Here is a 144,179-nt window from a genome sequence, read left to right on the forward strand (position 1 = left end):
ACGTCGAGTTGAGGTACCTGTCCATAAACACATTTTCATCAGCAAAATATAATATAAAATATAAAGTAAAGAAATGCATAAAGAAAAAACTGAATTTATTCATACAATTTTGAAATCAAAAACATTAGAACAAGATAATGCTTTCTTGATAAATTAAAAATATTTGAAGATTTTATTTGTCATACGTTTACATGGCAATAGTAAAATTCTATTAAACCTATTAGGTACGTAAACAACATTTATTAATATGACAAATATTTAAAATTTCAAAAAAGGGGGACCATCGTGTTAATACCCCTCACTTTGTTTTTTGGATAGCGCTGGGAGTTTTTGTACACAAACGTCGAGACCTGGTGCACATTTCTGCACAAACGATGCACAAACGTTTGGCAGATTAAAAAAATCAAATATCCAATGTGGGGGGGCTACCGTTTCAATGCCCCCCCATTTTGTTTTAGGGATAGAGCTTTCAGTTTTTGTGCACAAACGATTGGACTTGGTGCACATTTCTGCACAAACGATGCACAAACGTTTGGCGTGGTGAGAAGTTCAAATTTCGAAAGTGGGGGGGGGGCATTGAAATGGACCTTATTATGAATAATGAATAATATGAATGTCTAATAAACGATGCACACACGGGATCGACCAGAAATTTTTCAGAGGCATGGTAAAATTTGTGTATATATATTACTATAATGCGTATATTGTAAGTTCTAAAATTATTATAGTATGTTAGTGGAGACCATGGGCATTTTATTTGTGTTTACACTAATATTAGTGTTTACTGTGTTTAGTAATATTTAGATTCTTGATGTGCACTGTGCCGTGAAATACTGTGAGACATTATTATAATTAACTTTATTCGTATCGATATCAATAATACAGTTATTAATTTACAATTGTAGAATTTATGTTGATATTTTTTTTATTATTTTTTTTTAGGGTTAAGGTTTCAACTACTAGGTTATTAGCCTGTGGTACTGTAGATTTGTTTACACGTGTGTGTTTGTTTTGGCAGATTTTTTAATTTGGGCACCCGTAGTGTGCGTCGCCACTCCGTCCCCCTTATATTGATATTATATATTGTGTTAAAATAAATAAATAGGGGTACCTACTGTCCATATTTCAGGGCACATATTGTTACAGACGCGACCATAAAATGAAGTCTGCGCATGCCAATCATGACATACGTGAATAAAAAAAATTATTTCCTTCCTTAATAACTTTGTAAAATAATGTTTGCCGTTTGGTTTCTTAACATAAATATGTTTTTGGTATGGATACAATTTTCTAATTGTATAAGCTATATATTTAAGTATAGGTACTCTATAGACTATTTCTCTACTCTATTATTATAATATTATTTTTACAGTGGTTTATTTACTAGTAACTATGTAGGACGTATAGGTACTAGGTACTAATGTACTATAAACTATATACCTACACGATATATACCTATTTATTAATCATTTACTAGCTTTTTTCTTAAATTTTTTTAGTAGATTCGATATGAACTTGGATGTTAAGAAAAAAAAATTGTTGTTTTCCTTAAAATATATGGTCAGAGAATGAATAAAAATACTCCTATTTGTACAGTTTTTTAAACAGTAATTTTTACCACATTTACCTATGTGTGTGATTGTTAAGCGGTCATATGTGTTTTTTATTCCGTTTGTTTAACTAACCTTGTTTTCACACATTGAATATCTATTGACTATTTGTTTGTACCGAATTGTGTAAATTATATGTAAAGGGCGGTTCACACTACACCGTGTCGTGTAAAATAATCACGGCTACCACAGTTACCAAACGACACCGCATAGTTGAATATATTCAACTTTTGACCGTGTGGTTACATTTATGATCGGAAAAGTGATAACTAAAAACAAATGAATAATTTTAAGTTCAGAAGTTGAATATATTCGGCTATGGTATCGTGTGATTATTTACACGACACGGTGTAGTGTGACCCGGCTTAACTCTTAACAACTGTACAACTACCTAGGTATATGTAAAATGTAAATAATAATTTGTATTTGTATGATGGAAACTATATAATTGGTCATTGCGAGAACAGGGAGGCGTGGCTGTGTAAATAGCTACGCCTGATGTCCTACGTTTTTTTAAATCAATTAAATGGGAGACCTAAGCCCCCCCCCAAAAAAAAAAAAAAATAAATAATAATATATAAATGCGGAAAACTAGGACGTTTCCCCCATCTAATTCATTGGACGTTTCCCCCCAAAACAGGACAATTTCCCCACCAGTTCAAACAAAATTAAAAGTAAAAAAGGTGGGAAGTGGATGTCACTCTGCTGTACAGTAGGTTACAAGTGGGTCACTGTAATGGATGGTGTTAAATTTGAATTCAATGATATAATATCATTGTATAAGAAAAAGCCTATGATATTACCAAGTATATTTGATGATATTATAGTGAATAAAGTAATTTATATACAAACTATTTACGTGGAACCTTGTTTTAAATTTTTAATCCTTAGCTACAAAAGTTGAACATTTTATAAATTTTTAACTACAAAATAATTATTAAATTATAAATTTGATAAATTTTGTCAAAATTTGAACTTTAAATGCTTATAAATAAAAATTGAGCCCATGTATTTTTAATATTGTATCAGCAGCCTTATATTAAACTTTCACGCTTTTTTACCCAACAAATAAAATTTTATTGATGTTTATAGAAAAAAAAGCTAAAAAAATTTAAAACTGACAAGGTCCGTAAACAGCTCAAAAAGAGTCAAATTATTTTCAAAATTTTATCGTGTATAGAAAATGAAAATATAAACATTCAGTGAAATTTTCAAGTATCTACAGTCATACGTTTTATAATTTCAACAAAATAAGAAAATCGTTACATGAGAAATCGAGTGAATATCAAATGTTGTAAAAATATGAATTTCAAACGTTCATAAAAATTTAATTTGACTTTCTTGTAGACATTTTTTTTGATAAAGGTAGACAAACTTATGAGTAATCTTATATTACATTTTCAAATCTTAGATTTAAAAAGAAAAATTTTTATGAATTCTCAACTCAAAATAATTTGCTAATTTTCGTGATTTTTCCGTATTTTGTCAAGATTTGAACTTTAAATGCTTATAAATAAAAACTGTGACTAAGGATTTTTAATTTTTTCAAATATCATATTAACAATATAGTAGGAGCATTGTATTAAATTTTCAAGCTTTTTTAACCAACAAATAAAGTTTTATTATCATCCATAGAAAAAAAAACTAAAAAAAATGGAAACTGAAAATGTCCGTAAACAGCTCAAAATAAGTCAAAATATTTGAAAAATGGTATGGTGTATAGAAAATGCTAATATAAACATTCAGTCAACATTTCATGTACCTACGGTCATTTGTTTTAGAGTTGCAACAAAAACCAAAATCGATTTTCTCGAAAACAGATTTTGCGTAAAAATTCCCGTTTTTCCTTAATTTTTCTTTTGTTTTTCATGTCGCTTTTGAAAACTACTGGGAAATTTTAACTTTTTGCCCCCCCCCCCCCCCCCAAAGTACCAACTAGATTTACTTTCCTATCAGAAAAGTTACTGTTGAAGAAAATCCAAGCACTTTTACTGTCCTAAAAGGTGATGACAGACACAAAAAAAAATAAAAAAACAACACACATCATTGTAAAATCAATACATTCATCGCTTCGCTCAGAATCTAAAATATTAAATAATACCCAATATAAGTAGGTACAATGAAAATCAATAAATGTATCTACTGTTTACGAAATTTTTTATTGAACTATATAGATAGTATAAAACATTAACCTATAAAATTATTATGCATAATATGTAAAAAATATATATATTAATTCGGGGGGGGGGGACGTCTCAGTCCAGGGGGATATATCCAGTATCGCTAAAATCCATGGGGGGAAAGGCACAGGGGGAAACGTTCAAATACCTAAATGCAATTTAGTTCCCCCTTGCCAATTTGGATTTTTTTATCGGTACTTATATATCACGACCACTTAAGAACGATGGTAGTGCAATCAGAATTTGTCGCTTGGACTTCGTTTCGAAGTTGTAATCTAATGGAGTTAATGATTTTGTAATTTTGAGTAGGTACCTGTATGCGCTACGCGAGATATAAAAAAAAATTGGAAGTCCTAAAAAGAATTGTTTTCAATTTAGCAGTTCAATAATGAATTATTTTTAAATAAATGAGCACTGCATGACGTAGTGTAGAAAACTAGAATATATTTGTATGAATATTGTGGTAAGTACACCTAACTTTCGTTTTTTTAAACTTTTTTTCTGAACTAAAGCCTTGTTAAGCAATTTGATGCCTGTAAAGATTCTAAAGGGTGTAGTTTAATACAAACGGATTTCGGAGTATTTATATGATTGATGTCATGATTATAAATTATAATAGGTATCTACTACAAAAGTCAATAGTTGTAACTTAGCCCCAATTCTTCCTTTATAGGAAATGCAGTTTATGCAGGGCCAGGTATAGTTATTGATGAGAATAGATTATATATAATAATAAAAATTATCATCAAATTTCCAACATGTGAATGGTTACTAGTAGAATATAATGTTAAATGTTATTTTAATATTGAATGATAGACCGTATCACGTATATGAAGCATACAATTATATTGATTTATGTAGGTATATGATATTATGATAATTATGTATTTTATCATGGTTCAGGCTAGTATTTTGTATTTAAATTAATTTGAACATTTTTAGTGGTATTTTTAAGTCGATCAAACAAAGCGGAGAAATTGAAAACCAGTGTTCAACGTGTCTATAAAGCATCTTCTCTATGTTTAATTTTGTAAACGAATAATTTACTCAGTTGGTATGAAACATAACTGTTGTAATATACAAGGCTAGTATTTTGTATTTAACTATCTAATGAACAATTACTAATAAATTAATTTGAACATTTTTAGTGGTATTTTTAAGTCGATCAAACAAAGCGGAAAAATTGAAAACCAGTGTTCAACGTGTCTATAAAGCATCTTCTCTATGTTTAATTTTGCAAACGAATAATTTACTCAGTTGGTATGAAACATAACTGTTGTAATATACAATGGCGTTCACTAACAAATAGTAAATAATATTATTATCTTGTTATTTTATATTACTAGTTACCTACTAAATAAACAACTTATTGTGCAAATTATTTATTTTGTACATATTGCTATTTTTTTTATAAAATAAATCGACAATAGTAGTATTCTATTTCATTTACTGTTCGACGTTCACATTATCTTTTATTATTTTCTCTTATTAAGATATTGAATCAAAATGAATTTTTATAAGCAATATAATTTAATAACGCTTACATTTATAGTAATTACATTTTGGGTTATGCAAGCAGCTTCTAAATCATATTTAGAAAAATTAAATGGTAAGGATTAATTTATTGATTTACAATGATTATAATATGTGTGTTATAATTTTTATTTTTTTGAAATTTAACAGTAATACGTTTTATAATACTATAATTAATTTAAATACGATAAATAATATTATAATCTAGATACAAACAGAATATATACCAATTCACTCACTCACCGAGTGGCACCGAGTACGCACTGAAAGTGGTACATTTGAACCACCTAAAATGGTGAGTGGGTGGAGGCCGGGTGGCTGGGTAAAAAATTATCCCGGTTAATTAATATTACTAAAGTAAATAGGTATTAGGTACTTACACACTTACCAGTTACGTATTACTTAGGTAATGCATTATTACAGTATTGTATTAATGTATTATTACTCTATATAACCGTGTTACTAATATCCACATAGGCGCAAATAGCGTTTGGGATTTTGGGGGCCTAAAGCCGTATTTTGATAATATTGAATAAGCTTAAAACAAGATGTACGAAATGTTTGGGAGCCTTAGCCCCTAAAGTCCTCCTATTTGCGCCTATGAATATGCTTGTATCGTTGTATACCTATAAAACGAATTTCTATGATAGTGTAATAATTATGTGTGATTATTTATCTTTGGTCGAATTTAAAATTATGTCAAAACCCAAAATTCTGGATTGCAGAGCCTTTTTCCTGCATTATACAGTATAAACAGCTCTTTAAACCGCTCATTATCTACAAGTATCTAGCAGTATCTAGCACAAAACCACTAAACATTTTTCAAAAATCGATTGAGAACAACAATTTCTCATGACCATTTAAAACAATTGATGATTATTTCCTACGAGGCTGATATTGATGCAAATCAGGTCATATAGATGAGTTTGAGATTACTTCATATATTAATAATATTATTATTATTAGGTATGTATTAATAACGGACATTTACCTAATTTTGGAAAAACTTTATTTTAACATGAAATATTGAATTTTAATTGTTTTTTGTGAATCAAATATCTCAAAATAATGTTTCCATATTCAGTGGCGTGGCGAACTTCGTTAACTTACGAGGCACAATAATTTATATAAGTAATAAATTATAAATACTTATTCAAGTAATTGCGTATTTACGTAAATGGTAACTGAGAAAGATTGGCTTAGCCTTAGTCAGTGGCGGTTTTGGGGGCGAGGCAAGTCACTTGTAATTTTCAGGAAAATAAAAAATATTTGTTTCTTTATATTGATATTTTGTACTATTTTAAATTTTAAAACTTTAATCGTATACTTTAATTTTTAATTTAAATTTATATATTTCAGACATTAAATGCTTTAGAATTTAAGTCTAATAAACAACAATATTGAATATTATTTTTTTTGTACAGTTGTATACCTACGAACGCGAGAATAGACGCGCGTCGCTCTAACGTAACTTATGAGCGATTAAAGTTTTCATTTAATATGCGTCCGGCGCCGCCACCGCTAAAGCACTGAGATCGACAGAGGCGGCAGCCGTCGTCGTCTAAGTTTGTGTATGCGAGGTGCGTCTACGCACACACATGTAAGCTCGTAAAATAGTGTGAATGGCGCATGCGCAGACCACCACCAGAGGCGACTAAAATCAACCGCTCGACGATGTTATATTCGTCGGCCGCCGAATACATAAATAATTGTATGCAGCCGCGCTACTTGCTAGGTGGGGGGGGGGGGGGGGCTGCAAGCTGTTGTCACTGATACACGGCCGTCGCTGTGTCGCACGTCTGTTATCATTTGGTCATGAAATTAACGGTAAATTGGTATGAGGTAAAATAATTTTTCATGTTGTATAATATCTGCTATAAAATAAATTAAAACTGTATGCAAACATGCAATCAAAATGTTTGTGAACAGTGCCTACTGACTAATTGATGAGTGATTATGATTGAAATCGATACAACAATAAAATAAAATATTTTATTATTTAATAAATGTGTAGTTTGCGAACGAAGCGAGCGGCTTTGTGTGGTTTGGTGTTTTAAATATTTTCTTCCGTTTTTGAATGATGAATTGGGTGGGTGGGTGATTGAGTTTTGGTAATAGAGTTGAACCACCTTATTTTACTGAACTCGGCGCCACCGGGCCGCATTTTTACTTTTCAGTTTAACATAATAATATAATAATATGATATAATTAATAAAAATATTATGCCTAGCAATGTTTTAAAAAGTATAAAATATTCTTATATTACATTTGTATAAGCGTATTCTAGTATATCTAGTGAAGTATAATAATATGTAAACTCATAACATTTTGTTTGAACTATTTCAATTTGACTTTTGTTTTGTCTAGGAACAGTCAATTAATATTATCAATGATAACTTAAATAATTTTTTTTACATTGGTCTAAAACTTAATTATTATAGATAGTTGTTCAGAAATTGTGTCAAATTGAATCATTTATACAAAATAATCATATGAATGGTTAAAAAAGTTTTATAGTTAACATAATTTGTAGTGGGTAATTACATAAGATTGACTTAAAAATTATTTTGTTTCAGTGGTCTGTCAAGGTAATGTTTTTAATTAGTAATCAAATAGTAACTTAAAACAGTTAATGATGTACACAATTTTGTATTCGTACAAAAAAATATTTTTCGGGTGTGAAACTTGCAGATGGAGGGAATCGTTTCAAAATAAATTCATAAGAAAAATATTATGGAAAATGTTGGGTCGATAAAATATGTTGAGTCTAACCAAAGCTGGGCACTAACTATAGTTAAAAAGTTACTTTTTAAGTAACTTTCTAACTTAACTAGTTAGTTTTAATTCATATTAACTTTGTAATTTAACTAGTTGAATTTTATGAGTAAAATAATCTAATCTATTATTTTTTTTTTTCATTCCAAAGTTCCAAAAGCTGTTCCTCAATCATGACATTAAGGCTATATACCTATATAGATTTTTGGATCATATATATTATTAATTATTAGTATTTATAATAATGCATCGCACAGGAACCACAGCTTTTCCGCGTAGTCTGTAGAATGTTGATATCTACTAAAATTAGTGTAGACACGATGCCGAATTTTCGTGGTGGTTTTATCGGTCTTTACGTTTACCCGTTTACCGCCTATATAGGTTTTTAATCTATAAAAAAACTAACTTCTAACTTCTACTCTAACTTAAGTTACTATTTTCACCAAACTAACTTCTAACTAACTAAGTTAGATATTTGAACAGTTTCAGAAACTAACTTATATTTTAACTTAGTTAGTTTTTTTTATTAAAGTAACTTAACAAATGACTAACTTGCCCAGCCTTGGGTGTAACAAGATATACCGGAGAACGATAATGACATAGAGTAAGAAGCAATTATAGTAAATTGTGCTGGAACATAAAATTAGCTAAGGAGACGGAACACATTACTAAGGTATATGATGAAACAGACTCTAGAAATAAAAAAAAGTCCTTGGTAAAACCAAAAATTTGGGTAATACAGTGAAGGGGGGGCGTTAAGCATTAGGGGAAAAAGTAAATTGGAAGAATCAGGTCTTAGATTTGAACGGTTGGAGGATTTGTTGTGTGACGGTATGGTCCTATTATATAGTGGCTGAATGAACCCACAAAAGAAGTAGAAGCAGAAGAAAAAAATAGATGATTACGTATTTAAAAAAATTAAAAGGTTGATTTTATTGTGTGTTCTTAAATCACAGTTGGTATAAATGCCCATTATCCAAAATGAAAATGTCACGAGAACAATAAATTCCGAATCAATATTGTATTGACGTTAATTTCCGTTTGAAAGTCGACTTGTCATATTCATAAATTATTATAGCTAATTAGGAAAGTATCTTAAAAATACCATAATAATATGTAAAATGTTTAGTAAGATAGTATGATTTAGTGGTCCATGTTGGATCATAAGTGATTAATAAACTATTCAACTAACCAATTTATGACACCTACTCAATAAGCATTGTCTTATGTAATTTTATTTTAATCATTTTAAAATGTTACAGAACTTTTAACTACATCTATTCAGTTTGATGGTAAGGATATTATAATTAACAAATACTTAATTTAATTATATATTTATTTTAAATTATATTAGACACAGGGCCGGTGCTACAAATTGCGGGGCTCTGTGCAAAACTGTTTAGATAAAATAATATTTTGTTGAATTATACTTATAAGTAAATTATAATATGATACATTTATGAAGGGTTTCAAAACTAAGATTACACATTACGTAGATATATTATGTGTTATGTTTTAAATGCTGCACCTAAACATTTTCAAAGAGACAATTTGTAAATTTCTGATCTATAGTCGATAGAGTGACTGAACGTAACTTTTGGACAAAGTTTACTACCCAAAAATAGTGTCCATAGACAAAAAATAAACATCATTGTAAATCGAATAGATCCGATCCTTCGCTTCACTCAGAAATGAGAATCTAAAAATAAATAAACTGATTTACGAGTGGCTTTGTTAAATACCTACTAGGTGTAGATGAAGCGAGTACTATATTATTAGGTTATTAATTTATTAAATTGAAATGGACTGAAACTTAATAATGCAAGTGCCGCACGCCTTTACAGGTTTCATATTAGTTTAGTTTTAGACTGTTTAAGTTCATTACGATTTATGTTGTTTATCCTCTTCAATGTATCGTAATACTAAATGTTGTTAAAAATGTTTGAGATTTTTAAATTTTTGTTGTTATATAAAATTACATTTTAAATAAAAGTTAGATTACACATTTATAACATTTATTATTTCAACTGTAGTTTGAAAAATATTATCTTTTCTAAAATTATAATATTTTATTGGTGATGATTTGCTTTTTTGGAGTGAGCTCTGCATCCGCGGGGCCTTTAATTTGTGCGGGGTCCTATGCAGCCGCAGGGGTCCCGGTTGCTCGAGCCCTTGCACCGGCCCTAATTAGACATAAGTGTAACTTATTAGTAGGGCTCAGATTTATATGTATTTATATAACCAAAGTATGTATTTATACAACAAAAATATGTACATAAATATGTGCTTAAGAATTCAAAAAATGTATTATTAAAAAAAATAAAATAAATAATCAATTGCTATGGATTTTTCACAAGTAGTACAATACAAAATATGACCGTTACTTTGTAAATGTTCATTTGGATATTCAGAAACATATTTTATTGCTTTGCAAGTTCTAGACGATCGTACTTTTAGCATTATTGATAATATACACACGTAAAATATAGCGAACAAGAGGCAACGAAACACACACTACGATGTCACATTAAAAACTACACACTCATCGCAGTATTCGCTCGTTCGTGTTTAACATGTTTACAAATGTGTTAATTTTATTTCAATCGATAAAATCTAATCTAGAAATAATTGAAAATATAACAGGTTGAGTGCCACGGTCGTTTGTCATCGAGGAACCCGTATATAGCCAAGTCAAAAATACGTCCGGTGGACCCCACCGACCACACGATATTATACTACACAAGTCGTGAAATATTAAGTATTGGCTAATGGCTTACTCATGATAACCTTTCAATCATTATTCATTCTGAACTCAGAAGAACAGATGTTAAGGCCGGGGCTATACACGGCGTATTCCGCTGCGTTTTAAACGCCGCGGGGCCTAAAACAGTAAAATTGTCTAAATATGTGAAAAAAATTGAATAATTTTGAAATATGTAAAAACATGTACTTATGACAAAATATGTAAAAATATGTAAAACCAAGTATAGATCATTTTATCAAAAATCTTGTGAAACGAATTTATCACTTGCCGAAATTAGTTTATCATGTCGCAGGGAAAATTTGTATTTACATATAAATCCGAGCTCTACTTATTAGCATTGACTTGTATGATCATAAACGTAAATTCAACCTATTTTAATAATACATGGATATTTGAGCATAACACAAAAAAATATTTATTAATTAATTTATAAAAAGAAATATAATATTATTTTTTTTTATGAATAACATTCTAACTTCAAAACGTTGCGGGGTTAGTAACATGATTTCCGTATTGTTGTTCCAAGATGCCTCTAGTCCATTTAATTGTTTTAAGTTATTCGTAAATCATGTTATTATTTAATGAGTATTTTGATTTTTTATTCCTACCCTGGGAAGCTTTTCAGTTTGCTCACATAGAACAATTAATTCATGTATCTCAATTTATTTATTTTTTTGTTTTTGAATATGATACTTGAGAGAGGTTTTCCAGGTTTTCCAGCATTAATCTCACTTTTAGTAGATAACTGTTATTTGTATAATTGATAATTCTTTGTATTTTCTTTTTAGTTTTTTATTAAGCTACTAAACGGTGTAATGTTTACCAGCCTACGAATACTTTTAACTCATGTTATTATTCTTTAAAGCTTTGAGTATAATATTTGTATTATATAAACTTATGCCCGATAATATGTATATGGTCTGACCCATATTAATTACTTAGTTGATAAAATATATTCTAACGTAAATTTGAAAAACAGAAATTTGTGTTACCACAAGACCCTTTTTAAGTAGTCAAAAAAATTCAATAATTTGAAAAAATTGACTGAGTGATGGAACAGATTAGATATAAAAAATCTTTGGTTAAACCAAAAATGAAGCGAGGTGATACAGGGAAGGGGGCATTTAGAGGTTTTAAGGTTAAGCATTAGGGGGCGGATCAAATTGGAAAGATAAAGCAATAGATTTAAATGGTTGGAGAATTTGTTGTGTGACGGTATGGTCCTATAGTGGCCGGATAAACTCAAAAAAGAAGTAGAAGCAAAAGAAAAATAAGATAATTACGTAAATGAAAAAAATTAAATGATTGGTGTATATTGTGTGTTATTAAATTATGGTTGGTGTAAATGCCCATTATCCAAACAGAAAATATCGCAAAAACAATAAATTCCGAATCAATATTTAATTGACGTTTATTTCCGTTTGAAAGTCGACTTGTCATATTCATAAATTATTATAGCATTTAGTAAATTGTCTTAAAAATACCATATGTAAAATGTTTAGTGAGATTAAGTTGCCCATGGTTGGATCATGTAATTTTATTTTAATAATTTTATAATTTTATAGTTTTTTTAGATGAAAGTCTGAAATGGCATAGTAAGGATATATTACAATTAACAAATACTTAATTTTATTACATCCTTATTTTGAAGTAGGTATATTAGACATAAGTGTAACATATAACCATTGGCTTTTATGATCTTAAAGGTAAATTTAACCTTTTTAATTTTACATATTTAAATAACACATGTATATTTGGATATATTTCGAGAATAACACAAAAAATTTAGTGCAATTTAGTTGAACAACTATATGAAAAAAGTACTTTTTAAAGATAGTTCCAATAACAGAGAAAAATAGTTATGACAGAAGTAAGTATATCTACTGATAGACGCTCTAGAGATAACTTATGAAATAGACATAAGAGAGAAGCCAAGGTTATAAAAGAAAGTCAAAAACAATAGCACATTGGAATAAATCAGATTTTAGTAACAGAGAATTGAGCACTGACAGAAACTACATAAATACAAATAATCACAATTAATATGAAGATAATAGTAAGTTACAACCAAACATATTAATAGACAATATGACAGGTTTGATAAAAGTAAGATCAGAGTCAGACTTTACACTAGGACGAAGAAATCATAGAAAATATTGTTATACTTAGTTATTCAAATCCATTAAATTAATTCCAAAAAATGACTATTCTTCAACAATGACAGGATAAAGTTCTCATGTGATTATACTGAGTACCAGTAAATATTTGTTTTCGTTACCACACAGCATTGCAATTGGCTGCGGCGTTAGTAACTGCATGATAATATGTCAAAAGGAATAGCATCACAATTCGAAAATTAATTCGACGACTTAAACAAATTATTTAACGAAGTATCGATGATTCGGTGATGAGGACGTGGAAGTATTAAAAGGCTAATTAAATTGGTAGACTCTAGTATTAGATGGTTGGAGAATATTGCCTGTGAAACGGAATGGTTCGAGTGAAAACCCCAAAAAAGAAAGTAGAAAAAACGATGATTAAGTATTTAAAAAGAATGAAAAGGTTGATGTATAATTATGTATTAATAATGGTTGATATTAGTGACCATCATTCCAATTAAAAATTTCACAAAAACAATAAATTTCTAATCAATATTTAATTGGCGTTGATTTTCATTTGAAATTCGACTTGTTGTATTTATAAATTACTATAGTCTATAGTAATAATTAGGAAAGTATCTTAAATAGTACATACGAAATATTTAGTAAGATTTAGTGATGTATCATAAGATATTAATGAACCATTCAAGTAATCAATTTATTACGGTAAATCTACTTATGCATAACTTTATATAATTTTGATTTAATTATTTTTAAATTTAATAGAGTTGATTAATAAAAATGGTGTACATAAAGGTAAGATTATTGTAACTAACAAATAAATAATTGTATTACATCCTATTTTTGAAGTTTATTAGACCTAATTAGAACTTTTATTATTTGATCGCAAATTAATTTTAGTTTTAAAGGGGGCTACAGTCGGTCGTGTTTAAAGGAAATTAATATAGGCGATTTATCATGATGACATCAAAGTGACTTGTAGATAAGTGTGTGTGAGCCTAACAATATGTAATCGTATTAGGTCAATATTTCTTCGAAATATCCTAAATTCTAACAGTAGTACACTAGTACCAAATTATTTATATTCACCATAAATATTTAATATACTTATTGACGATCATATTCAGTTATAAAAACATTTTTCGATTTAAAAAAATTTACTATTAGATGGTCAGAGAATATTGTTTGTGAGACACTGAGATGGGATGGTCCTAATTTTATTTTATTTTTCTGTATTTGTTCAATGAAACGACCTCAAGGTCTTTGTCAATGCTCATCGCAAGTGGGTAGTAGGGAGATCATGTGATCTATTTCTCTCTTTCTTTATATATATATCCACTGTATGCATGATACTACCCTTCTTCTCCAAGGGGAGACATGTGCTGTCTTCACTCCCAGTGGAGTGGGGCCTAGTTGAAAACCGGATGACGCAATCGGATGACAGCACGGGAAATTGGTGATCGGGTAGAACCACACAAATTGTTTGCACTTTGCAATGAATCGAACCGATGACTGTGTGAGTTGTAGTCAATTGCGTGACCACTGCGCCACTCCGGACTAATGGTCCTAGTGACTGGAAAATCCCAAAAAAGAAAGTAGAATAAAAAGATGATTAAGTATTTAAAAATAATTAAAAGGTTGATGTATATCATGTCTTAAGAATGGTTGATATTAATGACCATTATCCCAATTGAAAATTTCACATAAACCATAAATACCTAATCAATATTTAATTGGCGTTGATTTTCATTTGAAAGTCGACTAGTCGTATTTATAAATTATTAAAGATATTAGGAAAGTATCTTAAATAGTACATACGAAATTTTTAGTAAGATTTAGTGATGTATCATAAGAGATTAATGAACCATTCAAGTAATCAATTTCTTACGGTAAATCTACTCATGCATAACTGTATATAATTTTGATTTAATTATTTTTAAATTGAATAGGATTGAATGAGAAAAACAATATACTTAAAAGTAAGATTATTGTAACTAACAAATACATTTTTGAAATATATTAGATCAAATTAGAACTTTAATAATTTGATCTCAAATTAATTTTAGTTTTAAAGGGGGCTGCAGTCGGTCGTACTTTAGATTGCTTTTTCAGCTCATTTATCTCACTTTTAGTAGATAACTGTAATTTGTATAATTATTAATTCTTAATTCATTAAAATGTTTTTTTTATTATGTTACAATACGTTGTAATGTCTACAAGTCTACAAAAAATTTTGAGCTCATAATAGTTTTTACTTTTTAAAGCATGAGTATTATGTATATTGTATATTGTATATTATGTATTATATAAGGGTAAAACTTATATCTGATAATATTTAGTCTGACCCATCTTAATTAAAATATATGCCCACATATATAAATAATAAGTATACATCTTGATTCACCTATCAGGCTCACCTCCTTTTTTTCTTCAATAATGCAGTTATTTATTGCAAAATTTTGAATTGGGTACAAACATATCCAATTAGTAATTTAAAGTAAAAGATTTGAAAAACAGAAGTTAGTGTCTCCACAGGTCACCTTTATTTTTTTTATAGGGGGTGACCCTTTTGTTCTTTAATAATCCTGTTATTTAAAATCTGATATTTGGAATCTATTAACATACTTAAATGTTAAATACCATATTTCCAAATTCTTGAGATATTTGATACTACTCAAGCATAGTCCTGTGAAGTACAAAAAAATTCAAGAATTTGAAAAAATTGAATTACAGTTAAGCATAACTATTAAGTGCAATATTCAATTAAATAACTATATCAAAAAGGTACATTTTAAAATTAGTTCCAATAACAGAGAAAATAGCAATGACAGAAGCAGGTATCTACTGATAGAGGCTTTAAAGATAACTTATGAAATAGACATAAGTGAGAAGCCAAAGTTACAAAAGAAACTAAAAACACTAGTCCGCATCCGAATAGATCAGATTTTAGTAATAAAGAATTGAGCACTGACAGAAACTACAATAAAACAAATAATCACAATTAATATGGAGATAATAGTAAGTTACGACCAAATATATTAATAGACAATATGACAGGTTTGATAGAAGTCAGATCAGAGACAGATCTTATTCTAGTGATAGAAGTTACGATGAAGAAGTTATAGAAAATATAGGTACACTTAGTTATTCAAGTCAATTAAATTAATTGCAAAAAATTTCTGTTCTTCAACAATGACAGGATAAAGTTCTCATTTTATTACACTGAATAAGCGGTAAATATTTGTTTTCATTACCACACAACATTGCAATTCGCTGCGGCGTTAGTAACTGCATGATAAAGTCCAAAGGAATCAATTTTATAAACATTTTATAAAAATAGCATAACAATTCAAAAATTAATTCAATGACGCAAACAAATTATTTTACCGAGAAAATCAGATGTGATGATTCAGAAAGTCGACTTGTCGTATTTATAAATTATTAAAGTTAGTAGGATAGTATCTTAAATAGTACATACGAAATAATTAGTAAGATTTAGTGATGGATCATAAGATATTAATGAACCATTCAAGTAATCAATTTATTACGGTAAATCTACTCATGTATAACTTTATATAATTTTGATTTAATTATTTTTAAATTTAATAGCGGTGACTGATAGAAAAGGTGTACTTAAAGGTAAGATTATTGTATCTAACAAATAAATAATTGTATTACATCATTTTTTTGAAGTTTATTAGAACTAATTAGAACTTTTATTATTTGATCTCAAATTAATTTTAGTTTTAAAGGGGGCTGCAGTCGGTCGTGTTTAAAGGAAATTAATATAGGTGATTTAACATGATGACATCAAAGTGACTTGTAAGTGTGTGTAAAGTAAACGCACATAAGTGTGTGCATGTCTAATATGTAATGAATATTTCGGTAGTCAAATAAAAAATAACTAAATTATTGTAATTGTGTGTTGGTGTGTTGTACAATTGCAAATGCCAATCTAATTGGAAATTGAACCAGTTTGAATTCAATTGGGACATCTGTGGTAATAATAGAGATTCGTGGTAGTGTATTACTATATTCTCCTCGGAACTTGTCATTCAAAATACTGGTAACGATAACGTTTTTCATAAATTTTTTAATGACTAATCGTGTGCCATTGCACAGCCTTTGTGGGTTCAAATTACGAAGTTATAATAGGAGACCCAACCTTCAGTTGTAAATGGCGTGGTGGCATGCCTAGCAAATCCAATGAGTTCAAAAACCCTGCTGGATAATTTACATTTTCATTGGTATCGCAAACTGTATCGATAGATTTGTATGACACAAAGTCCCACGGTATGAACTGTTGTATTTTGAAATTCAAATTGTTGACAACCACATTTTTTGCTGCTCGTTCTGCCATCCACTCATGGTTCAAGTATTGTGTGTGTATATCGGGAAATATCTAGACAATGAAATCATTTAGCGAATTAATGATTGTGCAGAAATCGTTTGGTAATTTTATGCATCCAGTATTTTCATGTAGTATTCAAGCTACTTTTCCGTCGCCGATATCTAACAGTTGTTTTGAGAATATTTCAGCGGATGGGTCTTGAATCATTTGAACGCGCATACCTATTTGCTTTCATAAATAAATAAATAAATAAATAAATAATAATAATAATAATAATAATTATAATAAATAAAATAAATATTATTCTCAAATCCTATAACCCATAACAACCATTAATAAACAAACATTTCTATCGTAAATCTCAAAACTCCTGTTTGAGCACCTCCCGGGGGCGATCAATTCCCTTTTTAAATTAGCCTAAAAAGTATTTTCAGACCTACCAAATATACACAGAAAATTTGATCAAAATCGGTCAAGCCGTTTCGGAAGAGTTCAATAACAAACACTGTGACACGGCATTTTTATTTATTAAATTAAATAGTTACAACTTTACGAAGACACGAAATAAAAAATACAATATTATTTCAACAAAATAAAATGTTCTGTCCCCCTGTTCTGAAGAAAGTAATTTGAGGGAGTACGCTCAAAATATAAAAAAAATTGAAGAGGAGCTCCATCTCCCTGCGTCCTCCCTCCCATTTCGAGTACTGGACTTGTATATTGTAAATAGTGATTACTTTGGCGACTAAATATTACCTTTTGCTAACGTAATATGATAATAGTAACTTAAATGAATACAATTTATTTTTCATATATTTAATAACTATTAAGCCAATTAATATAAAAATTAACCATTATTAATATAAATTTATTTGTATTTTTTATTTAGATCTAGAAAGTCGTACGTATTATTTCTGTTTTTAATTGTATTGCAAATGTGCGTAATAACTAGTTAACTATAACTTTATATGATGCGCGTTGCTCATAGTACCTACCTATATTTTATCAATAACTGTTGTTTTTTAAAATTATAAATTGTAATCCATATTATTATAAAAAACCGGATACTTTTTAAATGAAAACTATCAAACCCGTTCTACATTTGTGATTTTGTCATTATTTTTAAGAGGTATTTAATTTCCAATTGTTACAATAAAATCGTATTTATTTCAAATACCTATGGTTTTTTCTTCAAGCCACATAATACAAATAACCTACAGTGACTAACAATGTAGATTTTACGTCTAACTTATGTTAGTACTAGGTATTACATTTCATTTAAAAGCATAATTTTTGAAAAGATCAATTAATTATTCCATTTTTAACAAAAACCGTGCCTCTATTGAATATAATGAATAAAGTTTTATAGAGTTATAAATTATAATTAATAACTTATTAATTATTATCATAATTTTTAGAAGCTGACATTTGTACGTACAATTATATATATATATTTTTTTATTAAAATGTATTATTTTATTCTGTGTGAAATGTTATGCTTATAAAATAATAATTTCGTCCATTATAGCTTCAATGTCCATCTGTAGATAAAAATTGACATTGCAGATCAGAAACATTACGCAGTACATGTTATTGGTAGTCTTAATTTAAGTACTTATAAGAAGTTGTTTTACAAAAATATCACTATCGAAATGTTCAATCATTGTTATTTAAAATGTTTCTATATTATAATAGAAATTAAGGTGAATTCCATAAGCCAAAATTTAAATAACATTCAAATGTAAGCATACAAAACTATAAAAGTATTTATTTTAAAACTGCAGAAAATACTGATTATTGGACAACCAATCACTATCTTAAAAATTAAAAATTAAAAACTAAACACGATCGCAAAATGAAATATTGGAACACCAACTACATTTTCAATGTAAAAAAAAATTAGCTCATAACTCATAAGTAGATAGGTCTACTAGAAACGAACTAATTTATCGTAAGATATATATTATTTGTTTGTATATAGAGGAGAATTACCTATGTTTTACGTTTTATTGATGATAATAGTAACTTAAATGTATAACTTTTATTTTAATTTGTTTAATAATTATTAAGCCAATTAATATAAAAATTACCCATTATTAATACAAACTTATTTGTATTTTTTATTTAGATCCAGAAGGTATAGTACATATTTTTTGTGTTTTCAATTGTATTGTAAATGTGCGTAATAAACTATAACTTTATATGATACGCGTTGCTCATAGTATGTTTATATTAGCATTTTCTATACACCATAATATTTTCCAAATATTTTGACTTATTTTGAGCTGTATACGGACATTTTAAGTTTCCATTTGTTTAGTTTTTTTTTCTATAAATATCAATGAAATTGTATTTGTTGGTTAAAAAAGCTTGACATTTTAATAGTAGGCTCTTAGTATATATAGTTTCAAAGGCAGATGAGAAAAATTAAAAATATATAGTCATAATTTATTTTTATAAGCATTTAAAGTTTAAATATTGAGAAAATACGTAAAATTCACGAAAATGTGCAAATTATTTTGAGTTAGAAATTCATTTTTTATTTAAATCTAAGATTATAAAATGTTATACCATATTCCTCATAAGATTGTCTATCTTTACCAACAAAAAAAATGTCTACAAGCGATCAAATTAATTTTTTATGAGTGTTTGAAGTTAATATTTTTACAAGATTGGATATTCACTTGATTTCTCATGTAGCGTTTTTGTTATTTTTTGTAATTCAAAAACGAATAACTGTAGATACATAAAAAATTCACTGAATGTTTATATTTTCATTCCTATACACCATAAAATTTTGAAAATATTTTGACTCTTTTTGAGCTGTTTACGGAGATTGTCAGTTTTAAATTTTTTTAGTTTTTTTTTTTTTATAATTGTCAATAAAATGTTATTTGTTGGGTAAAAATGAGTGAAAATTTAATACAAGGCTCCTGATATATTGTTACAATAGCACTTGAAAAATATTAAAAATACATAGGCACAATTTTTTTAATTTTGATAAAATTTATCAAATTTAAAATTTAATAATTATTTTGTAGTTAAAAATGTATAAAAAGTTCAACTTTTATATTTAAGGATTGAAAGTTTAAAACAAGGTTATATCATTGAATTCAAATTTTATACATTGACCCACTTGTAACCTAAGGTACAGCAGAGCGACATCCACTTACCCGCTTTTTTACTATTTAATTTCTAATATATGTGACAATAAAATCGTAGCCCCTTATTTTGCATTTATTTCAAGTATGCTTTTTTTTCAAGTCACAAAATACAAATAACATTCAGCGATTAACAATGTAGGTTTTACGTCGAATTTCCAATTTTTTTTTTCAAGCATAATATTAGAAAAAGCTATTAATTATTAAATTTGAAATTATAATACCTCTATTTAAAATGTTGAATTAATTTTGATATAGTTATGATTAATAACTTATTAATTATTATTATAATTTTTAGAAGTTGAAATTAGTAATTCTATATAATTTTAAAAACATTTGTTTATTTTTTTTATTTATTAAAACGAATTATTTTATTTTGTAGACTATGTGAAATTGCCATATTATATTATTATAATATTAATTATTTCGCCCATTATAGCTTCAATGTCCATTTGTTGATGAAATTGAAGATAGAAAATAATTTGGACTTCTAAAACCAATAATTAAATAACCTTTAAATAAGTTTCCTAGAAACAATCTATAATTTATTGTAAGATAATATACATTATTTTTTTTATAGACACGTATGATGGTAAGTATTTATAAGTTTTATAATTTGTCTTATAGAAGGTAATAGGTAAACAAAAATATATAGAATGGTACCAAAAATTGAAATAACGAATTTCCTGATAATGGGTTGTAAGTTATAAACAAAGTTATTGTCGGTTCATTTTATTACAAAACTGTACCAAAATCTTGAGGAAGTTTCGTACGAAAAAATGGTAGTATGTGTTTTAAATTAGCATATAGCTAAGATAAAGTTAAGTATTCTGTTTCAAATCTGAATATTGTATTAAAATAAATTATGTTTAGGTACGTTCACAAACTACAATAGTCTTACTTATTTTCTATGTTGAGTGACTAGATAGATCAAAAAAAACCATTACGTTAATGAGTAATGATTATTTTATATTTATTATGCTAACATGTAAATTGATCATATTATTGTGATAGTTTATTGATCTCTATTCCAATAACATCATAATCATATATATTATATTTGTTGTTGTATATTGTAAATAGTTTTACGTTGACGACTAAATAATATTACCTTTTTCTATAACGTATTATTGATGATAATAGTAATTTAAATGTATATTATAAATTATTTTTCATATATTTAATCATTTTTAAACCAATTTAACCTATTTATATTTTTTTTCAGAAAAATTAAAATGTACGTAATTATTGTGTTTTTTAATCAAAACTTTCATACCCATTGTATATTTGTCATTGTTTTTACAATTTAATTTCCAATGAAACAATAAAATTGTGCCCCTTATTTTGAAAATACTTGAAATAAGTATGCTTTTTTTCAAGCCACAGAACATAAATAACCTATACATAATAACAATGCAGATTGTACGTTTAACTTATGTTAATGATTCGCAATTTTTTTTTACAATAATATTAGAAAAACAGCTAGGAATTGTTGAAATTGAAATTAAAAGTCCCTCTATTGAAAATGTTGATTTAACTTTTACATAGTTATAATTAATAACCTTTTAATTATTATTATACATTTTTGTAGATGAAATTAGTAAGTATTATATATTTTATCAATTACTGTTATATTCTAAATTATAAATTGTCATCCAAATTATACGAAAATAGTATACTTTAAATGAAAACTATCAAACCCGTTCTACTTTTGTGATTTTGACATTATTTTTACTAGGTATTTAATTTCCAATTGTTACAATAAAATCGTAGCCCCTCATTTTGAATTTATATTTTTTTTTCAAGTCACATAAGCCAAATAACCTATACAGACTAATAATGCAGATTGTACGTCTAACTTACGTAGTTACGTTAATGATTCGCATTTTTTTTTACTATCATATTTCAAAAAATGCTATTAATTATTGAAATTCAAATTAAAAATCCCTCTATTGAAAATGTTGATTTAACTTTTACATATTTATAATTAATAACCTTTTAATTATTATTTTACATTTTTGTAGATAAAATCGGTAAGTATAATATGTTTAAAAACCTTTTTATTATGGTAAAGCAGGACCGATCAGCGATTGTTCCCAGTAAATCACTCTGTGTGCATAAACACCACGATGGAAATATATAAATATATTATTAATATACAGAGTAATTTACTAAACATGCTCACTTATTCAAGGAAAATTACAAATCTGGGGTCGGGCATGCTTGGTGAATCATCGTGTATATTAATATATACTATCCATGTATATAAAAATGAATGTTTGTCTGTCTGTTAGTGTGTGTGTGTCCTTTATGCATTCCTAAACGGCTGGACCAATTTTGATGGAAATTGGCACAGAGATAGATTAGACCTGTGGGCAGAAGATGGGCTAATTTAAAAAGGAAGATGACCAACTCCGAGAGGTGCTCAAACAGAGATTCCCTAGGGAAATTTTTGTTTATAAATGGTTGCCATAGGTTTTAAAGCTATTAATATAATAAAACATTATTATTTACATAGAGATAGCATATTTAATGGGCAAAGATGTGCACGGGATCAGCTAGAGATAGAGCAAAATAAATTACGGTTTGAATGAGAATATATAAAATGCATGCACGTATTAAACTGTTTTTAAATTGTTGAATGCGTGTACGAAAATAATATTTATACTCATTAGTAGGTAACACTGTACCAGCAAGATAACAATAACAGTTTATTGTATTAAAAAACGCTTTGATGATGATTTTTTCGTATTGATTTTAACTTTATTTAGGTACTTATATGCTTACAACAGTATCATTTATTGTGAATAATCATTTATTTTAATTTTAATTTTATATTTTTAAACACTCATTTTTGTTTTATGGATTTTTATGAGTACATAAGGAATTATTGAAATTGTTCGTATAGATTATCTACTAAAAACCAAATCATATACATTTAATGGTACAAGTCAGTCGAATTTAATATGAATATGGTATTGCGAGTAATATTTTACTGTAGGTGCTATACATTATATTAAAATATGTTTCCACGTAAGTATACATAATATTAAGTGGTGACTATTATTATATCATAAAAAAGTATTTAATCAAAAATACAAAATATATGTTCTGTAACATAGTTTAAATGAGATATCTCGCGTGATATAATGAGATATTTACGTAATAAAATACAATATTAATCATCATAATTTTAAATACATAATAATGCAAACTATATGTTGTGTAAAACGTTTACGCTATCATAATAAATTATTGAAAAACAAATTCAACGAACGTATCTGAACAACAATAACATGTCAGTATGATATAATGTTAAACCAATAACGAAAGTTTATCACAATTTTTAACTATTTCTCTGCCTGCCGGAAGCATGTAATTCTCTTTTCGTTTTCCGAAAATTTTTTTTGATGATTTCTTTTTATTATAGTATGCACTTAAAAAAAATATTGAATAATCATTAATTATATGGACTTTAGTCTTTAATACGGTAGAAAGAAATTTAAACTAAAAATTCGGTATTATTCAGAACATTTAAAATCCAGATGTTGCGATTTGGTGATATAATAATTAATCTATATTTTAAAATATAAAATATTTTATAAACGAGACTATTATATTAATATCAATTAATATGTATCTTTAAATCATTATATATATTCGTGAAAAATTATACCTTCATCGACTTTGTTCCATTATTTTTCTATAAGACATTTCAACAAATGTCATGACATGGTACAAAAAAATGTATAGACTATGGTTAAATGTTAATACTTAATATTATTTGATAATGACGATTTGTCTGCCTTAAAACATTTATTTAAGTAATTTAGTTTATTTTAAAATATCATTACTGTTGTTAAGTTAAGTATTTTGGTATTTACGGTGGAGTATAATGTGGTTTGGTTTGTGAGCAACCACACTCTATCGGTGAACGAAGTTGTGATAATCTAAAATGTAATGATTATGGTTAATATTGAACACTGCAGTAATGTACCTATTTTGCCTATATAATACGCCGGGCAACACTTAATGCTTACACAAGATGCAGGTAGGTACATATTATCGGGCGGTAATCGGGTGGTGATTAACGCCAAATCTGAAGTTTCGGCAGGTCACCAGCGATATACGGAGACCGGAATCTTTGGAACAACGTGATTCCAAGAGTTTACTGGACGGCTGCGGCAGGCTGTGTGTCTCCACGCCGAATTTACTTGTACGTCCAAATTTAGCTGTCGATACACCAGCTGCAGAGATTGGGTGGCGATCAATGCCAAATCTAAAGCTTATGCAGGGTCTCCAGTGATGTACGGAGACCGGAATCTTCGGAACAATGTGATTCCAAGAGTTTACTGGACGGCTGTGGCAGGCTGTGTGTGTCCACGCCGAATATATTTGTGCGTCAAAATATAGCTGGCGAGACACCAGCTGCAGAGATTGGGTGGCGATCAATGCCACATCTAAAGTTTATGCAGGTCATCAGCGATGTAGAGAGACCGGAATCCCTGGAACATCATGATTCCAAGATCCCCGTGCGTCCAAATTTAGATTGCGATGCTCCAGAATCGCTCCAGAGTCCACATCGTTCGTTTTGGCGCCGGACAAACAAATTCGTCAAGCGGTTGCTTTGTTGCTGTGGTTCTATTGACATGATAGACCAATAATGTAAATTATAAAGTTAAAGAGGTTTCTAAACGTCCCCTCCCCTCCCACCGTTATCTCACTCCCATGTTCGCTGGTACTATTGTGTCCAGCCAGGATTCTGAAAACGTTTATCATGTTCTCCATTGTCGTTTGTACCAAGTTAGTGTAGGTTTGCCTCACGTATTTCATGCACTGTACGTCTGTACCACCGTCGGCTCTTCGCTACCTGTTTTGTGCCGTTCGTATGTCTTAGAGCTGTATGATGTATATACCTTCTAACCTTGCTTTTGCAACGAAATAATTTCATATTGTATACCTAATTACATTCTGTGTAATAATTTAATAATGTAATAATGTACTAATGTAATAAAAATGTAATGATGTACCCGACCGCATGGTATCAACCTGTTGACGTAGACCGTAGACGCCGTTCGTGTCGTAGATCCACTGTGATAATCGTCAGTATATGTAGAAGCGTTTATTATCTGGTGCCCTCCGCTAGCTCACTTTTCTCCTCTAACAATATTAGCTAAAGTTAGTGTGGTCTATAGATCTATTATTAAATAATTAGAAGTAATTACAAATAATTGTAAGTATTTGTAACCTTAAACCAATGGGAATGTTTATGTAAAAATGTCTATACATTGTATTATATACCTAGAAATAATAATTACAAATTTTCAAATGATGCTATGCTCTGCTGCTGTAATTTATACATGAATAGACGTTTTTATTATAATATGTACTTATATAGTTATATCTTATATGTTATTATAATATGTTACTTATTCAAGGAAAATTATAAATCTGGGGTCAGGTATGCTTGGTGAATCATCCTGTATATTAAAATATACTATATATATTATATAATATATAAGAAATTGACGTATACGAAAACCGATATTATTGCAGGCGTGTTTTGTTAACGCGTTGAATTTCACATAACAATATATCCACGTTAAGCGATAGTTTCGTATTTTCGGTGGCAAATAGAATATTGTGTACCTGCAGTATACACTCGGAGAAAAAGTGTAATCTGGGGGAGGAGGGGGGAGATCTTTTCGCGGCTTACAACACGCAGCGGGGCTAAGACGTCTCGTAAAAATGAAAAAAAAAAAAACCAAACTAAACTAAACTAAAACGAAGACGGTGGAGATGACAACAACAAGTAAAAACTCGGTTTCATCGTTCGTGCAGTGTGAGATAATATGACGTACGATCACGATTTATCATCGCTGGGCCGTTCCGTATAAATATTATTCCGAATAAAAACCCAGTAAAACTCGGGTGTATTATACCGTACACGCGCGCGCGCACATATTATATTTGTAAGCACAACGTTTAAAATGTTGAAAAATTATGGTGTCAAAACGCGGCGATTGCCCGACCGCGGGCCTCACGTTTAAGTGCTTTTCTTCGTGATTCTTGCGTTCTTGCCGTCTTTTCGGCCCTTCTTACGTACACCTAACCTAATCTATGTATGAAGATATACATATAGTATATATATTTTTTTTTCTCTCCCCGAGACGCTAAACGATTTCTTTCCGACAAATATATGATAAATTATCATTGTTGTTATTATCGTTGTCGTCATCGCCACTGTTGCCATTATATTGAGAAAAACGCACCTATACGCGCAAGCCGTCAAAAAACAAGCGCTCGAATTGTCATTAGATTTACTAATGCGTGCGCGAGCGTCTCCCACTCCCATTATACGGAGTATAGTAATTATTATTATTATTATTATTATTATGTGCATCGAGATACAATAAAAAACAACGGCGACCTTAAAAATCACATCTTACAACGCACAAGAAAAGTCAATATTTCGTACAGCATCAATATTATAATAGAATGGACAACGTATTTTCTAATTTTAACTGCAAGATCGACCGGTAGCAAGTGTAGATCGCAGTTATTCCGTGCTTACAAATATTTAATAAATCAATATTAGTTAACCGATATTGTGATGTAGTGTTACGAAGATTATTTTTAATAAGCTTAAGTTTGGAAAATGAACGCTCCGCTAAAACCGATGTTACAAGAATAGTCAAAGAATATACAACAACTTGTAAAAATACCTGGAAATATAATAGATAAATCATTACTTATTATTAGGACTCGGATGCTGTTGCATTTGCAACTTCTTTTCTATTGTTCGGATTCGTTGCTAAGTAGATTATAAATTTGTTTCAAACAAGTACAAAGTAATATCTAAAAGTTTTAAGTGCAACATTTTGCAATTTTTTACCTTTTTTCAATTTCATTGCAATTTTGTTGATTTTCGTCATTTTCAATACAATTGTATGTATTTTTTTGTGTTTTCACTTTTGTGACGGCTTGTTGACCGACGTCGTCGGCGGTAACTGGAAAAACCATTATTTTGTTAGTAAATGCGCGGTCACTACGTTATAATATGAAGTGTTTTTAGGCTTGCAGTCAATAACAAGATAATACTAACGATTTGATTGTTGCACAATAGTTGGGAGAAATGCATGTAATATTATGGTTCAGTATCGCACTGTATTTTGTTAATACTTCGACTGTAGACTATTTCGTATATTTTTTTTTTTGGATTTGTTCGTCAAAATGCCGAAAAGTAAGCCATCGATGAATATCGTGTTAAAACAATATGTCACTGAGTTTGGGGAAAACATATTTTCGAGTAACTGTTTAGTTTTATTATGCAAATTATGTGAAACTCGAGTATCTGCTGAAAGAAGATACATATAGAGTTACACAACAGTTAAAACCCGATAAACACGCCCGTTCCGTAAATCGTCATCAAAACGCGACAACCTCAAAAATACAGCAACAAGTATCGTTATACTCAAAAAAATTTACATTTTCAAAAGATCTTTGCAAGTCATTGTTATCTGCAAATAATAGTACCTATCCAAATAAATTTAAAAAATCAGATTTGGACTAAATTCTTGCAAATTATTATAATTTTATTAAAATCTATTATTTTATCCTGTATGAAATGTCAATATTATTTTATTATAATATTAACTATTTCATCAATTATAGCTTCAATGTCTATTTGTAGATAAAAATTGACTTTGATGATAGAATATAATGTGTATTCCTAAAACCAAAAATGAAATAACCTCTGAATGTGCATCACACAAAATAATAAGGGTATATTAATTAAATATGCACATTACACATAGGAAGTAAATATTTTTAATATTCACACATCGGAATTCATAAATTTGTTATTAGCGATGGAGAAAACCAAAGGTGTTAATCACATTGAATACAACTATAAAGTTCATGCACCTATTACATGTATCGAATATTGCATTATCAATAACATTGGTATAATATTTTTTTGCAGAGGTGATTGGTAAGTAAAATTAATGTTTATTACCCTATTTTTACTTTCTCTTCCCCTGGAATGATTAGATGACAAATCAAAAATAACAAAATCAAAGACTTTTTCCAAAATCTAGATTTTTACATTTATCACGATATAATATAAATATGCCTATAATCTATTTTAGTCTATTTTAATCAGTTAAATATTATTATTTACAGCTGAATCAGGTACGTGTTATTTTATATGTTTAAATTCTGAACAGACCTGTAATACAATTGAAAAATGTTTATGATTATTGATTTGAAAGAAGTTTATATAATTTATACTTTAAACGGCTATAAGTAACTTTTTTTTTTTATTGAGCTTGAGCCCGGCAACTAAGGCCATTATAGCTATTTTTGTTTTTTGTCTGTAGGTTTTTTGTTGGTAGGGGGAGGAACATGTGTGTGTTTGTTTTGGCAGAATTTTTGATTTGGGCACTTGTAGGTATCTGCCATGCCCGGGTGGAGGATGGCGGCACTTGTTCTCCGGACACCGTGACTTGTCCCAAGAAAAATACCGCCCATGGCCGAGGATCGAACCCGGGTCCGCTGCGTCGCAGCCGAAGCCTTAGTCCGCTTGGCCACTCCATCCCCCTTCAGTTACTTTTGTGGTACCATGTATTGCTTATTCAAATTGTTTTTTATACCTATTAACATAATATCATAAAAATAAATATAATATCCAAACTACTAGAAGCTCCCGACCACTTTGGAATTTAAAAACTAAATTAAATTCATTCATTTGTGCTTCGTTTGTGCTGGTTTGTGCTTTTAATCCCGTCGTTTGTGCTCAACCCCTTACAAAGTTATTCAACTTTAAATGTGTGTGTGTGTGTGGGGGGGGGGGGGGGGGGGCTGAGGACATGCTTATTCCCTCACTTTGAAATTCCGAAAGAAAATTAACTCCATTTGTTTGTGCTTTTAGTCTCATCGTTTGTGCTTTATCCATTCCCGAGATATACAACTTTGAAAGTTGGGGGTAGAAATGTTTACCCTGTAAAAATATTATTTTATCTGGAGAATCTTATGATAATTGTCCACACAATCATTTTTAACTCTATGATCTAAAGTTGTAATATATCTGATTTGACAGATAACTCATCCCCTTGTGAGTTAAAAAATATTTTTTGTTTGAGACTCAACAAATGGTGTAATTCCATAGATGCAAATAGCGTTTGGGATTGGGGGGGCTAAAGTCCTACTTTGATAATATTGAATATGCTTAAAAGTGTTAAAACAAAATGTAGGAAATGTTTGGGTGGGCTATGGACATTTTTGGGGACTTAGCCCCTAAAGCCCTCCCCTATTTGCACCTATATTTACATCCAAGCACTAAAGATGTGATTGTGATAAAGGTGGTACTCTAAATCCATTCTATGTATTTTGGAAACCCAAACCCATTTTTGTAGTCGAACGAGGGACGAGGGTGGAAGGGTTTAGCTACCATACCAAACATTCTTTTGTCGGTGTGCTGGCTACTAAAATTTCCTTTCTGTTATAAGTGGTATAAAAAAATAATAATCACAATTTTTTTAGTATAGTAGGTGGGATTATCTGAGATGAAGTTTTATTTTTAACCATAAATTAATATTGAATAAACACACTGAACGTCTGAACCTGACACTAAAAAGATTTTAATTAAAAAAAGCAACTTTAAAAAAATATATACAATGTGTTCCGGGGTTGAAGTGACCAGTCGATGGCATATGTAAGTATACTAAAAATGATGAAGAACTTTGTCAAACTTTTTGTTTTCAAAACTACACATATCACGCATTTGTTTATATTTCTTCAAAATTTTTCAAAATGTTGACGTATTTTTTTTTTGATTTTAAAGCTATTTAATTGTCTTATCAAAAAACATACGCAATTGAACTAGAAATGTGCTAATTATTTTTATTAAATTAAAAAATTAGAAAAACGTTGGCAAAATTAAATTAGCATTTTTTAAAGGAAATCATGTATTATTCCAAATAATTTATTACTTAGTATGTGTTTTTTATATTATTTTACTGAATTATACTGAATACCTAGAAAGTTTGGTTTTCATAATATCTTCCTGGTCACAATCTTCACAATCGTCATAATCTTAGTTTTTTTAGAATTGAGTATCGGTCGTTAATTGGTCGTCAATCGTTTAATTTTATACTATTCGGTAAATTTTAGTTGTCATAATACAAAAAACAAAAAATTTATTGTTAATAATAGATTATTACGAATAATACACAATATTTCATTTTAAAAATAATAATTTTTGCCAACTTTTTTCTACTTTTTTAAATGAATAAAAATAATTAGCACATTTTTAGTTTAATCGCGTATATGTTGGTTGATAAGACAATTAAATAGCTTTAAAATAAAAAATGGGTTTGGGTTTCAAAAATACATATGATGGATTTAGAGTACCACCTGTATCACAATCACATATTTAGTGCTGGGATGTAAGTCTATTTGTCGAGTCTCAAATATTTTTTCTATACCTAAAAATGGTGCAAATTTAAAATTTCGAAATTCCAAAGTGGTGGACTAAGCATGTCCCTAGCACCCCCCCCCCCCCCTCCACATTGAAAGTTGGATAACTTGGGAAGAGGTTGAGCACAGACGACGCCATTGAAAGCATAAACCAGCACAAACGAAGCACAAACGAATGAAGTTAATTTGGTTTTGAAATTCCAAAGTGAGGGGGGGGGGGGTAGAGAAATGGAACTACTACAAGAGGTATTAGGTAAATATCATACCTTGACTAACGAATAAAGTGCGTACGTTCTAAGATTCATAATATATTTGCATTTTGCTTTATAATACTTATAAATCTATAACTATACTATAACTTATATTAATGTCTTATATAATGTCTTTCTCTTTCTAAAATAAATAAATTTCCATTTTTCCATTTTAAGTCGGTATAGATCAATCCAGAACAATATTATCTTTCAGCTTTCTATCTTGTTTTAATAAGAATTGTTATACCTACTAGTACTTTTACTCTTCCACAAGTACCTATTGTAGTTGTATGTGTGCATATAATATCGTTTTGATTTTTTTAGAAAGGCGTAGTTTATATTTTTTGTATGATTTACTGTACAATATTTTATATGATAAATTAATTATTAAGGTTTAGAATAACATTTCATACGAATCTAAAAGACTTTATATTTCCATAAATCAATCATTTTTACTTTTATCGTGATAATATATAAATATGCCACTGAACTATTATGTATTTGTAGAAAATATAATGTACATAGTTTTTAATTTATTAAACTTTATTATTTTACAGCAAATGAAAGTACGTATGATTTATTTATTTTTAATCTGGTATAGCGTACATAATGTTATGTTTCATTTAAATCTTATGACCAGACCTAAGTATAATATAATTTTAAAATGTTTTTGGTTTTTATGAAGTTCAAAAAAATTTTAACTTTAAACAGTTATAAAAAAATTATGCCTATCTATTTTCGATATCTCTTAAAGCAGTAACTTTTGAGGAACCATGTTTACCTACATTTGTTTATAAATATAGACAGCACAAAAAATGTTAAAATGTTTTGTCATGATGTTATGATAATATAAATTATGTTATACACTCATATATCTAGTAATTGCCAATATAAATATTTAGTGAACATGTCAAGACGCAATGGACATTTCTGTTTAAATACAAGAATAACATTTAATTAATTTTTAATACAATTCATGGGTGTTTCTATATTATTTTGTTTATTCTTAATATTTTGAAAAGTACTTAAAATTATAATATATATTTCTCCCAAAAGTACCAACTAATAACTATATCCAATTTTCTACTAGAAACCACCCTTAAACTTGAAGATCCAATCAAGGTTTCTGTTATAACACATACATCACACATAAATCACATATTGACTTTGGTACTCAATGCACACACGAAGTGTGAAGTGTACTGTACAGCAGCGTGACTTTCCGCCATAGTTTAATAAAAAACAATAAGTTGACAAATTATAAAAATGATTTCTTACCAATATTTTTACTCCGTTATAATTTATAGTTAACCTTGAGTTATCATATTTTATAAATTATAATGGAATATGTAGTATCAATAACATTTTAATAATTTGTTTTTCTAGCGTGGTTGAGTACGTAAATATTGTTAATTCTATAATATGATATAATAATTATTAGATTGAATTATTGATAAAGTATCAAGTAAAAGTATTGGTATAAAACGCAGATAGGTAACTGGAATAAAAGTTGGTTAAACATACCATACAGCTGTAGAGCAATAATTATAGAATTATGACGATGGTGTTAATATTTGATGGAACCTATCCTATAGTCTGTTCCTGGAACTTAAATTTTTAATATTTATTGGCAAATCATATGGTTAATAATTACAGGTTTTTATATATTATAACTATTTTTCAGAATACTTGGCTGGTAAGAAACATTTATTGAGTTTTTTATTTGATTGATATTTTAAATTTAACTTTATTTGAGAGATTCTTAGAGCATTTATACAAGCAATATTTTGTCCTCTCAAAATTGTTTGTTAATTAATTGAAATCAATATAAAAAATAAAACTTTACATCTGGAATACTTATTCGAATTAAAACTTATATTATTATGGGCGAGTGTGACTTTTCCTGAATAGTAATTAAGTCATCTACACTTTATGTACCTATATATATTTAGCCTGCATTGGTTATCCTTTGCGATTCCGATAACTGTTTAAGTGTGGTTTAATAAGTTTTATAAATTATAACATATAAGTTTCATAATTGTTGGCACTTTTGAGGCTTGAGCATTGTGTATGGGACATGATAAAATAATTTTTTTTGTTATGTTGTGTAGTTCTTATAATAGTCGTACACTCGTACCTATATTAGAATATTACAAATATTACAAACTAGTAAAGAATATAATATTAAAAATATTATTAATGTAAAAATAAACTATGAAATTAATGTACGTATTATGATCAAATTTAGATTGTTTTTTTTTTCTACTAAAAACTATTAATTTTCAAAATTGGTATCCTACTGGACATTCTGTACATTTATTGTAAACTTCTTATTAAAAACACTAGATTTGACTCTTTAATGGTAACAATATATCACAAATGTTTTATAATTATACTTATAAATTAATACCGGGTATTTTATTTCTAGGAAATATAAGCAAGTCATTTTTATATTTAATAATAATTTTATTTTATACTATAATATATTAGATAAATCATGCATGTTTATAATATATGATCTAATATAAGTAGAAGAAAAATATTACGAATGTTTTATAATATTAATAACTAAAGTTTTTATTTTATTCCAGATACACAAAGTACGTGGAGTTAATCACTTTAACTTTGTAAAATATGATTGTCATAATGTCATAATATAATGATTTTTCCTAAAATTTTTCAAATAAGGAATGTATATGGATTTCTTGACAATAGTTTTTCTATTTAATAACTGTAAATTAAACTATAACTTTCCAATCTATTGCAATCATAATAAAATTGTATGATATTCAAATATCGGTATACCGAAATATAATACCAATTTATAACTGCCTAAATATATTATTAGATTCTGAGTGGAGCCAAGAATCTAGTGGTTTTACAAGTGTTAATTTTTTTTTTTTTTGGGAGTATACAAAATTTCTACCAGAAGGAGTGCTTGTATTTCACATATAGTATCTTATATATTTTAGCAAATTGGATCAAAATGGTACTTTAAAGAGGTCATTTTTCGATTTTCTCAATAGTTATTTAATGCCATGGGAAAAACCACTGACAAATTACGAAAAGCCACTAAAAATGGGATTTTAATTTCTAACGCTTTGTATATCACCTAAGAAACGAATAAAAATAATATTGTTATGATATTAATTCATTCAACTTACAGGCTTAACCATCTCCACCTAGAATCATTTTACTTATACAATGATATTATATCACTGAATTTAAGTTTAATACAATCCATTATACATTGACTCACCTGTACAGCAGAATGACACCTTTTTTTTTAATTACTGCAGAAGCGTACGAATAACCTTATATTAAATTTAAGAAAGCGGGTAAGTGGATGCTGCTATACTGTAGAGTAGGTTACAAGTGGGTCAATGTATAATGGATTGTATCAAACTTGAATTCAATGATATAATATCATTGTATAAGTAAAATGATTCTAGGTGGAGATAGTTTGTCAGTCTATATATTTTATATTGTTATTATTTATTATAGCCTGTAAGTTTAATTAATATTATAATATTATAATTTTTTATTCATTTCTATGGTGATAAACAAAGCGCTGGAATTAAAATCCCGTTTTTAGCGGTTTTTCGTAATTTTTGGTGGTTTTTTCTGTGGCATTAAATTATTATAGAGAAAATTGAAAAATTACCTGTCTAAAGTATCATCTTGATCCAATTTGCTAAACGATAAGATACTATATGTTGAAATCAAAACACTCCTTCTGGTAGAAATTTCGTATACAGGATAAAAAATAAATAAACACCATTGTAAAATCACTAGCTTCTTTGCTCTGCTCAGAATCTAAAATACATCAACATTCATTCAAAAGCGTGACTGACATCGGTAGATCGTTGTTAAATTCTGTGTAATGATATATTTAGTTATATAAAGTATAATATTATTATTTATTAAATATTATGTTTTTTTTTCTTAGGTAAAAGAGGTAAGTGCATATTACTGTATTTATGATTTTTTTAATTTGTTTATTTTTGTAATTCAATTTGTGATTTGTGTCTCATAACCCATGTAATGGTGATCATCGTACAATTTTTACTTACCTACTCGATGAGTACCATTATAGCTATGAATGCGTTTATAAGACAAGCCGTCACCCATGATTGGGTATGACTATTACTATAATTTGTCCAGACTCCAGATTGACCTATACATCTTTTATAAAAGGTTGACTCTCTATACCGTATAGGGTTCTTAAACTTTAAAAACCAATCAACTTATATTTTCAAATGTATTTAACTATTAACAATAGGTCCATAATATCACATTAATTTAAATTATTATTATTATTATTTTTTAGTTTATCTTGCGGATAGTATGTATATACATATTTAATTTAATTTACACTATAAAATAAAAATAAAACTAAAAATTAATTAAAATACTTACTTAATATTTTGAATCGTATAAAAAATACTACATACAATCAACAATGTTTTTTTTTTTTTTTTGATCTTAAGCCCGGCATCTATGGCCATTAGCTGTATTGGTTTTTGTACGTTTTATCGTCGGTAGGGGGGGGGGGGAACACGTGTGAGTTGGGTTTGGCAGAGTTTTTGATTGGGCACCCGTAGCCCGTAGGTAGCTGCCATGCCCGGGTGGGGGATGGCGGCACTTGTTCTCCGGACACCGTGACTTGCCCGAAGAAAAATGCCGCCCGTGACCAAGGAGTCGAGCTGGCGACGGCTGCGTCGCAATCGACAACAATGTTTATATTCTACTATTTCAAATTATAAGAGGGTAAAGTATTATAATAAGTGGGTAAAAAAGAAATCTTTTGACCAACAATTGGATATAAAAGCTTAAACATCAAAACTATTGCATGAAACTAATTATAGACTTCGCGATGTCTTAAAATCTTGTAATCAGTAGCACATATTTCCCCAGGAAAAATATTCACAAACATACTTAAACCTCACCATATCTCAAACATTGCCCACATTATCATAGAAAAAAGATTGCAAACTAGCATAAAAAAGTCAAAACATTCAGAGGCGCCGATGGAGACGGACCACTATTTAGTAATTATTGCGAAGTACGCATCGACATTATCCATGAAATGGAGGAACCAAAAACAACTGAATAGTGCAGCTAAACTGGATAAAGACAAAATAGTTAATAGACCCTTATGAGGTTAAAGCGTACAGAACAGATTTATTATCCATTAGGTACGAATACTAAATATGTATAACAGGTACCAAAGTGAGTGTGAGAATATAAGTAATTGGAAAATGGCCATCGTATGTCTATACCGTTGCGACGTATTGTTGGAATTAGAGTTGTCTGTTCGAGTGAAAAATAAACATTTTTTCATGATCACGCGAGTACGTGCGAGAGCCCTCCGTACCGCTATAATTGACCCGCATTGACGCCACCACAGTAATAATCATTTACGACTAACACATAGATCTCGGATGGCGACAACGAGATTAGAAAGTGCCTAAATGTTGCTTCTTAAATCAATGCTATAGCGAGGCCCCTTAATATTTTTGAAATACCCTTAAAGCTGGTACGATTAATAAGAAGGTGTAATGAAAATACGATGGATTAAATGTGTTATATGAATGAGATATCCAAATGCTTTGAAGTTAAAACAGTCTTAAGACAAGGAGACGTTCTGTCCACAGTATTATTGAACCTGTCATTAGAACAAGTGGTAATATATATGAAAGATAACAGATCTATGGAACTAATAGGGAACAGAGGCCTACTGGCATATTATGCGGACGATACAGTGATTCTAGGAGAATCCCAAGATTAAATAATCTTAAGTACACTTAAGCTAATAGAAGCCAGCCAAAAAATAGGACTGAAAATTAATGAAGACAAAACAAAGTGTTTAGTCATATCCAGACTTTAAGCAAAATATTTATATAGGTCAATACCTTCGACCAGGTAGACAACTTTAAATACCTGGGTATAAATATAAACGCTAACAAAAATATGCAAAATAAAATAAATCTCAGGATATCGTTATAGCAAATCAGGGGTTTTTCCCATGAGTAAAATGCGTTCAAGTCAAGATTATTATCAAAATAATCCAAATTAAAATGCCACACTACACACCTCCGCCCTATCGTCGAGCAAAAGTACTGAGATTTGAAAAAAAGGTTCTGAGAAGATATTATAAAACTGTTCAATAGACATCCAAAATGTTCTGATATGCAAATAACGCGCCGAATGGACATGCATGGAGAGTAAAATCAAAATCTCATAAATAATGTGTAAACCAATTAGCCAACTGAAAAGAGATCACGAGGAAGACCTAGATAGAGATAGATGGACCGTGTGTTGAGCGATTTAATATGGATTGACGAATTAGCAAGACTATACAGTACTCAGAAGACATAAATCGTTGGAAAGACTTGGTATAGAGCCTTTAAAACATCTACAACGCGTGTAAAGCAAAAAACAAAACATAATCTATATTATTAAAAGGCACCTTTTATGGTGACATTTTATTGTAACAATATATCAGGAGCCTTGCATTCAATTTTCACGCTTTTTTACCCAAAAGATAACATTTTATTGATATTTATAGAAAAAAAAACTAAAAAAATTGAAAACTGACAATGTCCGTAAACAGCTCAAAAAGAGGCAAAATTTTATGGTGTATAGAAAATGAAAATATCAACATTCAGTAAAATTGTCATGTATCTATAGTTATTCGTTTTTGAATAACAATAAAATAACAAAACCACTACATGAGAAATCGAGTGATATTGGATTATTGTAAAAATATAAACTTCAAATGCTCATAAAAATTTAATTTGATTTGCTTGTAGACATTTTTTTTTTTGATAAGGGTAGGAAAATGTATGAATAATCTTGTATTACATTTTCAAATGACATTTACAATTCCATGATGACAGACACAAAAAAAAAATTTAAGAAAATTAAAAAAAAAACACATCATTTTAAAATCAATACATCCATCGTTCCACTCAGAATCTAAAATATTAATAAAAATCTATATTTACTGAAAAATCTATATTAAAAAAAAAACTTTGATTGAATAATCTAAATCTAAATAAAATAAAAAAAACTAAATAGAAATAAAAAAATCTTTATTAAAATCTATATTGAATAAAAAAATCTGTTTAATAAAAAAAAATGTTGATACTAAAAGAAAACCTAAAACAGTAATTCTCCATTAGGTTAAAATATTTTGGGTTTTGTCGTCCCCTAAACGAATACTAATTGTTTTTAGAATATTTAGAATAAACTATTTTATATCATTGAATCTGGTACCTAGTGCTTATTTTTCTGAAACCGTTTTGTTGGTCAAATTTTCAAGTTTTATTCTCTATTGTTTACAATACTAGACTTTTTTAGATTCTGAGCGAAGCGATGAATGTATTGATTTTACAATGATGTGTGTTCTTTTTTTAATTTTTTTTTTATTTTTGTGTCTTTCATCACCTTTTAGGACAGTAAAAGTGCTTGGATTTTCTTCAATAGTAACTTTTCTGATAGGAAAGTGAATCTAGTTGGTACTTTGGGGTGTCAAAAGTAAAAATTAGTAGTTTTCACAAGCGACGTGAAAAACAAAAGAAAAATTAATGAAAAACGGGAATTTTTACGCAAAATCTGTTTTCGAGAAAATCGATTTTAGTTTTTGGTGTAACTCTAAAACAAATGACCGTAGAGACATGAAATTTTTTTAGTTTTTTTTTCTATAAATATCAATAAAATTTTATCTGTTGAATAAAAAAGCTTGAAAATTTGATAGAAGGCTCCTAGATTATTGTTTCAAAGACAGATGAAAAAAATTAAAAATCCTTAGTCACAGTTTTTATTTATAAGCATTTAAAGTTCAAATTTTGACAAAATACGGAAAAATCACGAAAAATAGCAAATTATTTTGAGTTGAGAATTCATAAAAATTTTTTTTTTTAAATCGAAGATTTGAAAATGTAATATAAGATTACTCATAAGTTTGTCTACCTTTATCAAAAAAAAAATGTCTACAAGAAACTTAAATTAAATTTTTATGAGCGTCTGAAATTTATATTTTTACAACATTTGATATTCACTCGATTTCTCATGTAACAATTTTCTTATTTTATTGTAATTAAAAAACGAATGACTGTAGATACTTGAAAATTTCACTGAATGTTTATATTAGCATTTTCTATACACGATAAAATTTTGAAAATATTTTTACTCTTTTTGAGCTGTTTACAGACGTTTTCAGTTTTCAATTTTTTTAGTTTTTTTTTCTATAAACATCAATAAAATTTTATTTGCTGGGTAAAAAAGCGTGAAAATTTAATATAAGGCTCCTGATATATCATTCTAATAGTAGTTTAAAAATATTAAAAATACATAGGCACAATTTTTTTTTATAAGCATTTAAAGTTCAAATTTTGACAACATTTATCAAATTTATAATTTATTAATTATTTTGTGGTTAAAAATGTATAAAATGTTTAAATTTTATGGCTAAGGATTGAAAATTTAAACCAAGGCTCCACGTAAATAGGTTATATATAAATTACTTTATTCACAATAATATCATCAAATATACTTGGTAATATTATAGGCTGACTGACCGTTTTCGCTCAGAATCGTTTTTCTTATACAATGATATTATATCATTGAATTCAAATTTAACACCATCCATTACAGTGACCCACTTGTAACCTACTGTACAGCAGAGCGACATCCATTTATCCACCTTTTTTTTTTTAAATTCACTTAGTTTATTAATTCAAGCTAAGTGTATGTTATTTTTGAACTAAATTTCTAACTTCAAAAACAAAAATATTATGAAAATTGTAGTGTATATAATATTATTATATTATTTTAAGAAAATGTTAATTTGAATGTTATGAATATTACACGTATCCTGGTATCCACGTTTGACAAAAACTAGTGTAGTAGTGTTGCTTAAATATTGCCGTTTTTCCATAATTGTACTTTAACCTACCCATGTACCAACTATGCCTGATAATTAGCTACTATAGAATATAATCTCAAAGTTGGACATTGAAGCAATTTTTGTGGTGCTTAAGGCCCAAGGCTAATGTTTAAATTATTTTTCTAATTTCTCTTTAGGTGCTAGGTGCATTGGTCAAAACCCAAACTACATTGTCGTTTAAATTAATTTTAATGATGTATTGAATTTGGGGTATATATTATGGCAATATTATGGATTTAAACAAACAGAGAAATTAGCACTAATAATACACTCCGTTAAAGTTTACTCTGTTACCTGTCAACATTAAAAAAAAAATATGTTTAGTTTGTTGTTGTAATATAGAAACACAATAAATTAGTTTTAATTTCAATTTTATTAATACGTGATTAGTGATTACTGATTACTAAGAAAGTATAGGTACGTCAACAGCAACATAATTATAAGATATAAGTGCTGTACATGTCATTCGAATGAAAGTTGAGATTCAATCAATATTTTTTATCTGATGATAGTGATGAACAATTTATTTCATTTATTGAATATTTAACATTTTATTTTTATAGATGTTACAAAGTCATTGAAAACATTTAAGATAGGCGTACCGCGTATGTATAAATATTAAATATTGTGTATTAATGTGTTTTGCATTTCATATTTTTTATTTATTTTTTAATATTAGCCTAGTTTGTGGGCTAAAAGTTACTCTTTATAAACGCATACAAACCAAGTTCTGTGCGCGTCTGTGGAAGGGCATTCTAATGAACACACTCAACATATTATCTAATACTAATATATTTTGCAGGACTAAGTATGAGTCAAGCGATTGAATCCTTTTGTAATGATGCTACTACATTACAGAAATACCAAATTACATTTAGCGACATTTTTAATATTGCTGGGTATGTTTCTCATGAAAACGTTTAAATATTTTGTTTAATCATTTTAAGATAAATATAAATTAAATTGTATAGTATGATATTACATCACTTTATATTGTATTAACTTAACAGTATTCTAATTATAATTACATTCTATACTATAATAATTCATACTAAAATAAAAAAAAAGATATTTTCGGCAAAACATAATTCAACATAATATATTGTATATTAATAATAGTTGTACTTACCTATTATAAATTACTAATATTATTAAACATTTTTTTTTGCTTTATTCGTATACGAGCCGTTTAGACTCTTTGCCGCCAAAACTACTTCCTTCCAATGGTTTTTATCATATCCCTGCTGTCAGTCTACTCCAATTTATTGTAATAATTCCTGGACACTGTCTTTCCATCTCTTCCGCAGTCTTTTTCTCCTCACCATAATATATTATGTCATTGATCCTTTAACATAATTTCATCGGTCTGCCATATATTGCCCATTCTTCCCTTGTCCCTCTGATGCATCTAGACCACAACTTCTCTTTTGTAAAGCTGGTAGAATTTGGCGTTATCTCCATATATGCATATTTTTTATATACGCTTATTGTGGTGTCACCCGTATAGTGGGATACGCGGTAAACCTACTACGCCTTACCCTCGTACTCTCTAGTTAATGACACTCTCTGAACTCAATTAGAATGGCACTGTTAACTCGGCTGTAGCCAATTTGCGCCCCAGAGTAGCCCATTCGCGCCCAAGGGTTATGGACATTTGCGCCCAAAATAAAAAAACTTATCACCCTGTTTTATTGCCCAAATGCGCCCATTTTGCATGCAACGTGGCCGTCAGTTATCGTTTAAGACAAATCAGAAAAAGGTAATATTTTCAAAATAATATTTTTTTAATTGTGTTTTATTTACACAACGCCAGTTTATATCTCCAGAAACGAGGTTTCTACTAACGTGATATTTAAAATAACGAAAAACTAAACAAAGTTTTTGTTTACTTGAAATTCCATTATATTATAGTAGTACACACTGTTCATGTACTGATTTAACTGACACATACAATACAACTGATAAATGCATTTTATAAAATATAATCTTTATCGATTGGGGTTTCACAATTTCGATTAGCACGACTAACGACAAAATATTATTATCTTTATCGATTTGGATATAAGTTTCGATTAGCATGGGAAACGATCAAATATTATTTTAAATTTCATAGTTATACACTTATACCAATATACTCAATAAATGGCAACGTTGCACGATTTTCACCTGATCTGAATCGGGCGCATATAGGCTATGATTTGGGGCGCAAATGGTGTGCTACGATAAATGGGTTGCGCCGGTTTACTCGTGACTCGTGAGGTACGATGATATGCGCTTGCCGATTCTAAGTCCGTTTCTTCTAAGTTGGAATGGCACAAAAATTACATATATCTACCTTGGCACTATTCAGTTAAATAAAACCTCATTGACACATATAGTACGTATATCCCGGCACTGTTCCTATAAAAGGTAAGAACGTATAAAAACGACTGAAATAATATTAAACTCGAGTTTTCAGGTCGGAAACACTTTTTTTTTAAATATAAAACAAACATAAATAAATCACTCATTTGAAAACACTGCCCATAGTACGACAGTCACTTAAGTGAATTCACACGTACAATCCTCGTAGGTACCTAGCCGAATCACTCAGCAGTCAGCAACAACGGGACTGACCATGCCTGCGCGTACGTCGATGTTATAAAGCAAAATATTATTGCTGCCTGCCTGCCTCAGCACATCTTGCTTCACTGGCCTGACTTACGTCAAGAATTTACAGTTTAAAATATTCCCACCTATATTGCATATAATCAGTGATGTAAATTGTATAATATTGTATTATACAAACGTATAATACGTCATGTATAAAAAAATAAAATACAAATGGTATAAAAAAAAAATTGTGATAAATGGTAGATCAATAATAAAGAGAAAATATACGCAACACATAATTTTTCAACTGATAACAGTAATACAACGACGGAGCACGGCCACACAAGTAACATGGTTATTAGTAGGTGGTAGTCACGATCATATAGGAAAGATATTATAAAGATCAACACCAAAGGACTATTCTAGTCATAGATCTACTAACCTAAGTTCTATGATTCTAGTCGTAAACATTTGTAAATCGTTCGTAAATAGTAGTCTGATATCTTACTGATAACTGATAAGTCATAAATCATAATCGTGGACACTACACCTAAGCTAAGTAGTGTAATATTCTACTAAATTCTAATAATTCTATTTAACTACCTACAGGCTACAAGTTACAATTAATTGAAGTTACTAAATGTTAGTTACTGTTTGTTTTTACTATGGGTCGACCTTCAAAGCAAAAAGCTATTGTTGACAAATATTTTACCAAGTATTATGTTGGAAATATTGAAAAACGAAAATGCTTATTTTGTAGAGGCTTATGCCTATAATGCATTTCGTTTGGCAAATAATTTATTAATATGTCTAAAAACTGATTAAAAAAAGTAAACACTTACTAATTAAATAATTACATAGGTACTAATTAAAATTACAGCAAATATTAAAACCTAATACTTAAAACTTAGAACCAATACATTTTCATATATTTTCTATTAGGTAGTTATTAATTTATTACCAGACTGCCATTACATAATTTAATAATCAAAATGCTTTATTATTCATTAACAAACTGAAATATTATTGATATTACATTCTTATTACACTCTGGTAGCTATATATTTAACAATTATCTAAACTACATACTATTTTTGAAAAATACTGTATTATATACGTATAATACATGTATAATACACGTATTATACAATTGAAAAATAAAATACGGTATTACGGTATACACTGGATATAAAATAATATTATACTGACGACTGTCTACAAAATACGCCAATATTAAAATATATAATCAATAATATAGGCTGGTCTGTTTCAGCACTGCATCGTATTTTTGTACGTAATGGCCAATGATTGTCTTCAAATTATTAAACATATACGCATAAATGCATAATCCATTACAGAGTACATTGTCCCATGGGGACCAACTTCACGTAACCGCCAACTTTTTCCTACTGACTTCGGACTTGTGCAAATATTTGTGTAATTTGGATTCAAGTTCAGATTTTTATAATTATTTTGTTACACCTGCCAAATATACCTAACCTATAGGTGCCGTATTTTTTCCAAACTTCAAAACAAAGGTTAGGTTATATGATTGGTCCACAATTGTTTTTGTACTTTAAGAAACTGTAAGTGTTTGTTCTATGTACTGTACAACTACGTATTTACAATAATATGGTTATCTTACTATCCTTACCCCATGTCATAAATGTATTATGGCCCCTACAAACGTGTCATTTTTAAGGAGTTGTGTTTAGGCAATTCGTTCGTTCTTTGCAATCACTCTTCTACTGTCTTTGTGTGTGTAGTAAATTATAATTTGTGTAAGTATACTGTCTATCAATATCATACATATTACATACATATTAAGTACAAGTCATTCGACATTAGATCATAATATTAAAAAATCAATTTATGGACATGAAATAGTTATACGTCTTACCGAAAAATAATTTGCTAATTTTCGTGATTTTTTCGTATTTTGTCAATATTTGAACTTTAAATGCTTATAAATAAAATCTGTGACTAACGATTTTTAATATTTTTCAAATGTCATTGTAACAATATAGTAGGAGCCTTGTATTAAATTGTCAAGCTTTTTTAACCAACAAATAAAGTTTTATTATCATCCATAGAAAAAAAAACTAAAAAAAATGGAAACTGAAAATGTCCGTAAACAGCTCGAAATAAGTCAAAATTTTGGAAAATGGTATGGTGTATAGAAAATGCTAATATAAACATTCAGTCAAAATGTCATGTACCTACGGTCATTTGTTTTAGAGTTGCAACAAAAACCAAAATCGATTTTCTCGAAAACAGATTTTGCGTAAAAATTCCCGTTTTTTCCTTAATTTTTCTTTTGTTTTTCATGTCGCCTTTGAAAACTACTGGAAAATGTTTACTTTTGACCCCCCAAAGTACCAATTAGATTCATTTTCCTATCAGGAAAGTTACTGTTGAAGAAAATCCAAGCACTTTTACTGTCCTAAAAGGTAATGACAGACACAAAAAAAATTTAAAAAAAATAGACATCATTGTAAAATCAATACATTAATCGTTCCACACAGATTCTAAAATTAGGACATTTTATAGGTCAGTATAATAATATATTATTATGGAGGGTAGGTTATCTAAAATTATTCGAGCTACCCAATTTTTTTTTATGATACATGCCACTGTGAACAACAATAATATAGTAAGATAAATACGTTACGCGTTTGCCGCTTCAGAAAGGGTCTATATACGAACGGGCTACGACTTTAGAACGTTTAGTGCGCTTAACAAAATATTATATTGGGGGATGGAGTGGCCGACCCGAGTTCCATACCTCGGCCGCGGGTGGCATTTTTCTTCGGGCAAGTCACGGTGTCCGGAGAACAAGTGCCGCCATCCCCCCACCCGGGGCATGGCAGAAACCTACGGGTGCCCCATTAGAAATTCTGCCAAAACACAACACATACGTGTACCAACCTATCCAATTTAAAAACCTACAGTGCCCTCCCCCACACCCAATGGCCTATGTTGCCGCGGGTTACCTAATAAAAAAAAAAAAAATATTATATTATCATCATACGTTTAGTTGGATGTGTGAAAATTTCGGAAGCAAAAAACCTCTTTTTTTGTGTCTGTCATCACCATTTAGGACAGTAAAAGTGCGTAGATTTTCTTCAACAGTATGTTTTCTGATAGGAAAGTTAATCTAGTTGGTACTTTAAGGGGTCAAACGTAAACATTTTCCAGTAGTTTTCAAAAGCGCCGGGGAAAAAAAAAGAAAAATTAAGGAAAATCGTGAATTTTTACGAAAATTTGACTTAATTTGACAACATTAATATCGGTTTTTGGTGTTACTATAAAACAAATGATCATAGATACATGAAATTTTGATTGAATTGTGAATTGAATTTTGAATTGTTTATATTATAATTTTCAATACACCATAACAATTTCAAAATATGACAGGTTTACTTTTCCAAAAATGTTTCATTAAATAAATGTGTTTCTTTCAGGAATATTTAAGTTTCTGTAGCGAACTGCACCAACATAAAACATTAATACTAAATAATACCTTAGGGGATTCCTCCCGGCTGTGTTGTCCTCCAAAATAGACCTATATTTTGTCAACTGTACTGACTGTCCTAGTAATAGGAAACAAATTCCGATTTAAATTCTTCTTAAGTTTTCAAGAAAACGACTTTTCCACTTTTGACATCTTAACCCTTAAAAATAAGATTTTTAAATTTTGAATATTAACATTTTTATTACCTAATGTGAATAGTATTTCATTTCTTGCAAGTTATTATGAGTATTTTTAAAATTTTAAATGTTTTGTACACCTTAAAATACTCATAACTTGCTTTAAAATTAAAATATAAGAAAAACTGCACGGCTTGGAACCGTAAATATTTTCGCCGATTTCGATTAAGTATTTATTTTTAACGATTTTGATTTCGGTTTTGATTACCGGTATTGATTTTTTTCGATTTTGTTCTCGGTTTCGGTATCGATTTCGGTTTTTAACGGTTTAAACCAGTATTCAAAATCGGTATCCAATATCGGTTTCAAGCCCTGAGAAAAAGCTTTTGAGCGGGGTCCTGGGTAATAATAATCTTACCTTTAAATTGTATAAGAGGTTAATACACTCTATTTAGTATTTTTATAACTAACGAAACTTGATCTGCCGAGCGTAAAATTAGCCATGTTACGCACTTGTAAGACGGAGACAACAAAATATTGTGTCCGTGCAGCGTCCTCTCATTATTAATAAATCATTATAATAAATCATCATTTATAATAAATCATTCATTATAATAAATCAGTACATCACTGTAACGAAATTGGCCGTTACCGCGCGACTCAACCCCGCCGGCCCTAATGCTCCATCTATGTGTAAGGTCTATGTTAAAAATTAAAATTAGAATTTATTGTGATATACCTTTAGATAATTATTGTAAAAAACCAGTGATAGTGATAGTAATTTAAAGATCAAGGTGACGAGCTGGTGTATCGACCAATAACTATCAATATAGTAAGTTAATATTATTATACACCTTGTTAATTGTTATAATTTATACCCATGCCCTACCTATATGGTATTTTGTTACGGTAAATGGAAATTTCAAACATTAATGATTAGGATATAATGTAATGAAAGACTATAATGACATTTCAATATTCCCAATTATTAACATTTTAAATTATTGCGGTAGGTCCTTATTATATTCTGTACACTTATTCTCTGTATATGTTATACAGATAGACGTCCAATAAAACAAAAACTGTACCAACACAAATACACAATGGCTTGTAATATTGATCAGTTTTTGGAACAGAATACACCGAATAATGAACCATTAAGAGGAAAGTACATGAAGTAAGATTTTTTTACATTTATATATAATAAACCTAAAATTAATATGTATTAAATATTTAAATGTATAACCTATTAACATACAATTAATTTAGTTAAAAATACATTTTCTGTAGGTATTGTTTATTTTTAAGTGTATTATTCTAAATTTCAATTGAAATCAACCAGTAGGTGACCGTCTACAGTTTTGGATGATATGTATTAAAATATATATTATATTATCATGAATGATGATTGATCTCGCTAAATGCAGATCTATGATTTAAATTTAAATTGGTATTGATTTTACAGAAGTTTTGGGTATCATTCCTTGATGCGTAGAATGCCGGCCGTGTTTACTGAAATAACTGGTTTATTAAAAGCCAAACAATTCAATTTGGTAAGAACTTTATTTATTTATTGTTGTAATAGGTATAATATATATATATATTGTCTATATATTTTGTTATATCCATCTAAAATTAATAACATTTATTATTTCTAAATAAAGATATTGTTTAGGCTTAACGTTTTAATGTAATATAAGTTATTTTGTAAAGCATTGATTGTAAAAATTAGTTAGATATTGTTAAGTTAAAACTGTATGATGTAATTACAAAACTATTAAAGGTATTCATTATATAGACGTACTTATATTATTATTTTTTTTATAGGCGAACAAAGAAGAAATAAACAATGTTATTGACCAATTGGAACTATTACTTTCTGAAATACTGAACAATAATCCTCTACGAAAAATTGATAGTACTTCTACATTGTCATTGATATGGAATCAAATACTAGAAAAAAAGTTTAATTCAGATTCTGTTGTAACATGGTTTGATACAGAATGGCTTTTTACTGAGAATTATTTGTACATAAGATTAAAAGAGATCTTTGAAAAAACGTTAGTTAAAAATTAACGAACACACATAAATACATATATAATGAAGTATGTTTAATTTACTTGCCTAAACAGGAAAACGTTACAAAATTATGACCCTTTTAAACAACTTAAATACAATGCTTTTGATGAATCTGAAACAACTATGATAGCTATAGCGGAATTTTTAAATTTCCAATTTTCCAAGAAAGAATTAGATGATACAAGTTTGAAAGCTCTTTTTATACAAATGTTAAAGGTGCGTTTTATATGCTTGGAATTATTATATTTAATGCAATGACTAATAACAAATGATAATTATGAAAAATATTTTAATAAAATAAATTTTAATGATTCCTTGTATTTGATAAATACCTAATTCAATATATTCATTAACCAATTATTTTTCTTTGACAGATTTGTTTGTGGGGAAATAGATTTGATTTGTCTCTTAACATTGGAAAATCAAAAAACATTACTGAAGATCCGTTAGAAGCTATTGTGTCCTTGGATAAATATATTTTGGCTGATCATTCAGATGAAATTTGGAACACTTTGAATGTTTCAATTGATAAAAATCCCAAGATAATAGGTAAATAATGATGTTTGATAATATATTATTGAAACTATGTTTTTGTTTTATTATTATACTTAATTATACTGATATATTTGTACTGTTATATTGTATGATTTACATAAATTAAAACTAATTAAATTATTTCAGATATTATTTTGGACAATTCAGCTTATGAACTTTTTACGGATATGTGTTTGGCAGACTTTTTTGTTACTTATGGATTTGCCGAAGTTGTTATCTTTCATGGAAAATCTATCCCTTGGTATGTCTCAGATGTTACAAAACCAGATTTTGAACATTTTTTAAATCGTCTAGAAAAACAATGCACATCCAGTGCCCTTCAAAAAATTGGAAATAGATGGAACAATTATTACACAGCTGGTAAATACTACATTTAATTTTTGATCTTTTAAAAAAAACTCCTACTTAAATATTATTGTTTAATTTTAAATGTACACTATAGGTAAATTTGTGATTGAGTGTGAGGAGTTTTGGACTTTACCTCACTGTTATTCAGCAATGGCCAATGAAGATTCAGAGTTATACAAAAAATTAGCAACTTCTCAATTATTAATATTTAAAGGTATTATAGAAGTAAGAGTATTATACTTAAAATGCTTTTATAATTTTTTTGTTTAATGAATTTATAAAAAGTTGGTAGATTTTAAAGAGTTGACTATAATTCAGTTTTATTTTGGTTAAAATCAGATAATTAGTTTTATATTTTATAAAAACTAGACTTAATCAACATAGCTTTTGATTAAAAGCAATTTAATAAATATATTATGATATTTTTTTGTAGTAAGTGTAGGAGAACATCTTTTAATGTCACTGTATATTGTTTATTTTGATTTTTTGTAGGCGATTTAAATTACCGAAAACTAATTGGAGATATCAATTGGGAACCATCAACTACATTCAAAGATGCCTTGTGTAGATTTCAACCTACAGCTGTGGTGGCTTTACGTACATTAAAATGTGACTGTGTATGCGGCCTGAACTCTGACTATGAAACCAAAATTGATGTAAATGATAAAGACAATAATTATCTTAGTACTACTAATTATTGGCAAGTTAATGGTAAATACGCTGTTGTACATTTAAGTAAATAAGCATTTTATTTCCCCCACAAGTAAATAATATATATTATAATATTTTCAATTTTGTATATTTTATTATTGCATGAATCTTTATTATTTGAGCTTAAACTTTTGCAAGTTGTAACTTAAATACTATTTTGTTAATACTTATAATAATATATTTTTAATAAAGTATCTTATCTATTTACAGTTAAACAGTTTACGTTATTTGTTTTCTTTTATTTTCATTTATTTGCCAAGTTGGCGAATGCTATAGCAGTCATGTCCATCAACGTGTTAAGAAAAAAAACTATCAAACTCTAAGGTTAATTTATAAAAAGTTGAATATTGGGCAGAATGAAAGAATAGAATATAGAAGTGGGGTCACAATTACATGCTTAAGGTGTTGTCAGTTTGAAATTATTGGTTTATTTGACTAGCATTCCAATTAAATTTTACAATTTACAAACATAACGAATCAGTAAAAGAGTTATTTCTTATAATATAATCATGATTCATGATGTTTGATTAATAATCATACCTACATCTTTTAAAAACTTTTCAACTAAATTTTTAAGTATTTAAAATATAATTTACCTATGGTAATGGAAGAATATACAATTTACGACTATTCCCAAGGAAAATTGTTGAAATACTATTTTTTGACAATCCATAATTCGCAACATCAAAATTAAGTTTATTCAAGTAAAATTTTAGAGTAATTCACATTGTTCAACTTAATGTTTATAAACAATTTTTAATTGAAACTTTTGTGTCACTATTTGAAGTAAAATCTATGAAAAGTAACATTCCTGAATAGCATGTATCTAGTATTCTAGAGTTAATTATACCATACTTAGAACATTATTTAAATGACACAGTAGAGTACAGTGGTGGCGTGCCAAACTAAGAATTTTCCAAAGGCAAGTTACAAATATCCCAAATCCTAATGCAAAATAAATAATATTGTATTAATATAATATAATTAATTATATTTCAGATTGTTATTGATTACCTATTGAGTATATCATATTACATTTACTAGGGGACCCACCAGCTACCACCCACCTCTTTATTTAAGAAAAATCTCAGAGGCAATTGCCTCTGAAATTACCGTTCACCACGCCACTGTAGAGGTAGACAGTAGACACAATTATTGAGATTTTTATAAATGAAGAGAACAAAATTATTAATTAAAAACTTTTTTTTGTAAATTTTAAATTAAATGTTTCAATTAAAAAAGAGATGGGAGAGTGGGTGTCACTCTGCTGTACAATTGGTTAGAAGTGGATAACTGTATGGATGGTGTTAAATTTGAATTCAATGATAAGATATCATTGTATAAGAAAAATGATTCTGAGCGAAGACGGCCAGACAGCGTATGATATTACTAAGTATATTTAATGATATTATTGTGAATAAAGTAGTTTATATATAACCTATTTACGTGGAATTTTATTTTAAATTTTCAATCCTTAGCTATAAAAGTTGAACATTTTATAAATTTTAAACTACAAAATAATTATTAAATTTTAAATTTGATAAATTTTGTCAAAAATCAAACTTTATTTTAAATGCTTATAAAAAAAAATTGTGACTGTATTTTTAATATTTTTCAACTACTATTGTAACAATGTATTAGGAGCCTCGTATTAAATTTTCAAGCTTTTTTAACCTACAAATAAAATTGTATTGATATTCATATAAAAAAAACTAAAAAAATTGGAAACTGAAAATGTCTCCAAACAGATAAAAACCAATAAATATATTTTGAAAATTTTATCGTGTATAGAAAATGTGAATATAAACAACCAGTGAAAATTGTATGTGTATACGTTTATTTGTTTTAGAGTTACATCAAAAACCAAAATCGGATTTTGTCGAAAACCGATTTAGTGTAAAAATATTCCCGGGTTTCCTTATTTTTTTAAGGTACTTTTGATCACTAATGGGACTATGTGATTTTGACCTTCCAAATGCATCAACTAAATTCACTTTTTCATCAAACAAGATACTGTTGAGGAAAATCAAAGCAGTTTTACTGACCCAAACGTTGGTGACAGACACAAAAATAAAACATACATCATTGTAAAATTAATACATTCATCGCTCCTGATGAAAATTTCCAAATTAGTAAAAATAGAAGTAGATTTGCAAACATTTTCCCCTGACTCCTGGAAAACCACATTCTATGCCTTTATGTTCCTTGCTTTTTTTTAATCTTAAAAATTGTCAACAAAAATGGTTGGTAAAAATTAACAATGTAGTATAAAAAAAGAACTTTTACAAATTCCAAAAATAATGTGCACTGCACTTCTGTCATATTGAAAAATTATAATAAACATACATACAATCAATTAATATAGTTTTTAAATTTTTAAGATAAAATAAAATAAAATAAACAATTTATAATAAAAGTTGCACTTGCCGAATATCAATGTGAAAATATATTAAAAATAAACAAAAATTCATACTTTTAATAGAAACTTTTAATAATTTATTAAAAATAATAATATAATACACCATACAATAAAAATAGATACCTAATAATAATAAATAAACAGACCTTATTATTTGTTCACTTGTGATACTTTCTTCATATTGAAGTGGTTCAGTGGGTCATCATTTTGTCCTACAAAAAGTATCCAATTTCCAGATTAACGGTCATTAGGATGGTCCCTGGCAAAACATATTCTTTTCGATGATTATATGATGATGACTAATATACTAGGATTTGGAGATGAAAATATGCTATTTGTAGATTGAATACTTTTATTTTGATGTTGATGTAGTATTGTAGTTTTCTATTTCCAAATCTGTAATTACGTTGAACACTTCTTTTTTAGCTTTTATTTTTAAATGTTGCGGGAAGGATTTTACTGTTAATGCCATTGTTTTAAAAAATGCATCAGTTGGATCCTCATCATTCTCATCTTTATTTATGGTGTTTAGAATGTATTGTCTTTCATCACAACTTCTGTTGAACACCGACACTAACTCTTCATTTTGTTTAATTTTTTTAGAAGGCCTTTTTTCTTTGAACAGCTTTGTTTTTTCTGTTTCCAAAATATTTTCTAGTTCAGGTTGCTTTGTAGTGGGTTCTATTGTAGATATACTTGAAAAATTATTTCCATCTTTAACAGTTTGTATTAAGCTATCTTCTTCTTCACTATTATTCATTTCATTCTTAAAATTAGTCAGTCCTCTTAAAAAATAAAATAAAACAATACAAATAGTTAGTTATGTGTTAATTATTATTAATGGCAAATTTCTATAGCTGAATTTTTTTTAAATAATTATTATATAATTACTCACACTTGTTCGTAAGAACATACGTCCATAAATGATAAAGTACCTGCCAATGCCCATTTTGTTTGTTTATTTTTCGAAAATGATCCTGTCCCTAGTTTCCTATTCCTTTTATTTTTGTTATACGTATCCTTCATGTTCTTCCATCTCTTTTTGCAATCATCAACTGAAATTATAATAATTAATATTAATTTAAATATTAAAATTACTAAAATTACACAGAAAATAAAAGTATATTATTATATTATACATACTGATGCATAATATAATGATTGATTGTGATGTAATTTTTTCAATATAATACACCCTATTAACTCCTATTTCTCAAGGTATATTACACGTATAATAAAATTAGTATTAAAGAGTTAAAGAATGTCTAACGCCTATCTTATTATAGCCTCCTTTAAAAGAAGATTTTGTACTTATTACTCGCGACTTTGGAAAAATGGAATTTTCTAAAATGTATTAGTGCCATAAACGACAAGGCAAACACTTTCACATATTTTCTACAAAGAAAAGCGGGAGCTTATTATATAACCTCAAGGAATTGTGGACGCTAATTGTAATAGCTTATATTTGTGAACATTGGGTCCGATCTACGATATCTTGGCGTGGCCACTTTGGCGTAGTTCAATTTGGCGTATATTTGACAACAATATTTAATTTTTATAAAATAAAATAAATATTAAATCATTTTAAATCATTTTATTTGAACATGCATGATGATATAAAATGTTTGTAGACTACAAAAGAAGACTATTATAGAACAGTATAGTTGTTTGTGCGAGTATAATAAAATAATAATCATGTACATATAATAAAGTAGGCGTGGAGAGCTGCTAGAATTTAGTAACGATTTATATTTCGAGATATGCCCCTTAAAAAACTAAGTGTGTTGCGGTTGTTGTAATCTTCAACAATTTTAAAATTAAATATTGTTAAATATATAAGCCAAAACTTAACGCCAAAATAGTTTACGCCAATACGGCCACGCCAAAACGTCCGGGTCCTATGACAAAGAAAAGGACAGTGGAATTATTAATAAATCTGGTGTCTCTCAAACTATTTTCCTTCTTTGGAAAAACTGCCGGATTCAAATGTATCTTTACCGTTACCTAGTACATATTGGCGATGAGGCATTTTGCCTAGACAGACATATTATGATGCGTCTTTATTCAAGGATTGTGGCTAGAAAAGATTATGAAAAGACCATATTCAACCACAGGCTTTTCCGGGCAAAAATAACTACGGAGAATTGGGTTTCTAAGCCAAATTTTCTGAGAATTCTATAGTATTCTATCGCTCTAAAAACGGAAACAGTTTATAACTTAGTATTGACTGCATTTTACCTTCATAATTTGCTTCGTAATCGTTACTTGGAGAATACAAATTACTATTATTACAACTTCAATGATAAAAAACCTCAACCATCTGGCAATATTATGTCACTCGCAAGGACAGGGGGATATGCTAACTTTGAGAGTTTTTTCCGCGAAAGGCGAATTAAAATTTTGTTCAACAGTCCATAACAGGAGCTGCAGGGATCTCTTTTTTAAGAAACATATTAGTTATTATTAGTATTATAATACTTATGATACTTATTTTAGTTATACTTAGTCACGTAATAAGCATATAAATAATACGATTTAAAACAAATGTTTTTTTTTTTATTCGTAACATAAAGTTAAAATAATTAACTATTATTAGTTTAAGTTATTGTATAAGTAATAATAACTGTAAATAAAAAAAGATGGACAAGTGGGTGTCAGTATGCTGTATAGAAGGCTACATGTGGGTCACTGTAATGTAGTAATGTATAGTGTTAAATTTTAATTCAATGATATAATATTATTGTATAAGGAAAACGATTCTGGGCGAAGACGGTCAGTCAGCCTGATATTACTAAGTATATTTGATGATATTATTGTGAATAAAGTAATTTATATATAACATATTTACGTGGAACCTTGTTTTAAATTTTTAATAGCATTTTATAAATTTTTATCTACTTTAACTTTATATTTTTTTTGAAAAATCGAACTTTAAATGCTTATAAAAAAAATTGTGCTAATGTAATTTTAATATTTTTCAATTGCTTAAGTAACGATATATTAGGAGCCTTGTATTAAATTTCCAAGCTTTTTGACCCAACGAATAAAATTTTATTGACATTTATAGAAAAAAAACTAAAAAAATTTAAGATGTCCGTCAACAACTGCTCCAAACGAGTCAAAAATATTTTCAAATTTTATCAAGTATAGGAATTGATAAAATAAACATATGATATAAATTTCAAGAGTCTACGGTTTTTCGTTTTTGAATTACAACAAAATAAGAAAATCGCAACATAAGAAATCGAGTGGAATATCCAATCTGGTAAAAATATGAACTTCAAACACTCATAAAGTCATAACAATTTAATTTGATTTTCTTGTAGATATTTTTTTTTTGATAAGGGAAGACAAACTTATGAGAAATTTCTTATTACATTTGAATATTAGATTTCAAAAGAAAATTTTTTATGAATTTCTAACTCAAAATAGTTTGCACAATTTCGTGTTTTTTTACGTGTTTTGTCAACATTTGAACTTGAAATGATTATAAAAAAATTGTGATTGGATTTTTAATACATTTCAAATATCATTGTAACAATTTAATAGGACCCTTGTATAAAATGTTCAAGCTCTTTTACCCAACAAATAATATTATATAGACATACATCGCAAAAAAAACTAAAAAAATTGGAAACTAAAAATGCCCGAAAACAGTTCAAAATATTTATACTGACTATTTCCCGAGGGAATGGTCTTATAATTCCCCGTCACACAGTGGTTAGAAATGTCTATAGAAAATGTTAATATAAACAACCAGTGAAATTTTCATGTATTTACGGTAATTTGTTTTTACCGAGAGCACACCGATAGCCAAAATCAATTTTGTCAAAAACCAATTTAGCGTAAAAATTCCCGGGTTTTCTTAATTTTTTTAAGGCGCTTTTGAACACTGTGTGATTTTGACCTACCCCAATACATCAACAGATTCATTTTCCCATCAAACAAGATACTGAAGTTAAAAATTGAAGCATTATTTCGACTACTTATAGTGTATTGTATACAGACACAAAAAACACATCATTGTAAAATCAATACAATGATCGCTTCGCTCAGAATCTAAATTAAATAATAATTGTGCTGTACTTTATTTTACTTTAGGTTGTTATTTGTTAGTAGTTTTATTAAACTGTATTAAAAATGTAATTGAATATAGTATAGATACCAGTGTAGAGTTCAGACCACAGATATATACTATAATACAAGATGCCCGACTTGAAGCCAATCGTCCTATACCCTAACCATAGAGTAATATTACTCTACGACCCTAACCTATATGGTTGGGCAATGTTTACAAATCGATGTTATCAATCTTCTATCTATTATATACTATAATATTGATAGCAGATTGTAAACATTAGCCAACCTACTTGGCTTCAAAAACCCATACACAATAGAATATAGAGTCGGGCATCTAGTATAGTAATTAGTAGTATATATATCTGTGGTTCAGACACAAAAAACAATATGTAGGTATTACAGATGACTTACTGAATAGTAAAATATATACATTTAGGTTAATATGAAGATAGAATATTACATTTTGATCTAGATATTTATGTAGATGTCAATAATTTATATTTTATAGATACCATCTACTTATCACTACAGTCTACACTGATTGACAGGCACAAATAAAACATTTTTTTTGCTATTGAATTCATTTTATTTTATGAATGAAATTTTATTGATATTATGTTATTCATTTTATATTCATTAGTCGCTGGGGGAGCCTCCCAGACCCCCCGGCGGTTGCTCCGAGGGTGTACACTGTACCAGTTTTATCGTCGAACAAAAAGTCGCTAAATTATTAACTATAAGTATTTTATACATGTTTTTTGTCAAACGTACCAATTGATCTGATGAAGCGATAACAATTCTGAAAGCAGATTTGAACTTGTCGTCAAGTCTACTCAAAAACAACTTTCCCACATTTTTTATATTACCTATCCTCCAAATTCCGAAAAACGTTATATTAAAAGAGTAATTAAAAAATTGTCGTATTTCAATTTTGGAGAAGTTAAAATCAAAAAATCAAAATGTGGGAAGTAGGTTTCAAGCACGGTTTAAGATAGAAACTATCCTAAACCGTGATTTCAAGTGGACTTGACGACAAATTCAAATGTTTTTAGAATTCTTATCGCTTTATTAATTGGTCTAAAATCCTATGTCGCGGCGTTGCGTGTGTGTTTGATTAAGACTGAAAATTAATATAATGAATAGTTATATCAAATACTCATATAGTACTATACATATAGTGTTTGGGTATACTAACCACTTTTTTTAAGGATATTTGATATTTCCTTCCAGACATTGTCCCTTATTTGTTGATCCTTGTATTCTGCATTTTTTAAGTCATACAAACATGGATATTTGCTTACGTATTCAGCCAACAGTATGTCTTCTTCTAACGTAAATGACACTTTTGAAGACATTTTGCAATTGTTCACGTATATTTAAAATTTTTAACTTTGAAAAATAAAATAAAAACATGAATAGCTTGAGCGTGTTGACTTCCCTCGAAGCGGTCGTCGCCGGCTGCGGCGGTCATAGGAATCGCTTACATTTGAAAACAACTAAAGTACCTAGTACTTGCGCGAACAAAATTAAATCAGATAATATATTTAAACTTTAAAGTAAATCGTGTGTATAACCTATAAGGTCCATGTTTGTAACTTTAAACTCGTTAGTCGTTAACCGTTGTCGTTTCTCAATTTCTCATCTCGATTCTTGATGAAAAAAAAAATAATGTTAAAAACTTATTATTGATAATGATATTATCTTAGTCCGTGATAATGGCTGATAGTACGTTATCATTGATTCGTAATCATTCGAACTCATTGTCGACATTGATAATATAAGAATATATCTTATATTATCTATGATTTTCGATCGACGTTTATAAATATTAAATTCTTAATAAATTTTAATAAACATATTATATTTTATTATAACTGTTTTCTACTCGCACAAGTCACGGTCTTGTAAGGATTTTATTCGTTTGTTTGTGATTTGAGGTATAGTGGATCATGTCCAAAGACAAGATCCAAGAGGGAAGGGAGTGTATGGACAAAGCTGCGAAATAGTAAACGAAATGTTTTTTTATTATTTTACTAAAAACTATTCTTGATTTCTTTATCGATTGATACCCAATTTGTCATTTCGTTTCTAGTCTGAAGACATCTTTGTTGAAATGGGTTCCGGATTACGACAGTGCAGCCGACGAATACTCGAAAGCAGGTAGGTACATTAAAAGTAACTTTTACGTGATTGTGCAGTCGGTAGGAATTTACATTGTTCAAGTGTTCGATAAGATTTTGAAAAACCTGTTGTGTTTCAAAATTAGTGTCAACTATTTCCTATGTTAATGATCTTCTGAGAGGCAGTTATAACTTATAATAGGTAGGTACCGTAATAATTTTAGTTATTATGTGTCTTTAAATTGGTAATTAACATATGTAAGGAATGATCAATTTCTCCAACTCTTGAGTACTATTTGAAAAACAAATCCCAATTTTTGGTGTTAGTGCTAAAGATTATTTTAGCTTACAATATTCTTGTCATTTAATTTTTCCATTTCCAGATTTCTATAAATTGTCAATTCATTTTAACAATCATTTTTAACGTTTTCAAACCGTCAAACCTAAATTAAATGTTAATTGATTTTAAATTATTAAGCTTTCCCAAGTTTTTTCTTACAATAAAAATAATTTTTTGAATTTCCTACTGTCTTAAGACCTGTAAGCAAGATTAATATAGTTAAGTGTCTGCCTGCAGTTGCTTACTTAAACCTTGTTCCCGAAAAAGACCAAAGAAAAATTGTATGGTTTATTTTTTTTCAGCTACTTGCTTCCGAGTTGGAAAATCATATAAGGAAAGCAAGGAATGTCTTATGAAAGCATCAGAAAATTATTTACAAAATGGATCGTATCCTTTGTTTACAATGAATATCAAAACTGTGAAATAGAAACTTATAAAAAATATTGTTGTTTGTTCTCTACTGCAGCTTGCAATTTAGATTATGTGGCTGCTGTAGGATATGTGCTCTACCACAGTGAGTGGTACTAATACCCCCATATTTTATTTTGTGCCTAATGCTATACCAGACACGGTGCGAAACAAAAACGACAAATAGCTCAGATTATCTGAACACTATAATTGTTAATGTAATTTACATTTCATTTTAATCGTATCCTAATGTAGGTATTTCTGATTTAGGTACTTAATAGAATAATTCTAAAATATAAGTATTACATAAATTAGAGTGTGTTTTGAGGACTTGAGGTAGAGCACATACTACAATTACATAGGGACATTTTTTTTTAAATTTATCTTAATATTATACATACTAGACTTTTCCATGCTGCTAAGTAAGTTACCTATTCTGTTTTTATTTTTTTTATTCAAGATTGATAATATTTTTGTTAAGGTGTATGGATCAGGCGATTATTATGTCCAAGGAGATAGGTGACACAAGTGACGTGTTTAAATTGGCCATGAAAGCCAGTCACTATTACCAGCAACATGGATCTTCTGGAAGCGCATCATTATTGTTGAACAAAGTTGCAGACATGTTACAACAATCAGATCCAGAATCAGCCGTCAAGCTCTTAAAAGAAGCTTCAAACATTTCTGGGGTATGTTGAAAAATGAGTTCATTGTTATCCACATCACAACACTTGATTAAACTGTTTAGAATGTAGCAAAAACTTTTATTTGGAGATAATAATATTTTTAGATTGAAGATTCAACTGGACAAGCAATGGAATACACACACAAAGTAGCACGACTGTTGGTAAAATTGAAAAGGTTATATTCTTACTAGTTACTACATTATTTTTTATTAATTTATAGTAATCAAAATTGTGTTTTTCTTTAGGTATGAAGAAGCTGAAAATGAAATAAAACGTCAATTTGATCTTGTCGCAGAAGGAGGTCCAACGTCCAATATGGGCAGAGTAACTGTTGAACTATTTTTACTACAATTGGCTAAAGATGATTATGTGGCCGCTAAAAAAGTGTTGCACGAATATGGAATGCAATATTGTGAACAAGCAGAGGTACAAATTGCAATACTTTTGTTGTGACAAGGTTCAACACTAACTTTTGTATGTCATTAGATTTATATGCTTGACAGTATTGTAAACGCATACTCCGATCATGATAGTGCTCAAATACTGAAAATGTTAAACAGTCCTTTTATTAAGCACATGGATGTAGAGTTTGCAATACTCGCGAAGAGTTTGGCCGAAAAATGGATAGTGGAACCTGTATGCTATATTATTATTGTTATATGTCTTATAATTGTTACAAAATTTTATTTACTTATTTTATATAAATAAATTCATAATTTTTAAACTTATAGAAAGAGCAAGTTACCAATACTGAGAATGAAGACACAGACGCATCACCAACAGACTTTGGAGGAACGCTTTGTTGAAGCAGAAATTACCTTTTAATATTCTACCTTATTTATTCAAATTATACTTGTTTCTTAGATTGAAACAATTGAGGCTTAAAAGAATTATTATTCGTCTTATAAATCTCAGGTTAGTATATGTTTTAAATATTAAATGTACATATGATAATTTTAATAATATGCAATTACGCTAAGAAGTTAGAACCAATATCAATATCAAATACAATTCAAACATAAAATAACAAAATATTTAATTCATTCAAAATTACTCATTAAAAATACATGGTATGGTTGATAGTTAGTGTATTTAATATCCGTGTTCTTTTATACAAAAAAATATTAAAAAATTATTTTGGCGTTGATTATTTTATCAAAAATGAAATGATAATTTATAATATTGTAATAGTGAAAATAATAATTAGTGACAATTGGTTTTGGAATGAAAAACCATAAAATAAAACTGATAAGATACTATTATTGATTATTGTTTATGTACCTATGATTTAGAATTTTAGATTGTTAAATCGGTTCAATAATAATAAAACATTTAAATTTAAATTTTTTCGATTCATTTTTTTTAGGTATATGCTTTTGAGGTTGATTTGTTATGTAATAATTGTTATTTTCTTACTGTTTAACAGTACATTTTTGTAATGTTGTTAATTACAATATCTATAGACTATAACCTATTTAACTTTTTAAATTAATGTTTTAAACACATGCCACTATTATATATTTAGTATTTACCACAATTTTGTAACATTCCAAATTAATTAGATAATATAATGTATTTTTAATTACATTCTACATAACTTTGTTTAATATAGATCCAATAATGTAATTTTTGTTTGTTTTTTATGTATTTAATTAAGCAATTATAGTAAATACTCAAAATAATATTTTTTGACTAGAAAAATATACACATATACACAGATAAACAACAATTGTTTACAAGAATAATTTAATTGTATTCAATCTTTTAGTTTTAATGCAAAATATACTATACACTTATAAACTTGTTTGAATATATTATTGTTTATTTAACTAATATATAATGTCTAACTCTCAAGTTTATTTTGTTCAGTCTTATCATAGTGCGTGTAAAAGTGTAAAATGGACGGAATGAGTTTCAACAGCACAACAATTTGTGTAAAAATCTTGACTTGAAAGTGTAATGTGCATTCTTAACATGAGAGGTGAAATAATTTAAAAAGAAAGAATAACCTCTTTCCTACACAACGGACAATAATTCAATGGTCCCATATCTATAATCGTTGCGTTGCGTTTGCATTGTCTGCAACACCAAAGAGATTTTATGTCTGTCAGTGGCTGACCCGTAACAATACTGGCTTCTGGTTTGGTTTTACATTTTGGGCATTTCAACGACCTGTAACATGCACAAAAGATCCTAGTAGATTTAAAACCACTAAAGTGTGCATATATTGGGTATATTAAAATCTGAAAAGAAATTACCAAGCAGGAAAGTTGTCTAAGCAATTGTAACATTGAATGAATAACGGAGTAGAGTCTTTGGGAGCATACTTGCTAAATATGACCAATGACAATTGATAGTAATTTTTTTTCTGAAAAACAGAATTGAACAAACTCAACTTTTTATGGGACTTGTAAACACACAAATTACTACTTACTGTATCTATAGTCTCAAGTCTCATAAAAGCTCTAGATGCAATATTAAACGAGCCGTTTGCTATCGCTGCCAATGCTATGATCGAATATACTTGTTCTATGTTTAACATGTCTTCATAGTTGCGAAGTGTTAACGATGTCTGAAGGGCTAAATGGAAGTCCCCTAAAATCATAAAGTAGTTTAAGTATTTTTCAGAATATAACAAATAAATGAATTGAAGTATTTATTACCGTTATACAATTGTTGTTGGGCAAGTATTAAAAAATGTATAGATTCGACTATACGCCAACTGTTTTCTATAATTTCAACACGAGATTTAAACGACTTAATACCAAAATTGTCCATTGCAATTTCTTCAACTAAATATTGATTAAAACTTGTACATTAAAAATATGGTAATATTATAATTAAATGGAAATGAACTAATTACTATCTAACTCGGCGGATCGAATGTTCTTCTCTTTGTACTCTTCGATTAATAGCGCGCCGGCAGTAGCCAATTGTCTTATAATGTTTGGCTGTATATCAGATTTTATTTCTTGACAAACAGTCTGAAATGAAAAAAATATGTGTAATAATATTGAGCATTGAGGTAACGGACTATTCTTAATTATATCATTACAGCAAATACTAATTGGGCAGCTTCAGTATATCGTTCTCCGTTTATGCACTTTGAAACCATTGTCAATACATCTTTGACATTGTCTAACCATTGATCACGATCCGTATCATTCATACATTTCATAAGTTCACTTAATTTGCTCGTATCAAATTCAACACTCGTCAATGCCCGTTTTGAAAACTAAAACAATCAAATTTATACTCTTATCAAAGCCACATAATATTAATATTGAATAATCAACGTTACATTTTGATCTATAGATTCATCTTCAGCCATCCCACTGTTGATAAAAAACACAGAAATTGTTTCCAATAATGGATGGTTTCCTGGCAGACTTTTAGCAAGGGATGCTAATGACTCATAATCCTTGAGTATTATGTAACATTCGACCAGCTTTTCTGGGTTATCGGCTTTTTTATAGTATTCAACAGCCAAGTCCCTAAGAGTTAAAAAAATATTGAACACGTTAGTAAGCAATTATAATACTATTTATTGTACAGATATTTTTTTTCCATAGTACTGACCATTGCTGATTGTCTAGGTAATGATCACCAATCCCTTGCCATGCTAAATTCATTGTGAGACCGGAAATACCCAGAAGCGAAGAACTTGATTTCAACAGCTCAACAACTTTAAACCAATTGCCTAGTTTCTGGTATAGAATCACAGCCAAATCTCTACACAGGAGGAACAAAATTGATGACTAGTTATTAAAAACTAACATAGAAATAATGGTCTAAGGCTGATAACAAAAATTATAAAATGCATACTTTCGATCAGCTTCAATATATAGTTGTTCAGCTTTCACATAATCTCCAAAATATACAGCTACTTCAGCTTTTTTTAAAAGGATATCATTTATGTTAGCTAATTGTTTTACTAATTTGATGCCATGATAGTCTTTACATTGAACAAATGCAGTTTCACTTGTTGAAAGGTCTAAAGTTTGCAATGACGCTTCAGCTAATAATCTCCTAAAAAAAAAACCGTGTAAATTATGAAAAATTATAAATAAAAATTATTTTATATTTATACTTTTGTATCAATTTTTTAAAAATAACTTAACTAAGTATACATTTTAAAATATATTTTGTATTTTTTTTTATTTTAGAACTTAGAACAGACCCAAAGTTATCTTAACTTTTAATTTATATTAAAACACATACTGACAAATAAGTTATTACATCTTAGTATAGATTAAATTAAATATTTCTTGCAAGTATAACAATTTAAAATTAATACAATATTGAACTTAAAACCAATGCAGCAATCTAATAAGATGGTGTTATTTTGTAGATTGTGATGAATGAAAGTGGAATAATTAATTAATAATTATAAGTACTTACGATAGTCTGGGATGTGGATTATCATTAATAAATTTAATTGCTTCTCCTATGCTGACTTTCTCCAAAAGTTGTCTTGTGTCTCGCAATGATTTTGTTTCCAATGTGATAACATAATCGAGAGAAGGATTTTCTGGAGACTGAATAATTTCGTCTAACAGAACTGCTTGGATTTCTAAATTCTTAAAAAATATATATTCATAAAATAAAGTATAATATAGTTTACAGTTTTCAATAATTTCAAAACTTTACACAGGGGTGTTTTCCAACCAATAGAAAACTGATTTTACAGTTTAGATATATCAATTTAATTCTTAGATTTAATATTTTTAAACTGTATGACGTGATTAAAATTGTATTTATTCTTGTAATTATAAATAAATCAAAATAAATAACCATTAACTATACAAATAGGTATAAATCTCCCATAAGATTCTTGGAGTTTAGACTATTCAATCACTATTTTTAAATAAAAATGTGATTTTTCATTTAACTTACTTCAAAAGAAGCGATATAAGCAGAAGTACTAATTGGTTCTTCAGGGTTAAACCCTCTAATGACATACATTCTAGTTTTCTCCATTATTGCTAAGAGCTCAGGATCGTCTGAAGCCCACTTCATAGTCCACACATCTCGTCTTTGGAATGAATTCGAAGCTTCGGAATCAGTTGATCCCTTCACAACATTATCTTCTGAGATATCTACAAGTGTTAGCACTCCAGTTGAATCGATGACAGCCAATCTCCTAGATAAAAAAAAATATATGTTTTTAATAAATAAATATAGTTGATATATTTTAACAATATTCAGATAACAAATTTATAAAAAAATAAACATTACTTAGAATTTGAATTTAATGCCAATTTATAAGGTTTAGAGGACAACATTCTCCTTTCCACTAAAGCTACCTGTGGTAATGAGTATTTTTGCAAAGCACAACTCTCTCTACCAATCAACAAATATTGTTCACTTGCTGTTATACAAGTTATACGATCCTTGGTCTCCTAAATACCATATTATAAACATTTAATATTTGATTTAAGCATCTTTACAAGTGATTTACTTTCTGAAATGATGAGCTTTTGAATTCCCTAGATTCTTGAGTGAGTTCATCAACTCCAGAAGGAGTATCATCAATGTGAAACATTTTCACTTTTTTGCGCTTAACTGTATCCATATAATAAATTAACAAGATTTACATATTAAACTAAGCAATACAATAAAATATGTTATTTATATTATACAATGGGTAGAAAATTAATTGATAAATTACTATTCGTTATGGATGCAGAATGTGATTTAGGAACAGAGTATTGCCAAGTCATGAAGCTTGTGTGTGAAGAAACAATTACAAGGGTCCCATTCATTGTAATCCATATTGGTTCAAAATTAATGTGTTTGACTACAAAATAAATAACACAAAATTGAATAGGTTTATTTTTCAAATAACAAGTTTCATAAAAATAAAAATCTTACTATCAACTGTAGTGTTTATATTATTGCAAATAATGAGGGTGTAAGGTTTGGATTCATCGTTATTATTTCGTACAGCAAGAACACAATGATCTTTGTAAGCATCCATACATAGCAATGAATCAAATTTTGTGTGGTAAAACTAAAATATTCAGGGAAAATAACTTGTGTTTGAACTAAATAATAATATTTTCTATTACATATTTGAATAAGTACACACTTCATTTTTTTTTATATTCCAAAACGTAATCTCTGTGACCGCTTCTTCATGATTTCTATATGCATAGACAATTGTGCCGGCAAAGTAACACCAAGGGTAATCATATCGTACATTTGCAAAGTAAACAAAACTGTCAATAGCTAAGGTGATGCGCAACGATGTGCTTTCCCAACAGCAGGATGACACCATGTAACCAGGAATTCTAAGGGTTCTCAAATGCTGAAAAAAATAAAATAATATTAAACTTTATGTCACCATTATTATAAAATATAAAACTTACTTCTCCAAAAGGTGAATAAAGTTGAAGGACATTGGATTCTTTAATATCTCCGTCAACTATTAATGTACCGACCAACGCCAGAACACTGCCATTATGATTCCATTTAATAGCCACAATCAACATATCGCATTCAAAAACTACTGGATCTATAGTACAAAACTGTTATAAGTCATGTGTAAAATAAATAATTGTTTTTAACAATATTACTCATATCATATTGGTCTCTCATCAGTTGCACGTGTCCCGTTTTATATGCAATAGCCAATTGTGGGCAGTCGTTTATATTTCTGTTGAGCCAATGACAGGCAGTAATTGGCACATTATTAAGAGATACAGGTAGACACACCATGCCCAATTTGGACTGAAAAAAAACCAGTAATTATATTAGTCCATTATAAAAGAAATATACATACTATGAAGTTGCCATCACTGTCAAACAAATGAACTTCGCCGGTTTTTATGGTAAACAGAAGGAATTTTGAATTTGGGGACCACTGGACACCTGTCAACATGAGTTTTTTCAATTCTTTGCCCCAAATGCGACTACCTTCAACCGAACCGACAATAACAGCTCCTAAAATGAAATTGTACATAATATATAATTATGTATTAACTATACAAAATGAATGGTTAAATTGAGAAATATATATTTACCATCCTCATAGACAATACAAATTTTATCACCCTCTCCATTCCATGCCATACCTTTAACGACTGATTTGTTACGATTATTAATCATTTCTTCTTGCCACGTTCCCTGGGGGTTGGTCAAAACACATGTGTCAGTGTTATAACTATAGTCTATAAGTATATAACTAAAGATACTTGTACCATATTGTATTACTAATGTTTATAGACACCTTATACAAAGTCCAAACTATAATCAGCCCATTTTCATCACTTGAAGTCAGCTTGTTGTGTTTTTCGTTCCACACAATAGTCAAGACATTACCGGAATGACCTTCTAGAGTTTTGTTTATTGATAGGTTGGCCTGGCCCGCCAATCCTCTTGGCTTACCATCCGCCGGCGTGCCAGAATCGATTTTCAACACTTTCAAAAGACCATCGTCTCCACCGACTGCTATGCAATCCTGACTCGAATTCCATTCGAGACAGTTGATTTTCGTGTTGTTTGGTATAGCGATCTAAACATGACAATCGTATCATCATAATAATAACGGCCTTTTTACAATTAATATAACCCACCTTTTTGCTTAAGTATAGGAACATGGCGAAGAATTTTCTTACAACGAAAGGTCTAGTTTACCAAGTCCGAACTTGCATATCACTTGTCTCCCATAACTATAGTCCCGTAGACGTTTGCAATCCCCTTAATAGGCGGTCGGTCGGGTGACAGTTGGCGGACCTTATCTTCTATAATTTAGGTTGCATAAAAGATCTTTAAACGTTTAACGGACCGTTAGCTGTTTTAAAGCCTAGCTAAACAACAAATTTCGTTGCATAAACGTTCTTTAAAATATATTTAAGAGTCCTTTAAATTTTAATTTAATAGTCCACTAATCAATCAGTAATCACCCGGATGGCCGGACCCGATAGGATCATTGTTAAATTTTAAAGACTCGTTAAAATTTGTTATCAATAATTCATTTATTAATATTTTTAATTTGATATTTATTGTTGTTATTTTATCATTTTATCAGTAACAATTTACGATAACAACATTGTGATAATATGAACTCGGCTGTTAAGAGTCACGTGATACCCGCATATGTTGTGTCCGCCTTACAAGCATAGCTGATAATATTCTTATATTACAAGACGTGCGTAACATACTAAATTGTACACTCAACAGAATATGCATAGGCGGAAATCCATTTAAATATCAGGGAGGGCTAAAATTATTAACATTAATGTGAGCGAGGGGGCTTCGATCCTACGAGAAAATGTAAACTGGACCTGCGGTTACCTTTTTTGTTGTAAGCTCGGTCCGGAAATTTTAGATATAATAAAATAGGTAGATTGTAAACTCGGCCCAGAAATTTAAGATAATAAAAAAGGTCAGTTGTAAACTCAGCCCGATAATTTTGACCAATAAAATATAATTATCACGACATAATTTAATCTGCAAATAATAAATAATGTACTTATCTATGTCTTATCGTGAACCAACAATTTGTTCTTAACGAATGCTAAAATATATTTAAACATTGGGACAAACAATAATTTAATTTTCGTATTGGACTTTTAAAACGACGTTTCGCTAGTGTTTACACAACCGTGACGATGGCAAACAGAGTTGAGTCCCCCAACGTGGAAAACCACTTTATGTTCTAGATCATTTTAAATATTCTAAAGAATCTCATCCGTTAGCTTCAGGTGAAATAAAGTGGCGATGTATAAACTGCAAATGTACAGCGTTTTTAAAAACGTTTGGAATAAATAATAATATTACGGAGAAAAATGATGATCATAAACACGAACCTGTCAGGACTCAGGGAGTAGGGACCAAGTACTACAACGGCAATGTGTTACCGCCGTGGCCAAACGCAAAGCAACTGAGGATATCTGGACTAAGCCAAATACCTAAAATTTTAGCAGTAAATAAGGTACCTGACGCCCAAGATCTGAAAGTAAGTGATACTCGATATGTTAAAGGCTCTGTCAAACAGAAAGCGTTATTTTCACGTCACGTGATTTTGTAATTTGTTACAACGCGGCGTTATTCACGCGCGTGAAAGTTCCACGCCGACGAGCCATTTACCGCTTTAACGCGTTCTGTTTGACAGAGCTTTAAGAGGAATATGTACAACGCCAGAAGAAAGTATAGAATGCCTGCGCTACCGAAATCGATCAACGAAGTACGTGAGGTATTAGAAAGTATGGAAATATTTACAAATAGAAATATAAATTTTTTATTAATTAATGATAGACGAGAAAAAATTTTTTAGCCGTGATACAAATTTAAAAACGCTTTGCACATCAAAATATATATATGTCGACGGAACTTTCTCATATACTGTTCCAAGTTTTTTAAACAGATGTTTACAATACATGGTCATATAAATGATCATTACATACCACTTGATTTTTGTTTATTAGCCGGAAATATTACAGATATATATATTTCTTGTTTAAAACACGTCCGTGAAAAATGTAGGACTGTACATTGTGATTTTAAACCAATAGCCAATATCAGCGATTTTGAAAAAGCCATCCATCGCGCTTGTAATTTTATTTGGGCAAACATTAAAATATATGGATGCCGATTCCACATAACACAAGCTTGGTATAGGAATATACAACAAAATAGATTGAGTGTAGACTACAAAACAAAAGATTCGGAAATAAGCAAATGGTTGATTAACTTTTATGGATTAGTGTTCTTAGAGCCGGTAAATGTTTCAGAGTTTTTATATTAACCCTAATGGAATCAAAACCTGATGATAATCGAGTTACTGAATTTGCAGATTATTTAGTCTAACCTATATACATAGAAGAAGATGCTATTTTTCCGCCTGATGTGTGGGCCTGTGCATTAGTTGATACATACGCATTTAACAACTAATGCGTGTGAATCATTTCATGCACATTTTAATGCAAGTTTCAATTCAACTCACCCTAGTATATATTCTGTAATAACAAAATTAAAAGAAGTACAAACATAAACGTACCTTAAAATCAATAGCCTAAATGCATCATTTCAGTTTCAAAACACAAAAAACAAAAAAAAAAGGCGGGTAAGTGGATGTCGCTCTGCTGTACAGTAGGTTACAAGTGGGTCACTGTAATGGATGGTGTTAAATTTGAATTCAATGATATAATATCATTGTATAAGAAAAACGATTATGAGCGAAAACGGTCAGTCAGCCTATGATATTACAAAGTATATTTGATGATATTATTTTGAAAAAAGTAATTTATTTATAACCTATTTACGTGGAGCCTAAGAGCCTTGTTTTCAATTTTCAATCCTTAGCTATAAAAGTTAAACATTTTATAAATTTTTAACTACAAAATAATTATTAAATTATAAATTTGATAAATTTTGTCAACATTTGAACATTAAATGCTTATAAAAAAAATTGTGCCTATGTATTTTTAATATTTTTCAACTGGTATTAGAACAATATATCAGGAGCCTTAAATGTCCGTTAACAGCTCAAAATAAGTCAATATATTTTCAAAATTTTATCGTGTATAGAAAATGCTAATACAAACATTCAGTGAAATTTTCAAGTATCTACAGTCATAACAAAATAAGAAAATCGTTACATGAGATATTGAGTGAATATCAAATGTTGTAAAAATATGAATTTCAAACGCTCATAAAAATTTAATTTTACTTTCTTGTAGACACTTTTTTTTTTATAAAGGTAGACAAACTTATGGATAATCTTGTATTACATTTTAAAATCTTAGATTTAAAAAGAAAAATTTTTATGAATTCTCAAGTCAAAATAATTTGCTAATTTTCGTGATTTTTCCGTATTTTGTCAAAATTTGAACTTTAAATGCTTATAATTAAAAACGGTGACTAAGGATTTTTAATTTTTTTCATCTGTCTTTGAAACAATAACCTTCTATAAAATAGCCTTCTATTAAATGTTCAAGCTTGTTTACCCAACAGATAAATTAATAATTGATAATTAATTATATATAATTTTATTGATATTTATAGAAAAAAAAAACTAAAAAAATGGAAACTGAAAATGTCCGTAAACAGCTCAAAATAAGTCAAAATATTTGGAAAATGTTATGGTGTAGGTATAGAAAATGCTAATATAAACGTTCAGTCAAAATTTCTTGTACTTACGATCATTTGTTTTAGAGTTACACCAAAAACCAAAATCGATTTTCTCAAAAACAGATTTTACGTAAAAAGAAAGTGTCGCCTTGAAATGAGAATCACCTCCTCGTAGTGTCCTCTGGGTAATGCTAAATGGTTCTCAAAAATATTATAAGTACATATACGTATATTTTTATTTAGGCGGAGTTTGCACCTAAATGATTTTTACTTGAAAAAAACTGGGGCTGAGTTTACAATAGACTTTTTGAATATTTTTTTCCCCGTGCCAAGCTTACAATCGCCCGATCCTACAAAACTAAAAAGCCTCCTCAAGTTCCTCGATTTGAGCGATTTCCACTAATGCGTGTAGCTCAGTTGCGTCATTTAGTGGGGGGCAGGGTGGACATTTGCCCCCCCCCCTTATCATTGGCGGGCCGGGTATGGGTTAGTTCCGACTTCATATAGTAACTATAATAGGTAATATATGTATTTAAGTATCCCTCTACATATGTATTAATTATTTAGTTACTGTTATCTCTCAAAAAAATGGGTACTTAGGTATACTTACGATATAAATTTTTTCGAGAAAGTATAAAATTACGAAAAAATAATTACCCATTTTCTATTCCATACAGATTATTAATTTATAATTATTAATAAATACTCTGTGTCATGTAGCTGATATATAATAGGTATTATGTCTATTTAATACGTGCTGGCTGATACACAAAATAGCGAGAGAAAATAAACATACGTCTGTAACATAATTATACCTGCGGTTTGGCCGTTATATGATAAATTATTGGAAGCTGTGGAATAAAACTGACCAATAAAAACAAATTGTTTGGGAAGAAAAATGCACAGTCAACGATGGATGTTCACGTCGCCTGGTGGAGAAAATGAATACAAAAAGACTTCGGTCACCCGTGAACATTACGACGCGGCTGTGGAAGCGAAGAAGGAGCGCGATGAAAACCTCATCGAGTCCGAAAGTGGTAAGTCTCAATCTCAAAGTTGCATGGCATGGACAACCGTCATAAAAACTTGAATTTTCCATGTGTGTGTAGTGGGGGGGGGGGGGGACACAAGTGGGCTGGAAGGTTTTGTCGTTTAAATTCAATTTTTTTCGCGTACTTTATTTGTATATCGAAGAGCGCAAGAGACGCGTGTTGGAGGATTTCATGTGGCAACAGATGACTAAGAAGGCGTTGGACCAGATCGAAAAGCAACAGCTGCGCGCCAACGAGACCAAAGCATGTAGTACGTACGCAGAGTCCTTCGTCCTTCCAGGATTTGAAGTTAAAGAACTGGGTTCCGAAATCGACGAAGAAGTATGTCCCTCGAAAAATCTGTCGTAGCGTCGTTAATAATATAAACTAATTATTAGGTACTAAAAAAGCTGTACACCTATGCAGTGGCATACATGGGGGTTTTGGGGTTTCACCCTTCCCTCCCCTACCCCGACGACTTTCCATTTTTTTCAGTATATGTAATATGTATAGATATATAAAATGTAATCAAAATTAAAAAATATTTTGATTTAGGTAGGTACATATTATACGTATAATATATTGGGAGGGGTTTATTAATGTGTCTCGTGAAGAAGTGACCATCCGGTGTCATATGATAGTAGGTATACTTTAAGTTATGAAAAAAACCACTTTGAAAGAGCAGCCTAACTTTTTATTATTAAAATTTTTCAACTTTTTACCGTAATTTTTTTTATTTTAATGTTTTTTTATTGTGCCATCATAAAAATTATAACTATCTAACATATACAATTAAACCAGAAATTTACAAATTATTTTTATGAAATTAAAAAAGTCTAAAGAAATAAAAAAATTATTATTTAAAAAAAGTGTAATTTAAATCGTGTATAACGCTGTATTTAATACAGTTTTTATTTTTATTTTATTATTCTACAAAATTCTAATTTTTTTAGATTAAATAAAAATAATTTGTGACTATCTGGTTTAATTGTGTATGTTAATTGATAGCACAGTAAAATACTAAAAAAAAGTTACAAATTTAAAAGTTTTAAAGATACAATGTGTGGTAGGTTCGACAAAAAAAGTTGAATTACCATAACTAAAAAATAATAAAGTTAGACCGATCATTTAAAGGGTTTTTTTTATAACTTAAATATACTAACCTATGACGCCGGCCGGTCACTTTTCACGGAACCCATTGTATATAATATAAAATAATTACACAATACTAATTTATTTTAATATGAATTTCTGTTCGAGTTAATGTTTAAAAATTTTTTTTTGAGATTTTCCCTCTGCAAATTTTCTCATGACTTCTTCCAATGAAACATTGCTTGTCAAATAAAACTATATGAAATTTATTTATAGAGATGGCAGTCTTGATTCGCCCATCATACTACGATATTTATTTTTAATCATATTGATAGTGCAGAAAAGGATCGTTCACTTTCGTGGTTGGTAACTGGTATAAGTACTTAAATCAATTTGGAATGCTACATAACTATTTGAAAAAAACGTTAGAGAGATTAAAAACTATTGAAGACATTTTACCCATAAGTTTCTTACAAATTGTTTTTGATATGTAATTGATACTCTGCCTCTGTTTTTATTACCATAATTTTCAATATGTGTTGAAGAGCACGCCAACACTGCATGATCGCATTTAGCCAGTGTTCAGAACGTACACTAAAAAAATGAACTCGTTCACGTTTATGTTCGTGTTTTTTTAAACGAAGGCGTGCACGTTCACGTTCTTTTAAAAAACAAACGCGTTCATTGGGTCGTTTATTTGATTTTTTTTTTTATGAATTGTTAGCCTGCAGTCAATATAAAAATTAAAAACCCATAAACATATACGACTCAACCAAAAAATAAAAATCCAATTTAGACCTTAGAGCATATACAATTTATAAAGTATCTGAATTAATTTTTAATATCTGACACGTTATTTGAGTTACATTTCGATAAGGATTTCCTAGTGATAAAATTAAGCGAATACTAGGGTACTTATTATGATAAACCGTTTAGGTTTATTACAAATTCGTGGAAATCATAATATTATTGTTGTTGTTTGTCGAGCTGGGGACACTGGAATTTCACGTATTTAATTTATATATTTTGCAATCAAAAAAATACTATAAGAATTATAATGGGAAAAAAGCGGTAAGTGGATGTCGCTCTGGTGTACAGTAGGTTACAAGTGCTCAATGTATAATGGATTGTATTAAACTTGAATTCAATGATATAATATCGCATTGTATAAGAAAAACGATTCTAAGCGGAGACGGTTTATCAGTCTGGACTTTTTAAATTTTTATTATTTATTATAGCCTTTAAGTTGAATTAATATTATAATATTATGATTTTTTATTCGTTGCTACGGTGATTAACAAATCGTTAGAAATTAAAATTCCATTTTAAGCGGTTTTTCGTAATTTGTCAGTAGTTATTCCCGTGGCATTAAATAACTATTGAGATAATCGAAAAATGACTTCTCTAAAGTACCTACCATCTTGATCTAATTTGCTAAAAGATAAGGTACTATATGTTGCACTTCTTTTGGTAGAAATTTTGTATACAGGATATAAAAAGTAAATAAACATCATTGTAAAACCACTAGCTTCCTCGCTCCGCTCAGAATCTAAAACGAAAATATTATTATTATAATATAATTAACTAATATATTTTATACATATAATATTTATTAAATGGTAAATAAATTTAAAAATTTAAAACTTAAAAATTTATCAAATTCATTAAAAATATAAACGTCGTTCACGTTCACGTTCTATTTGCAAAAAACGAGTGACGTTCACGTATCGTTCACTTTAATATATGAACGTGAACGCGTGAACGTGCGTTCATGAACGACGTTCTTTCCAAACACTGCATTTAGCAACTATAAAATAAAGAAAAAAGCAACATATCTGCAACTCCAATTACTTCATGAGTTATGACTTAATAAGTAATAACTATACCTCGAAATGTAAGACATCGCGACGAGAGAAAACGAATAGCTTGAACAACGCGTTTTAAAATATTAATCTAATAACTTTCTTATATTTATAATTATATATTCAATATTCGAATATCAAGATATCTATGTGACGATGACTGTAAAGATATATTTTTATACTAAAAAAAAAAAATAAGACGATACATATTGTGGCCCTCTTCAAACTTGCGGCCATGGTCTAGCCCTCCCCTTGATACAGGCCTACTAAGTACTAATAGAAAAAGAAATATATTATGCTTATTATTATTTATTTTATATTTTTTGATTTAAATAGTAGCATGCTGCTAGATATGTTCCCTTTGCAATGAAAATTAAAGAATCATATACAGTGTGGTCATGATTTAAGGTAACACTAAATATGTCAGGTGGATGACCTTGTATTGCAATGGGGTTTTCGGGAGCTGATAAGGAGTACTTAATTACATATTTTCAGATAAATTTCAAATTTTTAACACCATTGGTGTGCGCATGCGCATTGCGCAATACAACTTACATTTTTTAAATGGAAACACTATTTTTTTTACTACATATTCGAATAGATTATTTTTTTTAATCATTATTTGTATTAAAAGTTTTTTTCTATTTACATAACTGACCAAGTTAGAGACTTAGAGTAAGTCAAAATTTGGATTTATGCATAATACGTTTGCCATAATTACAATTGCCAAATAAATGTTTAATGGGGGACGGAATGGCCGAGTGGACTAAGGCGTCGGTTGCGACGCGCGCCGTCGACGGTTCGAACTCGGCCACGGTCGGCATTTTTCTTCTGGCAGTCACGGTGTCCGGAGAGAGAGGCCGACATGGTGACACCCCCCACCCAGGCATGGCAGATATCTACCTGTGTGTTTGTTTTAGCAGAATTTTTAAGTGGGCACCCGTAAGTATAAAATCGACCAAGTTAGAGCTAATTATTATTTTGAATTTCTAATAATAAATTCTAACTATCGAGGCCCTGGGGCCATTGCCCCCCCCCCACCTGGACCACCCTTTAATCCGGGCTTGGCTATTATATTGAGTTTAAGAATAATAATTGTTGATTTGTGTTTCTATGGCGATAGACAAAATAGGTTACTAGGTTAGAAAAAAATAGGTTATTTTATATAATATTAGGTATTTACGATTGCATAACAATAATGACCGCATTCGTTATAATTATATTATATTGGATATGAATATGATAAGACTGTAATGGGGAATTATGTTTTTAGCTTCAACAAAAATATCCGTTGTACACTGATGTAGTCAAGTCGATATACGTGAGAGATGCTGATATGATTAAAGCAAAAACTCCTGTACGCAAATCTCATCGAAAAATGTTCTGTAAAGACAGTCGTTTTACCAGTCGTCTGAGCAATCCAATGGATATTAATACTCCAGTTGGACCTGGCCATTTCGCATCCATATAAAAAAAAATTTAATGTTAAAATTGTACCTATGCATATTAATTATATAAGTATACCAGCGTGTTATAGACATGATGTAATGTGATGACGTGGAGTATTTGAGCATATTATAAGCGCAATTTTGGAGGTCTAAAATCCTCCACCCTCTCTTCCCCCTCCAAAAAAATAAATAAATATATACATACAAATTTAGTAGCCCCTCACGATGGTTTTTTATAATTATAACAGATAAAATATTAAAATCTGTTATCTATACTATAAAAGCGAAATATAAATCTTTGTAATGGGTTGTCTCCGAAACGGCTTGACCGATTCGGCTTATTTTTTTTTTTTTTGTGTTTGTAATTGTCAGAACAAGGTTCTTATGAGAGAACATTTTAGGAAAATCCACCAGAAAAGTAGGAAATCTATATACTACTAGCCGGCTTGGGAACCTAAAATAGTGGAGAGGTGGCAACACCTCGAGTTGACCCATCGGCGTCAACGACAAACCTAGTCGGTACCACGGGTGAAGGGAGCTCGCCGCTTCGGATGCGATGCCCTTCTATGGTTGAGGTCCATGACTTTGCTGAAACGTCGTGGTTGTAGGACCAGCGCTATGATAGTATCCAAACCACCTCACCTTGGTGGGAGAACGGACCCCAAGGTGCTCCCTTTGCGCTGCCCGAACCTCTGCGGCTCGTAACTAGCTAATACACGGTTCGTAGTTGTAAGGCACACGCCATAAACCCTAGGATACTCTCTGTATTGAAGTTATGGTTGTATACACATATATGAAGTATATATATATATATATACTTAATTTATATTAAAACGTTTTAAGTTTATTTTTGTTATTTATTATTTATATCAAGCAATAATAATAATTTAGTATATTATATTATAATATGATATTGTAATGGTATGCTCACACACCATTATAATAAATAAACTAAAATCTTACAGAATAATAAATAACGGCCAGACTGTCATTCGTAGAAATCGGTCATCCCTAATAAAACTATTGTCACCGACAAAAAGGTCTTTGCCACCGAAGAGAAATCTAGTTCGGGGAAATACAAAAACCTTTGATAAAACAGCCTATCACTCTTTGGTCGGCATATCCGTGTTGTCCTTTAAACCAGTGCATGAGCACCGACCACCAAGTAACAACCTCTCAAAAAATCTCAATACCGATTTCAACGAGCGACAACTGGACTCCTTGTGCGAGGTATTGCGTTCTTTAATTCAATTTGTGTATTTGAAGTATTACTTTGTGTTACCTAAAACTCCTACAACATTATCTATAAACAACTGCGAATTAGGTAAGGCATTTAATATAATATTTTATGTTGACTGAAGTTATTACATTATATGTGCTTTTTTACATACAATTATATTGTACGGTGTATTTGATCTAATTCTCGAATACACGATCTCGAGAGCCCTCCGAACACTTCGTTTTTCTTATATAATGATATTATATCATTGAATTCAAATTTAACACCATCCATTACAGTGGCCCACTTTTAATGTATATATGGATGTTAAACAAAAAGTTAAATGGTAGAGTCGTCGCCAGATAAATTGGCACGGTGGCGGCGGCGTGATAACGGAAAACCAGGGGTTTTCCATATTTGGTCACAGATATCTAATATCTATATTGCACTAGATAGTGAACTCCCCGCATGAATAGCTTCACATCAAGATCGGGGGCAATTGTTTGGTATTTTATATTATGGTAAATAAGATTAACTATCAGACCAAACAGGTCTGATGATGGTTTTGTATATTAATAGTTTATTTTTTAATGATGTCTTGGATCTAAGAAGTGGGCGGAGTAAATGGAGTCTGGAGTTGACTGTTTTTCTTTTTATTTTAAGGTGTTGGGCCCATGTGAGGCGCCTGTCAAAGATCAAACCTAGGTATCTTATTGTCGGGGTGATTGGGATTTGGTTATTATTAAACGATACAGAGGGGCAGTCCCCTGGTCTAAGAGAGAAAGTGATAAAGGATGATTTAGCTTCATTAATTTTGATCTTCCAACGGTTTGACCATAGTTGAATCGAGTTGAGATGATTTTGTAGCCGGAGAGATACTACCTGGGGGTCATGGTTTGAAGCCAGGATTATCGTGTCGTCAGCATATGTACCCAGTGATGTATGAGGAGAGGTCGGAGTGTCGTGGGCGAATATAGAGTATAAGAAGGGAGCTATGTCACTTCCTTGAGGGACTCCAGCTAGTATTTGGAAGTTTAATGAGTAGCTGTTGTTAACGCGGACACAGAAGGTGCGATTTTCGAGGTATGATTTTAAGAGAAGGTAGTAGGGGGCAGGGAGGAATTTTTTGAGTTTGAAGAGAAGTCCTTCATGCCACGCCTTGTCGAAGGCCTGAGCCACGTCAAGGAGTACAGCCGCACAGTAAAGTTTTGATTCCATGCTGGTAGAGATTAAGTCGACAGTGCGGTGGAGTTGGTGGATGGTGGAGTGCTTGGACCTGACTCCAAATTGGTGGTTTGGGATGATGTTGAATTTGTCCGATAGTGGAAGAAGCCTTTTGAGGAGTATTTTTTCAAAAATTTTTGCGAATGTGGGGGATGAGAGAGATTGGTCTATAGGAAGACGGGATATCAGGCGGTTTGTCCGGTTTTAGAATTAGGATTATGTTTGAATGTTTCCAGGCTGTAAAAAAGTAGGATAAACGAAACATAGAGTTGATAATTAGTGCTAAAAGAATGATAGATTTTTCAGGGAGGTGTTTGACAACTAAGTTGCTTATTAGGTCGTGCCCAGGGGCTTTTTTGGTTGGGAGTTTGCGGATGATGTATTGAATTTCACCCGGGCTAGTATGTTTGGCAGGGAGGGCCATGGGGAGAGGGGATTCAAGAAATCTAGTAATATTTAGAGTATGAATTTTATTTGGGATGATATTATGTGGTTTGAAAACGTTAGCTAAGTGTTCGGCGAAAATGCTGGCTTTATCGGAGTCAGAGGAGGCCCACGAATTGTTTGGCATACGGAGTGGGGGGGATGGTAGCTTGTGATGGATTAATTTTTTAGTGGCCTTCCATAAAGATGAGTCTTTAGTTGAGAGGTTTTGGATGTAGTTTTGATAGCTTTCGTTTTTGAGTTTAAGAATAGCTTTGTTTAGTTTATTTTTCAGATAATTAAACGTTGCTTTTTCCGATGGGTATTTAAATCTATGCCATTGGGTTCTGGCTCTGCGTTTATCGGCGAGTAAGAGCATGATATGGGCAGGAATATTAGTATTATTCCGGGGTGGAGGATGGTTACTCGAGGCAGCGGAGGCAGAATTTTGAATAGTGGAAGTTAAGGAAAGGATAGCGCTGTCGATTTCAGAGGTAGTTTTTAGGGAGGGTTTAAGGTTTATGTTGTCGGTTACTATTTTTTTGAATTTAGGCCAGTTTACTCTGCCAGAAGTAAGGGAAGGTTTAATTTGTTTAGTAGCCCAGGCACCCACCTCAAGATAAATTGGGGTGTGGTCAGAGGAGAGATCGTTTAAGTTTGATATGGTTGAGTGTATGTGGTTTGGAATTTTGGAAACGAATATATCAAGGATATCAGGAAGTCTGTTACAGTGAGAAGGCCAGTAAGTAGGAGAAGAGGGGGAGATTACTGAGTAGTTCATAGTGTCTAAGACAGATTTAAGTGCACGGCCTCTGGTATTAGCGGATCGGTTTCCCCAGTATGGGTGTTTTGAGTTGAAATCACCTCCGACTATGAATTTTTGACCTAAAGTGGAAAAAAAGGTTTGAAAATCGACAGACGAAATTTTGGGTCCAGGGGGACAGTAGATTGCAGAAACGGCAATGGGGGTAGAGTTGACAAAGTTGACTTGGATTGTAGTGGCTTGTAAGTAGGGTTCAGAGTGTGGTGCTAATTGATGATGGGATAAATTGTTTTTAATGTAGATAGCGGTACCAGCGTGAGCAGTACCGTCCGGATGGCAAGTATGATAAACTTGATATCCAAATATTTTTGAGTGAGATGTGGGGGTAAAGTGCGTTTCGGAGATAAGGGCGATGTCGATATTTTTAGCTTCGAGAAAGCATTGGAATTCGTGCTTATGTTTGGAAAGACCATTGGCATTCCAGGAGATTATGGACTGGGGAGAGTTTAGATTAGAATTCAGAGTCATTGGTAACAACTAATTTATTGATGAGAGAGGAGAGGAGAGGTTATTAGAGGTGTGATGAGTGATTGGAGCTCATGAATGAATGATGTTAGTTGATTTGAGAGAGGGTTTTCGGGAGAGGAGTCGTTAATAGGGGATTGGGTTTTACCTTTTGTTGCGCTGGCGAAGGAGTTCTGTCGGGTGGCCGAACTGGTTTGTACAAGGTTAGGGTTGGTCTGCCGAGAGATGTCCGAACTGGTGAGGTTTACATGGCTGGTGGTAGATGGGTTGCTTGAGTGTTGATAGTAGTTGGTTTGGGTGAGGTTCTTGAGTTTGGAGTTTCTTGATCGCAACAGAGTTTTGTGTTTGATGCATCCCTTATAGTTTGCAGGGTGTGCTTCCCCACAGAGAGTGCAGGATGCCGGTGTGTCCTTTGATTTTTCACAGAGTTCAGAGGGGTGACTTTGGCCGCAGCGGACACAACGAGGATCGCGATTGCAATAAGTTTTGGTGTGGCCGTAGTCCTGGCATCTAAACTGGGGAAGGTCCTTCCGGGAGTGAGGCTCTTCAACTTTAATTTTGGTGTAGCAAAGTGAGGTAAGTTTGAAGATATTTGGGTTAGAAGTTAGTTCATCCTTAATGGAATTTGTGTCCGTCGTTGAGTGAAGATTTCTTATTACAACCCGATAGGGCTTATCAGCTTTGACTTGGTAAGTAAAATACTCGAATTTGTTTTCGTTTAGCAGATGTATAATAAGGCGATAAAATTCGATTTTGGTCGTAGTGAGTTTATTAGGTGTTTGGTAGACGATTTGCATTCAAAACCGTTTTCGCCCGTGGTGATCGATAGTAAGGATTTGCAAAAATCGTTAAAATCGACTGGTGTAGTGATGAAGATAGGTGGCGGAGTTGTAGGAGAAAGTTCATTTGTTTGTTCAGCCGTATCCATGGGGTCGGGGGTAACCACTTCACTGAGTGCTTCATAGCGATTTGGCGTGGAGAATTTGGAGGTGTTAGTTTCAGAGATTTTTGGCTCTTTGGATTTTGGAGAAAGACCTGGCGAACGAGACCGTTTTATGAACAATGCACCCGGTTTAATAATTACTCACGTTCGCAGTAGAACGATTATTATATTAGCTTCTCACTAAAAAAAATTGTTTTGCATAAAATGGCCTCATCAAGAATATATAATATGCCCCCCCCTCATATTATGACCGTAGATCGGCTCTGATAATTATGAATGTATGTCGTATGGACAACATGTAAACAGACTATAAACTTTGCTTAATTAAGTTAAGTTAAATTCTAATAATTAATACAACCTACATTATGAAGTTATAGAGATTAAAAATGTACAAACGTTTCATAATAATATGTAATTATGTTAATAAAAAATTAAACAGTAGAATATTTTATTGGACTATACTTTGAATAAACTATCTATAGTCTATGAATAAACCACTGCATTATTCCTTTCACAGCTTTACCACTTTTAAGCATAAAGTAAATGCCCAGCTATTATATATTGTATAATATTTATATAGGTACGTATATTACTAAAAAATTACCAAGGTTTGCATTTTTATACGAGTAAGTATCAATGACGTACAATAGTACATATTATATTTTATTGCTAGGTACCTGCATGCAGGTACGTCGAGATATTAAACTATAATATGCATGAATGTTAATTAATACACCTAATATATTAGTATGCGTTTATTCTTTTGTGCTGTACACATATTTATAATGACATTATTTAATAATAATAATTATTATTTTTAAAGGCAGAATCGACTGTTGTCTGTTGACGACAGTCTTGACATGTATAATATTATACAATTATATTGGTAATTGGTATACCCGGCGTATTTTCGGGTAGTTATTATTTCGACGAAGCACTTATTTTTATTTCAGTCTGTATTTTATAACGTGACAAACTGACGAATGGAGAGTTCTAAATCTAAAACATAATGATAATGTAAAGACGACGTGCATGATAGTACAATATTATTTGGAATTCCATACGTTTATCGATAGTCTGCGGCCAGGCCAGCCGGTGGCGACGACGATATTTATGTTTACTTCATTGCAGTTTCTTATTATAGTAAGTTGTTTCGCCGTTAAGTGTTTACTCTGTTGCCCGTCGATTACGACATTCGTACTAACTGCTAATAATTATTTCCGTCGCATCTTTTTTCATGTGCATAAATGCATAATACACTTATTAGTTATTAGTGTATTCAATATTTAAATTTCAACCGTGATTTCGCTGTGGTGGTGAAAACTGTTCGTGTTTGTATCGTGTTAGATCATTCAAGTATTCAACATCATAATATTATATATTATTTTTACTACTATAAAAAAAAAAAAAACCATGACGTGGTCAGTGGTTCATTTTATGCTGGACGAAGTTGTACCGGAGCATTGGTGTGTTAAAAAGGGCTATTGCGCCTGGCCGAACACATAAAAAAAAGTGATCTAAAAAATGCTGTAATTAATAGAATTAAGCCCAAAAAGAAAACATTCAATTTATATAAAGCACAGACTTTGGCTTGTAATATTGGAAAGTTAAATATATTAATATTGAATTATCTACTATATTATAAAATTATGTTAGGTATATAATTTATTTTAATTTAATGTGATTCTAGATGACTTTCAAGTTGCCCAAAAAAAATGCATAGTTGCAAAATCTAAATCAGACCTTTCCTCGTCTGAGGAGACTGCAAAAACCAGAAAACAACGAAAACAAAAAGTTATGATAAACTCTGATTCTGAAGGTATAATATAATTTACTATGTATATATTTACTATATATTATGTAGGTATAGTATTTTACAATATTGCTGTTTGCTTGAACTTAACTGATCTGACATTTCCTTTGCCTTATTGTGGGAAAAATTACCTGGTTAGTGGTCCCAGGGCTAAAAACTAGAACACAGATAATGTTTGTATCTTATAGTCTCTTATAGGTATTTAATTTTACTTGTATCTACACTTATAAAGTCATAACTCATAAGTATAACTATAGGATAACATTTTTTTTATTGGGGGGAGGGGGGATTATATAATTTCAATTTATTGTCATTTATTGTTAAATTGGTAATAATATCTGTTTTAATATTAAAGTTTTAGTTGTTAAATTTGAGAAATAGTCGTGTAGCAATAAGCCTACTTGTTCTTGACCAATTCTTTATTTCATGTAATCCAATGATGTATCCAATTTATTTAAAATATTTTGTTTGAATAATTATTATCCATAACATACCTGTCAAGAGGATACTATGCATTCATAAATTGACTCTGCTTATACAATGTACCTACGATATTGCAAATTTTTGTTCACTAGTTTGAATAGTGTTCTGTTAGTTTTGATATCAGAGTGAATTTGCCTATAATTAAACTTTTAGGTAAGAGCATCATCTGTACTTAAGTATTGGCTTTTATTTAATATTTTATACTTCACATACCAATTATATTTCTTGAAAATGAAAATATAAAAAAAATCAGCAACTCTATAGCACAGATAATATTCTTACCTAAAAGTATAATGATAGGTCAATTAACTCTAATATCAAAATTAACAGCACACTATTGAAACTTTTGAAAGAAAAATTGACAAGTCGTACGTGTGTGAGACTGAGACAAAAACGCATGGGTGCTCCACTTAAGAGGACGCCACACCCGCATATGTTGTCTCTGTCTTACACACTGATAACATAGCAAATTTACGCTCAGCAGTTCACGTTTTATGCTGTTAGCTTAACAATTAGAGTAATCGACCTATTATTAAACTTGATGGTAAGAACATTATCTGTGTTTTGTTGGAAGTTTTTTTACAATAATTTAGTTTTTAAGTGAGTTATGCGTGTATAAGAAATGTAAATATTAAAAATAAATAAATTAAATTAGTAAAACATAAGTTATAAATACTATAGTTTCAATTTATAAATAATATTGACTATATTAACTGATGTATAGAAATATGTATATTTAGGTATACCTACTTTATTTTTCAAATTAGAGAAAATTAGTTATATAATTTATTATTAAGTCAAGTTTTGTAATATAATTCTGTTAATTATAACATACTCAGGAGGTACTGCAGAAAAGTGAAAACTAATTTATTTTTCATAATATGGTTAATGCAAATTACATAATTCAATATGATTTATTTCAGATGATGAAGTTAAAAAGTCAAATGAGAAAAAACTCACAATTTCTACAGATCTTGGATGGTCTCCATTAAAACGCTCCGTTGTTGAATCTTCATATGGTAAATATTTCATCATTGTTAAAAATAATGTAAGTATACCTATTATACCTATCCATTATTATTTATTTATATGTTTTTAGCACATATTACATCAACTCCAGTTAATCAAACAACCAACCAATTTATCTCAGATATTAAAAGTTTGAATTCAAAATCTAAATACTACCATAATGATAATGGTAATAGTGTTCCTTTGAAAGATGATGTTATTGTCCAGACTAATCATTCTAGTAATTATATAAATATCTATACAATATATTTCTATTGCATACATTATTAACATTAATTAATTATTTTAAATAGTCAATACTCCTTTCACTACTAAAACAACTGTATCTCCTCAAAATACTGTCGATAATTATAATAGTTGTTTAAACAGTAATATCATTGCTAAAGGAGATAGCCCACATTTATCATTTGGTAATCTATATACATTTAACTACTTATACATTTTTTTTTATTTAAAATTTTAAAACCTATATCTTTACCTTTTTTGTTTTCCAAGTATTTTCTTAAGGTGTTATTATTTATATATATAATATATAAATATATTTTTTTTTTGAAGCTAAAAGAAGTTTATTTTCCGACTTGGATAAATCTCAAAACCCTGGTATAATTGATAGTCCAATAAAGATTTCTAAAAGAACATTATCTGGTGCGTTTTGATTAATTACATAATTTGGTAGTTATATTTATTTTGTTCAATATTTTAACTTTATAACCCTCCGCACGTTAAGATCATGACCAGTCGCACATTCAAAATAACTTTGTCCACCATACCGCTCGTTGTTGCAACCACTCCCACTTTTATAATATACGGAACACTCGCGTGATAACAGAGTCGTGCACATGTTTATAAAACAATAGATCTCCTTCACCACGCTGGTTAGTTGTAGAATTATTTTATGGGGAACCAATCATAAACCGGCCGTGCGTAAGGGACACAAAACGGTCCGCTGCCCGTTCATGAACTTAACGTGCGGTGGGTATAGTTACTTAACAATATTAACACATATATTATACTCATAGAGAAATGTGCATACTGTAAACTGTTTTAATACAAGTAATCTTAAACGACTTAAACTTAAGATCGTCATGAAAAAAAAATTGTATTTTATAATACCCGCGTTACCCCTATCCGCATATTTAAAATATACTATTTTCTGAGTTCTAGTAAAGAACTTTTTAATATCTAAAAAGTATAAATAGTTTAAATTAATACATTTATATCATATTATTACTACATTTTGTATTCAATAAATTATTTTTAATTTTAATTTTAATTTTTAGAAAACAATTGTTCAATGGTATACAATCTCATGAATAGCCCATCTACATCTAATGAACAAACTGTTCAAAAAGGTAATACAACTGAATGCATATCATTAGAAAATACATTATAACTTAAGGGTAGTTTAACGATACCTACTTACTTAAAATTATAATGCCTTCAATAAATTAAGTTTAATACATTAGGATGTATGCTATCTTTATTACTGATTGTTAAAATTAATTTGTAATTTTGAATATGCTTTTAGTTGACAATTGTGTAATCATCAAAACTACTGAAAGTAAATCATTAAACTCAAAACAACAAAAAAGTCTCCATAAAGGTAATTATTAGTAATAATAATAAATATAGACACTATATTATATGTATACCTATATGTATAGGTACCTTCAATTATATTATTCCAATCATACTAGTATTGTATATTACATATTATTATACTTCAAAAATATTGGTTAATATATTATATATCATGATTGATTTAATTATAATATATATTATTAAGCATTCTCAATTCACCCACCCACCATAAAAATGAAATACTAGGGATACCGCTTTAGCAAAGTTACTAATTAGGCGCAAACCAATATATATTATTATCTTATTTAATTTTTTTTGTTTTATAAATAGATGATCAGTATGCAAAATTGTTAAATTTGATGGTAACAATAAAATACGAATTAAGATCAATGCAGGAAAAATTGGACATCATGATTCAGCGAGATGAGGAAACCAACTTGACAAAAACTAAGGATTTGAGTATATATGACACTGGTGATATAGATAATAAATTACCAATCAAAACTCAGGAACAGTTGGAAGAAATAGAAAATGATTTGTCTAAAAATAAACATTATCGGTGTCAGATGGTAAAGATTTTTAAGAATTTCATACGTGTATGAACTGTTATTAAATAAGTTATATATTTTTATTGTCATAGATTAAACGTTTATCATCTGTGGGAGGAAAGTCAATAAAAATTATGGCAAAAAGAATAATGGCTATATTATTTATACTAGAAATATTATGTGAATTTTCATATAGTGGTCGTGGTAACAAAAAACTACCATTTGAGAAATTGCTTCTAAATAAAATTATTTTTGGTAAGTTAAACTTAAATAACAATATAGTAATTTTGATTTTGTATTAATTAATTAATTTTTAGAATTTTAATTTTTTAGATTCTGTCCTTACAATCAAAAAATTTGCCAATGCTGATAACGCAGCTAATGAAATTGATCAGGTTATTAAGTACGTTCTTATTCAAACTTCATTTAAAATTAAAGATAAGGCAGGAAAATAATTTTTATAATCATCCTAAATATATTATTATAGTGTACAGAATTTCTTAATATAATAATTTCTGTATACTTATTAATACTGATATTATAATTTTAAATGAAATTTTAAAAACAATAGGTATTAGGTAAACGTTATAAATAACAATCATAATATACACTATACCTATTTGAAAGATTAATTACTTAACAAATGTATAACATAAACGTTTAATTCTTTTTTATATTAATAACTACGCTAAGTATAAAATCATTTACATAACCAGTTATTTACATTGTGTTAACGTTTACCTATGATCTGAAGTCTAAACCTAGGAAACGAGCTAGTAACCGACTTGATGTTATAACCTTGTTTACCCGTATTCGTAAACGGTACTGCCATATAGGCGTGGTACGGGACGCGAGGTCGGCTACTCAGCTCGTTTACTTTAATAGTTTTCTGTCATGGGTGTCATGGCGTCATAGAAAATTTTGTTGTAAAACCTTAACGGCTTATTGCTCAACGTGTTTTCTTAACTCGCTTCGATAATCGACGCCAGTGAATCACGGTTCAATATTATCACGTACTTACTCTATAAATTGTTATTCGTGTACTCACATTGTTAATTGTTATAATAGTGCGTACTGATGTCGGTAATTTGGAATTCAATGCATTTAATTTTAATATAATCGTTTGATTGACATTTACTTTTGTTTACAATATTCAATATGACATGGTCGGTTATTCACTTCTTTAAAGATAATGGAGTAGAGGTAGTACCTAGCACATGGTTTAAAGATGATACATGTGCTTGGCCTAAGACCCATGTGAAACGTTTTATTAAAAACCAATGTATACCAAATACTAGAGGGTTCAAAGCTAGGGCATTGTCTACAAATATTTGTAAGCTTATATTTTTTTTTACAAAACAATAACTACATTGTATAATAATATAACCTATAATTATTTTGATATACATTTTAGAATCGTTTCTTGTTGCTCGAACGAAATGCAAAAAATAATTGATCACTTCGGATTTATCATCTACTGAAGATGACAATTATTCTAAAATAAAAAATACAAATAATGGAAAAAAATCAAAATCAGGTAATAATTGCAGTAATAATAAAAAAACGGGATATGGCGCTGACAAATCAGGTAAGATGGTTATATTATGTATAGTATACCTTCTTTAATAATTTAATTAATATTGGAAAAAAATTGTATTATTAATAGTACTTTACACAATTATTAACTTATGTTTATAAAATGTGTATTATTTTTATTTTATTTTTGTAGACATTGAAACTGATAGCGATGACAATAATTATGAATTACCAGCTTATGATTCTGGTAAGTAAATATATATAATTATAATAACTATACCTACCTCAAATTTATTGTACTTCAAAATTGATAAAAATCTTTATTGTAGGTGATAATAATTCCAGTACAAATAACATTAATTGTCTGTCTAAGAAATGTAAGTTTTCAATGATTTATTAATATAGTATATTTAATTTTATGTTCTCTATATTCATTTCTAATGAAACATATTTTTTTACAGCTTGTGTTGATGATATGCTTGTAAAATCACCATCAAACTCCAGTTTTTGAATCTAGTATGCACCTACCTATAATATATTATATATATTATAATACTATTTTATTCTAATCATGTTTTTGGGGGAATTATGTAATATACTTGTAGAATATTAGTTACTTGAATAATTTCATTATAGTTGTCCAAATTGTTTCACAAAAAAAAATTTTAATTATATTTCCGTTTACAGTTGATGATAATTTCTGCATGGTGAAAAATGTGTCACCTTATAGAAGAAATAAACATTTTGTACTTTCTCCTAATAATTTGGCAAGAGCAGAAAAAAACAAAAAGAGAAATTTATCTGAATCTCCTAGAAAAGTATATCCATCTCCTGAAACTTTTCAATCACGTATGTATACCTAATAATTAGTTCTATTAAAATGCAATTTTTCTATCATATAAAAAATTAAAAATATTTTAAATTACACTCAAAACACAGAGAAAAAAATTAAATCAGCACCTCTTATGAAAATGACTAAATACCATTGTTAGTATATATAAATAATATGATTTTAAGGCTAGTATATAATACGCTGATATATAGTCTTACAAACGTTTTACACTAATTTTTGTTTTTATAGCTCTTTCACAAGAAATATCTCCTACTACTGTTCAGAAGTATTCACCATTACAAACATATGGTAAAATTATTAATAGTGTTTTTCAAAATTGTACTATACCTATATAACAAGAAAAGCATTACATATTAATTTGTATTTCTAATATAGCACAAGCATCTGCGGCGAGATCTGCGGTATCCAAGCAATTATTTAGACCAGATAACTTAAGCCAACCGTTGACTACTTGTTAGTTTAAAAATATAATATAATTATAATATATAATTATAACTGTTCAATGATTACAATTTACTAGGATTATGTTACTTACTTATTGTATTTTCTTATATTATGTTGCAGTATTAGAAAATAAACAAAAAATGCCTCCAAAACCTAATAAATTAAAAAATTCTTCAGGTATGTAAAAATATTAACCTTCTAATGTTTTATTTTTAAATGTTTTAATTATGATGTATAATATATAATTTCAGAAGATCAATTTAAGGAACTCATTTTATACAATCTTTTAGTATTGAAACACAGCATTAGAAACATCAATGAAAAATTGACATTGGTTGTCGAAAGGCAGATTTCACACAATTATAATGTTGAAGAATCTAATGATCTTACATTAGAATATTCTAATTTGGACTGCTTATTACCAATTGATGAAGAAGATACATTAGACAATATAGAAGAACAGATAAGAAATACCATGCATCATTGGTAAGTAATTTCATTTATAATTAGACTTCATAAAATATAGACAATTTTTTTCTTAAATTAATGGTTTTTGAAACAATGTTTCAAGTTCAATTATTTAGACTAAATCGATTACAAATGTATTTTAATGTTTACAAAACGTATAACAACTATATACCTATTGTGAAACATATTTTCATTATGCATTCATGCCTAGTTTTAATTATGATAAATCATTTTTATGTAATTAAATACTCGTTAAATAAATCTGTACCACAGAAGTCATGTAACGCAAGTCACAAAAATGACATTTTTACTGGAGAGACAATACAAAAATGTTTGTATTGCAATGCACTTACAATTGTATATTTCAAAAATATTATTTCGCTTTACTTTTCTTATGTATCACTCTAGACGTACGTTTCTATACTTCTATCATAGTTTAGGACTTAAGTTAGTATACTTCTTACTATCTATAAATTTATTGTTAATTGGACTTACGTTAAAATACAATTAAACAGATCACAGAAAGAATATTCCAACAATAGAACTGACTCAATATTTGAAAAAATGGACTTGCGTTAGTTGACTTCTGTGTTACAGAAATATGTATAGCTTTTATTTATTGAATGATTTTAAAGGTTAAAATTAAAAGTTTTTACTAAAGAATAAAATGATTTGACTTAGTAACATTAAATACATATTACATTAAATCTATATATTTTTTATCAAATTCAAATTATTAAATGGTTATTAATATCTTATTATTCCTATTCTACATTATTTTAGTAAGGCCTTAACTTAGGTAACATGTAAATATATTTTTACTATAGATATAATTACTGTATTATAATAATATACATACTTATAGTACTATATGGAAGGTTTAATATTTTATGACATTAAACTTAATTTTTTTTTTTTATTACATTTTAGACTAAACAGTTAGCTGGAGACTTGGTGGAAAAAGTATCAAAGTCATGGTCAAAAGAATCATGGGATATTTGTTCACTGACAACATCTTAGCCTTATATTCTTTTAATGGCAGAGCAAATAAAAAAAAATGTTTTGCAAATCTATCAATTTCAAAAGTTATATATTTTGTAAATATATTATTTATTTTTACGTAATATGCACTCATAAATTCTTCTATTACTTCTCTTTATCTATTATATTATAATATTATGAATAACTGGTAGTATATAATATAACTAGGAATTTGTTATACTCTTAAAGTCTTATATAACAGCTACCTTTTTAAACTAATAACTTTCATTATATATTTTAGTCAATAATTTATTTATGGAAGTTAATAATTACTAATATTCACATACAAAATGTTTAATTCCAAAACAACTATTTTAATAATGCTATAATTATGATTTAATACTTTTTCTTTGATTCAAGCAATTTAATCCTATATATTTGATATATTATATTATCTAAAATAATAATTATACATATAAATGTAATATATGCCGGTCTATATGAGTTTAATGGATGGAATATGAATATGTGTTTAATATATTATAATAATATGCCTTCTACCATTAAAATGCAATTATTAATTTTTGTTTTTATAATTATTATTGTTATTTGTTTTATTGTCCAGATGCTGTTAAATCAATTAAACGATTGAATAATGAATCATCGACCGATGAAATTGAAAAATACATTAAGTATTATCTCATTCAAGCACCATTCAACATAAAAAAGAAAAAAGAAATGTTTCATTGAATATGAATATCATTTAATTTTGTAATTATTATGTACAATATAATATAGCTAGGCTAGGTTTGCCTTTTAGTTATATCATATTTCAACTATATATATTATTATATTATATTCTAAATAAATGTATAGGTACATTATGTTTTACTATTATTATATTGTTATAGGGCCTAACAATATATGTTGAATACCTATGTAATACATTAGATAATTTGAATATTTTTGAAATAATAAAGATAAATTTTATGCAATTATTAAGTTTACATTTTAATTATTAAATATTCTATTAATTAATTGTATAAAAATTGCTGTAAATATACCCATATAATTATTTTTTAGAATATTTTAGTTAAAAACCGACGATCTGCTCAATATTCGACAAACATTTACCGGAGGTGAAAAAAGTTATATGAACGGTTGATTGGTGTTAAAAGAATATCTATTCAATATTATACAATATTAAAGAATGTTTAAAGAGTACTTAACGAACCTTGACGATTAAAGGTTTTTTAAACCTTTAAGTATATATACTTATTTCATATTGAGTTCCATGTCATTTCATATTTATAGTGTGTTAAATTAACATTAATTTAGTTGATATCGAATTGGTTGGCAATACTTATTCAGGGTTAAACATTGACTTGCCTACTTTGATTTTATGTTTATTTAATATTTGCATGCTATGTAGGAGCTATCTACGATCATTTGACTTAAAGTTACACCAAAAACTAAAATCGATTTTGATAAAACGTGATATTATTGGTAGGTTAAATTTCTATTTTATAATAGATCAATAGATTACCTATAAATCACATTTTTTTATTTAAATCCCGGTAGTCGAGTTTTGGACAAGTACCTACATAGGTAACTTATAATAATTCATATTGTAATTTAATTAGGTACCAAAAAAATATAACTTCTCAAACACTGTGTCTAGAGGAACTGGTGGGATAATGCATTCGAATAATAAAATGTCTATAAACTTGCGGACCAGTTTCGCACAGTTAAATTTGGCATGCGAACTATAACTGAAATAGATAACCAGAATAGGTACATTGCTGATCACAAAGTACTTTCTGTAATAGTACATACGATTTAATATTTATCAATAGACTGTATAGATACTTAGTATAATATAAAGTTCTATGGAATAATATATTTTATAATATCTATGGCAATCGTCAATTGTCGACATTCGTCGGCGACGATAAACAATTTTAATAATTTCAGTGAACAAATAAGTAATAATAGCCATCGATATAGACCGACAGTTATGAGCCGTATACATTATAATGTAAGTTTTAACACAAACTCACACATTTCGTTATGATCAGGTATTCAGGTTATTTTCATAATATATTTTGATACTTTCAAGTTTCAGTTCAGAGCGAGATGAAGATGGATAGTTTCTTCGGCGACGGCGGCACTCTAGCTAGGTTTCACCGGAAGAGTCAATGCTTAGGCGTAAGTTTGTTTTCATATTATTACTATTTTACATTTACTTTTTAGGCTTAAATTAAATATTTATTGCCACGGACAATCTGTTAACTGGGTTACGTAGAAGCATTTATAAGTTTAATCCCAAAAGCGCAATGTATAAAATACGCGAGACCGTCTTCGTTTCACCACGCCATGTTTAATACGCAACTTTTTGCATGTTATAATATGCGCCGGGTGTCACCTTAGGTTTGCGCGAAGTATTTAAAACAATATAATGTTATTAATCTTTATATTTTATATTTTTATATACATAAATACATTATACACCCCATATATTTTATTAGCATACTTACAGCTTTTTTAGTGTAGTTTATACCCTATAGATGGCTATAGATATAGGTATTAAATGTCTTGCAATTATATATTTTACTATAATTATTAATTTCATTATAATATAATATAACAATATACTTTAAATTCAATTAGTTGTTATCAAGACAGACAGTCTTAAAACAAATTCTTTTCTGGACGTTTTCAAAACGAATTATGTTTAAAAAAAGTTGCACAGTTATCGTAGCAGTAGAGTCAGTTGCTAGATCAACCCGTGTGGCCGCGTGACATAAAATAGGAGTTATTCTTGTTTTTTTAAATAATTTTTTCGAAAAATATATGTACCATGTATAGCTCATACAATTATGAATTTATAGTTAATAGAAATGCGGATGTTTTACTTCATAGATATTTTTTTATTGAAATCGTGTAAATAATTTGATTAAACAATTTTTTTATATTACGTGTAAAATCACCAACACAAGGTGCAGACTGCATTTAAAAAATTAAAAACATAAAATAAAATATAAAATAATGTTGTAGTAGAAGCTGGAAACTGTAGTTTATTTTAATTTATAATCCAATTAATGTAACCGAGAATGTAACTATTAAATTCATCGTTGAATTCAGAGATCACTTTGGGATAAGTGCCAAACGTATAAATGTAAATGTAAATTAAAAATAATTAAAATACATTTTGTGAAAGGAACAAGATTACTGCTAATATTTAAGTTTTAATTATTATTAACAAATAAATACAAATAATAGATATTTTAATTGCTTTTTACTATTAACATATTCGGAAGTCTTTGATATAAAAAGTTGCATTATATTATATCCGTGGATTCATCATATTGACGTACCTAGTATAATATCTATATCATTTATTTATTTATCTATGGCAAATCTCAAAGTCGTTGCAGAAGACACAGTCGATTAAAAATTCTAAAATTTCAATAAGCAAAGAAAATATGAGCAAAAAACTTACTGCGTTTCGTATAATTTTATTTTTCATAAATTACAATATTCTAAGTTCTGTAATCTGGAGCGTTTCCTCATGGGCGTCGCAGTTCACACACGTCACGGATTCCGCCGAAAGAGTCAATAATTAAAGTAAGTTTGTTTTTATATTCTTTTGGGGCTTAATTTTACTTTTAAGACTTAAAAATTAAAATAAATATTTAATATCACGAAAAATGTGCTATCCAAGTGTTGTATGCGCATATTTTAGTTCCGAACCAGAAATGTATAAAATACGCGAGAAATAAACGTCGTCGTCGTTTTTCCAGTCCCTGTTCGTAGAATAATTATAATTAATAGGAGCTTACCTATATAAGGTACTTAATATATATATATATGTTCTGGTTTAATTTATAGAAATATATGTTATAGCTTATAACTGATAATAGTCATAAGATACAATTTTAATTAATAACTGGTAATTTTTTTTTCCAAATACAACGTTATTATAAGTTATAGATAACTATTAATTTAGTGTCACATACATAACTTCTATTTTTCACCTAATATCTATATTCTATATCATAGTGATTAGGGACGTATAACCAAGTACACATAAAAGTAATATTCACGGAATGGTCAACTGCAGCCTATCTTGCCGTGGATAAATTATTAAAATACAAAACGAACAAACGAAAAACGATTCTGAGCAAAGACATCGTTAACTAATAAATAATATTGAGATTAAAGTAATTTATTTTACTATTAGGCATTAGTACCTACAACATTGTAGGTTAAAGTCATTTTTGCCCAAAAAATTACATTTGAAAGTGTCACCTTGTATATAAATTATAATAATATACTCTAAAAGTTTCATAAATCCGCGAATACCTACTATTTTTAAATTACAACAAAATAACTATAATCGTTCTTCTTGGTTTTAATATGTAATTTCGTCCAAATTTTAACTTATAATATCGGTAAAAAGTAACTGTGTTTATAATTGATTTTTTGGTTACAATATGAACCAGGGGCGGACTGAGCCGGCGGGATACTGGGAACTTTCCCGGTGGGCCGCTATTCAAAAATGATTTGTTATTGCTATATATTTATAATTATTATTAATATAGAAGATCGGCATAAATCGATAGAAAATCGGTATAAATATGAATTATAAATATTTTTTATTTTCATACCATGACGCGTGTGTGAAAAATTGTTTATATTAAGTGTTTAAGATGTTCGATTTCGGTACGGCTGATTGTCCACCCCTCTCACTCTTCAGCATCAATGCATCAGAAATTATTATTTATAATTAGGCCACGGATTTAAATATAAACTGCATGTTCTGAATTTTCTATGACATTGCTTTCCAAGCAAAGAATTCGTTTTATATATTATCAACGAATTGAAAAATGAAATTAGAACATTTATATGGGTTGAAGTCAAATATTTTAAGGCATTTTTCTTGTTTTTAATGCATTTAAATCCACGTCTTATTTATAACTTAACGTTATATTGTATTTACCAATCGATTAGTGTACACAATAAAAAATATAATATTATTGATGGGTTAATAGGTTGATAACTATTATGTAGGTAGGTACAGTTTTGTATGTTCAATGTAACGTTCTTAATTCAAAAAGTAGCTAAATGAGTCAAATGATTTTGTCAAGGGGGGGGGGAGGAGGATATGGCTGATTTTTTAACATGCACAATTTCAAGTGTTCATAACCTCCTATGCTACTCTAAGGAGAATTGACACAATTTCGTAAGAGAGGAGGCGTGAAAATGTTTAAAAAGAAACACGAATTTATTTAGTTATTTTGTTATTTAGGTAATACTAAATACATATTAATTATTAGGTATTTCTTAAATTCTTTTTATTATTTTATTTGAAACATTATTTTTAAGTATTGGGATCAATGAAACTATTTTATTTAATTACTATTTTATATCAATTAGAATTAGTTAATAAACCAAGTAATAAATAAATGGTTACCAAGTAAAAAACCGTTATCTATATTATAAATTTGAATTCAATTTACCGCATTTGCGTCTAGTAGAAACAAATAAATGTTTTTTTGAAGATAATGTAAAAATATCCATCATCCATCGGTTAGGGCCATATTTATATTTTCTATGATTAGGACGGTTAGGTTATAATTATAAATAATCTATGGCAAATGACAATCGTCTGAGACGAACAGCGATTCCAATACGTACTCACATATTTCGTTCCATTCTGGTTATTAAACTAGGTGCCTATTTTTATAAATGTCATTAATCTCAATACTTCCAGACTGAACTTTTGGATCGAAGATATGCATTTTCCTTGGCGGAGATGCACAGCTCTGACACTAGACAATATTATACACTCGAAGGGAACGCGTTTCGCTGGAAGAATAAATAATTACGTAAGTTTTGTCCTTTTACTCTGTTGACGCCGTAGACTTAATGTAAATATATTTTATTGTCAGACAAACTTACATACCCGCTAGGCGTAGAGTAGTTTTTAAAATCCAGTTGTTTTAGGTGTTCAAAAATTAAGATATTATGAAAAATACCTTAAATTATAATACTTTGCCTACAACTGTTAATTTATTGTTATAGTAGAATAATTTTTATAATTTGAAATCAATGATTAGGCAATGCTTGTATAAGTAGGAATAAGGTAGGTTTTTATACCTACCTAATAAAATAAGAAAATAGGTACATAATGATTAATGTTATTTAATATGATCTGTAAGTACATATAGCAGATTATACCTACCACTTGGTGACGATTATTTTTGTTTTATACGTTCTTCGTAATTCAGTTCCGTCACGATAGTTTTAGTTTTCGTTAAATGTGAAACATACATTTTCTACGCATACGGGTATTAAACATTTGGGTTTTAAGAGAACACCTCAAACGTACGTTTTATTTTGGGGGTTTTACGGGATATACCTATAAGAAATTTTCTTCAAATTTTCACATTTCACTATTTGATATTATGATATTATTTGTACCTAGGCTAAGTTTCTGTTTTAGAATCGATCGATAGGTTACCTAGGTATATCACATTCTTTAATTTAAATTGTGGTAGTCGAGTATTGCACAAGTACCTAGTCCGAACAATCCAAACGCTGTCTTACTCGTAGTCGAGTTCTAGTTGATAACTGACTTGTGAATAAATGTAATTTTTGTTAGGTATAAAAATAAAACTAATAAATCCTTGAATACAACATTTAAAAATACAAACTCTGTGTAATAAAAATTAATATTAGGTATTTATTGGTAGGTTTATATAATATCTATAGCAGATTTTGATTCCGTCACGGGGTTTGTATTTTCTTATTTCTCAGTAGGTTTTTTTTTATTATTGTTAATTGATCAAAGGATGTATTGCCTGAAATTTTTCAATATTTCTATTGTAATTATACTGGTATAACACTATTCCGGCTATCAATAAAGTCGTGTTAAAAATTAGAAAATTGGGAGGTATGATATTTTTTTAAGTAATTCTTTCGAGTAGGGAATTCGCTCAATGATATTTAAATATTTTCACCGATAATCAAGTACGATTACTTGTAGGTAACTAGAGACTGGGTGAATAGGAATTAGGTAGTGTGTAATATGGCGAAGATAAGGAAATGGGTCAACAGGATTTCAGAATGTATGGTGTATGAAAGGGAAAGATGAAAAAGAAATGTAAGGTTAGGGTAGGTAAGTGGAGTGAGGGTAGCAGATATGAGAATAATAAGTTAGGTGTTAAGGTACAAAAGAGGATAGAATAAGAAATTAATTAATTAAGGGTAGTGTAGGTTAGTGTACATATTGTAGTGAAAACAAGAGAGAATAGGTTTAGGTGGTTCGGTCACTGTATGATAAAAGATAGTGAGAGTGGCTATAGAAGTTAGTTAATTTAGGTGGGAAATGAGGGGCGAGAAGACTGAAGAAGAGACGGATGGACAGAATACCGATCATGGAGGTGTGGAATGAGAATGGCTGAACCTGTATATAGCTGTGAGAGACGGGGGAAGAAAAAGTGTAAAGGTAGAATAGTTATGTTAACAATGCCGAATACGTAGGAAAAGATCTTGAATTGCAAAGGCCACTAGCTTCAACTAACCATAGGTTTACCTAACTAACCTTCTTATGACTCATTAGGACACTTTTCAGAATAAAAAGATCCTGAGTTGCTGCAGGTTGCCGAACTTAAGTGTTTGATTATCAAGTTGATCCTCTAATTGTTGACACCATGGATAGTCCACGCCTATGTTAAATACATTTGAGGCCGCGTTCCCGGAGGGGAAGGCAATTGAGGCTCCTTTATATTGATAGTCGATACTCGATATGAGTATACTTTATTTGGCCTCAATTGTTCCCCTCGAAGGACGAAGACCGCTGATATTATGTCCTATCCATATCTCTATTATCTATGATGGAGCCATACCCAGCTCACTCGTGTTGCTGGTGGGGATGTCAGCGCACTATTTGTTTTCCATCTTTGACCCACGCGTAGCATACCAAATGTACGATTAAGAAAACACTAAAATGATTGTGCGTGGGTCGGAGAGAGAAATAAATGGTGCGCTAAAAATCTGACATCCTCTTAAGTGTTAAATATTTGCCTGCATGTATGCACTAAAAACAGGCAAATATATGCACTGAAATATTCAAAAATATTAAAAATAATAAAATATTCAAAAAAATACTTAATGAAAACGTTTTTATTAAATTTTTTTTAAATTAATAAATAATAATTCAAATTGGTTTACAAAAAAAATTCTTTATTTACACACTTGGTAGATAGGTAACGGATGAACCGAAAATATAAAAACATTTTAAGAAAAAAAGCATAAATACAAAGAAATCATGAAAACATGCAATTATATTAACTAACCAGAAAAAAACGCATATTGGTAACGGTGGGTTAGGTACTGTTATTCCACATAACTATATTATAGTTTAATTTAACTACAACATTCTAGTAGAGTCTGATAAAATTTGGTTCCACGACTTTGATCATACAAACTTTAAATACTAAACTATGGGTCTGAAATTTAGTTTACATAGATCTAAATAATCCAAAACATATAATATTGCTTCAAAATATAAAAATAAAGTGTCTTGTTTTGTAGTAGGTAGGTAACTATCAAAAAAAAAAACTAAAAAAAATCATACTTGAAATCTAGTTATATAATATACGTATATTGTAATAAACGTTCAAATGTTTACTATAGTACATTATAAAAAATTAACTTAAGTTCAATATAATACATTATAACAGGTGTTCAAATAAACCTTTCATACCACAAATTTTGTTAATTCACACAGTCTCTCTTCAATTTTAAATTTTTCTTCAAATTATCTACAAAACATAAATGTTTAGTAAATTGGAAGACTTGATTAAGTATTTAGTCATTTATCTAAAAGAGATGTGCCGGGTCGCCACATTACTATATCGAGGGGCCATGGTGCAAGTGTCATCCATAAATATCATAACATATATTATATTAGAAATACAAACTTAATATTTCACTAACAGTAAATATTATAAAAAAATATTACGAAATGTACTATACTAATATTATATTACGATTGTATTAGTTACAAACTCTTGAATTAAGAGTTATGTTTGAGGATTTAATTAATTTCCTAAAAGGAAATGCCTCAAGGTTGCCTCAGTAGGTTAGGTTTACTAATTATTACTAATTATACAAAATACTGAAAATTAATGAAATCACAAATATTAGTACAATAGAGAGACTGTGCATTGATTTACAAATTTGTCTTAAATTTACTTTTTGCATAGAGAATATGAAGGTGGGCTGGGCTCTTAATATCAGAATATGGGGGACAGGTCTGGGATTTCATATTATCATTAATAGAGACTTTTATTAATCTCTTTTATGTGCTTCAAATTGTTTACACGAGTGAGCTGGGTATGGCTCCATCATAGATAATATAGATATAACATAATGGATAGGACATAATAGTCTTACCAGCGGTCTTCGAGGGGAACTAAGGTGTCAACAATCTAAGGATCAACTTGATTATCAATCACTTATAAGTTCGGCAACCTGCAACTCAGGAACTTTTTATTCAAAGTGTCCTAATGTAATTAGTCATAAGAAGCTAGTTTGGGAAACCTAAGGTTAGTTGAAGCTATGGTAATGATAGACGACTACAATCACTGGTCGTGAGCTTTGCGATGATCTTTTCCTACTAACTATAAAGGTATTCGATATTATAAACATAACAATGAAAGAAAATATTTAAATATTATTAATTTGGTTATGTTAGGTTAGGTTAGGATAGGACAGTAAATAAGACGTTAACTAATTATTATAGTTTTTAACACGGTCTTAAAGACTGTCAGCTAGAGTTGTACCAGTATAGTTATTAAAAACTTAAATACAGCCAACATTAAATAATGATTTTTTTAACACAACAAATTATAAAATGTATTTTAAAATATAACAAAATATAATTTTTTTAGGATTTTATAAGGTTTTCAATACTTATGAGCTTTTGTAAATAGAAAATGTATAACATCAATAGTTTTAATTTAATATATAGTATTGTGTTTTATTATCCTACTGTCAAAGAATTCTCAGGGTTTTCTTTCCACGTTTTTTTACATTGTACTAAATCTAATTTTTTTCCGCACATATTTACAAAGACTAAAACAGATATCTGATTATGTTTTTATTTGCATTTAGTCTTTATAGTTTGTTATTTAATATTGACTGTAGACCCAGCCAAACACAATATTATTTTAAATTAAACATTATTTTATGTCCTTCATAAATTACAATCACATAATAGAGTCCGTGCAGGACCTTTTTCTGATTTAATTTTTTTGCATCCTTTATAAATTACATTCGTTTTTATACATTTTCTAATACTTATATTACGGTGATACACCTCTGATCATAATAACTGTTCGTATTATTATAATGTAAACAATACCTAGTTTTTGGATAGTAGTTAATATGTATTGCAATATTTAACTTCCAGCGTATTCTTTTCTTTAGTGTTATTTCACACAGATTTCTCAAACAATTTTTTTTTCAATTCATTGAACTCTAGTAGATTTTTTTGTATAAATATTTTTCAAGATTAACCGGCTATACCTGGGAGTACGCTGAGTACCCGTGTACTTCTAAAGAGTGTTCCTAAAGTAAAATTTTTTCCACATTTTTTTTTTTGTTTTCTAAAATTAATTTGCCTGCAGGCTCCCTCCTTCAATTTTTTGATTCAATTGACTTTAAAATTGACAACTTGGTGGAACCCCATGAATAATCATTCTTTAATGAACTAAATATTTTGATAGATTCTTCTGTTTAAGTTTCGGGACATTTTAGTTTGAACTATGTAATGTGGCTTCATACTGTCAAATTTGTTCCAAATTTCTTTTTTGTTTTCTAAAATCTATTTGCCTGCGGGCGCCAACAACTCCCTTCAATTTTTTTTTTTTATTATTTTAACTCTAGCCAATTTTTTTAAACATTGTTAATCTGGTGCGCCATGAATAATCATTCTTTAATGAACTAAATATTTTAAATAGTTTTTTCTGTTTAAGTTTCGGGGCATTTTAGTCTGAACTTCGTAATGTGTGTTTCTATTGTAAATTTTTTTTTAAATATTTTTTTTTGTTTTCTAAAATCAATTTGCCTGCGGGCGCCAACACCTCCCTTCAATTTTTTTTTTTTAGTACTGTAATTCTAGTTGAATATTTTGTATTGACTTGAAAATTGATAACTTGATGCCCCATGAATTCTTTAATGAACTAAATATTTTGAATAGTTTTTTCTGTTTATGTTTCGAGACAATTTAGTTTGAACTTCGTTATGTTTGTTTCTACTGTAAACTTTTTTCCAAATTTCTTTTTTGTTTTCTAAAATCGATTTGCCTGCGGGCGCTAACACCTCCCTTCAATTTTTTTTTTTTACTACTGTAACACTATTTGAATATTTTGTATTGACTTGAAAATTGATAACTTTGAGCCCCATGAAAAATCATTCTTTAATGAACTAAATATTTTGATAAATTCTTCCGTTTAAGTTTTGGGACATTTTAGTTTGAACTATGTAATGTGGCTTCATACTGTCGAATTTGTTCCAAATTTCTTTTTTATTTTCTAAAATCAATTTGCCTGCGGGCCCCAACACCTCCCTTCAATTTTTTTTTTTTAGTACTGTACCTCTAGTTGAATATTTTGTATTGACTTGAAAATTGATAACTTTGAGCCCCATGAAAAATCATTCTTTAATGAACTAAATATTTTGATAAATTCTTCTGTTTAAGTTTCGGGACATTTTAGTTTGAACTATGTAATGTGGCTTCATACTGTCGAATTTGTTCCAAATTTCTTTTTTGTTTTCTAAAATCGATTTGCCTGCGGGCGCCAACACTTTCCTTCAATTTTTTTTTTGAGTTATGTAACTCTAGTTGAATATTTTGTATTGACTTTAAAATTGATAACTTGGTGCCCCATGAATTCTTTAATGAACTAAATATTTTAAATAGTTTTTTCTGTTTAAGTTTCGGGGCATTTTAGTCTGAACTTCGTAATGTGTGTTTCTATTGTAAATTTTTTTTTAAATATTTTTTTTTGTTTTCTAAAATCAATTTGCCTGCGGGCGCCAACACCTCCCTTCAATTTTTTTTTTTTAGTACTGTAATTCTAGTTGAATATTTTGTATTGACTTGAAAATTGATAACTTGGTGCCCCATGAATTCTTTAATGAACTAAATATTTTGAATAGTTTTTTCTGTTTATGTTTCGAGACAATTTAGTTTGAACTTCGTTATGTTTGTTTCTACTGTAAACTTTTTTCCAAATTTCTTTTTTGTTTTCTAAAATCGATTTGCCTGCGGGCGCTAACACCTCCCTTCAATTTTTTTTTTTTACTACTGTAACACTATTTGAATATTTTGTATTGACTTGAAAATTGATAACTTTGAGCCCCATGAAAAATCATTCTTTAATGAACTAAATATTTTGATAAATTCTTCCGTTTAAGTTTTGGGACATTTTAGTTTGAACTATGTAATGTGGCTTCATACTGTCGAATTTGTTCCAAATTTCTTTTTTGTTTTCTAAAATCGATTTGCCTGCGGGCGCTAACACCTCCCTTCAATTTTTTTTTTTTACTACTGTAACACTATTTGAATATTTTGTATTGACTTGAAAATTGATAACTTTGAGCCCCATGAAAAATCATTCTTTAATGAACTAAATATTTTGATAAATTCTTCTGTTTAAGTTTCGGGACATTTTAGTTTGAACTATGTAATGTGGCTTCATACTGTCGAATTTGTTCCAAATTTCTTTTTTGTTTTCTAAAATCGATTTGCCTGCGGGCGCCAACACTTTCCTTCAATTTTTTTTTTGAGTTATGTAACTCTAGTTGAATATTTTGTATTGACTTTAAAATTGATAACTTGGTGCCCCATGAATTCTTTAATGAACTAAATATTTTGAATAGTTTTTTCTGTTTATGTTTCGGGACATTTTAGTTTGAACTTCGTTATGTGTGTTTCTACTGTAAACTTTTTTCCAAATTTCTTTTTTGTTTTCTAAAATCAATTTGCCTGCGGGCGCCAACACCTCCCTTCAATTTTTTTTTTTAGTACTGTAACTCTAGTTGAATATTTTGTATTGACTTGAAAATTGATAACTTGGTGCCCCATGATTTCTTTAATGAACTAAATATTTTGAATAGTTTTTTCTGTTTATGTTTCGGGACATTTTAGTTTGAACTTCGTTATGTGTGTTTCTACTGTAAACTTTTTTCCAAATTTCTTTTTTGTTTTCTAAAATCAATTTGCCTGCGGGCGCCAACACCTCCCTTCAATTTTTTTTTTTATTATTTTAACTCTAGCCAATTTTTTTAAACATCGTCAATCTGGTGCGCCATGAATAATCATTCATTAATGAAATAAATATTTTAAATAGTTTTTTCTGTTTATGTTTCGGGGCATTTTAGTTTGCACTTCGTAATGAGTGTTTCTACTGTAAACTTTTTTCCAAATTTCTTTTTTGTTTTCTAAAATCGATTTGCCTGCGGGCGCTAACACCTCCCGTCAATTTTTTTTTTTTACTACTGTAACACTATTTGAATATTTTGTATTGACTTGAAAATTGATAACTTGGTGCCCCATGAATAATCATTGTTTAAGAAACTAAATATTTGAATAGTTTTTTCTGTTTAAGTTTCGGGGCATTTTAGTTTGAACTTCGTAATGTGAGTTTCTATTGTAAATTTTTTTTAAAATATTTTTTTTTGTTTTCTAAAATCAATTTGCAAGCCGGCGCCAACACCTCCCTTCAATTTTTTTTTTTTAGTAGTGTTACTCTAGTTGAATATTTTGTATTGACTTGAAAATTGATAACTTTGAGCCCCATGAAAAATCATTCTTTAATGAACTAAATATTTTGATAAATTCTTCCGTTTAAGTTTTGGGACATTTTAGTTTGAACTATGTAATGTGGCTTCATACTGTCGAATTTGTTCCAAATTTCTTTTTTGTTTTCTAAAATCAATTTGCCTGCGGGCGCCAACACCTCCCTTCAATTTTTTTTTTTTAGTACTGTAACTCTAGTTGAATATTTTGTATTGACTTGAAAATTGATAACTTTGAGCCCCATGAAAAATCATTCTTTAATGAACTAAATATTTTGATAAATTCTTCTGTTTAAGTTTCGGGACATTTTAGTTTGAACTATGTAATGTGGCTTCATACTGTCGAATTTGTTCCAAATTTCTTTTTTGTTTTCTAAAATCGATTTGCCTGCGGGCGCCAACACCTCCCTTCAATTTTTTTTTTTTAGTACTGTAACTCTAGTTGAATATTTTGTATTGACTTGAAAATTGATAACTTGGTGCCCCATGAATTCTTTAATGAACTAAATATTTTGAATAGTTTTTTCTGTTTATGTTTCGGGACATTTTAGTTTGAACTTCGTTATGTGTGTTTCTACTGTAAACTTTTTTCCAAATTTCTTTTTTGTTTTCTAAAATCGATTTGCTTGCGGGCGCCAACACCTCCCTTCAATTTTTTTTTTTATTATTTTAACTCTAGCCAATTTTTTTAAACATCGTCAATCTGGTGCGCCATGAATAATCATTCATTAATGAAATAAATATTTTAAATAGTTTTTTCTGTTTATGTTTCGGGGCATTTTAGTTTGCACTTCGTAATGAGTGTTTCTACTGTAAATTTTTTTCCAAATTTATTTTTTGTTTCCTAAAATCGATTTGCCTGCGGGCGCCAACACCTCCCTTCAATTTTTTTTTTTTATTACTGTAACAATATTTGAATATTTTGTATTGACTTGAAAATTGATAACTTGGTGCCCCATGAATAATCATTGTTTAAGGAACTAAATATTTGAATAGTTTTTTCTGTTTAAGTTTCGGGGCATTTTAGTCTGAACTTCGTAATGTGTGTTTCTATTGTAATTTTTTTTTTAAATATTTTTTTTTGTTTTCTAAAATCAATTTGCCTGCGGGCGCCAACACCTCCCTTCAATTTTTTTTTTTTAGTACTGTAATTCTAGTTGAATATTTTGTATTGACTTGAAAATTGATAACTTGGTGCCCCATGAATTCTTTAATGAACTAAATATTTTGAATAGTTTTAGATTCTGAGTGAAACGATGAATGTATTGATTTTACAATGATGTGTTTTTTTTTTTTTTTTATTTTTTTTTTTATTTTTTTTTTTATTTTTTTATTTTTGTGTCTGTGTACACGATAAGTAGTCGAAATAATGCTTCGATTTTCGACTTCAGTATCTTGTTCGATGGGAAGGTGAATATCGTTGGTGCATTGGGGAGGTCAAAATTTTAATTTCCCAGTAGTTTTCAAAAGCGATGTGAAAAACAAAAGAAAAATTAAGGAAAAACGGGAATTTTTACGCAAAATCGATTTTTAACAAAATCGATTTTGGTTATTGGTGTAACTCTAAAACAAATGACCGTAGATGCATGAAATTTTCACTGGTTGTTTATATTTGCATTTTCTATACACAATACAATTTTGAAAATAATTTGACTTTTTTTGAACTGTTTACGGACATTGTCAGTTTTCAGTTTTTTTAAATTTTTTTTCTATAAATATCAATAAAATTTTATTTGTTGGGTAAAAAAGCTTGAAAATTTAATAGAAGGCTCCTAGGTTATTGTTTCAAAGGCAGATGAAAAAAATTAAAAATCCTTAGTCACAGTTTTTTTTTATACACGTTTAAAGTTCAAATCTTGAAAAAATACGGAAAAATCACGAAAAATAGCAAATTATTTTGAGTTGAAATTCATAAAAATTTTTCTTTTTAAATCTAAGATTTGAAAATGTAATATAAGATTACTCATAAGTTTGTCTACCTTTATCAAAAAAAAAATGTCTAGAAGAAACTTAAATTAAATTTTTATGAGCGTCTGAAATTTATATTTTTACAACATTTGATATTTACTCGATTTCTCATGTAACAATTTTCTTATTTTATTGTAATTAAAAAACAAATGACTGTAGATACTTGAAAATTTCACTGAATGTTCATATTAGCATTTTCTATACACCATAAAATGTTGAAAATATTTTGACTCTTTTTGAGCTGTTTACGGACATTGTCAGTTTTCAATTTTTTTAGTTTTTTTTTCTATAAATAACAATAAATTTTTATTTGTTGGGTAAAAAAGCGTGAAAATTTAATATAAGGCTCCTGATATATCATTCTAATAGCAGTTGAAAAATATTAAAAATACATAGGCACAATTTTTTTTTATAAGCATTTAAAGTTCAAATTTTGACAACATTTATCAAATTTATAATTTATTAATTATTTTGTGGTTAAAAATGTATAAAATGTTTAACTTTTATGGCTAAGGATTTAAAATTTAAAACAAGGCTCCACGTAAATAGGTTATATATAAATTACTTTATTCACAATAATATCATCAAATATACTTGGTAATATCATAGGCTGACTGACCGTTTTCGCTCAGAATCGTTTTTCTTATACAATGATATTATATCATTGAATTCAAATTTAACACCATCCATTACAGTGACCCACTTGTAACCTACTGTACAGCAGAGCGACATCCACTTAACCACCTTTTTTTTTTTACTACTGTAACACTATTTAAATATTTTGTATTGACTTGAAAATTGATAACTTGGTGCCCCATGAATAATCATTGTTTAAGGAACTAAATATTTGAATAGTTTTTTCTGTTTAAGTTTCGGGGCATTTTAGTTTGAACTTCGTAATGTGTGTTTCTATTGTAAATTTTTTTTAAAATATTTTTTTTTGTTTTCTAAAATCAATTTGCCCGCGGGCGCCAACACCTCCCTTCAATTTTTTTTTTTTAGTAGTGTTACTCTAGTTGAATATTTTGTATTGACTTGAAAATTGATAACTTTGAGCCCCATGAAAAATCATTCTTTAATGAACTAAATATTTTGATAAATTCTTCCGTTTAAGTTTTGGGACATTTTAGTTTGAACTATGTAATGTGGCTTCATACTGTCGAATTTGTTCCAAATTTCTTTTTTGTTTTCTAAAATCAATTTGCCTGCGGGCGCCAACACCTCCCTTCAATTTTTTTTTTTTAGTACTGTACCTCTAGTTGAATATTTTGTATTGACTTGAAAATTGATAACTTTGAGCCCCATGAAAAATCATTCTTTAATGAACTAAATATTTTGATAAATTCTTCTGTTTAAGTTTTGGGACATTTTAGTTTGAACTATGTAATGTGGCTTCATACTGTCGAATTTGTTCCAAATTTCTTTTTTGTTTTCTAAAATCAATTTGCCTGCGGGCGCCAACACCTCCCTTCAATTTTTTTTTTTTAGTACTGTAATTCTAGTTGAATATTTTGTATTGACTTGAAAATTGATAACTTGGTGCCCCATGAATTCTTTAATGAACTAAATATTTTGAATAGTTTTTTCTGTTTATGTTTCGAGACAATTTAGTTTGAACTTCGTTATGTTTGTTTCTACTGTAAACTTTTTTCCAAATTTCTTTTTTGTTTTCTAAAATCGATTTGCCTGCGGGCGCTAACACCTCCCTTCAATTTTTTTTTTTACTACTGTAACACTATTTGAATATTTTGTATTGACTTGAAAATTGATAACTTGGTGCCCCATGAATAATCATTGTTTAAGGAACTAAATATTTGAATAGTTTTTTCTGTTTAAGTTTCGGGGCATTTTAGTTTGAACTTCGTAATGTGTGTTTCTATTGTAAATTTTTTTCCAAATACTTTTTTGTTTTCTAAAATCGATTTGCCTGCGGGCGCTAACACCTCCCTTCAATTTTTTTTTTTTACTACTGTAACACTATTTGAATATTTTGTATTGACTTGAAAATTGATAACTTTGAGCCCCATGAAAAATCATTCTTTAATGAACTAAATATTTTGATAAATTCTTCTGTTTAAGTTTCGGGACATTTTAGTTTGAACTATGTAATGTGGCTTCATACTGTCGAATTTGTTCCAAATTTCTTTTTTGTTTTCTAAAATCAATTTGCCTGCGGGCGCCAACACCTCCCTTCAATTTTTTTTTTTTAGTACTGTAACTCTAGTTGAATATTTTGTGTTGACTTGAAAATTGATAACTTTGAGCCCCATGAATTCTTTAATGAACTAAATATTTTGAATAGTTTTTTCTGTTTATGTTTCGAGACAATTTAGTTTGAACTTCGTTATGTTTGTTTCTACTGTAAACTTTTTTCCAAATTTCTTTTTTGTTTTCTAAAATCGATTTGCCTGCGGGCGCTAACACCTCCCTTCAATTTTTTTTTTTTACTACTGTAACACTTTTTGAATATTTTGTATTGACTTGAAAATTGATAACTTGGTGCCCCATGAATATTCATTGTTTAAGGAACTAAATATTTGAATAGTTTTTTCTGTTTAAGTTTCGGGGCATTTTAGATTGAACTTCGTAATGTGTGTTTCTATTGTAAATTTTTTTTAAAATATTTTTTTTTGTTTTCTAAAATCAATTTGCCCGCGGGCGTCAACACCTCACTTCAATTTTTTTTTTTTTGTAGTGTTACTCTAGTTGAATATTTTGTATTGACTTGAAAATTGATAACTTTGAGCCCCATGAAAAATCATTCTTTAATGAACTAAATATTTTGATAAATTCTTCCGTTTAAGTTTTGGGAAATTTTAGTTTGAACTATGTAATGTGGCTTCATACTGTCGAATTTGTTCCAAATTTCTTTTTTGTTTTCTAAAATCTATTTGCCTGCGGGTGCCAACACCTCCCTTCAATTTTTTTTTTTATTAGTACTGTAACTCTAGTTGAATATTTTGTATTGACTTGAAAATTGATAACTTGGTGCCCCATGAATAATCATTCTTTTATGAACTTAATATTTTGAATAGTTTTTTTCTAAAATTATATGAATATCATTTAATTTTGTAATTATTATGTACAATATAATATAGCTAGGCTAGTTTTGCCTTTTAGTTATATCATATTTCAACTATATTTATATACTATTATATTATATTCTAAATAAATGTATAGGTACATTATGTTTTACTATTATTATATTGTTATAGGGCTTAACAATATATGTTGAATATGTAATACATTAAATATTTTGAATATTTTTGAAATAATAAAGATAAATTTTATGCAATTATTAAGTTTACATTTTAATTATTAAATATTCTATTAATTAATTGTATAAAAATTGCTGTAAATATACCTATATAATTATTTTTTAGAATATTTTAGTTAAAAACCGACGATCTGCTCAATATTTGACAAACATTTATTGGAGGTGAAAAAAGTTATATGAACTGTTGATTGGTGTTAAAAGAATATCTATTCAATATTAAACAATATTAAGGAATGTTTAAAGAGTAATTAACGAACCTTGACGATTAAAGGTTTTTTAAACCTTTAAGTATATATACTTATTTCATATTGAGTTCCATGTCATTTCATATTTATAGTGTGTTAAATTAACATTAATTTAGTTGATATCGAATTGGTTGGCAATACTTATTCAGGGTTAAACATTGACTTGCCTACTTTGATTTTATGTTTATTTAATATTTGCATGCTATGTAGGAGCTATCTACGATCATTTGACTTAAAGTTACACCAAAAACTAAAATCGATTTTGATAAAACGTGATATTATTGGTAGGTTAAATTTCTATTTTATAATAGATCAATAGATTACCTATAAATCACATTTTTTTATTTAAATCCCGGTAGTCGAGTTTTGGACAAGTACCTACATAGGTAACTTATAATAATTCATATTGTAATTTAATTAGGTACCAAAAAAATATAACTTCTCAAACACTGTGTCTAGAGGAACTGGTGGGATAATGCATTCGAATAATAAAATGTCTATAAACTTGCGGACCAGTTTCGCACAGTTAAATTTGGCATGCGAACTATAACTGAAATAGATAACCAGAATAGGTACATTGCTGATCACAAAGTACTTTCTGTAATAGTACATACGATTTAATATTTATCAATAGACTGTATAGATACTTAGTATAATATAAAGTTCTATGGAATAATATATTTTATAATATCTATGGCAATCGTCAATTGTCGACATTCGTCGGCGACGATAAACAATTTTAATAATTTCAGTGAACAAATAAGTAATAATAGCCATCAGTGACGTATTTATGGGGGGGGATATGGGGGATAGATCCCCTCCCTTGACCTTTTTTTTTTAGTTTAGGTATAAAGTTTAAGCTGCAGTACTGTTGCTATTTATATCTTATAATTTTGTTATCATGTGGGCTGCGAGTGATATTACCCAACAATAACAACAAAATTAAAATAGGACTATATTCGAGAGAAGTCGGGTAAAACCCGCTAGTACCTAACCTATTATACTGTTATATACGTAGAACACGAAACTAATTGCGACAGCGGACAGAAAACGATAAGGAATTCGTAAATTTTAAAATAAATATTAAAAAATGTATGTGTTTTGTGATTATAGACTAGACTTAATGGGTTGGCTATGCTTTCTTGTCACAGAGAGGTCGAAATTACAACAGATGAAGTAATTGATGAGTTGTGCTTAAAAAACAGAAAACTAGAGTTTATTTTATAAATTAATAAAACAGAGTAAAATTAAAATCAATAGTATTGTTTTTATTGTTAGCCTTACATGGAGTAACTAACAAAAGGTTGCATCAACACTAAAAAATTTTGATATCCCCCTCCTCAAGAAAATCCTATATACGCCCCTGATAGCCATCGATATAGACCGACAGTTATGAGCCGTATACATTATAATGTAAGTTTTAACACAAACTCACACATTTCGTTATGATCAGGTATTCAGGTTATTTTCATAATATATTTTGATACTTTCAAGTTTCAGTTCAGAGCGAGATGAAGATGGATAGTTTCTTCGGCGACGGCGGCACTCTAGCTAGGTTTCACCGGAAGAGTCAATGCTTAGGCGTAAGTTTGTTTTCATATTATTACTATTTTACATTTACTTTTTAGGCTTAAATTAAATATTTATTGCCACGGACAATCTGTTAACTGGGTTACGTAGAAGCATTTATAAGTTTAATCCCAAAAGCGCAATGTATAAAATACGCGAGACCGTCTTCGTTTCACCACGCCATGTTTAATACGCAACTTTTTGCATGTTATAATATGCGCCGGGTGTCACCTTAGGTTTGCGCGAAGTATTTAAAACAATATAATGTTATTAATCTTTATATTTTATATTTTTATATACATAAATACATTATACACCCCATATATTTTATTAGCATACTTACAGCTTTTTTAGTGTAGTTTATACCCTATAGATGGCTATAGATATAGGTATTAAATGTCTTGCAATTATATATTTTACTATAATTATTAATTTCATTATAATATAATATAACAATATACTTTAAATTCAATTAGTTGTTATCAAGACAGACAGTCTTAAAACAAATTCTTTTCTGGACGTTTTCAAAACGAATTATGTTTAAAAAAAGTTGCACAGTTATCGTAGCAGTAGAGTCAGTTGCTAGATCAACCCGTGTGGCCGCGTGACATAAAATAGGAGTTATTCTTGTTTTTTTAAATAATTTTTTCGAAAAATATATGTACCATGTATAGCTCATACAATTATGAATTTATAGTTAATAGAAATGCGGATGTTTTACTTCATAGATATTTTTTTATTGAAATCGTGTAAATAATTTGATTAAACAATTTTTTTATATTACGTGTAAAATCACCAACACAAGGTGCAGACTGCATTTAAAAAATTAAAAACATAAAATAAAATATAAAATAATGTTGTAGTAGAAGCTGGAAACTGTAGTTTATTTTAATTTATAATCCAATTAATGTAACCGAGAATGTAACTATTAAATTCATCGTTGAATTCAGAGATCACTTTGGGATAAGTGCCAAACGTATAAATGTAAATGTAAATTAAAAATAATTAAAATACATTTTGTGAAAGGAACAAGATTACTGCTAATATTTAAGTTTTAATTATTATTAACAAATAAATACAAATAATAGATATTTTAATTGCTTTTTACTATTAACATATTCGGAAGTCTTTGATATAAAAAGTTGCATTATATTATATCCGTGGATTCATCATATTGACGTACCTAGTATAATATCTATATCATTTATTTATTTATCTATGGCAAATCTCAAAGTCGTTGCAGAAGACACAGTCGATTAAAAATTCTAAAATTTCAATAAGCAAAGAAAATATGAGCAAAAAACTTACTGCGTTTCGTATAATTTTATTTTTCATAAATTACAATATTCTAAGTTCTGTAATCTGGAGCGTTTCCTCATGGGCGTCGCAGTTCACACACGTCACGGATTCCGCCGAAAGAGTCAATAATTAAAGTAAGTTTGTTTTTATATTCTTTTGGGGCTTAATTTTACTTTTAAGACTTAAAAATTAAAATAAATATTTAATATCACGAAAAATGTGCTATCCAAGTGTTGTATGCGCATATTTTAGTTCCGAACCAGAAATGTATAAAATACGCGAGAAATAAACGTCGTCGTCGTTTTTCCAGTCCCTGTTCGTAGAATAATTATAATTAATAGGAGCTTACCTATATAAGGTACTTAATATATATATATATGTTCTGGTTTAATTTATAGAAATATATGTTATAGCTTATAACTGATAATAGTCATAAGATACAATTTTAATTAATAACTGGTAATTTTTTTTTCCAAATACAACGTTATTATAAGTTATAGATAACTATTAATTTAGTGTCACATACATAACTTCTATTTTTCACCTAATATCTATATTCTATATCATAGTGATTAGGGACGTATAACCAAGTACACATAAAAGTAATATTCACGGAATGGTCAACTGCAGCCTATCTTGCCGTGGATAAATTATTAAAATACAAAACGAACAAACGAAAAACGATTCTGAGCAAAGACATCGTTAACTAATAAATAATATTGAGATTAAAGTAATTTATTTTACTATTAGGCATTAGTACCTACAACATTGTAGGTTAAAGTCATTTTTGCCCAAAAAATTACATTTGAAAGTGTCACCTTGTATATAAATTATAATAATATACTCTAAAAGTTTCATAAATCCGCGAATACCTACTATTTTTAAATTACAACAAAATAACTATAATCGTTCTTCTTGGTTTTAATATGTAATTTCGTCCAAATTTTAACTTATAATATCGGTAAAAAGTAACTGTGTTTATAATTGATTTTTTGGTTACAATATGAACCAGGGGCGGACTGAGCCGGCGGGATACTGGGAACTTTCCCGGTGGGCCGCTATTCAAAAATGATTTGTTATTGCTATATATTTATAATTATTATTAATATAGAAGATCGGCATAAATCGATAGAAAATCGGTATAAATATGAATTATAAATATTTTTTATTTTCATACCATGACGCGTGTGTGAAAAATTGTTTATATTAAGTGTTTAAGATGTTCGATTTCGGTACGGCTGATTGTCCACCCCTCTCACTCTTCAGCATCAATGCATCAGAAATTATTATTTATAATTAGGCCACGGATTTAAATATAAACTGCATGTTCTGAATTTTCTATGACATTGCTTTCCAAGCAAAGAATTCGTTTTATATATTATCAACGAATTGAAAAATGAAATTAGAACATTTATATGGGTTGAAGTCAAATATTTTAAGGCATTTTTCTTGTTTTTAATGCATTTAAATCCACGTCTTATTTATAACTTAACGTTATATTGTATTTACCAATCGATTAGTGTACACAATAAAAAATATAATATTATTGATGGGTTAATAGGTTGATAACTATTATGTAGGTAGGTACAGTTTTGTATGTTCAATGTAACGTTCTTAATTCAAAAAGTAGCTAAATGAGTCAAATGATTTTGTCAAGGGGGGGGGGGGAGGAGGATATGGCTGATTTTTTAACATGCACAATTTCAAGTGTTCATAACCTCCTATGCTACTCTAAGGAGAATTGACACAATTTCGTAAGAGAGGAGGCGTGAAAATGTTTAAAAAGAAACACGAATTTATTTAGTTATTTTGTTATTTAGGTAATACTAAATACATATTAATTATTAGGTATTTCTTAAATTCTTTTTATTATTTTATTTGAAACATTATTTTTAAGTATTGGGATCAATGAAACTATTTTATTTAATTACTATTTTATATCAATTAGAATTAGTTAATAAACCAAGTAATAAATAAATGGTTACCAAGTAAAAAACCGTTATCTATATTATAAATTTGAATTCAATTTACCGCATTTGCGTCTAGTAGAAACAAATAAATGTTTTTTTGAAGATAATGTAAAAATATCCATCATCCATCGGTTAGGGCCATATTTATATTTTCTATGATTAGGACGGTTAGGTTATAATTATAAATAATCTATGGCAAATGACAATCGTCTGAGACGAACAGCGATTCCAATACGTACTCACATATTTCGTTCCATTCTGGTTATTAAACTAGGTGCCTATTTTTATAAATGTCATTAATCTCAATACTTCCAGACTGAACTTTTGGATCGAAGATATGCATTTTCCTTGGCGGAGATGCACAGCTCTGACACTAGACAATATTATACACTCGAAGGGAACGCGTTTCGCTGGAAGAATAAATAATTACGTAAGTTTTGTCCTTTTACTCTGTTGACGCCGTAGACTTAATGTAAATATATTTTATTGTCAGACAAACTTACATACCCGCTAGGCGTAGAGTAGTTTTTAAAATCCAGTTGTTTTAGGTGTTCAAAAATTAAGATATTATGAAAAATACCTTAAATTATAATACTTTGCCTACAACTGTTAATTTATTGTTATAGTAGAATAATTTTTATAATTTGAAATCAATGATTAGGCAATGCTTGTATAAGTAGGAATAAGGTAGGTTTTTATACCTACCTAATAAAATAAGAAAATAGGTACATAATGATTAATGTTATTTAATATGATCTGTAAGTACATATAGCAGATTATACCTACCACTTGGTGACGATTATTTTTGTTTTATACGTTCTTCGTAATTCAGTTCCGTCACGATAGTTTTAGTTTTCGTTAAATGTGAAACATACATTTTCTACGCATACGGGTATTAAACATTTGGGTTTTAAGAGAACACCTCAAACGTACGTTTTATTTTGGGGGTTTTACGGGATATACCTATAAGAAATTTTCTTCAAATTTTCACATTTCACTATTTGATATTATGATATTATTTGTACCTAGGCTAAGTTTCTGTTTTAGAATCGATCGATAGGTTACCTAGGTATATCACATTCTTTAATTTAAATTGTGGTAGTCGAGTATTGCACAAGTACCTAGTCCGAACAATCCAAACGCTGTCTTACTCGTAGTCGAGTTCTAGTTGATAACTGACTTGTGAATAAATGTAATTTTTGTTAGGTATAAAAATAAAACTAATAAATCCTTGAATACAACATTTAAAAATACAAACTCTGTGTAATAAAAATTAATATTAGGTATTTATTGGTAGGTTTATATAATATCTATAGCAGATTTTGATTCCGTCACGGGGTTTGTATTTTCTTATTTCTCAGTAGGTTTTTTTTTATTATTGTTAATTGATCAAAGGATGTATTGCCTGAAATTTTTCAATATTTCTATTGTAATTATACTGGTATAACACTATTCCGGCTATCAATAAAGTCGTGTTAAAAATTAGAAAATTGGGAGGTATGATATTTTTTTAAGTAATTCTTTCGAGTAGGGAATTCGCTCAATGATATTTAAATATTTTCACCGATAATCAAGTACGATTACTTGTAGGTAACTAGAGACTGGGTGAATAGGAATTAGGTAGTGTGTAATATGGCGAAGATAAGGAAATGGGTCAACAGGATTTCAGAATGTATGGTGTATGAAAGGGAAAGATGAAAAAGAAATGTAAGGTTAGGGTAGGTAAGTGGAGTGAGGGTAGCAGATATGAGAATAATAAGTTAGGTGTTAAGGTACAAAAGAGGATAGAATAAGAAATTAATTAATTAAGGGTAGTGTAGGTTAGTGTACATATTGTAGTGAAAACAAGAGAGAATAGGTTTAGGTGGTTCGGTCACTGTATGATAAAAGATAGTGAGAGTGGCTATAGAAGTTAGTTAATTTAGGTGGGAAATGAGGGGCGAGAAGACTGAAGAAGAGACGGATGGACAGAATACCGATCATGGAGGTGTGGAATGAGAATGGCTGAACCTGTATATAGCTGTGAGAGACGGGGGAAGAAAAAGTGTAAAGGTAGAATAGTTATGTTAACAATGCCGAATACGTAGGAAAAGATCTTGAATTGCAAAGGCCACTAGCTTCAACTAACCATAGGTTTACCTAACTAACCTTCTTATGACTCATTAGGACACTTTTCAGAATAAAAAGATCCTGAGTTGCTGCAGGTTGCCGAACTTAAGTGTTTGATTATCAAGTTGATCCTCTAATTGTTGACACCATGGATAGTCCACGCCTATGTTAAATACATTTGAGGCCGCGTTCCCGGAGGGGAAGGCAATTGAGGCTCCTTTATATTGATAGTCGATACTCGATATGAGTATACTTTATTTGGCCTCAATTGTTCCCCTCGAAGGACGAAGACCGCTGATATTATGTCCTATCCATATCTCTATTATCTATGATGGAGCCATACCCAGCTCACTCGTGTTGCTGGTGGGGATGTCAGCGCACTATTTGTTTTCCATCTTTGACCCACGCGTAGCATACCAAATGTACGATTAAGAAAACACTAAAATGATTGTGCGTGGGTCGGAGAGAGAAATAAATGGTGCGCTAAAAATCTGACATCCTCTTAAGTGTTAAATATTTGCCTGCATGTATGCACTAAAAACAGGCAAATATATGCACTGAAATATTCAAAAATATTAAAAATAATAAAATATTCAAAAAAATACTTAATGAAAACGTTTTTATTAAATTTTTTTTAAATTAATAAATAATAATTCAAATTGGTTTACAAAAAAAATTCTTTATTTACACACTTGGTAGATAGGTAACGGATGAACCGAAAATATAAAAACATTTTAAGAAAAAAAGCATAAATACAAAGAAATCATGAAAACATGCAATTATATTAACTAACCAGAAAAAAACGCATATTGGTAACGGTGGGTTAGGTACTGTTATTCCACATAACTATATTATAGTTTAATTTAACTACAACATTCTAGTAGAGTCTGATAAAATTTGGTTCCACGACTTTGATCATACAAACTTTAAATACTAAACTATGGGTCTGAAATTTAGTTTACATAGATCTAAATAATCCAAAACATATAATATTGCTTCAAAATATAAAAATAAAGTGTCTTGTTTTGTAGTAGGTAGGTAACTATCAAAAAAAAAAACTAAAAAAAATCATACTTGAAATCTAGTTATATAATATACGTATATTGTAATAAACGTTCAAATGTTTACTATAGTACATTATAAAAAATTAACTTAAGTTCAATATAATACATTATAACAGGTGTTCAAATAAACCTTTCATACCACAAATTTTGTTAATTCACACAGTCTCTCTTCAATTTTAAATTTTTCTTCAAATTATCTACAAAACATAAATGTTTAGTAAATTGGAAGACTTGATTAAGTATTTAGTCATTTATCTAAAAGAGATGTGCCGGGTCGCCACATTACTATATCGAGGGGCCATGGTGCAAGTGTCATCCATAAATATCATAACATATATTATATTAGAAATACAAACTTAATATTTCACTAACAGTAAATATTATAAAAAAATATTACGAAATGTACTATACTAATATTATATTACGATTGTATTAGTTACAAACTCTTGAATTAAGAGTTATGTTTGAGGATTTAATTAATTTCCTAAAAGGAAATGCCTCAAGGTTGCCTCAGTAGGTTAGGTTTACTAATTATTACTAATTATACAAAATACTGAAAATTAATGAAATCACAAATATTAGTACAATAGAGAGACTGTGCATTGATTTACAAATTTGTCTTAAATTTACTTTTTGCATAGAGAATATGAAGGTGGGCTGGGCTCTTAATATCAGAATATGGGGGACAGGTCTGGGATTTCATATTATCATTAATAGAGACTTTTATTAATCTCTTTTATGTGCTTCAAATTGTTTACACGAGTGAGCTGGGTATGGCTCCATCATAGATAATATAGATATAACATAATGGATAGGACATAATAGTCTTACCAGCGGTCTTCGAGGGGAACTAAGGTGTCAACAATCTAAGGATCAACTTGATTATCAATCACTTATAAGTTCGGCAACCTGCAACTCAGGAACTTTTTATTCAAAGTGTCCTAATGTAATTAGTCATAAGAAGCTAGTTTGGGAAACCTAAGGTTAGTTGAAGCTATGGTAATGATAGACGACTACAATCACTGGTCGTGAGCTTTGCGATGATCTTTTCCTACTAACTATAAAGGTATTCGATATTATAAACATAACAATGAAAGAAAATATTTAAATATTATTAATTTGGTTATGTTAGGTTAGGTTAGGATAGGACAGTAAATAAGACGTTAACTAATTATTATAGTTTTTAACACGGTCTTAAAGACTGTCAGCTAGAGTTGTACCAGTATAGTTATTAAAAACTTAAATACAGCCAACATTAAATAATGATTTTTTTAACACAACAAATTATAAAATGTATTTTAAAATATAACAAAATATAATTTTTTTAGGATTTTATAAGGTTTTCAATACTTATGAGCTTTTGTAAATAGAAAATGTATAACATCAATAGTTTTAATTTAATATATAGTATTGTGTTTTATTATCCTACTGTCAAAGAATTCTCAGGGTTTTCTTTCCACGTTTTTTTACATTGTACTAAATCTAATTTTTTTCCGCACATATTTACAAAGACTAAAACAGATATCTGATTATGTTTTTATTTGCATTTAGTCTTTATAGTTTGTTATTTAATATTGACTGTAGACCCAGCCAAACACAATATTATTTTAAATTAAACATTATTTTATGTCCTTCATAAATTACAATCACATAATAGAGTCCGTGCAGGACCTTTTTCTGATTTAATTTTTTTGCATCCTTTATAAATTACATTCGTTTTTATACATTTTCTAATACTTATACTACGGTGATACACCTCTGATCATAATAACTGTTCGTATTATTATAATGTAAACAATACCTAGTTTTTGGATAGTAGTTAATATGTATTGCAATATTTAACTTCCAGCGTATTCTTTTCTTTAGTGTTATTTCACACAGATTTCTCAAACAATTTTTTTTTCAATTCATTGAACTCTAGTAGATTTTTTTGTATAAATATTTTTCAAGATTAACCGGCTATACCTGGGAGTACGCTGAGTACCCGTGTACTTCTAAAGAGTGTTCCTAAAGTAAAATTTTTTCCACATTTTTTTTTTTGTTTTCTAAAATTAATTTGCCTGCAGGCTCCCTCCTTCAATTTTTTGATTCAATTGACTTTAAAATTGATAACTTGGTGGAACCCCATGAATAATCATTCTTTAATGAACTAAATATTTTGATAGATTCTTCTGTTTAAGTTTCGGGACATTTTAGTTTGAACTATGTAATGTGGCTTCATACTGTCAAATTTGTTCCAAATTTCTTTTTTGTTTTCTAAAATCTATTTGCCTGCGGGCGCCAACAACTCCCTTCAATTTTTTTTTTTTATTATTTTAACTCTAGCCAATTTTTTTAAACATTGTTAATCTGGTGCGCCATGAATAATCATTCTTTAATGAACTAAATATTTTAAATAGTTTTTTCTGTTTAAGTTTCGGGGCATTTTAGTCTGAACTTCGTAATGTGTGTTTCTATTGTAAATTTTTTTTTAAATATTTTTTTTTGTTTTCTAAAATCAATTTGCCTGCGGGCGCCAACACCTCCCTTCAATTTTTTTTTTTTAGTACTGTAATTCTAGTTGAATATTTTGTATTGACTTGAAAATTGATAACTTGGTGCCCCATGAATTCTTTAATGAACTAAATATTTTGAATAGTTTTTTCTGTTTATGTTTCGAGACAATTTAGTTTGAACTTCGTTATGTTTGTTTCTACTGTAAACTTTTTTCCAAATTTCTTTTTTGTTTTCTAAAATCGATTTGCCTGCGGGCGCTAACACCTCCCTTCAATTTTTTTTTTTTACTACTGTAACACTATTTGAATATTTTGTATTGACTTGAAAATTGATAACTTGGTGCCCCATGAATAATCATTGTTTAAGGAACTAAATATTTGAATAGTTTTTTCTGTTTAAGTTTCGGGGCATTTTAGTTTGAACTTCGTAATGTGTGTTTCTATTGTAAATTTTTTTTAAAATATTTTTTTTTGTTTTCTAAAATCTATTTGCCTGCGGGCGCCAACATCTCCCTTCAATTTTTTTTTTTATGTTTTTAACTAGCCAAATTTTTTAAACATTGACAATCTGGTGCCCCATGAATAATCATTCTTTGATGAACTAAATATTTGAAATAGTTTTTACTGTTTAAGTTTCGGGACATTTTAGTTTGAACTCTGTAATGTGTATTCATACAGTCAATTTTTTTCCAAATTTTTTTTTGTTTTCTAAAACCAATTTGCCTGCGGGCGCAAACACCTCCCTTCAATTTTTTTTTTTTAGTTCTATAACTCTAGTTGAATATTTTGTATTGACTTGAAAACTGATAACTTGGTGCCCCATGAATAATCATTCTTTAATGAACTAAATATTTTGAATAGTTTTTTCTAAATTTTTTTCCAAATTTTTTTTTGTTTTCTAAAACCAATTTGCCTGCGGGCGCAAACACCTCCCTTCAATTTTTTTTTTTTAGTTCTATAACTCTAGTTGAATATTTTGTATTGACTTGAAAACTGATAACTTGGTGCCCCATGAATAATCATTCTTTAATGAACTAAATATTTTGAATAGTTTTTTCTAAATTTTTTTCCAAATTTTTTTTTGTTTTCTAATATCTATTTGCCTGCGGGCGCCAACCCCTCCCTTCAATTTTTTTTTTTAGTACTGTAACTCTAGTTGAATATTTTGTATTGACTTGAATATTGATAACCTGGTGCCCTATGAATTAATCATTAATAATTAATCCTAATCCTTCTTTAATGAACTAAATATTTTGAATAGTTTTTCTGTTTAAGATTCTGAGCATTTTAGGTTGTACTTCGTAATGTGTATTCATACAGTAAAATTTTTATAAATATCCCTTTTAGGTACTGAGTATAATACTCTAATATTCATAATTTCTATGGATTTATCATAATAAATAATATATTTTATAATATATTTGGCAATCGTCAATAATTGTCGAAATTAGTCGGTGACGGTTAACAATTCTAATTATATCAGCAAATACTATTGTATTATAAATATTTAATTTCAGTGAACTAAAAAATAATAAGCCACCAATATAAACGGACTGTTTGTTAAACAGCATATATTTTAATGTAAGTTTTTAATGTTGTTTTCATATTATTACCTACTATTTTACATTTACTTTTTAGACTTAAATTAAATATTTATTTCCACGGAAAATCTGTTAACCATGTGAGTATGTGACGTATAGAAGCATTTATTAGTTTAATCCCAAAAGCGCAATGCATAAAATACGCGTGACCGTCTTCGTTTCACCACGCCAAGTTTAATACGTAACTTTTGCATGTTATACTATACGCCGGGTATCACCTTAGGTTTGCGCGAAGTATTTAAAACAATATAATGTTGAATATATTATACACCTCATATATTTTATTAGCATACTTGCACCTGTTTTAGTGTAGTTTATACCCTTGATGGCTATAGATATAGGTATTAAATGTCTTGTAATTATATATTTTACTATAATTATAAATTTCATTATAATATAATATAACAATACACTTTAAATTAAATTAGATGTTATCAAGACAGACAGTCTTAAAACAAACTCTTTTCAGGAAGATTTCAAAACGGATTATGCTTAAAAAAATTGCACAGTTGTCTTACCTAGGTAGCCGTCAGTTGCTAGATCAACCAGTGTGATATAAAATAGGAATTATTCTTGTTATAGATTAGCAGACAGTAAAAATGTTATGGTTGTTTTAGACAGTAAAAATGCTTAGATTTTCTTCAAAAGTATCTTTTCTGATAGGAAATTCCGAAAGTGAATCTAGTTGGTACTTTGGAGTGGTCAAAAGTAAAAATTTCCCGGTAGTTTTCAAAAGCACCGTGAAAAACACCAGAAAAATTATGGAAAAACTGGAATTTTTACGCAAAAATTATGAAATTTTGGTTTTTGGTGCATCTCTTAAGCAAATTACCGTGATACATGAAATTTTTACTGAATTTTCTTTCAAAGCATTTCCTATACACCATAACATTTTCCAAATATTTTGACTTATTTTGAGCTGTTAACAGACATTTTCAGTTTCCACTTTTTTTTTCTATAAATACCATTACAATTTTATTTGTTGGTTAAAAAAGCTTGGAAATTTAATAGAAGGTTCCTACTATATTGATTCAAAGGCTAATGAAAAAAATAAAAAATCCAGTCCCAATTTTTTTTTTTAAGCATTTAAAGTTCAAATATTGATAAAATACGTAAAAATGACGAAAATTTGCAAATTATTTTGAGTAGGAAATTTATAAAAATGTTTTTATTTAAATCTAAGTTTAGACAATGTTATACAACATCTCTAATAACTCATAAGATTGTCTATATTTATTAAAGAAAAAAAAATGTTTACAAGCAAATCAAATTAAATTTTTATGAGCTATAGTGGTTTTACAATGGTGTTTATTTTTTTTTTTTTTATATATACTGTATACAACATTTTTACCAGATAGAGTGCTTCGATTTCGACATATTGTACCTTATCTTTTGGAAAATTGGATCAAGATGGTACTTTAGAGAGGTCATTTTTCGATTTCTTCAATAATTATTTAATGCCACGGGAAAAACTACTGACAAATTACGAAAAACCGCTTAAAATGGGATTTTAATTTCTAACGATTTGTTTATCGCCGTAGCAACGAACAAAAAATTATAATATTATAATATTAATTCTACTTGTAACCTACTGTACAGCCGAGCGACATTCACTTACCCGTTTTTTTTTGTTATTGTCAATAAAATTTTATTTGTTTGGTAAAAATGCCTGAAAATTTAATACAAGGCTCCCGATATATTGTTACAATGGCAGTTGAAAAATATTAAAAATAAATAGGCACAATTTTTTTTATAAGTATTTTAAGTTCAAATTTTGATAAAATGTAATTATTATTTTGGTAGTTAAAAATGTATACAATTTTCAACTTTTATAGCTAAGGATTGAAAATTTAAAACAAGGTTCCACGTAAAAAGGTTATAATAAATAAATTACTTCATTCACAAAAATATCATCAAATATATTATATACTTAGTATTATACTAATATCATAGGCTGACTTGATCGTCTTCGCTCAGAATCGTTTTTCTTATACAATGATATTATATCATTGAATTCAAATTGAACACCATTCATTACAATGACTCACTTGTAACTTACTGTACAGCAGAGCGACATCCACTTAACCGCTTTTTTTAAAATTAATTTTTAATTTTAATATAATCTGTGATAATAGTCTTTATATTATAAATTAAAATAGTAGTTATTTATAAATTCCGACAATAGATTAGTGGTTAAAATATAATTTTCAAATTGTATAGAATTGAGGAAAATTTGAAAAACCGGTACTGGTTCCGTTAAGGTATAATTAAATTAAACCTAATGTGATATTTAAATTAATGTTTAAGATAATTTTAAGGTATTAGTGTTTTAAAACAGTCAATACTTATCCCTTTAGTCACAATGTGGTAAATCCTAGTTTTTGCATTTTTCGGAACGTTATTGACTTAGTGACAAAATAGTGATAAAAGTTGAAAGTAAGCAGTACTAAGCAGTTTTAATAAGCAAAGTTAATAACTTGAATCATAATGTGATGTTTCAGATCAAAATTATATTTTAATACCCCATTAAAAATTGAACAGGAATTTAACAAGTAATAACCTTGTGAGAATCTGGTAGTTTTTGAGACTACCAAAAACCACCCACGACCAAAGGGGAACACTTTGGTCGTGACCTATGAGCCGTACCGCGTGATGACCCGAGGGCCAAGTCGGTGGAGCTCATAGGCTTTGTTATACGTAACGGCAAGCTGAATGCCGAGGATTTATTTGGGGGAACATAATTAAGTTAAAGAATAAGATGGGAGTTTTTGGTAATCATGTGGATTTATTTTACATGGTTATGTTTAACAATAATAGGTTTTGACATTAGGTATAATGAAAATTTCGGCATTAAGGTATAATATAATACGGGTTGGCACATGGCAATTATAACAATTTTGACATATTTTGCTCGGCCCACTGGAGGCGGCACTCCATGTTGTTCATGGTGTGCCCTCGCAGGGTTACCGGGAAAATGTTATAAAATAAAGGGGGGACAGGGTGGAAAAATTATATTACGACGGTTGACTGCGTGGTGGTGACGTTGAGTGTTGACTGGATCAGCCGGGCCCATAGTCAGGACCCTCGTGGTGTACTTAGCCCATCATGCTGGTGATCATGTCGGACGGCGTAACGTGGACACGTGGTTGACGTAGACAAATGTGAATCAAGGGTCAGAACGTTGACCAGGTAGGTGAAGCGTCGTTGAAAAGAATCGCCGACCAGACAGGTAGAGCGTCGTTGAACGGAGAAATCGAATAGAATTGTAGTGTCGTTGGTAAGAGACGTCGAATAGAATTATACTGTAGAGTGTAGAAACCCGACGACGGCGATTGTGCCGACCCTGCGACGGAGCTTTTTGTTGAAGTGGGGCAGGTCAGTGTCGTAACGGGAATTCTTACAATAATCGGGGATGTTCACAGTCTGTTCTATGCCGGTGCGGTACCGCCAAACTCGACGGAGGCGCCGACAGCACCGGCGGCCGTGAGCTGCGACGTGCAGACACCGATCACTGCGGGTTGTGGGGGCCGTTTTTTTTTTTTGTTTCATAATATTGCGGTCATTTCTGCATTAGCGCGCGATATCCATAACAATAGAACAATAAGGTATGCTCGTAAACGATAATATGGGTATGGATATGTTCATTATTTTTATAATAATAAGGCAAAAAATGCTGTGATGTTACAGAACCCCCCCCCCCCCCCCCAACAAATTGTTGAAGGTGTTCCGCAAGGATACCTGAGAACTATTTGTTGTAACGGAAGAGCGCAGAATTTTTTGGGGGAAGACCATAGACTAGCAATTCGAGGGAACATAATATTTTAATTAGGGACATCATAATAATAATATTGATTACATAATAAAGTTGGGTTAGGGAGTATAAGTGGTAAGGGTACTAGCATCACAATAATAATATAATAAAACCTACACATCTGTGCGCACACAGTAAATACAATAAAAAAACAGCACGATAGTGCGAACACGTTATAATAATAAAAACCTACCAGTTATAATTATCTGACTAGTCCAGAGATCGATGATGATACCACTGGCCACTATATCTCTACCGGGGAACAATATAATGAAGAGAAAACCTAATTGGGGAAGGGAGAAGGGTCTCTGAGACAGTCTACGCCTTTATTGGGGTCACGACTGTAACAGGTACGACCATATTATGGGGACTTAATATGGAAGGGAGAAGACAAAAAAAATAAAAATAAAACTATTGTGTACAGACAAGATAACACATTGTTTCCACAATCATGTTTGCATGTTTCACATTTGTGTGCTGAGCACGGCTTACACATAATATCGGGTGTCGATACCGGCAGTATGTGCTGGGTAACCCCCCATTTAGATGGAGTACCGAGGGCACAAGATGGGTCACCACTTTCGTGTATACTGGGATACTATAAAATAAAAAATTACTTTTGTGAAATCATTAATTTTTTGAGCAGTTTTAACTATTGGGGGGTATATACGGTTTGAGTTGACTGACATTGTGGGTACCATGGGGTGTATCATCGTCTGGGTGAACTAATTCATAGGCATTGATATTTTTTACTTTAAAGGGACCATCATATAATAAGAAAAATTTGGATATTTTTTCGTCGATTTTATTGCTGAGTTTGTGTGTTTGGACTAAGACTAGATCGTTAACTTTAAAAAAGGTGGGGTTGAGACGTTCTTGTTGGTATTTCTTTCGATATTCGGATTTTGAGAGTTGTACTTCTTGTACTAGTTGTATTAATTTACGGGGTAATTTTCATTAGGGAATTGTATAAATTGAGTGATGGGATTATGTTGATTATTTTGTAGAAAGAGGGCAGAGGGAGTGTGATGTGTAGACTCGTGGCGAATGTTGTTTAATGTCCACTCTATGTAGGGACATATATACTCTCTATGTACATATTGGGGCCAGAGGGAATGTTGTTGGTGGCAGTAAGTGCGGAACATTCGACCAAGTTCTCGCATGACACGCTCTGCTGTGTTTGATTGGGGATGGTAGACACTGGTGTGGGACACCTGTACATTATATTTGTTGAGGGACGTTTGCCATTATTTACTAATGAATTGTCTACCGTGATCTGATACAATATTCTTTGGGATATCGTAGTTAGGGAAATAATCTGTGGTTAATTTATTGATACATATTTTTGCGCTGGCGCATCGGAGGGGATATAATTTAACAAAACGTGTGAAGTTATCTACAATGACGAATATATCGCCTACCGCAACAAAAAAGGTCGTATCTCGATTTTTGTCATTTTTCAGTTACGACTATATTCGTATAGGAAATAATTTTCTTCATCTCCCACGAAAACTGTCGTATCTCTAGCTATCCAAGGAGTTTAGATAATGTCATAATTTAATTTTTATTGATATTTGTATTTCCCGCGAAAACAAACGTATGTTTAGATACGACTCTTTGATTACAACTATTTTCCGACGAGAGGATCGAGAGCAAAATTCAGCAACCAATCAGAAAGTAAGGATTATTATCATATTATCATATAATTATTAAGAAACATTATATTACCCGCGCATGTTTAAATATAAATATAAATATCATATAATTATTAAGAAACATACATTATCCGCGCATTATCATAATACAACGACGCGTATACCTAATTGTGTTTATTCGTTACCTTTTATTTTATAAATGTTGTAAGTATAATGTCGTCTTCATCTTCACTTATGTGCAATATATGTAAAAAAGTTTTTGGGTACCAACGGAATTTAGTAGCACATAGAAAGAAGTGTGGCAGTGGAATCGTTGAAGAAAATATCATTAAAAAATCAATAAAATGTCCAGACAATAAATGTGGACAATTATTCAGCGGATATGCATTGCTACGATCACATGTTGAAGAGTACCACAAAATCGTTCTGACAAAAGAACATATTTATTTTAAAACTCTAAATGGTATGTAAAATAGGTATTAATAATATCTTATCTATCAAATAGATCTTTTAGAGTCATGATTATATCACCTTTTATTTTATTATTCATTAATGATATACTTAAATATTGCAAGTATTTATTAATTGCCAAAATTTAAAAATGTATATACCACTAAACTATAAACACAATATAAATCTGTTAAATAAAAGTTCCCCCTTTTATTATAATATTGATAATGGTTAATGGAGATTTTATATTATACCTACTAATAATGTGTACTGTATAGTGTGAAAACCATTCTTTAATTAAGCTGCTGTTTAATTGTCTAGGTAGGTAGTGTAAATATAGTCTCTAAGATACATTGACAGGTAATCATAAGGCTTTCTATATCTGAAAGAGTAGTAAGTACTGTTTCTCAAAAACTAATAAATTCTCCAGTAATACCACTTGACCAGAGAGGTAAACATCATAATCGACCTCATAGAATTCAGAGAGAAGTACTTGATTGTATCAAAGAACATATTTCTATGTTTCCTTAGGTTGACTCTCATTATAGGAGAGCCGATTCTCAAAAACAATATTTGGAATCTGATTCATCTATTTCAAAAATGCATAGGCTTTAAATTGAATGGGTGAAAGATAAAACGGTTTGCGTTAAAGCTAAAAGTGCTACACTAAGACAGTACACAGACATTTTCAATACTTTTAACCTCAGTTTTTTCAAACCTAAAAAAGATCTGTGTGACAAGTGCGAGCAGTTTAAACTAGCCAATGCAGAGGAAAAGTTAATACTACAATCTGAACATGAAAATCATTTAAAAAATAAAGACATAGCCAGAGACAAAAAAAATTATGATAAACTACGAGCATTGAATAATAATGAATTGTGTGTGGCTGTTTTTGATCTCGAAAAAGTTTTAACAACACCACAAGGTGAGGCTGGTAGTTTTTACTATAAACGAAAATTTGCTGTATACAATTTTACCATTTATGACATTGGCAATAAACAAGGATATTGTTACATGTGGGACGAGTCTGAAGGCAAAAGAGGTTTAAATGAGATTGGAACTTGTTTGTTGAAATTTATTGAATCAATGAAGGAGAAGGGGTATAAAGAATTTTTATTCGGACAACTGCGGTGGTCAAAATCGCAACCAATTTATTTACTCTATGTGGGAATATGCTTCCTTTACATTTAAAGTCAAAATAACACATACATTTTTAGAACGAGGCCACAATCAAAGCGAGGGTGATAGTATGCACTCTTGTGTAGAACATGCAAAAAAGGAAAATCAATTTATGTGCCTGCACAATGGGTAACCCTAGTGAGATGCTCAAAAGTTAAGGGTAATCAATTCAAAGTAATAGAAGTTTCTTATGATGAATTTTTAGATTTTAAGCCTCTAGTGGAAGATAAAAAATTTAACTTCAAAACATCTACCAACGGTGATATAATTAAGTGAAATAGTGTCAAAGAAGTATCTGTTTCATTTGAAAGTCCATTTGATTTATGTTTAAGATATGATTTGAATTCTACAGATTTTATACATATATATATATTGAAAAATAAACAAAAAGGAAGGTATCAGCCTCATAATAAGCCTTTAAAAGCATATAAGGACAAATTACCAATTGAAAAGGAAAAACATAATGACTTACTATCTCTATGTTCCATGGGCCTTATCCCATCCACTTATCATTCCTTTTATAAAGATCTTCAATCAAAATAATAATTAAAATTTGATATTTTTTTTTTTATTATTTTGATTAATTATAATCAATTTAAAGTTGTTTTATTTTATTTAATATTGTAATTTTCTTCATAATAATATTTTAAAATTATAATATTGTTATTGGTTTTATAATGAGTAATTATAACTACTACTAGTATTTTAACAGTTTTAACAAGTTTGTTATGTTTTTTTTATTTAAAAATGTCTATAATTATAATAATATTTATTATTTTTTTAAAAGTTTAATAAAAAATGTTTGTTCAAAGTTATAACTTTTGATTGTTAAATTTATTTATCATCTATTTTAAATTGTATTATGCATTTATAATGCACTTATTATCATTATGCATTTCCACAATATGAGGGTTACTCAGGTATTCCTCTTGTAGGGGGGGGGGGGGGGGTTGTAAAATAGGTGTATACTGTATGGTTAAACTTTAACATCAAAAGCATTTTTAATTTTCATTGGTTGGCAATGACCTTTCAGATTTTTTTTGGGGGGGAGGGGGGACCCCCTAACCCACACCACACCCACTTCTGCACTATGACCACTAATTGACGACTTTGCAAGTCCACACAAAACAATTTTGTAGATGCTTAGTGATATAATGATATTATTATTGGCAATGAACTTCCCACAAAAAAAGTCGTAAGTATAGATACGACCTAAAAACATATTTTAGATTCTGAGCGAAGCGATGAATGTATTGATTTTACAATGATGTGTTTTTTTTTTATTTTTGTGTCTGTCATCACCTTTTAGGACAGTAAAAGTGCTTGGATTTTCTTCAATAGTAACTTTTCTGATAGGAAAGTGAATCTAGTTGGTACTTTGGGGGGTCAAAAGTAAAAATTTCCCAGTAGTTTTCACAAGCGACGTGAAAAACAAAAGAAAAATTAAGGAAAAACGGGAATTTTTACACAAAATCTGTTTTCGAAAAAATCGATTTTGGTTTTTGAAGTAACTCTAAAACAAATGACCGTAGGGACATGAAATTTTGACTTAATGTTTATATTAGCATTTTCTATACACCATAAAATTTACAAAATATTTTGACTCTTTTTGTGCTGTTTACCGACATAGTCAGTTTTCAATTTTTTTAGTTTTTTTTTCTATAATTATCAATAAAATTTTATCTGTTGAGTAAAAAAGCTTGAAAATTTAATAGAAGGCTCCTAGGTTATTGTTTCAAAGGCAGATGACAAAAATTAAAAATCCTTAGTCACAGTTTTTATTTATAAGCATTTAAAGTTCAAATTTTGACAAAATACAGAAAAATCACGAAAATTAGCAAACTATTTTGAGTTGAGAATTCATAAAAATTTTTCTTTTTAAATCTAAGATTAATATAAGATTACTCATTAGTTTGTCTACCTTTATCAAAAAAAAAATGTCTACAAGAAACTTAAATAAAATTTTTATGAGCGTCTGAAATTTATATTTTTACAACATTTGATACTCACTCGATTTCTCATGTAACAATTTTCTTATTTTATTGTAATTAAAAAACGAATGACTGTAGATACTTGAAAATTTCACTGAATGTTTATATTAGCATTTTCTATACACGATAAAATTTTGAAAATATTTTGACTCTTTTTGAGCTGTTTACGGACGTTGTCAGTTTTCAATTTTTTTAGTTTTTTTTCTTTAAATATCAATAAAATTTTATTTGCTGGGTAAAAAAGCGTGAAAATTTAATATAAAGCTCCTGATATATCATTCTAAATGTAGTTAAAAAATCTTAAAAATACATAGGCACAATTTTTTTTTATAAGCATTTAAAGTTCAAATTTTGACAACATTTATCAAATTTATAATTTATTAATTATTTTGTGGTTAAAAATGTATAAAATGTTTAACTTTTATGGCTAAGGATTGAAAATTTAAAACAAGGCTCCACGTAAATAGGTTATATATAAATTACTTTATTCACAATAATATCATCAAATATACTTGGTAATATCATAGGCTGACTGACCGTTTTCGCTCAGAATCGTTTTTCTTATACAATGATATTATATCATTGAATTCAAATTTAACACCATCCATTACAGTGACCCACTTGTAACCTACTGTATAGCAGAGCGACATCCACTTATCCACCTTTTTTTAAGGTCGTATCTCAAAAAAAAAAGCTGAAGGTTTAATTTTTTTTCAAATTCAAGAACATAATATTTTAGAGTATCTTAAATGATGAAAATAGTGATCTTCAGATCTAAATAAAAATAAAAAACAGAATAACAAATTAAAATCCCAATTAATTTTGCTCCCCCTGAAAAGTTGATAAAATTGACATACGACCTTTTTCGTTGCGGTAGGCAATATATGAGAATTGGAAAATACCAGTAGGGAGGGGACCATAAAAATCTACTAATAATTTATCGAGGGGCTTATTAGAGAGAATGGGTTGTAGCGGACCGGCGATGCGAGTGGTCTTCGGTTTACACTTCTGACACAACTCACACGCCTGTACGATACAACGGACGGTTTTATTAAATGAGGGGAAATAACAAATATTTTTTAACGTATGAGCAGTTTTAAGGGGACCAGTGTGGGCATAATAATGATGGAATAATAATACAACTTGTTTGACCAAATGATTAGGGATATACAGGGACCAATGGGTATCAATTTTGGTTTTTCGAATAAATAATGTTTCCTTTTTTAAAGTATAATAATGTTTCCAGGCTGGTGGGTTGTTCGCCTTTAATTTAATAATAATATTTTTTAACCTGGGGTCTTTTTGTTGTTCATACGAGATATTGTTAAATATTGAAATAATGTCAGGGGGAATAGGTGGGGGTATTGTATAATGGAGAATGCTAGGGGAATCCTTGGGGGGGTTGGTCTTCGCGACCGAGGGGGTGTCTTGCTAGGGTGTCTATGGGATTGTCTTTCCCAGAACAGTGAATAATTTTAAGGTCAAACTCTTGGAGTGTAAGAGTACAACGGGTGAGACAGGAGTTTTTTAATTTGCAAGCGTCCAGACATAAACGTAGAGTTCCGTCAGCTTTTATAACAGTGACAAGGGGATTATTGTACGGTGAATCTGATCGTTCGATAACCCCCCCACTTAATCATCTTATCAATTTCATTTTGTACGGCGGGACGACGAGAGAAAGGTACCGGATATGGTTTGATTTTGTAGGGGTCATCATGAGGTTTGATATTAAATTTATAAGAGAAAAAAGTGTGAAGGCCTGGTTTGTCTTTGAAGATGTGATCATAATTTTGAAGGAGGGGGGTCATTAATTGTTGATGAGAATCATTAAGGAGAATGTCATTAAGAGCAATATTTTTTTCTGTTTGGGTAAGTTTGATGTATTAAATGGGAGGGACGTTCATCCATGGTGAGTAGATCATCAGTGACAATAATATTTTTTAACGAATTGACAAAGCTATTCGGGTCGTTATCTTTAATTAATTTGAAGGGGATGTGGTCTTTGACAGAGGGGAGGGAGATTTCCCTACTATTGTAGTCTATGGTCAACCCCGTTTTCTAGTAGCCAGTCGGTACCTAAAATCAATGGTGTAGACAGTTGGGGAACAATTAAAAATATACCATGCGTTTTATAATTTTGAATATAGAAATTTAAATATATTTGGGATTTTATCTTAATTGTTTTATTACTGAGTGCTGTGGTTAATAAAATGCCTGTGAGGGGGAAGAGGGGAATTGTGTATTGATCAGGGTTATGATTTAATATTTTGAAAAGGTCTTCGGATATGGCAGAGACAGTGGCGCCAGAATCTAGTAGAGCATTGTGAGGTTTATTAAAAAGGGTGACGGGGATTTCGGGACGATAATTTGGGGGAGGTGTTTTTTCAGAATCCGAGGGTGAAGCTAATGGATGGGTGAGTATTGACATGTTAAGAGGATTGTTCGAGAGGGACAACGTGCACATCCTCGCGGGCATGGTCAGACCTAGTTTTCCGGAGGAGGGGTAGTGGTAGTGGGAGCTGGGACTGATTGATTATGAGTATGATATTGGGGACGTTGATACTTATTTTGACGAGGGGGATATCTATTTTGTTGATTGTGGCCAGAAGAGTTGTTGTATGAATTTCGATTTTGATTTTGATAAGAGGGGGCAGTTTGATTGTTTTGGACGTTTTGAGGGGAGTGAGCTTGTTGAATGTGGGAGAGTTGTTGAACGAGTTCATTGGTGGTAGTGATGCGGAGACCTTTGAGAACAATGGAAATATTGAATGTGAAATGGGACATGATCTGGTCAACTATTTCGGCCTGATCGATCGGTGGTTGTAAGAACCGGGCCTTGCTTATCCAGTCCATGGCGTGCTCCTGCAGAGATGTTGAGTCTCTGTGGAAGTAGGGGCGATAGAGCTCATTGCGGATAGCGCGTTGTTGGTTTGTTGACCAGAAATGACTTCGGAATAGTACTAAAAAAATCTTGATAATTTGTTGGGGGGAGGGGGGGGGGGAAGTAGAGTGGTGTATTAGAGACGGGCACCTTCAATAAATTTGGACTTGATATAATTAATCTTTACATTGTCTGGGATTGGGGGTTGAATTATAAAATATTATTCAGCTTGTTCAATAAACTCCTCAGGGTGGACTGGGACTAACTTGCCATCATAGGGGGAGAGCTATGTAGAGTCTAGGCTAATGCCAGAGCTGTTGGACAGGGTAGTACTATTGAGGGTGGATGTGGTATGACTAGGGAATGAAGTATTATAATTAGGTGCGGAAAAACTAGAAATATTTGATGGGACAGTGGATTGTGTTGGAATAGGATTAGCGACTGTAGAAGAAGTTAAGATACTATTAAATGAAACTTGGGACATCAATTGAGAACAGGTGGGGCGATTTGGGGGGAAACTAGAGGGAATGAATTTTGGAACTTGTTTTCCAGAGCAGCTAGCCTGGCACTCTGAACTTCCACAAGGCTGATCTTATCGCCTAGAGCTCGGACAGTGTCGCTAAGCGCGCGTTGGGAGTTGGTTGCACATTTCTGGGATTCTTGGGACCGCTGTTGTTGTTGGGAATTCTCGTTTTGAATGGCAATGAGATCTTTGTTGACTGAGGATTGAAATTGTGAGAACTTAACTTTGACTTCAGAGTCATTGTCATCGATTCGAGTACACAGTTCATCCATGCGCGCGTCTAGTTCACCGAACTTCCGGGAGATGTTTTCGAGCTGGGCGTTTAAAGCGTCAGACATGTTGGAGACTAGCTGGGCTAACGACTCTAGGAAAGGGGGGGGGGGGGGGGTTTCTTACAAGGGATTGATTAGCATCTTCAAGACCTGACATGGTGAGATCAAAATCAGTGGCAGGAAGAATAGGGGAGGGATAATAGCTTGAAGGGTTGAACCTATCAGGCTGTTTAGTTTGGCGTTGACCAGCACTATGCATGGATCAGTAACGGGGAGAGCACAAAAAGAAATTTATAATAGTGGAAATAATTAAATAGTGAAATAGTTTTAAAATATTTTATAATAAGAATTTAAGATTGTTAGTAATAAACGAAAATCTTTTAAGAGATTGTAATAATAAAGTAATATAATGATAATGAAAATATTTATAATATAAATTAATTAACAAGCCAAACTAAAACTGACTCAGTAGAATGAAAAATTTTAAATAATATCAACTTCAGTAATATAATAATATCTAAGGGACATATAAGGGGAAATAGTGATAGTTATATTGAAGTTATAATAAATAAAACGGTTTCTAAGCAATAGAACAAATACACTGGTCCAAGTATTATAATAATACCATACAGTAAATTGACTTTCTATGCGAAGCACCAATTCATAAATAAAGCAAGAACAATATAATAATAGTACTAATGTGACAATTAATTTAAATGTAATAACTGACACATAATAGAAATTCGCTAGACTAAACCGGTTTAAAATTATCCCACATTATCCCGCACCGGGATAATGAACCATGTAAATGATATGGTCCAAACATCCCGGTGCATTATTTTTCACACCGGTTTAGTCTAGCGAATTTCTACACAGTCAATAGAAAATATATTATAGATTAAATAGAAGATTTAAATTATATGCATTGAGCACACAAGATTATTAGTGTAATAATAACGTACCAATAAAATAATATAAATTGTTATCCTACAAGGTAGATACTATAGGGGAAAATAATTATAATTTAACAAATAATATGTTAACTATAACAGAATAGTAATACAGGGAATATTATTTTAATATAAGAAAACTAAAGGTCCTAAGACAGGTAATAATAAGGTTAAGTTAACATGATAGTTTTAAAACAAGATCACAAGGAATAAGTTTAATTTGTAATTTATAATGTAATAGAATGGGGCCCTGAGTGGGACAAAGCGACCTAGTCCTTTGCCTACCTAGCACAGCACGTCAGACGTCGTTTTATAATAATTTTTATTGAGAGAATTATATTTTAGAATAAGGGGAATACATAATAATTTTAACTAATAATAGAGGGAGAGAATTAACATTTTAAATAAAATAATTGTGGGGACACAGCTTGCAAGAGAGAATAAGAATTTTTTATATTTTAGAGGCTAATAGCTTGAATAATGAGATTTTTTTCTTAATTGTTAATATTTGTGTTTAATATAATAGTTTAATTTATAAGCAATATCTGTATTGAAAAAATGAAGATAAAAATGTGATTTAAGTAATAGTAATAATTTTGCTGTCTACCAAGGTATAATATTTAATTAATGTGACATTTTATATAATAATAATTTTACAAGCCAATGGGCATAATAATGTTCGTAATCCGCAGATTTTAATATATAATACAGTAGAACTCCAATTATCCGAACGCCAATCATCCGGACGTCCAATTAACCGGACGAGAAAAATACGGCACGTACCGTTATTCATACACGTGTTTCATAATCGTTTTTAGATTAGATAAAGAATAGGTACTACATAATATATTATTCTTAATAATATCCGTCATTCCAACGTAGGTATATTAAAAATTATCGATAATACAATACATATACATATGTATAACATTTTACAATATTGCCACACATACATAGATATTATTCTTAGTAAGTCAGTTGTTGTATAATCGTCGCACGGTATAGTACAATAGTACAATAAAATAAATTATGTGCCAAGTCAGCTTTTTTTTTGGTTTTAAATTATGTCACGTATGTACTTTAATTAAAGCTTATTTTGTTTCAGTTGAATATCTAATAAAATTACATATTTGTTTATGGTTACGTGTGTATATAACTTTTGATATATCATATGTCAATCATCCGGATATTTGCTTATCCGGACCACCCTTGACATTAATTAGTCCGGATAATTGGAGTTCTACTGTAGTTGGACCATGAGGTCTTAGACAAAAAAAGTGATAATACATTTTGACCATGTGGTCTGGGGACATAGTGTATGTTACCGCAGCGCAACTACTAGAAATGATCCTAACGGTATTATGTGAGGGAGGAAAAGACGGGTCTAGGGAACATAATTAAGGGGGGACAATAGGGGAAAATAATAATCATACCATGGGGAAAAGACAGGTCGTTTGCAGTGTCCGGTGGCTGGTCGCCGCAGCTGTCAGGCCAAATCCGTCACCGTCAAAACACCTCCACCGCATTCACAGCCAGCACACACACCGAGCAGGAACAATTTCTGGAAATAATTACTGGATAACAACTGTATTTTGGGGGGGACAAAAAAAAAATGAATAATAATAGAAAGTTTACCAAGGTAGGTGTGAGTTTTTGGTAATCATGTGGATTTATTTTACATGGTTATGTTTAATAATAATAGGTTTTGACATTAGGTATAATGAAAATTTCGGCATTAAGGTATAATATAATACGGGTTGGCACATGGCAATTATAACAATTTTGACATATTTTGCTCGGCCCACTGGAGGCGGCACTCCATGTTGTTCATGGTGTGCCCTCACAGGGTTACCGGGAAAATATTATAAAATAAAGGGGGGACAGGGTGGAAAAATTATATTACGACGGTTGACTGCGTGGTGGTGACGTTGACTGGATCAGCCGGGCCCATAGTCAGGACCCTCGTGGTGTACTTAGCCCATCATGCTGGTGATCATGTCGGACGGCGTAACGTGGACACGTGGTTGACGTAGACAAATGCGAATCAAGGGTCAGAACGTAGACCAGGTAGGTGAAGCGTCGTTGAAAAGAATCGCCGACCAGACAGGTGGAGCGTCGTTGAACGGAGAAATCGAATAGAATTGTAGTGTCGTTGGTAAGAGACGTCGAATAGAATTATACTGTAGAGTGTAGAGACCCGACGACGGAGCTTTTTGTTGAAGTGGGGCAGGTCAGTGTCGTAACGGGAATTCTTACAACAATCGGGGATGTTCACAGTTTGTTCTATGCCGGTGCGGTACCGCCGAACTCGACGGAGGCGCCGACAGCACCGGCGGCCGTGAGCTGCGACGTGCAGACACCGATCACTTCGGGTTGTGGGGGCCGGCCGCCGGGGGACGATTGTTTCATAATACAGGGTGGGGCGTGGTTACTTCCTTATTTAAAAAAATCATAACACAAAAAGTATTGGCAATATTGATTTAATTATTTTTTCTGTTTATAGAAGTACATTTAAAGTTTTATTTTATTTGGTTTTAAAAACGACATCTCGAAGGTGGCCACCGTTCTCATCAATGCACTGAGATAGTGGGAATTTGAAATTGTTGTCCACTTTTTCCAGCATATCTGTGCTTATGTCGGCGATAGCAGCACGAATATTGTTTTTGAGATGACAAAAGGTCTTTGGACGATCAGTGTATACCAACGATTTAAGGTAGCCCCACAGGAAAAAATCACATGGGGCTAAATCTGGCGATCGTGCTGGCCACTGAAGATCACCTCTAAGAGAGATGAGCCGTTCGGGGAAGTGTTCACGCAAAATATTCATTGCTTTGTCCACTGCATTGTCGAAATATCGACAGTCGACACTGAACTAGTCATAATAAAAACCTTAGATAACGTGCTTTCGAACAAGCCATAAACCAACGTTCTACTATTAATAGCCGCTCAGTTGCGAGAGTTTTAAATAAGGAAGTAACCACGCCCCACCCTGTACTGCGGTCATTTCTGCATTAGCGCGCGATAACCATAACAATAGAACAATAAGGTATGCTCGTAAACGATAATATGGGTATGGGTATGTTCATTATTTTTATAATAATAAGGCAAAAAATGCTGTGATGTTACAAACTAATAACGAGTAAGTATAATATTATATAATAATTATGAATTATGAATCATGTGTCTATTTAGTAATAAAAAATGTTTTATTTGATATTATACAGATTCAGTCAAGTGTTTGAAAAAATTTCAAAGTGAAACCATTAATGAAGAGATCGAACAATTTATAAAATATGCACTCATTCAAGCACCGTTTAATATAAAAAGAAAAGAAACTAATATATCAATGTAATTCTTATATTATACCTAATTAAAATAATAATAATACATATGCAATTACACAATCATACAATTTTTTTAGTAATTTAATAATTTAAATTGTAAAATATTAATGCAGTGAAACTTCCATATTACAAAGTCTGATGGTCAACATAAATACAATTTGTATTATAAAGAATTCAATTAAATATAATATAATTAAATAAATTTAGTTCTAATTAGGTTTGGCCCATAAAAATATTTTGTTAAACAGGAGTTTTTAAAATGGATGATTCACTGCGTATTACAAATATGAGGTCATGTGATAGATTGGGCCATGGCGTGGCCATTATGTCAAGTAGTCTTCGTAATTATGTGCGTGAATTCGGGGAGAATATTTTTTCAACCAATGGTCAAATCATACTGTGCAAATTATGTGAAGTCAAAGTTTTCCATGAAAAACGGTATTTAATAAACGGTACTCAACATATTAAAACTGAAAAACATTTAACATCCGTGAATTTACTACAGAATAAACGAGGCAATTTTCAGAGTTTATTCACTAATACTACAACACTGAATAAAGATCATTTTCTGCAGATTGTTATATTTAAATATTTATAATATAATCATATTTAAAAAATACATTTTTTTTGCTAAATTTTATTATGCATATTAACATTTTAGTGCATATATTTATGCATAATTAGGATTTTTTAGCGCATATTTGGTTGGTTTTTAATGCACGTAAATCCGCGCTCTAATTTTAAAGTTTGATTATTTAAATTAAGATAACATTCTATACAGGTTGAATTATTTGGGATAAACTTTTAACTATCATTAAATTAATGTTCAAATACAATTTGACTTATGTTTATTGAGTATTTAAATAGCATTCAATTAAGAAAAAATTCTTAATGCTGATTGAATGCTTATTTCAAGTTTTCATTGGAGTTTGATTTTACGGCATTTCATCTTTATCCGATCTTTAATAAATGTTAAATTATACTACAATCAGTGGCGTATTTACGGGGGGGTCCATGGGGTCCGGACCCCCCCCCCCCCATTGGCTCCATAAATACGTATCTAAAGTTTAATATATTTAATATATTTTTATATTCTGTGCAATTATAAGTTGTAACAAAAATGTTATTTTTTTACGTAATCGGGAAAAAAAATGTTATCATAAATTGTTATGCAAGGTTGACACGTCGTCTTGTCGTCTAAGACTTGCCAGTTGAAAATCGATAAGAGTATATTATCTTCGGCTGTTATCAGTTTAACAGGCCACTTGGGGGAACAACTACAGAGTAGTTAAAATTGACCTCTTCTGTTTTATAGAATAACCTGCCGCGGATATTGATGGTAGATCTATTTACAGAATATGATAATATATTAATATATGAGTCAAAATGATCGTAATTAATGATTACTTTTGTTATTGGTTTTGGTAGTGAACAGTAAACGACCCTTTTTACTCTATTTTGCGTTTTGTATGTTAATTTTGTGTTACGTTAAAATGTCTAAAATAACAACATTTTTCACGAAGACAGTGTCTAATACCGCTACTGTGTCATCGTGTACGCCTGGTAGTAGTGAGACTGTTGAGAGTGACGAGAGTGTAAATCTGAAAAGATTACACAATGCCGAAGATGATGTGCAACATTTAAATAAAAAATTGAACACTGACGTATGTTAATATAATTTACAACAATAATATAAGCCCAACAATATATTATGAAATCTGAAATCAGATATTCTTCTCAGCTTAAGTTTTATTGAATATTTGAAATTTATTATGTTTGCTTTACCAATAATTTATGCCAGATGCTTATTATTTCTATATTTTTTACTTTATTCGCATGTGGTTTGTATTAATGATGGAAAATAATATTGGCTTATGTAATGTGCTTGGCCTGATCAACATTTTTGCTGTGCTGTTATAATGAAAAATGAACACACACAAATTACATTAATTGAAACATATATACGTATAGATTATAAATGTTGATAACTTAATTACTATGCCTAATGACATTTGTTTATTTGTCAATCGTTCCCTTTAAAGCTTTAAGGCTTTAAGCCTTGGTTTCCTACAATCACGCGTGCGTGATTGCGCGGTGCGCGATGCGTGATGCGTGATCGCGCAAAAGTTGAAACCACGAAAAACTATGTAAGTGTTTATTAATAATTCACGCGCGTGAATATTCGCGCGCGCGATTGTCGATCACGCACTCCAGTCACGCAGCTGTCGCCACGAAGTCAACTTCTGCGTGAAACGCATTGCGGGATTTCATTTATTTTAATATATTATTTAATTATTATTTAATATAATATTATTGTATTATATGTTTTATTTGATTTTATCAATATCAAGTCAAATCAAACGGCAGGTAGAAGTAAGTAAGAATAATTTTCAAATATAAGCTGCTATATAAATAACAAATAATTTTTTTTTTGTAAATTATTACAATTTTCAATGTTTTTTTTTAAATTAGTTTTGGTGAACTATGGAGTCGAGGGCATTTAATGTTATGGATGACGAAAAACTCATAGAAGTTGTTCGTAATTATCCTGTAATTTATAAATTGAGTGACAAAAATTATAAGGATAATTGCATTAAAGATAATGTTTGGAAAGAAATTTCACAGTCTATTGGAAAAAACGGTATGTAATGTCATTAGAAAATTAATATAAATTATAAGTTAAAAATATAGTAAGATAGTAATATGATATAAGAAAATATTATGATTTGTGATTCAAATTGTTTGTTCTTGAATAACGAATACGAGACAACAGTCAAGAAAATTTGATATTTATAGAATATCAATATGTGACTGAATAAAATCTTATCTAAAATTAAATAATTTACTTACATTTCTAATAATACAGAATGTTTTAGTTTAATTATATCTATATGTGATAATTTATAGTGACCGAAAATAAACTTATATACATATAATGTTTGGTTTTATAACTTAAAATAATATGTTAGTTGATAATAATAAACTTAATTTTACATTATAAATAATATTACACTGAATATAATATGAAAATAGTTAATAGTAAAATCATATTTGGACTACTAATAATTTTTGTAAACAGTCAATATAATATATAACAACACTATCTTAATTAGTACGAGTCACGTGTTTTTGCTGCCAACTCACTGATCCTGACCTACTGTTAAAATAATCTTTAAAAGTTTCCCTAACTCGAAAAGCTTCATGAGTTGCGTTTCCTCCAACTGCACCAAATTGTATCATGTTCGTGTTCGTTTGAACGTCTGTTATGGGATCTCTGTCTGTCGAATCCATAGGACACACCATTCGTTCTTCTCGTAACATGTTATGGATAATACATGCGGCCATTATTAAATTGTCGACTGTGTCAGGCAGAATATTAATTGGCGTGAAAAATACACGAAAGTATTGACACATTATGCCAAACGTATTTTCTGTGGTTCTTCGAGCTCGACTTAGGCGGTAATTAAAAATGGCTTTTTTTGGATCTAGTTTTGATTGGTTTCGGGGATAAGGCCTCATCATTGTCTCCGTCAATTTAAATGCTTCGTCACCGACAAATACATGTGGCAAGACTACATCAGTGTTTGGTAAACATTTTGGTTCTGGAAATTTGAATTCTCCGGTTGATATTGATTTGCCCAAATTAGATTTAGGGAAAATTCCTGCATCGCCTTCTTTACCATACGATCCTATGTCTACCACCAGAAATTTGTTATTCGCGTCGACTAAAGCCAATAACACAATTGAAAAAAATGACTTGTAATTAAAAAACAACGATCCAGAGTTATCAGGGCAAACGATCCGTATGTGCTTCCCGTCTATGGCGCCGCAGCAATTTGGAAAATTCCACATTTCATAGAAATCGTTGGCTACTTTCGACAAACTACATTGCGTTGGTTCAGGTATTGCTATATTTTTTAAACGATGACAAATAGCAACTAATACTTCCCTTATAATAGTACTTATCCAACTGTGAGATATTCGGAATTGAAAAGCAAGGGATCTATAACTTTCACCGGTTGCTAAAAATCTGTAAAATATAAATAATACACTAAAATTATTTTCAGTAAATGATTGTAAGACAAGATGGCGCACAATAAGAGATTCATATAAAAAAAATTTAAAGAAACGAAGATTAGGTAC

The 144,179-nt window shown here is 29.7% G+C and overlaps 8 protein-coding genes, 1 long non-coding RNA gene and 1 pseudogene across 15 annotated transcripts in view; 7 read left to right on the forward strand and 3 right to left on the reverse strand.

Moving 5' to 3' along the window:
* The first annotated feature begins 47,098 nt into the window (after window positions 1–47,098).
* On the forward strand, window positions 47,099–50,336 carry LOC132937972 (damage-control phosphatase ARMT1-like). Of its 2 annotated transcripts, none has more exons than XM_061004617.1 (9): window positions 47,099–47,252; window positions 47,480–47,597; window positions 47,886–47,973; window positions 48,248–48,480; window positions 48,553–48,715; window positions 48,874–49,048; window positions 49,181–49,414; window positions 49,497–49,616; window positions 49,895–50,335. In XM_061004617.1, exons 2-9 carry the CDS (start codon window positions 47,524–47,526, stop codon window positions 50,143–50,145), a joined length of 1,338 nt encoding a protein of 445 aa, XP_060860600.1. In that variant the 5' UTR covers window positions 47,099–47,252; window positions 47,480–47,523; the 3' UTR covers window positions 50,146–50,335. The 2 variants fall into 2 exon arrangements, with proteins under 2 accessions (XP_060860600.1, XP_060860599.1); XM_061004616.1 differs by lacking the exon at window positions 47,099–47,252 and adding an exon at window positions 47,258–47,329 and having other exon boundaries at window positions 49,895–50,336.
* A 2,511-nt stretch (window positions 50,337–52,847) lies between these two features.
* Window positions 52,848–58,278, reverse strand: LOC132937974 (uncharacterized; annotated as a pseudogene).
* A 123-nt stretch (window positions 58,279–58,401) lies between these two features.
* LOC132937973 (gamma-soluble NSF attachment protein) lies at window positions 58,402–63,620 on the forward strand. Of its 2 annotated transcripts, XR_009663860.1 has the most exons (10): window positions 58,402–58,617; window positions 58,705–58,772; window positions 59,375–59,459; window positions 59,885–59,902; window positions 59,962–60,169; window positions 60,271–60,341; window positions 60,412–60,592; window positions 60,653–60,802; window positions 60,898–61,081; window positions 63,482–63,620. XR_009663860.1 is itself a non-coding variant. In XM_061004618.1 (9 exons), exons 1-9 carry the CDS (start codon window positions 58,562–58,564, stop codon window positions 60,970–60,972), a joined length of 912 nt encoding a protein of 303 aa, XP_060860601.1. In that variant the 5' UTR covers window positions 58,402–58,561; the 3' UTR covers window positions 60,973–61,837. The 2 variants fall into 2 exon arrangements, 1 of the variants encoding a protein (XP_060860601.1); XM_061004618.1 differs by lacking the exon at window positions 63,482–63,620 and having other exon boundaries at window positions 60,898–61,837.
* LOC132937970 (WD repeat-containing protein 35) lies at window positions 61,926–68,114 on the reverse strand. Of its 3 annotated transcripts, XM_061004613.1 has the most exons (22): window positions 67,744–68,114; window positions 67,398–67,682; window positions 67,192–67,294; window positions 66,951–67,111; window positions 66,745–66,898; window positions 66,538–66,683; window positions 66,258–66,476; window positions 66,041–66,179; window positions 65,838–65,966; window positions 65,628–65,731; window positions 65,405–65,568; window positions 65,063–65,309; window positions 64,568–64,746; window positions 63,992–64,195; window positions 63,746–63,898; window positions 63,468–63,660; window positions 63,222–63,401; window positions 63,030–63,150; window positions 62,830–62,958; window positions 62,601–62,761; window positions 62,425–62,534; window positions 61,926–62,338 (listed from the first exon to the last, which is right to left on the reverse strand). In XM_061004613.1, exons 1-22 carry the CDS (start codon window positions 67,765–67,767, stop codon window positions 62,158–62,160), a joined length of 3,486 nt encoding a protein of 1,161 aa, XP_060860596.1. In that variant the 5' UTR covers window positions 67,768–68,114; the 3' UTR covers window positions 61,926–62,157. The 3 variants fall into 3 exon arrangements, with proteins under 3 accessions (XP_060860596.1, XP_060860597.1, XP_060860598.1); XM_061004614.1 differs by lacking the exon at window positions 67,744–68,114 and having other exon boundaries at window positions 61,928–62,338; window positions 67,369–67,508; XM_061004615.1 differs by lacking the exons at window positions 61,926–62,338; window positions 62,425–62,534; window positions 62,601–62,761 and having other exon boundaries at window positions 62,844–62,975.
* A 4,026-nt stretch (window positions 68,115–72,140) lies between these two features.
* Window positions 72,141–76,698, forward strand: LOC132938511 (uncharacterized). The gene is made up of 3 exons (XM_061005388.1): window positions 72,141–72,279; window positions 72,437–72,615; window positions 76,501–76,698. Exons 1-3 carry the CDS (start codon window positions 72,141–72,143, stop codon window positions 76,696–76,698), a joined length of 516 nt encoding a protein of 171 aa, XP_060861371.1.
* A 6,007-nt stretch (window positions 76,699–82,705) lies between these two features.
* On the forward strand, window positions 82,706–87,740 carry LOC132938697 (uncharacterized). Its single transcript, XM_061005681.1, has 11 exons — window positions 82,706–83,378; window positions 83,463–83,591; window positions 84,992–85,087; window positions 85,168–85,317; window positions 85,391–85,507; window positions 85,653–85,742; window positions 86,378–86,449; window positions 86,626–86,700; window positions 87,009–87,247; window positions 87,319–87,481; window positions 87,560–87,740. Exons 2-11 carry the CDS (start codon window positions 83,570–83,572, stop codon window positions 87,679–87,681), a joined length of 1,146 nt encoding a protein of 381 aa, XP_060861664.1. The 5' UTR covers window positions 82,706–83,378; window positions 83,463–83,569; the 3' UTR covers window positions 87,682–87,740.
* Window positions 87,741–88,087: 347 nt separating this feature from the next.
* On the forward strand, window positions 88,088–92,417 carry LOC132939843 (uncharacterized). Of its 2 annotated transcripts, XR_009664017.1 has the most exons (12): window positions 88,088–88,559; window positions 88,641–88,814; window positions 88,956–89,009; window positions 89,092–89,139; window positions 89,224–89,278; window positions 89,450–89,611; window positions 89,844–89,903; window positions 89,991–90,068; window positions 90,180–90,236; window positions 90,311–90,545; window positions 91,458–91,624; window positions 92,134–92,417. XR_009664017.1 is itself a non-coding variant. In XM_061007242.1 (11 exons), coding segments are annotated over exons 6-11 (576 nt in total). In that variant the 5' UTR covers window positions 88,088–88,559; window positions 88,641–88,814; window positions 88,956–89,009; window positions 89,092–89,139; window positions 89,224–89,278; window positions 89,450–89,466; the 3' UTR covers window positions 92,135–92,417. The 2 variants fall into 2 exon arrangements, 1 of the variants encoding a protein (XP_060863225.1); XM_061007242.1 differs by lacking the exon at window positions 91,458–91,624.
* Window positions 92,418–141,431: 49,014 nt separating this feature from the next.
* LOC132939689 (uncharacterized) overlaps window positions 141,432–144,179 on the forward strand; it is a 5,651-nt gene continuing 2,903 nt past the window's right edge. Inside the window, exon 1 of the long non-coding RNA XR_009663999.1 lies at window positions 141,432–141,700. This is a non-coding gene — a long non-coding RNA (uncharacterized LOC132939689). The remainder of the gene's footprint in view (window positions 141,701–144,179) is intronic.
* The window catches only part of LOC132939688 (uncharacterized), a 3,210-nt gene continuing 1,284 nt past the window's right edge, over window positions 142,254–144,179 (forward strand). The window contains exons 1-3 of one of the 2 annotated variants that reach the window (XM_061007000.1): window positions 142,254–142,409; window positions 142,509–142,677; window positions 144,104–144,179. The exon at window positions 144,104–144,179 is cut by the window's right edge and continues 78 nt beyond it. In XM_061007000.1, the coding sequence (XP_060862983.1) occupies window positions 142,521–142,677; window positions 144,104–144,179 (233 nt within the window). In that variant the 5' untranslated portion in view covers window positions 142,254–142,409; window positions 142,509–142,520. Of the gene's footprint in view, window positions 142,678–144,103 lie in introns of both variants that reach the window. The other variant, XM_061006999.1, reaches the window with a different exon arrangement.
* LOC132939687 (uncharacterized) overlaps window positions 142,664–144,179 on the reverse strand; it is a 3,170-nt gene continuing 1,654 nt past the window's right edge. The window contains exon 2 of the mRNA XM_061006998.1: window positions 142,664–144,066. Within this exon, the coding sequence (XP_060862981.1) occupies window positions 143,142–144,066 (925 nt within the window). The 3' untranslated portion in view covers window positions 142,664–143,141. The remainder of the gene's footprint in view (window positions 144,067–144,179) is intronic.

The sequence above is a fragment of the Metopolophium dirhodum genome, chromosome 2, assembly GCF_019925205.1.
Source record: "Metopolophium dirhodum isolate CAU chromosome 2, ASM1992520v1, whole genome shotgun sequence".
Classification (NCBI taxonomy): Eukaryota; Metazoa; Arthropoda; class Insecta; order Hemiptera; family Aphididae; genus Metopolophium; species Metopolophium dirhodum.

Bases quoted from the DNA above. Each gene is read 5' to 3' on its own strand.
- LOC132937972 (XM_061004616.1), top strand. The intron at 47,598-47,885 runs GTAAGATTTTTT...TTGATTTTACAG, and splicing joins TTAAGAGGAAAGTACATGAA to AAGTTTTGGGTATCATTCCT. The intron at 49,049-49,180 runs GTAAATAATGAT...AAATTATTTCAG, and splicing joins TAAAAATCCCAAGATAATAG to ATATTATTTTGGACAATTCA.
- LOC132938697 (XM_061005681.1), top strand. From the start codon at position 83,570: ATGATAAACTCTGATTCTGAAG. The intron at 85,318-85,390 runs GTAATTATATAA...TATTTTAAATAG, and splicing joins TGTCCAGACTAATCATTCTA to TCAATACTCCTTTCACTACT. The intron at 86,450-86,625 runs GTAATACAACTG...ATATGCTTTTAG, and splicing joins TGAACAAACTGTTCAAAAAG to TTGACAATTGTGTAATCATC.
- LOC132938511 (XM_061005388.1), top strand. From the start codon at position 72,141: ATGCACAGTCAACGATGGATGTTCACGTCGCCTGGTGGAGAAAATGAA. The intron at 72,280-72,436 runs GTAAGTCTCAAT...TGTATATCGAAG, and splicing joins CCTCATCGAGTCCGAAAGTG to AGCGCAAGAGACGCGTGTTG. The intron at 72,616-76,500 runs GTATGTCCCTCG...TTATGTTTTTAG, and splicing joins GTTCCGAAATCGACGAAGAA to CTTCAACAAAAATATCCGTT.
- LOC132939843 (XM_061007242.1), top strand. From the start codon at position 89,467: ATGGTGAAAAATGTGTCACCTTATAGAAGAAATAAACATTTTGTACTT. The intron at 89,612-89,843 runs GTATGTATACCT...TTGTTTTTATAG, and splicing joins TCCTGAAACTTTTCAATCAC to CTCTTTCACAAGAAATATCT. The intron at 89,904-89,990 runs GTAAAATTATTA...TTTCTAATATAG, and splicing joins TTCACCATTACAAACATATG to CACAAGCATCTGCGGCGAGA.
- LOC132937970 (XM_061004613.1), bottom strand. From the start codon at position 67,767: ATGTTCCTATACTTAAGCAAAAAG. The intron at 66,899-66,950 runs GTATGTATATTT...GTTTTTTTTCAG, and splicing joins ACAGTGATGGCAACTTCATA to TCCAAATTGGGCATGGTGTG. The intron at 64,747-65,062 runs GTAAGTTAAATG...ATATTTTTTAAG, and splicing joins CTTATATCGCTTCTTTTGAA to AATTTAGAAATCCAAGCAGT.
- LOC132937973 (XM_061004618.1), top strand. From the start codon at position 58,562: ATGTCCAAAGACAAGATCCAAGAGGGAAGGGAGTGTATGGACAAAGCT. The intron at 58,618-58,704 runs GTAAACGAAATG...TTTCGTTTCTAG, and splicing joins ATGGACAAAGCTGCGAAATA to TCTGAAGACATCTTTGTTGA. The intron at 60,803-60,897 runs GTATGCTATATT...TTAAACTTATAG, and splicing joins AAAAATGGATAGTGGAACCT to AAAGAGCAAGTTACCAATAC.